The sequence below is a fragment of the Mytilus trossulus genome, chromosome 2 (assembly GCF_036588685.1).
Source record: "Mytilus trossulus isolate FHL-02 chromosome 2, PNRI_Mtr1.1.1.hap1, whole genome shotgun sequence".
Lineage (NCBI taxonomy): Eukaryota > Metazoa > Mollusca > Bivalvia > Mytilida > Mytilidae > Mytilus > Mytilus trossulus.
Window position 1 is genome coordinate 47,424,089 of NC_086374.1, and position 131,350 is coordinate 47,555,438.

General features: G+C 32.6%; 4 protein-coding genes across 8 annotated transcripts in view; 2 read left to right on the top strand and 2 right to left on the bottom strand.

Moving 5' to 3' along the window:
* Positions 1-43,602: 43,602 nt before the first annotated feature.
* On the bottom strand, positions 43,603-77,861 carry LOC134707426 (carbohydrate sulfotransferase 3-like). Of its 4 annotated transcripts, XM_063567152.1 has the most exons (5): positions 77,707-77,861; positions 59,933-59,965; positions 55,907-56,035; positions 47,556-48,195; positions 43,603-46,275 (listed from the first exon to the last, which is right to left on the bottom strand). In XM_063567152.1, exons 3-5 carry the CDS (start codon positions 56,019-56,021, stop codon positions 45,483-45,485), a joined length of 1,548 nt encoding a protein of 515 aa, XP_063423222.1. In that variant the 5' UTR covers positions 56,022-56,035; positions 59,933-59,965; positions 77,707-77,861; the 3' UTR covers positions 43,603-45,482. The 4 variants fall into 4 exon arrangements, with proteins under 4 accessions (XP_063423222.1, XP_063423223.1, XP_063423220.1 ...); XM_063567153.1 differs by lacking the exon at positions 59,933-59,965; XM_063567150.1 differs by lacking the exon at positions 77,707-77,861 and having other exon boundaries at positions 59,933-60,182.
* A 2,297-nt stretch (positions 77,862-80,158) lies between these two features.
* On the bottom strand, positions 80,159-97,887 carry LOC134707429 (uncharacterized). Of its 2 annotated transcripts, none has more exons than XM_063567155.1 (2): positions 97,645-97,887; positions 80,159-80,885 (listed from the first exon to the last, which is right to left on the bottom strand). In XM_063567155.1, the coding sequence occupies exon 2, from the start codon at positions 80,836-80,838 to the stop codon at positions 80,230-80,232; it is 609 nt and encodes a 202-aa protein (XP_063423225.1). In that variant the 5' UTR covers positions 80,839-80,885; positions 97,645-97,887; the 3' UTR covers positions 80,159-80,229. The 2 variants fall into 2 exon arrangements, with proteins under 2 accessions (XP_063423225.1, XP_063423226.1); XM_063567156.1 differs by lacking the exon at positions 97,645-97,887 and adding an exon at positions 97,540-97,595.
* LOC134707428 (zinc finger protein 347-like) lies at positions 97,531-107,057 on the top strand. The gene is made up of 3 exons (XM_063567154.1): positions 97,531-97,599; positions 100,619-100,657; positions 103,042-107,057. The coding sequence occupies exon 3, from the start codon at positions 103,050-103,052 to the stop codon at positions 106,986-106,988; it is 3,939 nt and encodes a 1,312-aa protein (XP_063423224.1). The 5' UTR covers positions 97,531-97,599; positions 100,619-100,657; positions 103,042-103,049; the 3' UTR covers positions 106,989-107,057.
* Positions 107,058-121,591: 14,534 nt separating this feature from the next.
* Positions 121,592-131,350, top strand: part of LOC134707430 (uncharacterized) — a 22,108-nt gene continuing 12,349 nt past the window's right edge. The window contains exons 1-7 of the mRNA XM_063567158.1: positions 121,592-121,675; positions 123,066-123,272; positions 124,906-125,113; positions 125,443-125,490; positions 125,965-126,179; positions 127,916-128,005; positions 129,496-129,595. Of these exons, the coding sequence (XP_063423228.1) occupies positions 121,667-121,675; positions 123,066-123,272; positions 124,906-125,113; positions 125,443-125,490; positions 125,965-126,179; positions 127,916-128,005; positions 129,496-129,595 (877 nt within the window). The 5' untranslated portion in view covers positions 121,592-121,666. The remainder of the gene's footprint in view (positions 121,676-123,065; positions 123,273-124,905; positions 125,114-125,442; positions 125,491-125,964; positions 126,180-127,915; positions 128,006-129,495; positions 129,596-131,350) is intronic.

Here is a 131,350-nt window from a genome sequence, read left to right on the forward strand (position 1 = left end):
TAACCATTTCGTAATTGTAATAAACCTTTCAAATAAGGGTCATTTAGACAAACTTGTTATTTGAAATGACTCCATGCAAATATTAAAATATGTGAAAAGAAAGAACACAACTATACCAAGCCGCCTATAATTAAACTGCAACCATTCATTCCCGATTTATTTATACTGCAAGCGTGCTCAATTGTAGCATCAACAAATGCGTCTTTTTTAGATTCGTGTTTCTCATTCTTTAGTTTTCTGTTGGTCGTTTTACATGGGTTTTTTTTTCGAATTGTGGTTTTGTATTACCCCATCGGTAATCTTAATTTTGATTTCGTACGATGAGACTTGTGCTGAATATTAATACACTCTTTTAACAAACAAAAATGACATTTTAATAGTTTAAGTTTTCACGATCCCCTTTTTGCACATGAAATTTTCACAAAACCAATAACTACAGAACAGAAGAGTTAAAGTCATATGAAACGAGTGACCGGTGAAAAATAATGTTTTCCAATTCTTGAACCAATGCATACAAACATCATAAACTTAGTCTTCTGAGCAGGATTTTATAATTTTTTTCGCATAATTTTCGTATAATCGTCATTTTTTTTCAATCGGTCAGTGTCGTTGTGAAAATATGGCAGGTGAATTAAAGTTCGTGTTTTTAAGTCGAAGTTTAATTTATCACCTGTTTGTCAACAACCAACAAAAAAGCATGGATATTGAGCACGTGTTAAACATGTACAATCAGATAATAGTTTATTTTAAGGACATTTATGCGTATTGCGATCACCGGATGTTTACGAGATGGGGCACACTGAGGTCACTTTCCATACGGAAAATATGTCGGGGAATTGCTTTCTGAAAGGAAGCGAAGGAAGCAATTAAAATATAGTAAACTTCTTCTAAATATGAACAAATTAAAGAATTTTCTTCAGAAAAAAGTATATGTACATAAGTATTATAATGAAAATTATCCATTGAGTTATAAAAAACATATGCATTATTTTTTTTTATTTGAGGTTTCTTATGACTTTAAAAGTAAGGTAAATTACTTGTATTTGTTAACTTTTATGTAGATGAAAATTTGAATTATGGCAAAATTAGAAATACAATAGTTGCAATTACATAGGAGCAGGACAATATGCACAAAACTACCTGGAATTGTTTTGTGCATGCCTAGCTGGAGCGTTTGGGTAAGCACTTTTTTGGGTAAATTAGTTAATCAATGGTCTCTTCGTGTGTTCATATATGTGTAAATAAGAATGAATAGCGTCAAAGGAAATCAGTAAAGGGGTTTACTATATGAATTATTTTCATTTTCAATGTATATATACAATCTGCCATTATCAATGAATTATTATGTTTAATTTCATCATATATTTTATGTTATATTTTCAAGATTGTTAAGATTGTTAACATAATCACCTTTCTCAGTCCCGTAAAAAACTTTCACATTCCCTTTGCAGAACTGTCAGTATAATTTTTCGGGTGTTTCACCTCTTTGCTCTTGGAGTAAATTATTCCTGAACTATGAGGGGATTTTCTGTAAAATAACCTGGTCAATTCGGTCATTAACATAGCCAGGTACGAAAAGGAAGTAAACATGACAGACTGACAGCTATACTTTATTTGATGTATATTCGGATAATGAAATTATTTCACACTGCGTCTAACCAGTTTGTCAAAACATTATTTTTTTCTATAAAAAGGAAAAACAAAACTATCTGCTTCAGTATGCAAACAGACTCATCTAAACAAAAATCACATTTAAAGAGAAGATGAATAAAAAACAGATATTATTCGGGATGTTGATTGTGGCTTTACTGTTGGAAGTCGTAGTTGCTGCACGAGGAGGTAAGATATTTCTTCGAAGTATAACTTTATTCTTTGTAATGTTTGTTTTTAATTTTACAAATTGTTTTCTTAATACTTGTAAAATTTGGTTGATTTTCATTAAATGACTGCTTTAACTATAATTACTCAGTTTCGGCCTAAGTTATATCCCTTGGACAAATTAATGTAGGATTCGAATTCCCTGATAATTTTTTCGTCAAATTATAGTAGTAAAACATATTTTTTAGCAAAACATAAACAAAAGAACGCATTTATCAGTGTTTATTGATTTGTCCTATTCGTTTAAATATTTTTAAGCCGTTTGATTCTAAACAAACGAAATCAAAGAAGGCACCCGGTTAGATGTTTTAAATAGTTTATACTCATATTTTTTAACTACTTTAATATTTACCGGCTTTGTAATAACATAAGCAACACGACAGGTGCCATATGTGGAGCAGGATCTGATTTCTCTTCCGGAGCGCATGAGATCACCCCAAGTTTGTGGTAGGGTTCGTGTTGCTTATTCTTTAGTTTTCTATGTTGTGGCTTCTGTAATAATATTTGTCTGTTTGTCTTTTTATTTTAAGCCATGGCGTTGTCAGTTTATTTTCTATCTATGAGTTTGACTCTCCCTCTGGTATCTTTCGTTACTCTTTTTTAAGATATGTAATATCTTTGTGTTTTGTATATAATCCTATAATTCTACTAAAACATTTTTTGTAGGAGATGATGGAGAAGGACGTAGAGGAGGAGGAGGAAATCGACCTCGTTATAACAACCGTCGGGGACCACCTAAACAAAGAAGGAGATTTAGGAAATGTAAGTTACTTTGTTATACGATGATCATTTTCACCATACCACTTTCTTCTTACTTCTTTATATTAGAAATCTAAATTAAGAGTCCATTGGAAGAACTGTTGCCACGATTTGTACCCTACCAAAAACAAATGCACCGAAGTAAATAATAAAAGAAATTTTCGAAATGCAACATATGTGTTGCGCATTATGAGTGCCTTTCTAGTCGATGTTTCCTTGCAGTCATTTAATGTAGATAAGATAAGAACCATATGGAATACATATCACGTAAAACATCTAGCTAGTTCATTTCTCCTGGCATTCATCATATGACAGTATAATAATTTCTTTGACAGCATTGTCGTTAGTAACGTACATGATGAGGGAAGATTGCAATTGATTCCGAGAAATTGTTCAATTAATAACAAACAGTGAACCTTTTTTATCCTGGAATTGGGTGTTCTATTATACAGATACAGCCCTACAGATATCGTTATGCTGTATCTGTATACTAAATAGATATCGCTTTAAAGCTCGGCCAACTATCGGACTGAGTATTGTGTGAACCTGCATGACCTCAGAATGTGTATTGAAGTCGCATTTCAATGACGTATTAATTGCGAATTAACTATTTCTTTTATACGTTCTGTTTGTTTTCAAACATTTCTCTAGAGCAATAAGAATCACACCAATTTTCTGATAAGATACACATGAACAGCAATCTTTTCTACGATGACAACTGTCGATTTCAAAACTTGAATGTGTATGATTGTGTAACAAACATAACCAAGTCAATTTCAGCATGCATGTTTAGTGGTAAACACATATAATATACAGAATTAATTGCAGGATAAAGACAATGACTGTTTAGTGTCTTTAAATATCAGCTTTATTTGTACTCGGCTCGAAACAGGTGTAGTAGCTCGCTAAATGCTCGCTTAAACCTTGTTTCCTAGCCTCGTACAAATACAGCTGATATATAAAGAAACAGTTATTGTCTATGTAATCTTGTTTTCACTTGGACATATCATTTTGGGAATTGTTGACAACCGAATATAACAAAGTGTACACTAAAAATTTGCATTCGGATTTCTGAACCCCTTATTTGGTGCATGTGGAAACGAACTCGCTTAAATATTGTATGACCGGTCTGTCCTAATTAAAATGACGTGCAATTATCTATCAGGTTGAAGGTCTTCCAGCTAATACTTTTATTTTCATGGTTGTCTTTTCATTTGTCAGTTCACAAGGTTCCCCATTTCTAATAATCAAATTGACCACAACGGGAGTCCTCCTTGCTATAACAGAATAGTTCACCGGTTTACTTTCTATTACATTTGCCAAATTCATGTCAAGCCAAAAAAATGTTCAAGCGGTCAATTGCAATGTTTTTATTTTATTTTCAGTTGGCAAATGGTTTGGATGTGAAGACACAACAGGTAAAGGTCGTGGGATGGGAAGCAGTAGTGCTGACACCAGCGACGATCTAAGTGATAGCTGGAGTAATGAATGTATGGATTAATAGATTTGTATAGGTTTTTAAAGTAAATTATTTATGTTTGTTATGTTATTGTTATGTTATTTTTATAAACTCAATGCCGATCTGATATGTTCATTGGATCAGTCAAGCCTTTTTTCGACTAATTCGTATAGTTGCCAAAGGTTTACAAATGATTACAAATTCACTAACAATGTTTGACCGCACTGCATTCTATATGTATCTGTTCTAACTTTGGAAGCATGTTATTCATTAGTTGATCGTTGGTTGCAGTTTGTTTATTATATTTCGCTTGTTGATTTATTACAGTGGCCTGTATCTGGAAATAATTTGTTATCCTCGGAGTCATCATCATCCTTTAGTTTTTTTTAGATAGTTATCTCATGCTGTCAACCTTGTCTAACCTTCTTTTTAGAATAGATGTTATACAGAGCTTTTACCTTTTACCATGCATATGATCAGTGCTGATTGTCAAATATGGCCACTCTCTAAACTTATCCAATCAAAAGTTCGTTAGAAATTGGTCCTGAATATCTGGAGTTTTTTCGTTTTTCTTATCTTTCGTGGTGTTAAATTTGATATAGAAAAGGCAACAGTAGTATCAGTAGTATATCACTTTTGAAACGTAGTGAATCGATTAAACGGAAAGTAATCCGGGTAACAAACCGAAACCGAGGGAAATACATAAAATACAAAAGAAAACAATGGATCAACAAAAACAAACGCCAACATACATATAAATGAAATATATGATAACAACTGCCATATGCCTAACTTGGTACGGGACAATTATGGAAAAACGGTGAGTTGGAGCCCGTTCTTTGGCTTTCCAAACCTCCCGCTAAAATGGCAATGTTAAAAATACCTCAAAAATGACAACATTACATTAATTTATAGCTAGAATTTAACACAAGGGTTACTCATGGACAAGGTCGGAGTGTCAAAGTTTTTTTTTAAATGTTGCCAGTAAATATACTCATGTATATCGAGCAAATCGTAATCTGCGGAAGATCTCAAGTCAATATAGAGGTTGTACATAATTTTAGTATTAGTTTAAACTCTTAGAAGTACATGGCAGATAAAAGTTGAAAAATATACGGCACAGCCCTATATGTTGACCTTTAAAAAACAGTAGTGCATATGTTCCAGACCATATGAGTATTTGGACCGTACGCGTACGGTCCGGACCGTACGCGTACGGTCCGGACCGTATACGTATACTCGTACGGTCCGACCATACGCGTACGGTCGGACCGTACGAGTATACTCGTATGGTCCAGTACGAGCTGACCATACATGTTTTTGGATCATATGGGTTAATTTTTCACAATCTTTATTTTTTAGTTTTACAAATTGTTATTATTATAATTGCTAGTAAATGAATAAAATGAACAAACGATCAATTGAAATTAAATATGTGTTTAATTGTATATCTTAATCCTATTGTGGTGCTCTCGCCCAAGGTGACATTTGCTACCACAAGTAACGTAATATATTTTACGTTTACATGTTTGCAGTTCATGCATGTTCCTTTGCATTTGCATTTTTTTGTAAAGTTGCTTCATATTCTAAAACAATATAGGCCTCCCACATTATTTTAACTTACGATATGTTCAGAGATCATAATTCAATTAATGTATTATTACTGATCGACATGCTAAATACAAGTGATTGACAGATTTAATTAGCGTATATTTTTGAAATAATTAAAATATAAAGTTTTTTATTTCAATTAGCATTGAACTTTTTTTATATTAGTTAGAGTTAAGTAATGTTGATCTGTTATATGCATTTGTATCTAATAAACTTGACCAACTTCCTAATATTAGTCAGACCGTACGCGCGTACGGTCTAAATACTCATACGGTCTGGAACACATATAAACTTTCCATTCTGGGATTTGTTTTTTTTTTCTTCAAAATTTATTGTAAAAGTGGAACAGTTTGAGCCGTTAAAGGAGTTGCATTGTCAATATTAACAGAAGTGCAACTTATATTGGAGAAAAAGAGAACAAGCAGATTTTTTCCAAATCTGGTTTATTTTCAGAGTTTTAATGCAATTAACCAAAATATAAAGTTATGTAATATTTGATGAAGATTGAGAAGTCCTTTGTCTTTAATATGATGACTCAGCATAAATTTATAGTTTACATTATGCTTACTTTACCTAAGGCCATGTATGCAAAGTAATTATGCTCAATTGTAATTAAAATTGTTAAATAGTGCTTATATTAACTTTTCGCAGTTTTGAAACACAAAGATCCTTCATGCATGTTATTGTTAAGGGCGTTTTCGTTCTGTCAAGTCAGAGAAACAAACAATACCTCAATAATACTTACATTAAAGTGTTACATCCCAAAAATGCATTTAAGATTCCAAATTAAAATAAGGTGGTACAGTTTTAGACGTAAAAAGAGTTGTTGATATTTACAGATATACAACTTATAAGATATGAGATGTAAATGGTTTTAAATAAAATCACAAAACGTATTCATGACATAAAAAAGCTATGAGATCGTTACTATAAAACTGCAGTCTTACTCTCAGAACATTGTCAGTTTTTCCGTGTCAAATAAAATGCCCTGATAGACAAAATGTCAGAAACAATAAATCAGAGGCCGTTTATTAAATAATATTTCATTTGATCACGAATTTTTTAACACCATTTATACCGTCATACAAGTGAGAGGTATAGCTAGCTACAAAACCATGTTAAGTCAACCATTTTCTATAAGTGAACATGCGTATAACAAGTCAGTAATATCACAGTTATCTATTCCTTTGATGTGTTTGAGTTGGATTTTTTTTGGCCAATTTCTCAGGACTTTCCGTTTAAAATTTTCTTTGGAGTTCGGTATTTTTGTTATTTTACATTTAAACTGATATGAAGGGCAATACTTTTGATTTCCTCTAGACTTTTATGATATAGCTTTTTGTTTCAGCTGCAGAAAAAAAAACTAGCTAATATGTCCAATGACATTTCCCTATTTAACAGTGATGTGACATTCATGTCCATATACTGATCCAGGGAGACCCTGGGGAGCCCAGGCCCCCTTGCGTAGAAGATATGTGGTTGATTATATAGGGAACGACTGGATTCCCCCCTTGAGGTCAGGTCAGTCTGCCCCCCCCCCCCCCGAATGAAAAGTTCTAGTTCCCCCCACTGATGTCGTGATAATTCAAAGCTGTACATGAGATGTGGTGTATATTTGGCATACAATTCATTTCATGAAACGGTTTAATCTATAAAAGATACGTTCTTGTTTAATATTCATGTAAATATAGATCAGCAGTGTATAAATGATTCCAGATTGCGATTAAAAGTGGCCTTATCTTATATATGTTCGTGTGTTTATTCAATCTTGTTTGAAAATACTTGAAATAAAGTAGAATGGTTAATTCAAAACTTCATTTGACTTATGTTTAATTCTAGGGAAATTTGGATATCAATGTTTGAATTTATTCATACAGCAACTTATATAAATAATGATTACCTATCAGAATTAGGTAAATGCTACGGTCACTTTCTACGAAATTCACACAACAGTACAAAGCTTACAGCAAAGAAAAATTCGGACGTAATTTATTTGCAAATGAGACAAGTATCCATTAAAGAAGAAAGAACGAAATTGTAAACAGAAAAATCTATGCAATATGAAATACCCCTGAATGGCAAAAACTTGACAATTAAAAATGGGACAAATAACAAACTTATGAATAACATTAAACAAAACAAAAATATTGCAGACGACAACCGCCAACAACCACAGACTACATAGGCTTCTTACTTTGAACGGGTATACACATAATGTGGTAAGTTTAACCAGATTTGTAAGTGCTTAACATGACCCCTGACCAAAGGCAGACGTAAAACAGCACATCATTAGAACACACCCTAAAAACCAATAGAAAATTACTTGACGTTTTTATGTATACTATACAGATTGCAAAACAATTTATACAACGAAACAATAACAAACAGAACTGTATCGCTCAAAGGCTACTAGTAGTTACTTAAGGCAAGTTTAAAGCCATATTTCAACTAATAATTTTCCGATGTTGCCACAGTACCAGTCTTTATATGATATAAAACGGGAAAAAGCTGACAAAAAATCTTTGGACTCTTTTTTTAATTCAGTAATGAAGATAGTTGATATACGTATTCAACATTTTAAAGAATATTTAACTATTAACAATAACCACAATCAACCTATTTCTCGTATCAAACATAAACTAAAAGAACTAGCCAAGGAATTTGTTTTTGTCCCGGCCGATAAAGCTGCTAATAATATTATTATTGTTTGACGTAAATTTTACATTGAGGTTCTGAAAAAAAAATCACCAATTCACCAACATTCCAACTGGCTCCATTTTCAGAAAACGACATCTGTAACAAACAAACTTTTAGCTACCGCTTTACAAGCAGAGCCAAATACAATGAAAGTCCCAACTATGTATTGGCTTCCGAAGCTACACAAAACACCTTACAAATATAGATTTATTTCGTCTTCAAGCCATTGTTCCACTACTAAATTGTCTATTCTTCTTACCAGCACACTTGGTACAATTAAAAACCTGATAATAAATTATTCAAATAAGGCCTTCGAAAATAGTGGAATTAATTACTTTTGGAGTGTCAAGAACTCGTTGGAAGTACTTGATAAATTGCATGCTTATATTGGTGATTTTGAATCTGTTCAAAGTTTGAGTTTTCTCCCCTGTATACCACATTGCCTCGCATTCTCATTAAGAAAAAATTCACACACCTAATTAAATGGGCATTTCAAAAGTCAGAATGTGAATACATATGTTCAAACTCTTTTAGGTCATTTTTAAGTAGCAATAAACAAAAAAACTATGTCAATTGGACATGCTTTGATACTATATATGCCCTTGAATTTTTACTAGATAACATTTTTGTTCGCTTTGGGGATGAGTTACAATTTATGACAAAAATAAGCAAAGACCCATCGAAACAACATCTGATACACAGATTTAATAATACTTTTAGATTTTGGATGATATTTTGGCTCTCAATAATGACGACTTCAGTATGGATATTAAAGAAATGTATCCTGTCGAACTTACATTAAATAAAGCTAATACTAACAATGACCACTGCCCTTTCCTCGATCTTGATATCTATATCACTAACGGAAAGCTGAATACTAAAATTTATGATAAAAGAGATGATTTTTCATTTCCTATCGTTAATTATCCATTTTTAGATGGTGACGTTCCCTTGTCACCATCTTACGGTGTTTATATATCACAACGTATACGATTCGCTCGTGTATGTAACAATGTTTTAGATTTTAACGAGAGAAATTTATTCATTACTGAAAAATTATTACACCAGGGTTTTCGATATCACAAACTAGTCAAAACATTTACTAAATTTTATCATCGGTATAAGGACATCATTCGTAAATATAGCTCAACATGCACTTCTTATACGTTCATGTATTTCACATCAGATTTTTTATGGAAATATTCTTTATAAAGCACAAAGGTGTCAGTATTCACCTAAGAAACTAACAAAAAACCTTTGAATAGACTTATTAAGAAGGGATATAGTTACGATACTGTTGTCAGGTCATTAAAGATTGCATATTTTAGCGTTAATATTGACTCACTTATATGGTCTTAGCGTCGGCACTAAACACATTTATTCAAAACCCAGTTGTTGGCATGACACGGGTTATGTTCTTCTCATATATGTTATGATGGTATGATACTAAACCCCTAACGGGAAGGATTGTGCCTGATGTTCATATGATGAAATCATAATCTTTCAGTCAGTTTTTGAAGTCTGGAGCTGGCATGTCAGTTAACTGCTAGTAGTCTGTTGTTATTTATGTATTATTGTCATTTTGTTTATTTTCTTTGGTTACATCTTCTGACATCAGACTCGGACTTCTCTTGAACTGAATTTTAATGTGCGTATTGTTATGCGTTTACTTTTCTACATTGGATAGAGGTATAGGGGGAGGGTTGAGATCTCACAAACATGTTTAACCCCGCCGCATTTTTGCACCTGTCCCAAGTCAGGAGCCTCTGGCCTTTGTTAGTCTTGTATTATTTTAATTTTAGTTTCTTGTGTACAATTTGGAAATTAGTATGGCGTTCATTATCACTGAACTAGTATATATTTGTTTAGGGGCCAGCTAAAGGACGCCTCCGGGTGCGGGAATTTCTCGCTACATTGAAGACCTGTTGGTGACCTTCTGCTGTTGTTTTTTTCTACGGTCGGGTTGTTGTCTCTTTGACACATTCCCCATTTTCATTCTCAATTTTAATTATATGCCTTAAGTGTGAAAACACCATGGGCAGTTTTGAAAAAGTCTGGTACCATGCTAAAATTTATGTAACCTGTAATTGACAATAACACATTGTAAGTTCCTATAATGTTCAGAGATCTTAGTTCAATGTTAAATTGATAGCCATTGATACAGACCTAGAGTGATCATGAAGTTTCGGATAAAAAAATATATATAGTTTTTATCATAAACTTGTATTTGAAGATCCAACGACGAACGGGAAAATATTTTCAATGTATAAAATAACTTAGCCGGATAACAGCTAAACAACTAAAAATAAATGATATTTTACCTATTTATTCATTTGAGATGGCATATATTCATAGTTGTCTCTTATTTTGAATATGATAGAATTACCCTAATTTGTGTTGAACTATATAATACTATTACTAGTATACGGAAGCGTATGCACCACTCAGACTCTATTCATATTTTTCTTATATTTGACTTCTCACGCAATCATTTTTATTTTCATTAACTTTTGTATATTTCATAATAAGAAAATGTATTGCATTTACATTTTCAAGGTTATTATAAAAACATGATCAGGGATTATCATATTCATTAAACTTGGTTATTTTTTAGTTTAGAGAAGGACTTAGCTTTGCACATTAGGCAAAGTCATTATGATAATAATAGATACTTGTGTCGCAATTAAACTCATAGGAAGATTATCAGAAAATCATATAAATTAACATGAAAATAGATATGGTGTGAATCATTAGTAAGAATTAACTTTGTGTTTAATTCATTCCCATCGGCAAAGTTATAGAACTATCGATATTATCTCCCTTAGATTATAGAGGTCGGGCGAATTTCCACTTCACTTTCACTATGATTGATGAAAATCCATCCTCAGGAACCTCCAAAAACAATCTTAGAAGACAGATACAGATCATAATTTACTGAAATTTTTACTTTCCCTTCTTATCCACGTAGCAAACATATAACCTCATCTGCTCAGTACAATTTCCCCCATGTTTTCTCATAAAGAACAACAATAAAAGATTTGATCATTTTATTTTCAGAGTTCATTGAACGAAAACAACGTACATGTAGTTTAGAAAAGTTCATTAATGAATCAGTTATAAGTGCTTGCTATGCAGTACTTTCATCTTTCATATATGTTATATATATATTTTCTGTGACTGTATCTCGCATTAATTTGTAGGATCCTTTACTATAGATAATTGAGCTGATCTGTAACAATAACATCTCTATGCCTTATATATCATGTACTGTAGTACGCCGCTAGATTAAAACTGACGGGGAAAGGTAACACACGGCCACCGAAAGCTTTATTTTTGTGAAGCCCAGGTGGTCGTGTGGTCTAGCGGGACGGCTGCAGTGCAGGCGATTTGGTGTCACGATATCTCAGTAGCATGGGTTCGAATCCCGGCGAGGGAAGAACAAAAAATTTGCGAAAGCAAATTTACAGATCTAACATTGTTAGGTTGATGTTTAGACGAGTTGTATATACATAATGTACACAGCCATGTATCACCATCATTGCTGGTGATCCGATGGATAAATCTGTTGTAGAGTTGTCACTGACTCAGACGTACTTATAAATATAATTATTTTCTGTGACTGTATCTCGCATTAATTTGTAGGATCCTTTACTATAGATAATTGAGCTGATCTGTAACAATAACATCTCCATGCCTTATATATCATGTACTGTAGTACGCCGCTAGATTAAAACTGACGAGGAAAGGTAACACACGGCCACCAAAAGCTTTATTTTTGTGAGGCCCATGTGGTCGTGTGGTTTAGCGGGACGGCTGCAGTGCAGGCGATTTGGTGTCACGATATCTCAGTAGCATGGGTTCGAATCCCGGCGAGGGAAGAACAAAAAATTTGCGAAAGCAAATTTACAGATCTAACATTGTTGGGTTGATGTTTAGACGAGTTGTATATACATATATATATATAATGACTGAATAAATAGTCAACGATCAATCTTACAAGGCGATGGATCATGTAATATGATTCTGTACACTACAAAATATAATATATAACAAGTCAAAAAGGGTACAATATCACCATAAAATGACTATAAAATATACAAATATTAGATATTTCGGATAACAGATATCCTTCTTCAATAATAGCACGATGTCAAATGAATCATGTCAATTCAAATTGAGACTCTATCAAAATCTTGATTTATACAATTTAAGCGAACGCTGGAACAATTTTAAAATTTACAAACACACCGCAAAGACTACAGAAATATGCCAAAAATAAAAATAGTTATTTACGATGTGAAATGGCACAACTTTAGATTTCCAAAGGATGTGACAGTTGAGATGTAATAACTGCATTGAGGGCAGTCCTCAAACAAAATAATCAAAAGTGTCCTTACCGATCCAGGATGGTATAAATTAGACAACGGCAGGGCAATTACAACGGAAACTACATATTAAAGCCTTCCAAACGAATAGCAGTCTAATAGTGATTGAAAAAATAAGTTTTGTATATTGAGCTTAAATAATTGAACGTGGCAACGTACTTATACATCATCCCGAATCAATGAAAACCTGTAATTTTAAAAATAATTTCGAACTGTAAAGCCAGTACTAAATCTGGCGTTGTTTAAAACAGGTGGTCACAGAAAAATGAGGGACTCGTTCTATGTTTTTTTCATTTATGCCCTCTGGGGAGACTGTCCGTAACTTTCTTATCCAAAATCTTTCCCGAGCGACTCTGTCGACCTTCGACCAACACTCGTTGTGGTCTATGATCGTGATGGTAAGGTTTTTGAGATCAGCTTGTGTGTGTCCAGGTGATCTCAAATGACGACTTACGGGTAGGTCGGGCTTGCAAGTGTAGTCACTTCGATGACCATTCATGCGTTTGTTAAATGGCTGCTCTGTCTCGCCAACATACTGCATGCCACATCGACACTGAAGGAGGTATACAACATTCTGGGTTTTGCAAGTTACATTGCAATATATAGTGTACACAGACCCAGTCGAGTGGCAAGTGAATGTTTGAGTATTCAGTATTTGTTGACAAGTCAGGCAACGTCTGTTACCACATGACTTGCACCATCCTGCAGTTGAACAGCTTTTATTTGAGGAAACGTCAGCTCTAACAAATAAGTCTTTCAGACTTGCTGGTCTCCGAAAAGCTAAGACAGGAGGATTGGGAAATATCTTGGATAATTTAGGGTGTTTGGCAATAGTTTGCCAATTGGCACGGATCAAACGTGAAAGGTTATTAAAGGCTGGATTGTATGTAAGAACAAACGGGACTATTTTGCTGCGCCTCTTCCGTTTGTACTGTAAGAGGTCATTGCGGCTGTTATTGTTAGCGCGCGCAAACCCCTTATCTATGTCCAATTTCTTATAACCTCGTTTTGTCAAAAATCCGCGAAGTTCCTGTAACCGTTTCGTGACAGCCTCCTCAGAGGAGCAAATCCGCTTGACTCTGAGAGCTTGACTGTACGGGATACTTTTTGTACAGTGTTTTGGGTGACAGCTTTGGGGAGAAATGTATTGATGTTTATCTGTGGGTTTACAGTAGAGGTCTGTTGATATGACACCGTCCTTTATAGATGTGGTTGTGTCTAAGAAAGATATCTTAGAGTCGGAAATTTCATACGTAAATTTAATTGAATGGTGGGCGTTGTTTGCATGTCTGATGAAATCATCCAGTTTTTGTTGAGATTCAATCCATTTCATGTCAACATCATCAATGAAACGGAACCAAGACAAAGGTTTGGATAAAGATGTTGCAATAATTTGTTTTTCTAATTTGCCCATGAAAATATTGGCGTAAGACGGTGCCATTTTCGTCCCCATCGCTGTCCCGTTAATTTGAAGGTAATGCTCACCATTAAAGGTGAAATTGTTGCATTTCAGGACCAGAGTAAGCAGCTGGACTAAACATTCAGTAGGTGGTTCTAAAATGAGTCCCATATTTCCCTACAAGATTGTATGCCGTCATCATGAGGTATGTTGGTATACAATGAGGTGACATCTAAAGTGACAAGGAGGGTTTCCGGAGGAAGAGGGTTCATGGATTCCATTTTACGAAGATAATCTGTAGTGTCTTGAATGTGGGAAGGAAGATTTTCTACATGAGATCTTAAATGAAAATCGACGAATTCCGAGATTTTCTCAGTCGGATGGCCGTTTGCGGATACAATGGGTCTACCAGGGTTGTTAACCTTGTGTATTTTGGGAAGAAGAAACAATCGACCAGACTTGGCATTCTCTGGCTTTAAATAACCAATTGTATCCTCATCTATGTGACCGTCATTGTACATGGTTTGTAACGCAGTGATAATTTTGGAGCTAAACTCGGAAGTAGGGTCATAGTCTAGCTTCTTATAAAATCTCTCATCAGAGAGCTGACGCACTGCTTCCGCGATGTAGTTAGCTTTGTCCATTATCACAACGGCACTGCCCTTGTCTGCTGGTTTTATCACAATATCATCTCGGTTTCTCAGCGATTGTATGGCTTTTTTCTCGTCAGGAGAAGTGTTGTAAAATGACGAGTACTTGTTGCTAGCTAGATGAACAACATCCGATTTGATTTTGTCGATAACATCTTCCAGTGTAGCAGATTAACTAGGTTTTGGAATCCATGAACTCTTCTTTTTAAAATGCGGAATTATGATTTCTTCCTCTGAGTCAGACGTGGCTGTGTCCTCCTCATTATCCACCTCTTTATCCTTGTTACCAAAATATTCTTTGATTCTGAGGGTTCTAGCGAAGTTATCAAGGTCATCTCCCAATTTCATATATATATATATATAACTCGTCTAAACATCAACCCAACAATGTTTGGTGGCCGTGTGTTACCTTTCCTCGTCAGTTTAATCTAGCGGCGTACTACAGTACATAATATATATAAGGCATGGAGATGTTATTGTTACAGATCAGCCCAATTATCTATAGTAAAGGATCCTACAAATTAATGCAAGATACAGTCACAGAAAATAATTATATTTATAAGTACGTCTGAGTCAGTGACAACTCTATAAATGCTTGAACCTAAGCACACTAATAAGTTTTATAAAAAAAAAAAATTGTAACAGTTATGTTTTATATATTCACGCAATATTTCGCTAAACAAATTAGCCTCATCAGGCGCATGAAGCCATCTAGGTTAATATTTTCAAACAGATCCACGTCTAGATAGATTGAATTTTGGTTGTTTTTTTTCAGGCACAGTATTAACAGTAAAGAGTGAAATAACAAAAATACTGAACTCCAAGAAAAATTCAAAACGGAATGTCCTTGATATAATTGGCTCAAGAACACACATGCGTCTAACGAATGGAAAACAACTGCCATACTCCTGCCTTGGTACATGCATTTCCATATATCGAAAATGTTGTGTTTAACCTGGTTTCATAGCTAGGTAAACCTCTCATTAACATTACAGTCGCATAAAACGCCATTATATTCACGACAATGTTTTAGCAAAACAAACAAACATAATGAGCCACGATCTGACATTGACAAAAAAAGTTTAATTTCACCGTTTATTGTATAACTTTGAAAATATTTTAATTATAAATTATTTATGCAGTAATATTATATTTTATATAGATTATGTACATCACAACCTTTCTCAGTAATAAAGGATTCTCTGATCATTAATCTGTCAATAATTGTATTATTTTTAAAACATACTTAGTGCAAAACAAAACAAAAATAAGTGCATTATAGATTTGTCTTATTCGTTTGAAAATTTTAAAACCGTTCGATTCTAAACAAACGAAATCAAAGGAGTCACCCGATTAGATGCTTATATTTGATACTCACATTGATTTACTATTTATGATATGTAGTATCTTTGTGTTTTATATATCATCTCAAAAATTCAAATAAAACATTTTTTTGTAGGACAGGAAAGAAAAGGACGTAGAGGAGGATATCGGCCTCGTTATGGACCACGTCGGGGACCACCAAAACAAAGAAGGAGATTTGAAAAAAGGTTGTAACCTAGTCTTAAGATGATAATTTACAACATTCAGTTTACTTATTACTATTGTATATTATAAATGTATATTAGGGATCCATTGAAAGAACTGATTTGAAGATGTGTACCCTACCAATGACAAATGCACTGACGTTAGAATTATGACAAACTGAACGTAGTAATATGCAACATATTGAAAGTCCAGTTCTAGTCATATTCTCCTTGCACTAAGTAGAATGTAGATAAATTATATTTCTGCTGAAGATATTTTCGTTAGATATATTTCTGGGGGGTAACATATCTAGCGAGTTCTTGCCACCTGGTATTCATCGTATAGCAATAGGATACCCAAGTGTACACTCATATCTTGCATGTGAATTGCTTGATCTCTTATTGAGTGTATGTGGATACGGACTCTCTTAAATGTTATGGTATGTTCTATCATAAATGACTGGCAATTATCTATCAGGTTGAAAAATTTCCAGTTAACACTTTTACTTTCATATTTGTCTTTTCATTCGCCAGTGTACAATGGTTCTTTATTTATGTATTTCTTTGTCTTGACTGTTCTTGCAATTATTTGAATTGTATTCCTGTCATGCATTTTTTTTTTCATTTTAAAGATATTTTTAGCATTGCCATAAAGACCGAGGTTTCGCTAGCCACAACACCAGGTTCAACCCACCATGTTTTATTAAAATGCCCTGTTCCAAGTCAGAAATGTGGCAGTTGTTATCAAATAGTTCGTTTCTATGTATGTTCCATTGTCGTTTGTTTTTTGTTGCACTTCAGTGCACTTTAGTTTGTAACAGGGATTTGATCCATCTCAATCCAGAAGAGCGGTATACTACTGTTGTCTTTATTCTTCGTTTCTTAATATTCCAATTGACTTGAACGGGGGGCATTGCTGTTCGAAACGATTAAATGAACTGGTTTTCCTATCCTTAAGAAGTAAGGTTTAGAGCTTATTTTGACAAAAATGAATCCACTTGTATTTTTTGTCTATCTGATGAGTTAAGCCTTTTTCAACTGATTTTTATAGTTCGTTCTTATGTTGTACTGTTATATCACTGTCCCAGGTTAGGGGAGGGTTGGGATCCCGCTAACATGTTTAACCTCGCCCCATTATTTATGTATGTGCCTGTCCCAAGTCAGGAGCCTGTAATTCAGTGGTTGTCGTTTGTTTATGTGTTACATATTGTTTTTCGTTCATTTTTTTACATAAATAAGGCCGTTAGTTTTCTCGTTTGAATTGTTTTACATTGTCTTAGCGGGGCCTTTTATAGCTGACTATGCGGTATGGGCTTTGCTCATTGTTGAAGACCGTACGGTGACCTATAGTTGTTAATGTTTGTGTCATTTTGGTCTTTTTTGGATAGCTGTCTCATTGGCAATCATACCACATCTTCTTTTTTATATTATATATATAAGTTACTATTAGAAATCTTAGATGTCATTTCGGATTCACATATCATATTCAATCGTATAATACTGATTATAAAGGCGTTTCACATAACAATTCTTTCTAGAATACTAGTAGTTTGATTGATATGCCCTCTAAAAAAACTCAGAAAGCAAAAGATTAAAACGCCTTGTTTATTTATGAATACCAAACTTCCATGTACAAAGCATCTTATTCATTTACAAAAGTCATGTCATGCCAAAAATTTTAACAGCAGTAAATTGTAATGGTTGTTTTTAATTTTAAGATGGAAAATGGTGGGGATGTGAAGACACAAGAGGTGGAGGTCGTGGGTTGGGAGGCAGTAGTGCTGACACCAGCGATGTAATGTTTTTGTGATGGTTTTTATAAACTCGGTGCCGGTCCATTAGATGATTCATTTTTTATTTACTACTGTGAATTCATTTATTTTCGTGGATACTAATTTTAGTGGATAAGTAAACTTACATGTTCGTAGATATTTAATTTCGTGGTTTTGTCAAATTCTGCATTAAAGCTTTAACGAAATTTGTCAGTCGTTGAATATTCAATTTCGTGGTTCAACTCTACCAACAAAATACACTAAAAGTGATATCAAACGAATAATAATGAATTTACAGTAATACGTTGTTATTGTTTGTTTGATGTTGTGCTGTTTCACCATTGCACCATATTTGACGGAAGGTTGACAATTAACGACGATTTTTTAATCCGTTTGTAATTCATAAGATGTCGTTAGAAGTTTTTTCCCTATTAGTTTTCGCTTGTCGTTTTATTAAAGTGAACAATATCTGGAAACAGCCTCAACATTTAGTTTCTGTAAGATAGTTATCTTATTGTCAACTATGCTCTATCTTCTTGTTTGAATAGAAGTTATACAAGCCTTTTATCTTTTACAATGGTCATTGCCGATTGTCAAATATGGCTGCTCTCTAAACCTAACTAATCAAAAGTAAAGGTTTAACAGAAATTGGCACTGAAAACCTTTTTTTTTTATTTTAAATCTTTTGTGGTATTTAAGTTTGATAAGAAGTTTTAAAGACACTCACGAAAAAGTTCGGAGTTTTTCCGACTGGCAACAGCGAGCCTATGTGGAATCATTGCATACAATATGTTATTGTGTGCTTTTTTGAAAGAAAAAATTGCTTAATCCAATGTCTATAACATCATTTTAAATGAGGGACCGCTGTTACACGTTTGTTTTGTATACGTTTTTGAAATTTCAGTTCGGATAAATTAGTAAATTAAGGTAAATAAAGTTTGCAACGCCTTTGTACACCATTGACGACAAATGACGTTATAGGTTTTTTTACTTTAAGTAAATGATGATTGCTTGGAGCAGGGAGACAGGGAAGAGCCAATTTGGTCTTCCCTGTGGCTCATCTCATATAAAAACTTCATGTCTCGCCAATCTTTTTTTAGTTTACTCTGGTCCAAATTATGAACTAATCTAAATTAATCTTTCACTCTTAAGTCATAGCATTGCTATCAAAAGAATCAGGACTGTTGCTTTATGAAAAAAGAAGATGTGGTATGATTGCCAATGAAACACAAAATGACACAGAAATTAACACTTGTAGGTCACCGTACGGCCTTCAACAATGGGAAAAGCATAGTCAGCTCATATATACATTTCTGAATTTTATTTATAAAAAAAAGTCTAATAACTAAATTACGCAATAATAAAACGCAAAGTACCAACATGAAGCTTAGTATTACTAATTTTATCAAAAAATAAAAATACATTTACATATTTGTCCTGGTTTTAAGAAAAAGTTGAAGAGGAATTGGTCCAGCAAAGAGACTAATTTATTTGAACCCCATCCCCCCGCACCCCCCCCCCCCCCCCACCCCCCCCCCCCCCCCAGAAATATACATATTCGGAAAAGCATATCAAATCAAAATGGAAATATAATCAAATCCGCACAAGGAATCAGAGCCTTCCATGAGGAAATTGTGAATATTCTTGTGTGCATACAATTTTGTTTGGAATCACTTGAAATAAGATGAAATGGTTTAGTAAACACTTTATTTTATTTATTTTATTTTAAGAGGAACGAAAGATACCAAAGGGACAGTCAAACTCATAAATCGAAAAATAAACTGACTAATGAAAAAGACAAACAGACAACAATAGTTCACACAACATAGAAAACTAAAGAATAAGCAACACGAACCCCATAAAAAAAACTAGGAGTGGTCTCAGGTGCTCCGGAAGGGTAAGCAGATCCTGCTCCACATGTGGCACCCGTCGTGTTGCTTATGTTATAACAAATCCGGTTAATAGTGTAATTCGGTAGGTCACATTCATGAAAGGGAAGGGGATTGGAGTTACGACGTAACGAACATATCCGATATCACTTGGGAAACGGTTATTTCATAACAGTCAACCAACTCGTGATGGCGTCCGTAAATTTTACGAAGGGACGATTTCAACTTCACCAATTGAAACTCTTGGTGTAATAGCTTCCTTGTGAGCAGCAACACTCTATCAAGAGCATGATAGGAAATGCAGCACGGGAATATCGTATCAATTGGGAGATATATACCCCGTATGCAGGTGCTGCTGGAATGGTGCTACTTAGAAATGGAAAGTTCACAATTGTAAAGCTGAAATCATCTCTTTAGTCATAAAGTTTTGTTTGTAATCGACTCTCATTGTCAATTTCTAGATTTATGTCAAGACATGAGGCCGACTCATGTTCAGAGATCTTAGTTCAATGTTAAATTGATAGCCATTGATACAGACCTAGAGTGATCATGAAGTTTCGGATAAAAAAATATATATAGTTTTTATCATAAACTTGTATTTGAAGATCCAACGACGAACGGGAAAATATTTTCAATGTATAAAATAACAGCTAAACAACTAAAAATAAATGATATTTTACCTATTTATTCATTTGAGATGGCATATATTCATAGTTGTCTCTTATTTTGAATATGATAGAATTACCCTAATTTGTGTTGAACTATATAATACTATTACTAGTATACGGAAGCGTATGCACCACTCAGACTCTATTCATATTTTTCTTATATTTGACTTCTCACGCAATCATTTTTATTTTCATTAACTTTTGTATATTTCATAATAAGAAAATGTATTGCATTTACATTTTCAAGGTTATTATAAAAACATGATCAGGGATTATCATATTCATTAAACTTGGTTATTTTTTAGTTTAGAGAAGGACTTAGCTTTGCACATTAGGCAAAGTCATTATGATAATAATAGATACTTGTGTCGCAATTAAACTCATAGGAAGATTATCAGAAAATCATATAAATTAACATGAAAATAGATATGGTGTGAATCATTAGTAAGAATTAACTTTGTGTTTAATTCATTCCCATCGGCAAAGTTATAGAACTATCGATATTATCTCCCTTAGATTATAGAGGTCGGGCGAATTTCCACTTTCACTTTCACTATGATTGATGAAAATCCATCCTCAGGAACCTCCAAAAACAATCTTAGAAGACAGATACAGATCATAATTTACTGAAATTTTTACTTTCCCTTCTTATCCACGTAGCAAACATATAACCTCATCTGCTCAGTACAATTTCCCCCATGTTTTCTCATAAAGAACAACAATAAAAGATTTGATCATTTTATTTTCAGAGTTCATTGAACGAAAACAACGTACATGTAGTTTAGAAAAGTTCATCAATGAATCAGTTATAAGTGCTTGCTATGCAGTACTTTCATCTTTCATATATGTTATATATATATTTTCTGTGACTGTATCTCGCATTAATTTGTAGGATCCTTTACTATAGATAATTGAGCTGATCTGTAACAATAACATCTCTATGCCTTATATATCATGTACTGTAGTACGCCGCTAGATTAAAACTGACGGGGAAAGGTAACACACGGCCACCGAAAACTTTATTTTTGTGAAGCCCAGGTGGTCGTGTGGTCTAGCGGGACGGCTGCAGTGCAGGCGATTTGGTGTCACGATATCTCAGTAGCATGGGTTCGAATCCCGGCGAGGGAAGAACAAAAAATTTGCGAAAGCAAATTTACAGATCTAACATTGTTAGGTTGATGTTTAGACGAGTTGTATATACATAATGTACACAGCCATGTATCACCATCATTGCTGGTGATCCGATGGATAAATCTGTTGTAGAGTTGTCACTGACTCAGACGTACTTATAAATATAATTATTTTCTGTGACTGTATCTCGCATTAATTTGTAGGATCCTTTACTATAGATAATTGAGCTGATCTGTAACAATAACATCTCCATGCCTTATATATCATGTACTGTAGTACGCCGCTAGATTAAAACTGACGAGGAAAGGTAACACACGGCCACCAAAAGCTTTATTTTTGTGAGGCCCATGTGGTCGTGTGGTTTAGCGGGACGGCTGCAGTGCAGGCGATTTGGTGTCACGATATCTCAGTAGCATGGGTTCGAATCCCGGCGAGGGAAGAACAAAAAATTTGCGAAAGCAAATTTACAGATCTAACATTGTTGGGTTGATGTTTAGACGAGTTGTATATACATATATATATATATATGTCTCGTCTAAACATCAACCCAACAATGTTTGGTGGCCGTGTGTTACCTTTCCTCGTCAGTTTAATCTAGCGGCGTACTACAGTACATAATATATATAAGTCATGGAGATGTTATTGTTACAGATCAGCCCAATTATCTATAGTAAAGGATCCTACAAATTAATGCAAGATACAGTCACAGAAAATAATTATATTTATAAGTACGTCTGAGTCAGTGACAACTCTATAAATGCTTGAACCTAAGCACACTAATAAGTTTTATAAAAAAAAAAATTGTAACAGTTATGTTTTATATATTCACGCAATATTTCCACAGGCGCTTGGGTCTATGATACAGATTTTTTTTTTTTTTTTTTTTTTTTTTTATTAAAATATTCAATTTTCTATATTTATAATACATATCTATCACTTCTATGCATGTCTTACTAAGTTTCCAGTGATTTAAACGACCCAGAGAAAATACCCAATTTTACTATCCATACTAAGAAACAAAAAGGCAACTAACTCGACGCCATTTTTCTGCTATCTATAAATAAATAGATTGACCTACCTGGATTCCCCAACGATTTCTCTGGGAAAACGTGCCTTCCTTGCCGTCAGATCGCACACATCGTTGATATTTATCAAATTGGTATTGTTCGTAACATTTTTAGTCCATCTCCAGCATATAATAAAAAGATTTTAACTAATTTGACTAATTTCAAATTTACGTGCCCGGAAGTTGACTGTTTTTCCCGAACTTTTGTTAAAGGGAAGTAATATTTTCCCGGACTTTTTCGGAACATCTCTCCAAGTACGTAAGAAAATAACAAAGTGATACGATGACTTTCGAACTAATAATATATGTTAACAAACAGATATGATGAACAACGACCAATATCAAGCCCCTCATTTGATTGTTAGCGGTCGTAATCTTTTAATTTTCAAAAATCACACAGTTTTGATTTTATGTTAGAAAGGGGAACTGCAAAATTTGTAAATATTGCCCCCCCCCCCCTTTTTTTTTTACTTCAGTTAACATGACCCATGTTTTGTAATAATTAAAACAAAGTCAATAACATTTTCGTGGAAAGAAAATATTAGTCAATTTCCTTGCACCCCCCCCCCCCCCCCTTTCCACCAAATAAATAAAAATATCAGATCAAATGGACAATGGCTTAATTTTTTTTTAATTCCTCTCATAAGTCAATTTTGTGTTAGTATTTGTATATCCATAAATTATCATGAATCAATATTTTTATGAGTAACTTGCTTTGGTTGAGTGTCATCATTTCAGACTGAATATGATGACAGATTCTTTTCCGGCAATTGGAAAGTTGCGCCTTTTTTGTAAAAGTTCGGAAATCATCGTATCACTTTATTATTTTCATACGTACTTGGAGAGATGTTCCGAAAAAGTCCGGGAAAATATTACTTCCCTTTAACAAAAGTTCGGGAAAAACAGTCAACTTCCGGGCACGTAAATTTGAAATTAGTCAAATTAGTTAAAATCTTTTTATTATATGCTGGAGATGGACTAAAAATGTTACGAACAATACCAATTTGATAAATATCAACGATGTGTGCGATCTGACGGCAAGGAAGGCACGTTTTCCCAGAGAAATCGTTGGGGAATCCAGGTAGGTCAATCTATTTATTTATAGATAGCAGAAAAATGGCGTCGAGTTAGTTGCCTTTTGTTTCTTAGTATGGATAGTAAAATTGGGTATTTTCTCTGGGTCGTTTAAATCACTGGAAACTTAGTAAGACATGCATAGAAGTGATAGATATGTATTATAAATATAGAAAATTGAATATTTTAATAAAAAAAAAAAAAAAAAAAATCTGTATCATAGACCCAAGCGCCTGTGAATATTTCGCTAAACAAATTAGCCTCATCAGGCGCATGAAGCCATCTAGGTTAATATTTTCAAACAGATCCACGTCTAGATAGATTGAATTTTGGTTGTTGTTTTTTCAGGCACAGTATTAACAGTAAAGAGTGAAATAACAAAAATACTGAACTCCAAGAAAAATTCAAAACGGAATGTCCTTGATATAATTGGCTCAAGAACACACATGCGTCTAACGAATGGAAAACAACTGCCATACTCCTGCCTTGGTACATGCATTTCCATATATCGAAAATGTTGTGTTTAACCTGGTTTCATAGCTAGGTAAACCTCTCATTAACATTACAGTCGCATAAAACGCCATTATATTCACGACAATTATGTTTTAGCAAAACAAACAAACATAATGAGCCACGATCTGACATTGACAAAAAAAGTTTAATTTCACCGTTTATTGTATAACTTTGAAAATATTTTAATTATAAATTATTTATGCAGTAATATTATATTTTATATAGATTATGTACATCACAACCTTTCTCAGTAATAAAGGATTCTCTGATCATTAATCTGTCAATAATTGTATTATTTTTAAAACATACTTAATGCAAAACAAAACAAAAATAAGTGCATTATAGATTTGTCTTATTCGTTTGAAAATTTTAAAACCGTTCGATTCTAAACAAACGAAATCAAAGGAGTCACCCGATTAGATGCTTATATTTGATACTCACATTGATTTACTATTTATGATATGTAGTATCTTTGTGTTTTATATATCATCTCAAAAATTCAAATAAAACATTTTTTTGTAGGACAGGAAAGAAAAGGACGTAGAGGAGGATATCGGCCTCGTTATGGACCACGTCGGGGACCACCAAAACAAAGAAGGAGATTTGAAAAAAGGTTGTAACCTAGTCTTAAGATGATAATTTACAACATTCAGTTTACTTATTACTATTGTATATTATAAATGTATATTAGGGATCCATTGAAAGAACTGATTTGAAGATGTGTACCCTACCAATGACAAATGCACTGACGTTAGAATTATGACAAACTGAACGTAGTAATATGCAACATATTGAAAGTCCAGTTCTAGTCATATTCTCCTTGCACTAAGTAGAATGTAGATAAATTATATTTCTGCTGAAGATATTTTCGTTAGATATATTTCTGGGGGATTACATATCTAGCGAGTTCATGCCACTTGGTATTCATCGTGTAGCAATAGGATACCCAAGTGTACACTCATATCTTGCATGTGAATTGCTTGATCTCTTATTGAGTGTATGTGGATACGGACTCTCTTAAATGTTATGGTATGTTCTATCATAAATGACTGGCAATTATCTATCAGGTTGAAAAATTTCCAGTTAACACTTTTACTTTCATATTTGTCTTTTCATTCGCCAGTGTACAATGGTTCTTTATTTATGTATTTCTTTGTCTTGACTGTTCTTGCAATTATTTGAATTGTATTCCTGTCATGCATTTTTTTTTTCATTTTAAAGATATTTTTAGCATTGCCATAAAGACCGAGGTTTCGCTAGCCACAACACCAGGTTCAACCCACCATGTTTTATTAAAATGCCCTGTTCCAAGTCAGAAATGTGGCAGTTGTTATCAAATAGTTCGTTTCTATGTATGTTCCATTGTCGTTTGTTTTTTGTTGCACTTCAGTGCACTTTAGTTTGTAACAGGGATTTGATCCATCTCAATCCAGAAGAGCGGTATACTACTGTTGTCTTTATTCTTCGTTTCTTAATATTCCAATTGACTTGAACGGGGGGCATTGCTGTTCGAAACGATTCAATGAACTGGTTTTCCTATCCTTAAGAAGTAAGGTTTAGAGCTTATTTTGACAAAAATGAATCCACTTGTATTTTTTGTCTATCTGATGAGTTAAGCCTTTTTCAACTGATTTTTATAGTTCGTTCTTATGTTGTACTGTTATATCACTGTCCCAGGTTAGGGGAGGGTTGGGATCCCGCTAACATGTTTAACCTCGCCCCATTATTTATGTATGTGCCTGTCCCAAGTCAGGAGCCTGTAATTCAGTGGTTGTCGTTTGTTTATGTGTTACATATTGTTTTTCGTTCATTTTTTTTACATAAATAAGGCCGTTAGTTTTCTCGTTTGAATTGTTTTACATTGTCTTAGCGGGGCCTTTTATAGCTGACTATGCGGTATGGGCTTTGCTCATTGTTGAAGACCGTACGGTGACCTATAGTTGTTAATGTTTGTGTCATTTTGGTCTTTTTTGGATAGCTGTCTCATTGGCAATCATACCACATCTTCTTTTTTATATTATATATATAAGTTACTATTAGAAATCTTAGATGTCATTTCGGATTCACATATCATATTCAATCGTATAATACTGATTATAAAGGCGTTTCACATAACAATTCTTTCTAGAATACTAGTAGTTTGATTGATATGCCCTCTAAAAAAACTCAGAAAGCAAAAGATTAAAACGCCTTGTTTATTTATGAATACCAAACTTCCATGTACAAAGCATCTTATTCATTTACAAAAGTCATGTCATGCCAAAAATGTTAACAGCAGTAAATTGTAATGGTTGTTTTTAATTTTAAGATGGAAAATGGTGGGGATGTGAAGACACAAGAGGTGGAGGTCGTGGGTTGGGAGGCAGTAGTGCTGACACCAGCGATGTAATGTTTTTGTGATGGTTTTTATAAACTCGGTGCCGGTCCATTAGATGATTCATTTTTTATTTACTACTGTGAATTCATTTATTTTCGTGGATACTAATTTTAGTGGATAAGTAAACTTACATGTTCGTAGATATTTAATTTCGTGGTTTTGTCAAATTCTGCATTAAAGCTTTAACGAAATTTGTCAGTCGTTGAATATTCAATTTCGTGGTTCAACTCTACCGACAAAATACACTAAAAGTGATATCAAACGAATAATAATGAATTTACAGTAATACGTTGTTATTGTTTGTTTGATGTTGTGCTGTTTCACCATTGCACCATATTTGACGGAAGGTTGACAATTAACGACGATTTTTTAAACCGTTTGTAATTCATAAGATGTCGTTAGAAGTTTTTTCCCTATTAGTTTTCGCCTGTCGTTTTATTAAAGTGAACAATGTCTGGAAACAGCCTCATCATTTAGTTTCTGTAAGATAGTTATCTTATTGTCAACTATGCTCTATCTTCTTGTTTGAATAGAAGTTATACAAGCCTTTTATCTTTTACAATGATCATTGCCGATTGTCAAATATGGCTGCTCTCTAAACCTAACTAATCAAAAGTAAAGGTTTAACAGAAATTAGCACTGAAAACCTTTATTTTTATTTTAAATCTTTTGTGGTATTTAAGTTTGATAAGAAGTTTTAAAGACACTCACGAAAAAGTTCGGAGTTTTTTCGACTGGCAACAGCGAGCCTATGTGGAATCATTGCATTTAAGAAAATAATCCAATTTATCAATACAATATGTTATTGTGTGCTTTTTTGAAAGAAAAAATTGCTTAATCCAATGTCTATAACATCATTTTTAATGAGTGACCGCTGTTACACGTTTGTTTTGTATACGTTTTTGAAATTCCAGTTCGGATAAATTAGTAAAAGTAAATAAAGTTTGCAACGCCTTTGTACACCATTGACGACAAATGACGTTATAGGTTTTTTTACTTTAAGTAAATGATGATTGCTTGGAGCAAGGAGACAGGGAAGAGCCAATTTGGTCTTCCCTGTGGCTCATCTCATATTAAAACTTCATGTCTCGCCAATCTTTTTTAGTTTACTCTGGTCCAAATTATGAACTACTCTAAATTAATCTTTTCACTCTTAAGTCATAGCATTGCTATCAAAAGAATCAGGACTGTTGCTTTATAAAAAAAGAAGATGTGGTATGATTGCCAATGAGACACAAAATGACACAGAAATTAACACTTGTAGGTCACCGTACGGCCTTCAACAATGGGAAAAGCATAGTCAGCTATAAAAGATCATATATACATTTCTGAATTTTATTTATAAAAAAAGTTTAATTACTAGATTACGCAATAATAAAACGCAAAGTACCAACATGAAGCTTAGTATTACTAATTTTATCAAAAAATAAAAATATATTTACATATTTGTCCTGGTTTTAAGAAAAAGTTGAAGAGGAATTGGTCCAGCAAAAAGACTAATTTATTTGAAACCCCCCCCCCCCCCCCCCCCCCAGAAATATACATATTCGGAAAAGTATATCAAATCAAAATGGAAATATAATCAAATCCGCACAAGGAATCAGAGCCTTCCATGAGGAAATTGTGAATATTCTTGTGTGCATACAATTTTGTTTGGAATCACTTGAAATAAGATGAAATGGTTTAGTAAACACTTTATTTTATTGATTTTATTTTAAGAGGAACGAAAGATACCAAAGGGACAGTCAAACTCATAAATCGAACAATAAACTGACCAATGAAAAAGACAAACAGACAACAATAGCTCACACAACATAGAAAACTAAAGAATAAGCAACACGAACCCCATAAAAAAACTAGGAGTGATCTCAGGTGCTCCGGAAGGGTAAGCAGATCCTGCTCCACATGTGGCACCCGTCGTGTTGCTTATGTTATAACAAATACGGTTAATAGTGTAATTCGGTAGGTCACATTCATGAATGGGAAGGCGATTGGAGTGACGACGTAACGAACATATCCGATATCACTTGGGAATCGGATATTTCATAACAGTCAACCAACTCGTGATGGCGTCCGTAAATTTTACGAAGGGACGATTTCAACTTCACCAATTGAAACTCTTGGTTTAATAGCTTCCTTGTGAGCAGCAACCCTCTATCAAGAGCATGATAGGAAATGCAGCACGGGAATATCGTATCAATTGGGAGATATATACCCCGTATGCAGGTGCTGCTGGAATGGTGCTACTTAGAAATGGAAAGTTCACAATTGTAAAGCTGAAATCATCTCTTTAGTCATAAAGTTTTGTTTTTAATCGACTCTCATTGTCAATTTCTAGATTTATGTCAAGACATGAGGCCGACTTAACTGTATATGTTGTGTCTTTTATCTCTAGTTCGATGGGATAGATGCGTTCAACATAGTCACCAAATTTTGAATTATTTAGTGAAAGAACGTCATCTATATAGCGGAACGTAGAGTTAAAAGATATTGCTTACTTTTTATCTTTCTTCCTAAGAAGTTCCTGTATGAAGTTGGCCTCATAATAATAAAGAAACAAGTCGGCAAGAAGAGGGGCGCAATTGGTACCCATTGGAATGCCGACAGTCTGTTGAAAAACACGTCCTCCGAACGTAACAAATGTGTTGTCAATCAAGAAATCAAGCATCTTGATAATGTATGTTTCAGAGAATTTTTTGTTTGAATCAGAGTGATCCTTTACAAAGTAGGATGTATCCCTCCCTAAGACAAGAAAGCTTGTATTTACGTTGGCCATTCTTTATTTTGAAACAAAGCAATACCATCTCTTTCAACTTGTCTTTTAGTTTGGAATGTGGAATACTTGTGTAAAGTTTAGAAAAGTCAAATGTTTTAATACTATTGTAAGATGAAAGAGAGTTAGATTGTATGTTCTCTAAAAGATCTTTGGAATTTTTAAGTATCCACATCTGATTCACGCCACCTCTACAATAGGCAGTTTCACAATAACTTTGAAGCCCGTCTTTGATTGCTGATAAAATAGATGTTAATAATTTAGAAAGAGATTTCATGGAGCACTTGGAAAACCCTGCAATATACCGTTGTTTGTAAGGACACTCATGTAGTTTAGGTATCCAATACAGTGATGGAAGATCCAGTTCATCATCTTTGGTTGAAATAAAACAGACCTATGATTATCTAGGATTTCCTCTTTGGTAAGTGTCGTGAGGGTATATGTTGAGTTTGATGGAAATTTGGATATCAATTTTGGTATTTATTTAAAAACTCATGAGGAAAGGTAACATCCAGCCACCGAAAGCTTTATTTTTGTAGAGCCTAGGTAATTGAGTGGTCTAGCGCGTCGGACATAGTGCAAGGTGATTTGGTACCACGATATCTCAGTAGCATGAGTTCAAATCCCGACCAAGGAAAGTCAACAGAATGCTTCCTCAAATTTACAGATCTACCATTGTTGGGCTGATATTTAGACGAATTTTATAATATACAGAATGTGATTTCAGCCTTGTATCACCATCACTGGTAAACCGATGGATAAAATGTGTCGAACAGTTGTCACTGGTTCAGACGTAATATAACTATTGCTGAGACTGCATCCTACATTAATTTATATAATCCTCTACGATAGATAATGCATCTGTAAAAAAAAATCCATCTTCATGCCTAATATATCATTATATATAATTAAATAATCTAAAACGTTGTTACATACACAAGCGAATCGTCCAAGTTGAGATATATAAACACCGTAAGATGGTGACAAGGGAACGTCAACATCTAAAAATGGATAATTAACGATAGGAAATAAAAAATCATCTCTTTTATCATAAATTTTAGTATTAAGCTTTCCGTTAATGATGTAGATATCAAGATCTATGCCTTTTTGTGTTCTTTTGATACATATCACGTGGCTCTGAACTTTCAAATCCCATTATTGGGTTATTGTGCTGTGGTATATTATTGTACTCTTTTTTTTCTTTTTTGCTCATGTGCTTTGTCAACGTGCTTTTTTGTGCTTCTTGGTAACATATTTGATGTTTAATAGTGATTAAGATCATACCCCAATGTTGACTGCTGTACCCCTAATTTTGACATTTTTACCTATTATAATGTCTGCTTGCTTTTTTCACACATCATTATGAATATAATAGAATTCGATGCAACTGTTATAAAGGTGAGATGTTTAGCTAGCTATAAAACCATGTTTAATTCACCATTTTTCCACATAGGAAAATATCTGTACCAAGTAAAGAATATGACAGTTGTTATTTACTCGTTTGATGTGTTTGAGCTTTTGATTTTGCCATTTGATTAGAGACTTTCCGTTTTGAATTTTCCGTATTTCAGTATTTTTGGGCTTTGCTTTTTATATCATCATAATTGAAATTAAAATATCAATATCATACAGTTTTTAAATTAATATCTTATTTTATGATTTAAAGACAAATTTAAGAATGTTTCTAGGTGGATTGTATGTGCTTTCAATACCAATGTTCACAAATTTTGAAAGTATTTTAAAGCTGTTTAATAGTTCAGAAAATGAAAAAGATGAATTAATAATGTTTTTGATTTTCAGTTAAAATCTAGCAAGTTGTACGCAAAATTTTACCAAATCTATCCAAAAAAAAAGAATATCTACTGTTCCTTGACCTTATCTTGAATATATTAGTGTTAATGGTATCTTCAAATGAAAGCAAGTTTATCAATGTCGAACCTATGCAACCAACAAAAATAATAGTTGTTATAACAATTCAACTTGTTGTAGCTTCTTCCATTGATACACCAACGAATGCTACTAATTACCGACTTGCACTGAGAAGGACGACATGTACATATAAAAACGCAGGAACTGTTTACCCTTCCAGGACACATAAGTTCATCCTTCGTGATTTGCTGAGTTCTTGTTGTTCGTTCTTTAATTTTCTGTTAAGTATTTTGATGTCTTGTTTGGCGTTTTACCGTTTTTCTTTTATGTCATATTAGAAATAAGATGTGGTAAAATTGCCAATGTGACGACTGTCGGTTTTATTTATGGTTGTTATGTATTGTCCCATTAGTATCTTAAATTTGATTTGGTACGATAAGATGTACATTGGACATTATTACACCCATTGTACAAGGAAACAGTTTGTCAGTAGGACAGTAAAATTAACCCTTATTTCCCTCTCTTCACAACATGCAAACACAACTGTAATAAACAATGGAAAGAAACCAGAATGAAAAAGGCAAAAGGCAAAAGAAAATAAGTCAAAAGTAAAATTTAGAAATAAGAATGGAAATTGGGAGTAAGAGACCAAAGAGCAGATAAGAGCCGACGGCCACCAATATGTCTTCAACACAGCGCGGAAACCAAGCACATGGAGGCGTGCGTCAGCTGCCCCTTAACAAACGTGTCTACTTGCATGTTTAATGAAAAATGGACGTCATAGTAAACTCCAAAACCTATCAATGAACTAAAATCAAAACACATACAAGAATAAAAAAGACCAGAAGCTACTGACTTGGGACAGGCGCAAAATAGTGCTTTCTATAAGCAGTATTTTGAGCTTGAATATGCGTATTAAAGTAACAATCTAACATTCTCCATAAATGGTTAATTTCATTATATAATTCATTAATTTCGAATGACATTGGTATATATTCCATTTAAAAAGAGGGAAAAAAGCTATCCCGTACTTTCAGATTGTTTACAGTCCCATCTTTCTCAGTCCCATAAAAAAAATTTACAGCCCCATCGCAGGACTGTCAGTGTCATGTTTCCCCTCCTTTCTGTCGGAATAAATTATTCTTTAATTGTGAGGGGATTTTCTGTTAAAAAAAAATAGTTAATTCGGTCAATCGCACAACCAGGTACGCAAATGAGATAAACGTGATAGACTGACAGCTATACTTTATATTAAAATTATATTACGAGTTAGATATAGAAATATTTGACACTGCTTTTAACCAGTTTTGAAGACAAAAGTTTTTTTTCTATAAATAGGGAAAACGAACCTATTTGCTCCAATATGCAAACAGACTCATCTGAACAAAAACCACATTAAAAGAGAGGATGAATAAAAAACAGATATTAATCGGGATTTTGATGGTGGCTCTATTGTTGGAAGTCGTAGCAGCACAAGGTTAGATAAATTGTACTATTACAGATTTATGCTATGAAATTTCTGTTCAGATCAGTTAAAATTGATAAAAGAAAGATTCTTAGCTTGTAGCTTCAATTAGATTTGATAGATATTTGTCTAAATTATATATCATTTTTCTTCAATATTCAAAATCAGTGCTTAATGTTTATGCAATAATCAACTTATGAATGCAATCTAATTGAAATTAAATCTCTCACTCGCTATTTTTTTTAACGCAGCGACCAAGAATAAAAAAAATAGCGAGTGAGAGATTTAATTTCAATTAGATTGCTTATGAATGATGATCATTATAAATGAACCTATTTTTCTAGAACATTTTTTTTTTTCTTTTTTTTTTCTATTTTTTTCCCCTTAATTCATCAAAAATGTAAAATTTGGTTGATCTGCAGTGATATGTGTTTTAATTAGTGCTCCATTTCCTCTTAAGTTATATACTTTAGACAAATTACTTGATGATTCTCTGATTCACGAATCTGTAATAAATGTAATATGTTTTCAGAATTAACTTTAAGCATAAGATAAAAGAACAAACTTGTGCATGCAGATTGGTTTATTTTGTTAGAATATTTTATGATTTTTGAACATCAGTATACTACTGGTGCCTTTATTTAAAACCATTTGATACAAATTTACTAAACAAACAAAATCCAAGAAGTTGCCAAATTAAATGTTTATAGTTTTGGTTAACATTGTCTTCATATTTAATATATGAGGTAAATTTTAGTTTTATATATCATTCAAAAATTTTCAATCAAACATTTTTGTAGGAGACGGATATCGTCGTTATCGTAATGGATCACGTCGGGGACCACCTAAACAAAGAAGGAGATTTAAAAAAAGTAAGTTGCACTATCCTGTCATAAGATGATCATTTTTAGCATGTGTTTTACTTCTTTCTTCTGTAAACTACTCTTCGAATTTTAAATTACACAAGAATCCATTGGAAGAAATGTAGTAAATAAAATTGAGAATGGAAAATGGAGAATGTGTCAAAGAGACAACAGCTTGACGAAATAGCAGACAACAATAGGTCTCCAACACAGCAATAAGATATCGCAACCTGAGGTGTGCTTCAGCTTTCCCGTATACAAAATGTGTGTACTAGTTCAAAGATAATGGCCGTCATTCTACACTCAGAAACATATATATGAACTAAAATTAAAAATTCTACCAGACATGCAAAGGCCAGAGGCTACTGACTTGGGACAGGCGCAAAAATTCGGCATGATAAAGCATGTTTTTATGATATCTAAACCCTTACCCACTACCTCTAGGCCATGCACACAAAAAAAACATATAGCAAAACGCAGAAGACTTCTGGCCTACAAATAACAGATGCAACAAAGAAAGAAATATAAAAAAAACTGAACTTTTGTATCGTATAATGAGTCCCTTGCCACCAGACTTTTTTTTACCTTTGTAGTCATTTTTGTAGAATTTATAAAAATCGCATAGAATACCTTTCACAATACATCCGTAGCGCTTTTAATTGGGTGACATTACTAGGATAATGTCCTTAAAGAGTTGTCGTGAGTAACGTTCAAGATTGATTGATTTAGACGAATAGTTCCATTAATATGAAAAACGGCTCCTTTTGTATTCTTGTTTTTACGTGGACCGTTTATCTTGTAAGTGGAAAAAAGAACATATCAAAAAGCATTTTACTTCTTTTTATATGGAAATTTCGCTATTCAAAGTTTCTTAACATTTTTAAAAGGCATGTTTTCGCTACATTGAAGACCTGTTGGTGACCTTCTGCTGTTGTCTTTTCTATGGTCGGGTTGTTGTCTCTTTGACACATTCCCCATTTCCATTCTTAATTTTATGTCGTGGCAAAATTGTAACAGCAGTGAATTGTAATGGTTTTATTGTATTTTTAGATGGCAAATGGTGGGGATGTGAAGACACAAGAGGAAGAGGTGGTGGTATGGGAAGCAGTAGTGCTGACACCAGTGACGACCTAAGTGATAGCTTGAGTAATGAATGTTTTGATTAATAAATTTGTATTGATTTTAAGCAAATAGATGATTATTGTTATGTTGTTGTTATTGTTTTCTGTTTTAGCTTAGTTCCGATCTGACGAATCAAGCTTTTTACAACTATTTGGTTTGTGCTTTAATTTTTGTGTTGTTCCACCATTATCCCAGGTTCTCAGAGGGTTGCATTCACAATAAACCCGCAGTATTATATGTGTCTGCTCTAGGTTAGAAGCTTGTTATAATTTATTAGTTGGCGTTGGTTGCTTTCTATATATTAGTTTTTGTTTGTTATTTCATTGCAGTATCCTATTTCTGGAAACATCCTGCCCTTAAGTGTCTGTTTCGTACTTTTTTTGGCCTTTTTAACTTTTTTGGATTCGGGCGTCACTGATGAGTCTTTTTGTAGACGAAACGCGCGTCTGGCGTAAATACAAAATTTATTCTTGGTATCTATGAGAAGTGTATTCACATACCATAAGTTGTTTAATTGTCAACTTAATCGTATCTTCTTATTTGAAAAGAAGTTATACAGAAATTGTATCCTTTACCATGACCAGTGCCGATTGTCAAATATGGCTGCTCTCTAAACTTATCCAATCTGCCAGAGATATGCGCAAAGGTATAATATTTCGAATGAGTTGGTTTCAGGACTGTTTTCTATTTTTAGTGGACCGTGAAAATGGGGTACATTTAAAAACTCTAATTTTGGCATTAAAATTAGAATGATCATGTCATAGGAAACATGTGTATTAAGTTTCAAGTTGAATGGACTTCAATTTCATCAAAAACTACCTCGACCAAAATGGTTAACCTAAAGCAAGACAGACGGACGGACGAACGAACGGACGCACAGACCAGAAAACATAAGTCCCATAAATGGGGCATAATAAGAACAAAAGGAACAAAACCCAATTTATCTGGAGGGTTCGTCAAAATTCAAATTGCTGATATGCCATGGCGATTACCCTTTTCTTCACTTACGTTCTAGTTGCTTGACATAAAAAAAAAAGACGGGAAAAACAACAGACGCTTTGCAGAGTTAAATTTTATAAATGAAAGAGAATTGATATAAAGTCTGTTACGTATCACTTTGTATGACCGATGTCACTTTTCGCTGGTGTCAAAATGCTTTATATAAGGTCCATGCGGCTATCTCGCAATACATTATGTAGCAAAATACCATTTTCAAAGTGTTTTATTTTTATTTTTACGAAACCAGGGATGAGGCAATCACAATAAGAATGCAGTTATTGGTTGGTCAGCGTTAGAAGAGAGTCGGTAGTATTTCAGTGAGAACTCCTATTTTCTGATCTAGGCGATTTACCAAATTACATGTTATGATTGATAATTCATTTTGATATCATCTCGCCATGAATCTAATTTATGGTTTAATATTCATTATGAAGAATTATGTGAAATTGAACAACACCAATATATTTGTTTGTATATTTATTAAAAAGAACACCCATATAAACAAAATCTAAACTAGACAATACTAGAACATAATAATAAGGATTCAGATATGAATCAAACTTCATTCATCTATGAATATGACAGTCGATTCCAATAATTTCATCAGCCGACAAGTCGAATTGATAGACATGGTACCGAAGGAATTACCGGCCATCAATTTAACCGGTTTCGTTTTGTAAACAGGTTATGGAAGTGAAGGCTGGCTTCTATACTAATTAAGTAGATAAGTATGTCCGGTATATATCAATACCACTATGAAAACTGAATTATAATAAAATTGCATTTAAATAGAACCTAACAAAAAACGATAGACCCGTCTTCAAATCGCAATCAAAATTCTCAAGGAGTAATGTGTATCTCCGAGTTTTCATATTTTGTAAGTTAGGTAAACAAAAGTTTTAAACCATTTTTAGAGAATTCATGGTCACTCAGAACATCTGAACATTGCAGTTGTGATTCTTAAACAAAATTTAAAATTCTTATTGAGCGTTTCTTTCAGTTAGTAGTTTGACTTTTCAAAGAAACTATATCGCCTTGAAGTCTATATTTACAGACATTTGTCTGAACATGTAATGGCAATGATTTAAAAGTTTAAAATTTACAAAATACCAATTCCTCTGATCGAGATGTTTTCGTAAGTTTTTCTCACGAGAATTTGTTAAAATAAAGTATAAATTTAGGTCAACGACAAAGAAGTACTGTCTTTATATCATCGGTTTTACTCAACCTTTTCAAAATCGTGAGTATGGGTCTTAATGAGTATATCAATAGTAGGTCGCTCTATCGCGACATTTTCCCGCACCCTTTCTGTAATCTTGAGTATGGACTCCATCGGAGAGTCTTCTAATGATTTGTTATTTTTATTTTAATTGTCAAAATCAGAAATGATATCGTACAAAATTGCAATGAGTCATTTAAATTTAACAAAACGACAGTATTATAGGAGTCTACTGTATAATAATTGTAAACTGAAAGAAGGGAATTATTGAAGGTTTCAATAAATGAGTCTTAGTTTTACACGTTTCTTGATCTTTGATGTTTAAAATTAGCTCATTATTTGTTTAACCTTATGTTCGTGATGATTCAGTTGGATGAAAACCGGTAAGGGTGTATTTCAATTTGAAATCAGTGTTTGTGCTGTAAAAATACAATTTGCCAAAAATCGGAAAAGATCCAGCGATTCGTGGCTCAAAGTCGGTAAAAACATTTATTTAATCAAGACAACAATCAGATATTGTACAGCGTCAGCGTCCCATTAATCCTGTTTGAATCCGATTCTGTTCCGATTTGTAATTATTACATGATTAAAAAAAGGAAGAATCTATCTCTACTCTCGAATGCGATCAAACAATATCAAACAGTCAACCGATGCATGACATTGTTCAGAACTTGATGGTCACGATTGTAAGCCAACTAGAGGAAAATCGGTTGGGTTTCAAGAACAAAACGAATGCACTTTACTATCGGGAGTACTTGGCTGACCTGTGCGGACCATTCCTGATCTTTAGGACTTTGAAACGAACGTATATGACTGTGTTCAGACAATGATACGATATTTCAGATTATTGAGGATAGTTATATATGACTTTTTCACTTTTCGTGTCTAATCTTGTTACACGGGGCTTTGTTTAACTCCGCATTACATTGTATGAACAGTGTTGTTTTCAATGGACGAGAATGTAACCCACTAAAACAATGCAATACAAAAGGACATTTGTGGGTTTGTAATATGTATCCTATCAGTATGAAAGAAACATATCATTAATAATTCTGTTCAGTTGACCCGGTCAAACAGATCAAAAATTATTTCAAGTATGTATTGTGAAAGTGAATGCTTTTTGTTCATTCTAACTAATTACCGAAAACTGGATATCTTCTGACAGTGTCATAATATCCATTACTGTAGCCTGCCTTTGTATGACTTCCTAGCCATGATTCAAAATGTGCTGGTTCAGTTAATCCTAAAAATCGAAAAAGACTCCTTGCTGCTTTTAATGGTTGTTCTGCCACTGTTTCGTACAATATTGTTTTTATTTTATATCATCATTATTGAAATTAAAATATCAATATCATACAGTTTTTAAATTAATATCTTATTTTATGATTTAAAGACAAATTTAAGAATGTTTCTAGGTGGATTGTATGTGCTTTCAATACCAATATTCACAAATTTTGAAAGTATTTTAAAGCTGTTTAATAGTTCAGAAAATGAAAAAGATGAATTAATAATGTTTTTGATTTTCAGTTAAAATCTAGCAAGTTGTACGCAAAATTTTACTAAATCTATCCCAAAAAAAAGAATATCTACTGTTCCTTGACCTTATCTTGAATATATTAGTTTTAATGGCATCTTCAATAAAAGCAAGTTTATCGTTGTCTAACCTATGCAACCAACAAAAATAATAGTTGTTATAACAATTCAACTTGTTGTAGCTTCTTCCATTGATACACCAACGAATGCTACTAATTACTGACTTGCATTGAGAAGGACGACATGTACATTTAATAACGCAGGAACTGTTTACCCTTCCAGGACACATAAGTTCATCCTTCGTGATTTGCTGAGTTCTTGTTGTTCGTTCTTTAATTCTCTGTTAAGTATTTTAATGTCTTGTTTGGCGTTTTACCGTTTTTCTTTTATGTCATATTAGAAATAAGATGTGGTAAAATTGCCAATGTGACGACTGTCGGTTTTATCTATGGTTGTAATGTATTGTCCCATTAGTATCTTAAATTTGATTTGGTACGATAAGATGTACATTGGACATTATTACACCCATTGTACAAGGAAACAGTTTGTCAGAAGGACAGTAACATTAACCCTTATTCCCCTCTCTTCACAACATGCAAACACAACTGTAATAAACAATGGAAAGAAACCAGAATGAAAAAGGCAAAATGCAAAATGCAAAAGAAAATAAGTCAAAAGTAAAACTTAGAAATAAGAATGGAAATTGGGAGTAAGAGACCAAAAGGCAGATACGAGCTGACGGCCACCAATATGTCTTCAACACAGCGCGGAAACCAACCACATGGAGGCGTGCGTCAGCTGCCCCTTTACAAACGTGTCTACTTGCATGTTTAATGAAAAATGGACGTCATAGTAAACTCCAAAACATATAAATGAACTAAAATCAAAACACATACAAGACTAAAAAAGACCAGAAGCTACTGACTTGGGACAGGCGCAAAATAGTGCTTTCTATAAGCAGTATTTTGAGCTTGAATATACGTATTAAAGTAACAATCTAACATTCTCCATAAATGGTTAATTTCATTATATAATTCATTACTTTCGAATGACATTGGTATATATTCCATTTAAAAAGAGGGAAAAAAGCTTTCCCGTACTTTCAGATTGTTTACAGTCTATCTTTCTCAGTCCCGTAAAAAAAATTACAGCCCCATCGCAGGACTGTCAGTGTCATTTTTCACCTCCTTTCTGTCGGAATAAATTATTCTTTAATTGTGAGGGGATTTTCTGTTAAAAAATTTTAGTTAATTCGGTCAATCGCACAACCAGGTACGCAAATGAGGTAAACGTGATAGACTGACAGCTATACTTTATATTAGAATTATATTACGAGTTAGATATAGAAATATTTGACACTGCTTTTAACCAGTTTTGAAGATAAAGGTTTTTTTCTATAAATAGGGAAAACGAACCTATTTGCTCCAATATGCAAACAGACTCATCTGAACAAAAACCACATTAAAAGAGAGGATGAATAAAAAACAGATATTAATCGGGATTTTGATGGTGGCTCTATTGTTGGAAGTCGTAGCAGCACAAGGTTAGATAGATTGTACTATTACAGATTTATGCTATGAAATTTCTGTTCAGATCAGTTAAAATTGATAAAAGAAAGATTCTTAGCGTGTAGCTTCAATTATATTTGATAGATATTTGTCTAAATTATATATCATTTTTCTTCAATATTCATAAAACAGTGCTTAATGTTCATGCAATAATCAACTTATGAATGATGATCATTATAAATGAACCTATTTTTCTAGAACATTTGTTTTTTGTTTTTTTTCTCTATTTTTTCCCCCTTAATTAATCAAAAATGTAAAATTTGGTTGATCTGCAGTGATATGTGTTTTAATTAGTGCTCCATTTCCTCTTAAGTTATATACTTTAGACAAATTACTTGATGATTCTCTGATTCACGAATCTGTAATAAATGTAATATGTTTTCAGAATTAACTTTAAGCATAAGATAAAAGAACAAACTTGTGCATGCAGATTGGTTTATTTTGTTAGAATATTTTATGATTTCGAACATCAGTATACTACTGGTGCCTTTATTTAAAACCATTTGATACAAATTTACTAAACAAACAAAATCCAAGAAGTTGCCAAATTAAATGTTTATAGTTTTGGTTAACATTGTCTTCATACTTTAATATATGAGGTAAATTTTAGTTTAATATATCATTAAAAAATTTTCAATCAAACATTTTTGTAGGAGACGGATATCGTCGTTATCGTAATGGATCACGTCGGGGACCACCTAAACAAAGAAGGAGATTTAAAAAAAGTAAGTTGCACTATCCTGTCATAAGATGATCATTTTTAGCATGCATTTTACTTCTTTCTTCTGTAAACTACTGTTCGAATTTTAAATTACACAAGAATCCATTGGAAGAAATGTAGTTAATAAAATTGAGAATGGAAAATGGAGAATGTGTCAAAGAGACAACAGCTTGACGAAATAGCAGAAACCTGCCGAAGGTCAACAATAGGTCTCCAACACAGCAATAAGATATCGCAACCTGAGGTGTGCTTCAGCTTTCCCGTATACAAAATGTGTGTACTAGTTCAAAGATAATGGCCGTCATACTACACTCAGAAACATATATATGAACTAAAATTAAAAATTCTACCAGACATGCAAAGGCCAGAGGCTACTGACTTGGGACAGGCGCAAAAATTCGGCATGATAAAGCATGTTTTTATGATATCTAAACCCTTACCCACTACCTCTAGGCCATACACACAAAAAAAAACATATAGCAATACGCAGAAGACTTCTGGCCTACAAATAACAGATGCAACAAAGAAAGAATTATAAAAAAAACCTGAACTTTTGTATCGTATAATGAGTCCCTTGCCACCAGACTTTTTTTTACCTTAGTAGTCATTTTTGTAGAATTTATAAAAATCGCATAGAATACCTTTCACAATACATCCGTAGCGCTTTTAATTGGGTGACATTACTAGGATAATGTCCTTTAAGAGTTGTCGTGAGTAACGTTCAAGATTGATTGATTTAGACGAATAGTTCCATTAATATGAAAAACGGCTCCTTTTGTATTCTTGTTTTTACGTGGACCGTTTATCTTGTAAGAGGAAAAAAAAACATATCAAAAAGCATTTTACTTCTTTTTATATGGAAATTTCGCTATTCAAAGTTTCTAAACATTTTTAAAAGGCATGTTTTCGCTACATTGAAGACCTGTTGGTGACCTTCTGCTGTTGTCTTTTCTATGGTCGGGTTGTTGTCTCTTTGACACATTCCCCATTTCCATTCTTAATTTTATGTCGTGGCAAAATTGTAACAGCAGTGAATTGTAATGGTTTTATTGTATTTTTAGATGGCAAATGGTGGGGATGTGAAGACACAAGAGGAAGAGGTGGTGGTATGGGAAGCAGTAGTGCTGACACCAGTGACGACCTAAGTGATAGCTTGAGTAATGAATGTTTTGATTAATATATTTGTATTGATTTTAAGCAAATAGATGATTATTGTTATGTTGTTGTTATTGTTTTCTGTTTTAGCTTAGTTCCGATCTGACGAATCAAGCATTTTACAACTATTTGGTTTGTGTTTTCATTTTTGTGTTATTCCACCATTATCCCAGGTTCTCAGAGGATTGCATTTACAATAAACCCGCAGCATTATATGTGTCTACTCTAGGTTAGAAGCTTGTTATAATTTATTAGTTGGCGTTGGTTGCTTTCTGTATATTAGTTTTTGTTTGTTATTTTATTGCAGTATCCTATATCTGCAAAACATCCTGCCCTTAGGTGTCTGTTTCGTACTTTTTTTGGCCTTTTTAACTTTTTTGGATTCGGGCGTCACTGATGAGTCTTTTTGTAGACGAAACGCGCGTCTGGCGTAAATACAAAATTTATTCTTGGTATCTATAAGAAATGTATTCACATACTTATTAGTTGTTTAATTGTCAACTTAATCATATCTTCTTATTTGAAAAGAAGTTATACAGAATTGTATCCTTTACCATGACCAGTGCCGATTGTCAAATATGGCTGCTCTCTAAACTTATCCAATCTTCCAGAGATATGCGCAAAGGCATAATATTTCGAATGAGTTGGTTTCAGGACTGTTTTCTATTTTTAGTGAACCGTGTAAATGGGGTACATTTAAAAACTCTAATTTTGGCATTAAAATTAGAATGATCATATCATAGGAAACATGTGTATTAAGTTTCAAGTTGATTGGACTTCAATTTCATCAAAAACTACCTCGACTTAAAACGATAACCTAAAGCGAGACAGACGGACGGACGAACGAACGGACGCACAGACCAGAAAACATAAGTCCCATAAATTGGGCATAATAAGAACAAAAGGAACAAAACCCAATTTATCTGGAGGGTTCGTCAAAATTCAAATTGCTGATATGCCATGGCGATTACCCTTCTCAGAATTAAACACCACGCTGTGCACTTACGTTCTAGTTGCTTGACATAAAAAAAAAAAAAAGACGGGAAAAACAACAGACGCTTTGGAGAGTTAAATTTTATAAATGAAAGAGAATTGATAAAGTCTGTTACCTATCACTTTGTATGACCGATGTCACTTTTCGCTGGTGTCAAAATGCTTTATATAAGGTTCATGCGGCTATCTCGCAATACATTATGTAGCAAAATACCATTTTCAAAGTGTTTTATTTTTATTTTTACGAAACCAGGGATGAGGCAATCACAATAAGAATGCAGTTATGGGTTGGTCAGCGTTAGAAGAGAGTCGGTAGTATTTCAGTGAGAACTCCTATTTTCTGATTTAGGCGATTTACCAAATTACATGTTATGATTGATAATTCATTTTGATATCATCTCGCCATGAATCTAATTTATGGTTTAGTATTCATTATGAAGAATTATGTGAAATTGAACAACACCAATATATTTGTTTGTATATTTATTAAAAAGAACACCCATATAAACAAAATCTAAACTAGACAATACTAGAACATAATAATAAGGATTCAGATATGAATCAAACTTCATTCATCTATGAATATAACAGTCAATTCCAATAATTTCATCAGCCGACAAGTCGAATTGATAGACATGGAACCGAAGGAATTACCGGCCATCAATTTACCGGTTTCATTTTGTAAACAGGTTATGGAAGTGAAGGCTGGCTACTATACTAATTAAGTAGATAAGTATGTCCGGTATATATCAATACCACTATGAAAACTGAATTATAATAAAATTGCAGTTAAATAGAACCTAACAAAAAACGATAGACCCGTCTTCAAATTGCAATCAAAATTCTCAAGGATTAATGTGTATCTCCGAGTTTTCATATTGTAAGTTAGGTAAACAAAAGTTTTAAACCATTTTTAGAGAATTCATGGTCACTCAGAACATCTGAACATTGCAGTTGTGATTCTTAAACAAAATTTAAAATTCTTATTGAGCGTTTCTTTCAGTTAGTAGTTTGACTTTTCAAAGAAACTATATCGCCTTGAAGTCTATATTTACAGACATTTGTCTGAACATGTAATGGCAATGATTTAAAAGTTTAAAATTTACAAAATACCAATTCCTCTGATCGAGATGTTTTCGTAAGTTTTTCTCACGAGAATTTGTTAAAATAAAGTATAAATTTAGGTCAACGACAAAGAAGTACTGTCTTTATATCATCGGTTTTACTCAACCTTTTCAAAATCTTGAGTATGGGTCTTAATGAGTATATCAATAGGAGGTCGCTCTATCGCGACATTTTCCCGCACCCTTTCTGTAATCTTGAGTATGGACTCCATCGGAGAGTCTTCTAATGATTTGTTATTTTTATTTTAATTGTCAAAATCAGAAATGATATCGTACAAAATTGCAATGAGTCATTTAAATTTAACAAAACGACAGTATTATAGGAGTCTACTGTATAATAATTGTAAACTGAAAGAAGGGTATTATTGAAGGTTTCAATAAATGAGTCTTAGTTTTACACGTTTCTTGATCTTTGATGTTTGAAATTAGCTCATTAATTGTTTAACCTTATGTTCGTGATGATTCAGTTGGATGAAAACCGGTAAGGGTGTATTTCAATTTGAAATCAGTGTTTGTGCTGTAAAAATACAATTTGCCAAAAATCGGAAAAGATCCAGCGATTCGTGGCTCAAAGTCGGTAAAAACATTTATTTAATCAAGACAACAATCAGATATTGTACAGCGTCAGCGTCCCATTAATCCTGTTTGAATCCGATTCTGTTCCGATTTGTAATTATTACATGATTAAAAAAAGGAAGAATCTATCTCTACTCTCGAATGCGATCAAACAATATCAAACAGTCAACCGATGCATGACATTGTTCAGAACTTGATGGTCATGATTGTAAGCCAACTAGAGGAAAATCGGTTGGGTTTCAAGAACAAAACGAATGCACTTTACTATCGGGAGTACTTGGCTGACCTGTGCGGACCATTCCTGATCTTTAGGACTTCGAAACGAACGTATATATGTCTGTGTTCAGACAATGATACGACATTTCAGATTATTGAGGATAGTTATATATGACTTTTTCACTTTTCGTGTCTAATCTTGTTACACGGGGCTTTGTTTAACTCCGCATTACATTGTATGAACAGTGTTGTTTTCAATGGACGAGAATGTAACCCACTAAAACAATGCAATACAAAAGGACATTTGTGGGTTTGTAATATGTATCCTATCAGTAAGAAAGAAACATATCATTAATAATTCTGTTCAGTTGACCCGGTCAAACAGATGAGAAATTATTTCAAGTATGTATTGTGAAAGTGAATGCTTTTTGTTCATTCTAAATAATCACCGAAAACTGGACTTGTGTATCTGGATGATATGAATGTATTGTGTAATGTTGCATAATTAGGCAATTCTTTTAAACCTAATATGTTATAAACCTTTTTGCAATTTTTGTCAAATGATTTAACGACTTTAACATTGATATATTTTCTCCATAAATTGGCTGTTAATGTTGAATTTCTTCTAACAGTGTCATAATATCCATTACTGTAGCCTGCCTTTGTATGGCTCCCTAGCCATGATTCAAAATGTGCTGGTTCAGTTAATCCTAAAAAGCGGAAAAGACTCCTTGCTGCTTTTAAAGGTTGTTCTGCCACTGTTTCGTACAATATTGTTTTTATTCTGTCGGGATAAAGTGCTTTTAACCTGAATCCAACTTTGAGGTCTGACTTTAAGTTATCACAATTACTTCGTGTAATCGCATCTAGGTCATTTTGATTCTTTAGGAAATATCCATTTTTCCTTGATTGATAAGAACCTCTAGGATCACGAATTAAATGTATAATCTTCAACTGTGGAAATTCTTCTATTAGCTTTTCTGCTACTTTCATATTCATTCTTATAGTTTTAATCATCCTTACGGATTTTCTACATTTATCCTGGAATTCTAAAAGACAATTGTATTGTGTATTATAATGTCTGCAATGGTCAAATCGATGCATTGTGCTACTCTTGTTTGAGGAGCGAAAGTACGAAATTGGTACATGAAGCAAATCACATTTATAAAATTTGGCTAAGTCATCTAAAATGTCATCGATATTCTCTCGCCTTCCCTTTTGTTTCCTGAAACATATAAAAAGCGGAATGTTTTAATAATTAAAACATGACACACTTATCAAGTTTACTTTTACTTGATATTTTGCTTTACAAATCATATATACATTCAGAAAGTCAAGCAACTGTTTACTGTAAAAATGCACGTGTTGTCAGGATAAGCATAGCAACACACACACTAAACGACTTTAACATTGGTATATCGTCTCCATAAATTGGCTGTTAATGTTGAATTCAGGGTTCTTGTTGCCTATTCTTTAGTTTTCCATGTTGTGTCATGTGTACTATTGTTTTGTTTGTGTACGTGTCTTTTTCATTTTTAGCCATGGCGTTGTCGGTTTATTTTCGATAAATATGAGTTTGAGTCCGGTATTTTTCGACTTGTATGATACACATGTACTAGTATTGATTAGGTAATATGGTTATTAAACATTATTACTGTTTACGATTTGTAATTCAGGCCTATTTAGACGTACTACATGATGAAATGTCAATTTTAATGGAGTCAAAGTATGTTGCATGTTGAATAGTTCCTACGTCATTTGACTTATATAATTATAGAATAAAACCATTATAATATTAAATACTTCTGTTCATTCAAAACGCTCTATTTGCAATACAATTTAACAGAAGAAGTTGAAAAAATTCAAACACAACTTTAGCTTTATATTTTAGACTCTGAGTCAGATCGATGTCCGTTTTTTTAATATATAGACACGTCCAATGTTATTTCATGTTCTCAAATATTACTTGTCGAAGCAAATTCATGGTAGGGATTATCATTCACAGAATGAAATTATATATATAGCTATTCTGTTTATGAATTGCCCAAAAAACGAGAAACGAATTCTTTGAGTTCTAACAGATGTCTGAAGAGGATACTGATTTTTCACATCAGTTACCTGTGGATTCATTAATTTTCGTGGGTACCAATTTTCGTGGATTAGGAAAAACTTGCATTTTCGTGGATATTTGATTTCGTGGTTTTGCCAAAGTCTGCATACAGGCCTATATAAGATTTGTCATTCGTTGAACACTTTAATACGTGGTTCATCTGTACCCACGAAAACCACGAAAATGTGTAGCCAACGAATAATTATGAATCCACAGTATTCGAATGGAAGATGACACATTTTTAGCGACATTACAGTTGTGTTCCCTTTTACAAAATTTAAATCACAAATATTTTACGTAACGTTCGTCCAATCTCTTGACCAGAAGCTTTATTGTGAATAATTAGTATGTATATTAAAAAATACCAGTTAAATATTTAATAATACAATAAATACCTGCAAGTTCCGTTGATCGTGTGACAAACTGAGTCCATTGTAAAATAATGCTGACCTTTCACGTAAGGTTTTAATGGTTCATATATATAGAACATATCTGCTGCTTGCTGAATAAGGTCCGCAGTGAATGTTGATCCACTGCGCAAGTATGTTACTAATAAAACTAAAGTTTGATTAGAACTATTCATTTTCTTTAGAATTGATGAAATGTTAGAAGAATGTTTTTGGAATTCATTTGTGTCTTTTAAAGTTCTTTCTTTCTCTGTATAATTATTAGTCAAATGTTGTCCAGGTCTGTAATTTGATGTGTTATCCAGTAAAGGGATTTTTTCTTTCTTTTTCTTTGACAACATTATGTCAATATTTGAATTCACAATATCTTGAAAGTTAATAAAATTTCCATTTGAGTTTCTTTTTTCAGGAGAAAAGATTGACAGTTTTGATCTCTTTGATATGAATGAAGTTGTAGATTTCTCTAAAGTAGGCCCTGGATTTGTAGATTGACTAAACTTTTGTAAATTGTTTTCATTAAACGTTTCAACATCAACTGCTGAGTGAAGGCTTCTAGATTCAATGTCTTTTAAGTCATATTTGATGTAACTTTCAATATGACGATTCTGTAGATAACGCATTTGTTGAACTGGAAAAAAAGAAGAGATAGATATATTTTTGCAGGATGCAGTGTACTACTTATAGTCTTGTATACTTTTACAAACATTCCTTTTGATTTAAATTCATTTCAAAAAGATAAAAGAGGACGAAAGATACCAGAGGGACAGTCAAACACAGAGATTGAAAATAAACTGACAATGAACGTTACGGCAAAAAAATAAAAAGACAAGCAGACAAATAATAGAACATAAGACACAACATAGAAAACGAAAGACTAAATGAATGCCTCGTTCACACGTACATTTTATTCGAATTGAATTCGAATCGAATGCGAATCGAATTCGCTAATAGCGTTCACGCACTCTCCATTTTTAATTCGAATTGATTCGAATTGGCTAATTCGAATTATCTAATTCGTATTAGAAATACGCGTTTCCTAATACGAATTAAAGTAAACGTCGTTTGGACAGTAAAGCGAATTTGACGCTCATTGTAATTCGAATTAGAATTGACGTTAGGACGTAAAACGTTTCTAATGCGAATTAAACTAATTCGAATTAGTTATAATGCGAATCGAATTCAAATTACGTGTGAACTCAGCATAAGCAACACAAAAACCACCAAAGAGAAAACAACAGTCCGAAGCCATCAATGCATGACATCAATCGGTGATCAACCTAGCGAGAAACTACCTCACAAAAAGGCGGGCTTGAGAGGTTATTCATTAACAATACTGTATACCCTCTCGGCTAAATGAACGCTAAAATAAACTAAAACATATAGATAAACCAAAATTTTAAAATGCCACAAGACTAACACGCTTGATGTTTTTTGACAAAGTTTTCGTTCGTTATAAGTGTTTTTACATTTGTATACTTCGCTTGAGTACGACACATTTCAACGTAAATAGACGTACATGTATACATACAAATGGAAAATGACACTGCATATTCCGCTATTTACGTTTCTGATTTATGGGCTTTTATTTGTTAAAAAAAAAGGTAGTTCTCCAGTTTTCGGACAAAACTTTTTTATCAGTTTACACGAAACTAAGGCGACTGGTTTTTATCTTTAAAAATAACCTTTCTTTAATTTTTAATAATTCCGGATATGACATTGAGGAGTTACGGAACTTTATTCTTTGAAAAAGCGACGGGCGTGTCATGGGCTCCCGGTGCAGCTCTTTTTTTTTTAAATTATGCCTTTCTGATCATTTACGGGGTTAAAGTTTCTTCATATATTATACTTTTCTCAGATTATTAGTAAATTAGTCCTAGACACAAAAACGGGAAACTTTGGATATGGGTAGGATAATGAATTCTGTAATTGATGGCTACATTATATGTTTATCGTGATCGGCTACATAATATTATCAGATTATTACATGACATTTTTCATATCGCATGTATTCTTTATCAGCCCAAGAGCCGCATGGCTCGAGGGCTGATATTGACCGAGGGCTGATAATACATGCGATATGAAAAATTACATATTATGATCTTTTTATCATATGCTTCAACAATGGAGAAAAATAACAGATTCATATATTGATTCTTTTACGTGGTTCTAAAAAAGAACTTCAAAGAGTGAAAAGTTTACGGATGTCGGACCCCAAATTTAGTACATTCGATATGAATCTTTCTATCGTATACATTGTACCCAAACAGAAGAGAAAAATATCTAAATATGTACAAACCGACAAAAAAAGTTATTCAACAATATTCATAATGAACACTGTTTCGAAAAGTCAATTTTTTAAAGTAATTTTCTAAAATGTGTTTGAAACTTTTAAAAAAGCATTTATTTATTAATTTGTTTGTTAGTTTTTTTTTAAATTATTTTACACAATATACTTTCCAGTATCTAAATAATTGTTTTGTACATAACTTTGTAATGTTTTCCACTGAAAACGTAGCATTGAGGTGTATTTTCCGGAATTTGCCGAGTATAACCGGAATGCCATGCAATAACGTTACGGAAAGGCATGTGATAACAATCGAAGCATGTGATAAACTTTTCATATCAGCCCGCTAAGCACCAATTCGAAAAATATGGAATTTACGTTTAATTTAATGCTTTTATCATACAGTAAGAATCATATGTTATTTAGTCTAAGCATATGATAAATATGTTTATCGCGTTTGGCTACATTATATGTTTATCGTGATCGGCTACATTATATGTTTATCGTGATTGGCTACATTATATGTTTATCGTGGTCGGCTACATTATATGTTTATCGTGGTCTACATTATATGTTTATCGTGATTGGCTACATTATATGTTTATCGTGATTGGCTACATTATATGTTTATCGTGATCGGCTACATTATATGTTTATCGTGATCGGCTACATTATATGTTTATCGTGGTCGGCTACATTATATGTTTATCGTGATCGGCTACATTATATGTTTATCGTGATCGGCTACATTATATGTGTATTGTATCGGTGGGTGGGGTCATCGGGCACATTTTTCAAACTAAATACCCTACTGATGATTGTGGCCAAGTTTGGTTTAATTTGTTTCAGTAACTGCAGATGAGAAGTATTTTGTAAAAGATTTTTTTTTAAAATGGAAAAAATTGATTATAATGAGCAATTATTCCTTAAAGGGTCAATTGACAATTTTTGGTAGTGTTAACTTATTTGTAGATCTTACTTTGCTAAACAGTATTGCTATGTACTGTTTATGTTTATCTATAATAATATTCAAGATAAATAATTAACAAAATTTTCTCAAAATTACCAAATTCAGGGGCAACAACCCAACAACGGATTATATGTTTCGTCTGAAAATTTCAGGACAGATAAATTTTAACCTGATGTACATATTTACCCCCTATATATAATTTGCTCTAAATCATAAATGCTTTAGTTTTAAATATATAAAGCCAAAAATTACATTCTGCCTCTATGTTCTTTTTTAACAATGAAAGCTATGTTGGTTGGATGGCAGGGATGTCGGACACATTTTAAACCCGAATGATTGTTGCGGCCATTTTTTTTTATTAAATTTGACCCAGTTGTTTCACAGGAGAATATTTTTGTAAAAGCTAACGGACGATGACGACGGACGACGGACACCGGACGCCAAGTGATGAGAAAATTTCGCTTGTCCATTTGGGTCATTTGGGCCAAATGAGTTTAAAAGATTGAAAGAGTCCATGTACCAGGAGGGAAGAGTCAACTAAACTACTAATCTCACCATGTCAGTTTTTTATACACATTTCCAGCATTTTAAATTGAGGAAGTTCGTTAAATCAACTATTTTATGGAAGATTAATCCTAAAAGTATAATTTCTGTATTAGCTACACCGACAGAGATGATTTAAGTTGTGTAAAGAATTTACAAACTTATTTTACGATACATATAAATCAAAGTTTAGTATATGTTTTTGCAACGTAAATCTGAAATAAATTGACCATTAATCTGTATTTTACTTGGCTATTTTACTTGGCATGCATCAATACATAGCATTAAACAAGCCAAAGTTTGGCCCACCGAAACCAAAGCATGAAGTACTGCAATTAGTGAAATCATTAATTGCCTTCTTAAACAACTCTCAATTTACATTTTGTAATTGTTTGATGAGCCAACTGTTTATGATTTGAGCAACAGTAGCTAGATGTTATACAACTATTTGACTGCATTGTAGCGCTAACGAGTTTTTAGTTTTTCGGCGCCAACAATCTATTTTTTTTATCAAAATTAAACACGATCAAAATTATTTTTATGTCATCTGCTTGATCATAATATTATCCCCCCATAATGGGGATCAGAATAATACTTTAGTAAAAAAAAAGTACCCCCTCCATTTTGAAGCTAAATGATCGTTCCCTAAAAATGTTGGTTTTCGAAGTATTATATCTGTTGACAAAGACTCTAAGACTACCATGGTAACCCCTAGGATAAATCTTAGACTGTTAATCAAAGCCGCCATACAAAAAAGCATGGGCTATCTATTTGTTCTAAGACATATCTTTTGGACAGAAATAAAAATAAAATTCGGATTGTCTCACGACTAGTCTAAGAATGCGAATTGAAGTTTTTAAACAAAATCAATTAGTTTATATTCTATCAAGACCAGTGAAAATCGTATTCGGGCATTCAACCATTCAACGCTATAGATAAAATATATTTATTATTCATATACGGAAAGTTAAGACACGGACCAAAAAAGGTGGTGTGTAAAAAAGGGGGGTGTAAATTCGAAAAAGAGAATGCGAATGTGATTGATGTATATGTTCAAGTCTAAAGGCTTTTCTAATTCAGGAATAGATTGCCTTAGCTGATATTGGCAAACTTTTAGGGATTTTGGTCCTTTTAGGGGAATCGAGCGTCACTGATGAGTCTTTGTATACGAAACGCGTATCTGGCGTAAATACAAAATTAAATCCTAATATCTATGATGTTCTTATTTATCGCCTTCATTATTCATGCTATTTCAACTGCAAAGAAATGTTCAACGATTTGATTACATAAACAAACGACATTATATTTTCAAAGATAAATTGCATGAAAACGGATGTAATGAACAAAAATAACATCAATAACAATGTATCTTCTTATTTTCGTTGTGAGTGTTAAAATGTATCATCGAGATAAAATCTGAAAATTTCGGAAGTGTAATACATGCATGCATTGTTTTATTGCATATTCTATTACATGCACAAATAACTGTAGTCATCTAGTCGTGTTATATAACCCCCTGCGAACATAGTTATTCATTTTCAAGCGAGCATCTTTAAGATAAACAAATTCTCCATATCTAAAAATAGTGTTTTATCCATCAATACCCTTGATACTTTAGCATTCTTTTGCTGAACTTCCAATTTATAGTGGCATTTTAATACATGTCAAGTATGAAAAACAGCCGAAAAGGTATTTAACTCTCATCTGTAAGGTTATTACATACAACCTATTACTTATATGTGGCAGGTTTTATGTGTAAAATACCTACTGCTGGAAATTCCTTACACAGTTTAAATCATCTACGCTAAACTATTTGGTAAACTATTTCATTCATGTTGGATATAAATATTTCACCCATCATAAACACAGATAATTGATGTTTAAGATGCTGAAACGTTTGAGGGAATCGGGAGACTCGCCTCAACTGCTTTTGTCTTCTTTGGTTATTGCCTTTGTTTTTCTATGCTACTATTTGAAAATTGTTATCATCTCATTATGTTAAGTTTCTTACCCAAGAACAAAAAGTAAAAGAAATGTTAAAGCCTTGAACTTCTATCATGGAACATGCATGTTAAGCATATTGGCTCCGTTATACAACAGTCGTTGTAACTAACGGCAGACGTTTTATATTTTTTTCCATGTGATCATTTCTTATAGAATTGTTATTTCTATGCTATATTATGTTTGTTTTTGTTTTTGTTTTTTGTCACATAATAATTATGTTTATATGACAGTAAAGCTATATATGTAATTTATAGATACTCTTATTTTTGTAACTTCATAAATCAAAACAAGGCTCAATGGACGTTAGCCGCTCAACAGAAAATTGATTGCAAGAAAGATTTTTTTTAACGACAAATGTATTATTGAGAGTGATTATTATTATACTTCGTACATGATTTTCTTCAGAAGAACTGTGCTCATGGCGAAGAAACCATACGTCATATTTGCCCTGTTTGCTGACTTTTTATAACTGATTTTCAGTCTCAATGTTATCTTAGGTAAGTAGTTTTTCTCTTGGCCAGAAGATGATTGCAAGCCGACAACACGTATTCCATGTCTCTACAATGTGTAGATGATGGTACTACATGTATTGCAAAATCAGTAAAAAACAAACACATAAAGAATACCTGATGTACAGAAGAATCTGTTCAGATTTTTTAACTTTTTTTTTAAAGTATGATTTTGAAAAGGCGCCGATTAAGACAGGTAACAGACTACACTTAAACCGGTATTAAACTTTTCACAAAACATTCTTCATTTTTTCCACATGTCGTATGTCATGAAACCTTTACAACATGTGTGCAGATATTATATATGTGCATTGATTATACATGTATTTTCAACTGTTTCCTCAACAAATACCATTAAAACAGTAAAATTTAACATGTATACGAATATTCAAAAAGCGAGACAAAGGGTTATTATACCGTTTAACAATATTAATAGTTTCCTTGTCAACGAAAACAATAAAACATGCCACTGGTGACATTCATTAAAGGAAATACTAACAATAAAGTCACAGAAAAGGATGTGAATAACCATGGAAGTATTAATATATAATGTTTCCATGGTGCAACACATCATATTCTTTTTCTTAGGGGTGGGGTGGGTGGGGGTGAGTGGGAGTAGGGAGTCTAATCATGTGATGCAGTTACCAAACATGGATAAAAATTAAGGATTGCTCGGATTAACAAACATATACATTTATCATTGTGTACATGGAAGTTTTAAAATCATTTGCTTTTACTTTCCACTTAGTTAACTGAGTGCTTAATCAATGGTTGAAGTTCATATTCAGCCATGCTAGTAGCCAATGTTTTGGTCTTTGATTGATTTAAATGGTTGTATGTACCTTTTTGATTTTAAAGTTTCATTTCACAGATTTTTGTTTATGTTAAAGCTTATTCTGCACTAGTAAATTTACCTGGTGAACACGGAGATGTAGTATAAACTTCAGAGAGAATCGAAGGTAACCGAACGAACAAATTGTAAGACAGACATACAAAGAGCAACATTCAGGCAGTTGCATTGGTAACTATGTGCCACTAAATGCCGCCATGTTTACCATCCACTCAACTTCAAATGAGTTATAGTCCAAAAGTAAATACTGTCAAGGATTATTATACTTGTTTTCTAACTTGAAGACTAAAGTTAAATAACTAATCTAATTATGATATCTCAAAACATAGTAATGAAAACGGGAAATTATTTTTAATTGGCTAAGAGAGTACACCATGTCGCTCAATGTCCAAACTGAGTATTACATTGCATAATTATTAAAGAATGTGGATATGAAATTTAAATAGAAACGAAAATATGAAATACAATTAATCATAAAACACAGAATTAAAGTATAACATATCAAAATTGTGAATTCTATATTAAATTCTTCAATATTAAATGAAGCTGTATTTTTCTCTCAAATCTAATACTGTAGAGGACCATATATACATCGTTCCTTCTATATTCGGTAAAATTGGCCGAGTGTTTAAAAAGAAGATTTAAAAGTAGATAAACATGACTGTGATTTCCCATATGGTTTAGATATGTTCTATCTGCTTCAGATGCGCGCAATGTTTTTCGTCCTATAAACATTGTATGGGAATAGTTTTATAAAGGTCTCTCCATAATCTGTTCAATAAATATTTCGTCTTGCAGTTGCAAAGGAGAATTATAATTTAAGAATGCCCCTGTTGGCCATATTCGGGTTTCCCCCGATCAAACCCAAATTTAGGGATAAGGTATGATTGTCGATAAGACAACTATCCAGTGGAGTTGAAGGGGGTTGACAGCAAAAAATCATAGACCAACTTCAACAACCAAACCAACCGGCCACACCGTAAGGTCGGCTATAAAAGGCCCCTGAAATGTGAAACAATTTAAAACGAAAACTTACAGCCTAATTTCTAACAAAAAAAATTACGAAAGACAAATATGTCCGACACGAATCGACGATACGCTCAATGTGTCTTCAAACAACAACAAACAAAATTAAACGTATTTAAAACAAATAAAGTATTAATCAAAAATATAACTTACCATGATGTGTAGATAAAACGAAAATCCCAGCAATGCAAAAAGAAACAAGAATGGCCACTTTTTGATGTCTTTTTCCCAGTAACACTATATTCTTTACACGTGTATGAATGCTCATACTGTACTGTCATTCTAAACACATGAAAATGACATTTTATGTTATTAATGCTATAATAATATCATAAATAATGCGTATTGTATATATATATGTGAACAATCCTTTAATATTTAATGCATCAGTGCGTGGAAAAAACATTCATAGTATTTTCATCAATTATTGTTTTTTTTACAATGAAACTATACTGACTCTATGTTACAGAGCGCGATCCTCGAGGTGCGATCTAAATTAAATTGAAATAATACTTGTAAGTCCTTCCTCCGCTTTGTCATAAAAACAATGCAAGAGAATTTCCAGTAAAACCATGATTATTGACATACAATCTGTTTATATACTGTACTATATATACATGCCAAATATGTTTTATTATATCTTAATTCAGCGACGTACATTTTATAGTTTTTAAAAGATCAAAGTGCATATAAACAGGTCACACGGTCTATTGTTAAAATTAATGTTTTGGAACTCAAACAGCACGTAATGTCAAATTCCAGAGTATTTTATAGTCTCTTACACTATTGAGTACTGCTATCTATTTGGATGCTGGGAAATATTAAAGTTTATTCACCATTATTGATTCCAGATCAAAAATATTTAATCCGGACTCAGCTAAATATACGCGTAGTTTATTTTATATAGGTTATCTTGAAGAAAAAAAATCATTTTCACATTACCTAAAGATCGTACAAAATGAAATTAAATAGACTTTGGAAAATTTGCATGATTTGCAAAAAAGATAAAATGTGACAATAGGAAGTTTGTCCATTTTAATTAACCTATAGCTATAAGCCAATAAGTGAAACTCCAAAGCGACTTGAGTTTATACAAAGATAATGTATGTCGACGAGGAATACTATGAAACACACACAAATAGACACACACTCATACATAAATAAAGGGGATAAATTGAATAGGAGCGCGCATCATTTACGGCACGTTAAAAACAAATTTATGCAATAGTTGCGTCACAAGGTTACATTTCATTTGCCCTTAAAAATAAATACTGATTTATAAATACAGGTCAAATTTTATATAAGATGTGTCATAAATGCAAGAAATTGTGTAGGGTATCCCCTGAGATAAGTTAACTACATGAGAGTTCATATTCATTTTTCATACAAAATGAAGTGTCACTGATGGGTAAAGAATTGTATAGTCATATGTACAAGGTGACAAGATGGAAATGACTTAGTTAGAGGCAAATAGAAGAGGATTTACTGTGTAATTTTTATGACCACACATAAAAGATATCTAATGTATTGAACAAGAGAGATACATGTACAAGTCGTAAAGATGTATAAAAAAAAAGATGCAAAGCCAGAAACACAATGGACGTGGACCTGTTGATGTGGCGGGGGGAGGGGGGGGGTCGGACCTTTATCGGGACTCCGGGGTCAGGTGAGTTAGGGATTTCGGGATTGATCCTTTAGGGATCCGTGAATTCTTTCTTTTTTTCGAATTTCGGGATGTCGGAATTCAAATTTCTTTAAATTCGGGATTTTGGAATCAGGACCCCTCCTACCCTCTCGCTGTTTAGACCAGTAGAAAATACAACCTCAACTTTTAAAGAGTAAATCAGTTATTCAGTGTTTAATGTGATTCGAGAATTATGTTTTATTATGCTATCAAAACTATATATAAGTTGCAGCATTATTATTAAATTTCTCCTTTCAATATATATCTATAATTATTCATACTGTATACCTCATATGGTCATATATATTCATTTATTTATTATACTATTTTCCTGTAAAACTGGGGCAAATGAAATGTATTATTTTGGGGCAAATGAAATGTATTATTTTGGGGCAAATGAAATATCATGGCTTATTGCGTTAATGAAAGATTGGTTTGGCGAAAATGATATGCCAATTGGCTCACAAGCAAAATACTAATGAAGTTCTACAAAAATGTAGGATATGTTAAATAAGTGTACATACGTGTGTCAATAAAATGTCTAGTTGTGATATATATGAAGAGTGATAACCTACTGCAGCGCCTGTCAATACTGAGGCTGTTAGTTCAAACCTCGCCAGTGGCAGGTGCACTCGACTCCAATCTTAATTAACTAGGATTGTTAGTTTTCTTACCGAAGGTCAGTGGTTCGAGCCAGTTTCCTTCACCACTGTAACTGACCGCCACGAAATTGAATTAAAAGTGAAGTAAAACACCAATCAATCAATCAATGTAATGACTGAGATATTAACGTTGAAAACGGAAATATAATAGCATAAGGCAGCTACCAAATGACAACAATAATCAAGAGACATCTAGATGTGAAAAGTCTTTGATAATAGTCATGTGTTGATTAAAATTGGCAAAACATGCGATCGCACGAAAAGCAACACCATTTTAGTTGTATATTATATAATTATTTGCGATTAAAAATGAAATGACAAGTAGTTCTACGTTTTAACCTGTTATTACATATTAGTAGTTTATTTCTGTCACACCAATGTCGTTCTCACTACGCTCAGAAAAATGTAACCGAACGGTCTTAATCTTAATAGTGTTCCAGAATTTGTAGCCTGCACAATGTTTGAGGGCGACATTCACACCGTGAACGAAATAACCGAAATTAGAACGTTCGATGAACGGAGTTGTCAAACTTGGAACTCACTACGGAAGAATTTATCGTATTTTTTTATCGTTCTATAAATAGAATTGCCTTTTTCAAACTTAGAACTTACTTGTGTTGTGGTTGGGTATCAATTTAGAAACAATTCCTTTATGTCCTGCTCTACGCTCATTTTAACATAGGTAGGCATTATATTTGAAATTGTCGATATTTTACACTGACCGTTAACTAGTTGATGTAACTGAACATTAAATAATAGTGGTAGTCATCAGCTGTATACAAAGTATCATACTACTCTATGAATGATTTCATTCTGACTGCATCATAATACAACAAGAATGTGTCCATACTAAACGGATGTCCATCCGCACTATCATTTTCTATGTTCAGTGGACCGTGAAAATGGGGTAAAATCTCTAATTTGGCATAAAAAAAACAGAAAGATCACATCATAGGGAACATGGGTACTAAATGACTAAGTTTCAAGTTGATAGGACTTTAAATTCATCAAAAACTACTTTGACCAAAAACTTGAACCTGAATCGCGACAGAAGGATGGACGAACGAACGGTACCAAAACACATAATGCCCATAAATGGGGCATAGTAAATGGGGCATAAAAATTAATATCCATATGATTTCATTCTGATTGTATCATGTTAAGTTATTTTTCGGATATATCCAATATATAATTAATGTAAATCAGGGATTTTGTTTCCAATAGATTCAAGAGTTGAACAGCTTGGTGAATATAAGGAAGATATACTTTATAATGTAAAGATCAAAAGAAAAAAAGAAATAAATAAGCCTATGTGTTTTAGTACAAAACAATCGACATGTTAGACGTTGGGAATAGGTTATATGAAGGAAACACTCACAGTTTCAATAGAAATTAATTAATAAAATACGTAGATAATTAAAAACAGTAATAATAATTATACATTTTATATAATTTCATTATTTGTATATTTTTTGGAAAATACTTTGTTACAATTGGCTTAAAGTATCTTCCCGTCATTCTAAAATCAACATTCATTTCAAAATGGAAATAAAAGAAAAACTTGATCATAGAAATCGTGTTATCATGATCCTAGCAAAATATGTGGTTATAAGTATTGAATGCTACGTTAAGTAATTTTATCATCATAGTTTTGTCAATGCGTTGACTTTGTACATTTTTTAGAACGAAGTGATTCCGCGCTTCAAACATAATGTACTTTGGTCAACGTTTTTACATCCCAATAAATTTACAAAAAGAAGCATTCAATTCTTATATAATATAATTTCTTAATAATTTATGTTCGTTCTAATTACGATATGAAAAAAGACTTACCTATTTTTAGTAATCAGTAAATAATGGCCAAATCTGTAAGATAATAGTAATATCCATTAGTGAACAGCCAAACTACAATTGTCAATGACATTAATGTGGTAGCTGGTCATCACATTATTATCGTTTATTAAGGTGTCATTTAATGTTAGATAGTCCGGTACAGATGGTCATCACATAATAATATCTCATTAATTTGTCATTAAGCACGTATCCTTGAACTGACTCTCTGACTTCTGATCACTTCTTGTTATATGTATCCATAAGTATTAAATAAAATGAGTCGTATATGATTTATCGCTATTTGTATTACACCTGATTTCTTCGAATAAATCAACCTTAAAAAACCTTAATAAGAATGGATTATGATAAGACTGGGACTTTTTACATCAACAGTCCCACGATAAGAACGAGTTACAGGATGTTTATTTGCCATGGGTAACACCAGGGGAGCAGAGAATACTTACCAATCTAGAACGCCCAAATTGAATTTGGATCTTTTTGAAGAGAAATGCGTTTGTGGAGTTTGGATGGCTATTTGTTTGGTTCTACATTGTATTTAGTGTGTGTTAGTACTTCTAATTTTTTTTTTATAAATTTTGAAATGGTTGTCTTTGATAAAATAATAGTGATATCGTTTTATGATGATCTTAAAAAAATATGCTTGCTAGAATATAATTTAATTTTGATAAATGTGAGTACAAACTATGTAAAAAAAAACTATGGACATAGATTTGGAAGTTAATTTCTCACATTTCCTAAATATACACGTGATACCAAGCAAAATAAATACAAATTTCAGTTACCTATATAAACTGAAATTGTTATACTTAACATTGCCATAAAAGAGGGAGGGTTGTCAAGCCACAAAACCAGGTTAAATCCACCATCATTTTTTTCTTCTTAAAATGTCCTCTACCAAGTCAGGAAAATGGCCATTGTTATATTATAGTTCGTTTCTGTATGTGTTACATTTTTTTTAATGTTGTATTTCTGTTGTGTCTTAGTTTTCCCCTTACATTTGATGCGTTTCCCTCAGTTATAGTTTCTAACCCGGATTTGTTTTTTTCTATAGACAATAGACAATAGACAATACTTTATTAATAAACCTCAGACACATAGGTGTACAAGAGGACATCATATATACACGTATACACATGTTTGTACTCAACACATAGACACTAAACATAATAATGCTACATACATGAGAAAATATAGCAAATGTCAATTTACAAACTACCATAACTTTCAACTAAAAACCAACATAAATCACAAGTATCGTGTAAGAATTTTTAAAAATATTGCTAAGTTTTTGTAAAGTTCTACATGACAAAATGTTAAAAGCTGTTTCAATTTGTACTCCGTTGGATTTGCAGTATAATATTGTGGAATATATTTATTTCTAAGCAGTTTTATTTCCTGTTTTTGACATTTAAAAAGATAATGAAATTCATCCCCTATTCCATTTCCACAAAGATGACAAATTCGTGCATTTTTTGGAATTCCGGACCATCTTCCCGTTTCTACAGGAATTTTTAAATTTGAACATCTGAGTTTTGCCATATAAATCCTGTCACACAGCTTCAACTTTATCAGGTTTCCAAACGAAATTCCTCTTTATTAAATGAATAAAATGCACCTCTTGAAGAGTTATTCATTTGTGAAAACCAATGTTGGATGAATTGATCATTCAGTTTTTGTGAAATAATGTTCTTTAATCCCAGTTTATCCAATGGAAGTTGATTTTGCCAAATAAAACTAATTCCATTTTCGTCAAATATGGATTTAACGTACGTAATCCATTTAAATTTTGTGGGGTTTTGAAAATGTAATTTGAGCATTAATTTATACATAATGGAAGATAACTTCTTATTTTCCGATAACAAGTTATTCCAAAACAACACCATTTTACGTTTAATAATGGTTTCCAAAGGGAATCTTCCGAGTTCCCCATACACCATATAATTTGGTGTACTGCTTCTTAATTTCAAAATGTTTTTGCAAAATTGAAGGTGTATTTTCTCAATGCTTTCTTTATTTTCAAATCCCCATACCTCTGAAGCATATAATAAAACAGGACTAACCAATGAGTCAAAAAGTTTTAGCTGCAAATCGACGGGAATACTCATATTTTTTATTTTTCGGTATAGAGCATACAAAGACTTCTGTGCTTGAACAAGAAGTTTTTTTCGTGCTGTACAAAAGCTACCGTTGTAATTGAAAAGTACACCAAGGTAGCAGTAGGAATCAACTATTTCAATTTTTTCACCATATATCATAAAATTCTGATTTCGTTTTACTTTCCTTTTACTAAAAATCACTGCTTTGGTTTTGCTTGTGTTAATCTTAAGCTTCCATTTTTTACAATATTCTTCAAAACATACAAGGTTTTTTTTGTAATCCTTCTGCACTTTCAGACAATAGCGCAGTATCATCTGCGTACAGTATAATAAACAATTTAACATACATTTCTAATGATTCCAAGCACAGCTTTGAAATATTATTTAGACTTTCTATATTATTTTCCACAAAATAACTTTCTAAATCATTTAGAAACAAAGAAAATAAAAAAGGTGATAGATTTTCACCTTGTTTTACTCCTGTATGAGATATAAAAAATTCGGAAAATTCATTTCCTTTCTTGACACATGTTTTTATATTTTGATACATATTATAGATCACATTAAATAGTTTACCTTAAATGTTTGATTTTTGCATTTTTTGCCACAATCCTGACCTCCATACAGTGTCAAAAGCGCTTTTAAAGTCTATAAAAGTGCAAAATAGCTTCTTACCAAATGAAAAATATATAGTAATTAAAGAATACAATACAAATATATTGTCAACAGTAGAGAATCCTCTACGAAAACCTGCTTGTGACTTTGAAATCAGGTCTACGTGATCTGCATAATTATTTAACCTGTAATTCAACATAGCAGAAAAAGTTTTACTAAAGCATGAATTCAAAGTGATTCCTCTGTACATTTCGGGATCAGATCTGGATCCTTTATTTTTAAATATAGTAATCATGATTCCATTAGACCAACTGTCTGGAACAATTCCAGTATCTAAAATCAAATTGAATAGCTTAACATAAATTGGCATTAAATCGTCAATTGTATTCTTTATATACTCATTTAAAATTTCATCGCTACCTGAAGCTTTGCCATTTTTTAAGTTTGAAACCACTTTTTTAATTTCATCTTCTGTTACTGGACTGTTTAAAAATAACTCAACATCGTCTTATAGAGTATCAAATTCCAAATCTTGTTCGAAATCATTTTCTATCTCAACAGTTTCATTTAGTATTTTAAAATGATCATACAATGCTTTTAGAGATATATCGTCATTGTTATCTTTTTTTTTACTATCATTTAGATTATTAAGGATTTTCCATAGAGCTTTTGTGTCCTTTTTAGAAATGTTACGCAACTCATCAGCAGCTCTCTGTTGATAGTTTGCAAAAGATTTATTTAACTAAATCGAACAGCGTTATACTACTGTTGCCTTTATTTACAATAAATTTAACGTAACAAAAGACTAGCGATGATAAAAGCGTCCACCTAAACTTATAGCCTGTTACAGTATATATCCAGCGAGACTAATGAATCACAAAGTGACATGATTTATAATTTACCTTCATAATTCTCTGTTGATGAATTTAGTAATTATAAAGAAACAACGGAGCAATTTTGACCGATATAGAGATTTGACCATTCTTTTTACGTCTATTTTCGTTATATTGTATTTCCATGTATTCAAATACAGTCAATATGTACACCCTATGCTTTGAAAGTTTAGAACTAAAACAGTACCGATGAAAGCAAATCAATAAAAATAAACCTTTTTAAATTGTTGTTTTTTTCAAATTATTTTTCTTTAAATTAGATTGTACGGTTTGGCTTCAAAGAATTTAACCGCTAATGCCAATGATCGGTCAATTTTGAATGCAAAACGAACCAAAAGGATAATAAAATTGAGTATATTATCAAACTTTGATTTAGGCATTACTCATCTAGAAACCGCAGACTAATTTCTCTTTATAAATATATTATAATACGTCCTACAGACTTGTAACTTTATTTTTATGATCTTGTTTGTTTATAAATTGAATTTGATTGGTCAACACCTACAAAGTATATGTCCAAAGTACATGTTCAATTGATTGCTAATTGGTGACCATTAAGAACAAGTGTTAGGTGACATGGTTTTGATTAATGGGTACACATGTACATATTTGCTTGTATGTTTACCGATAAAATGTTCTGGTAAGGAGGTCAACGAACTGACTCTCATGCATATTCTTTACTCAATAACTTACTATATAACGCATATTTTCTAAAGTATATTAATCTTATACTTAAAAAAGATTACTTTAGGCATGATTGCCAATGAAGCAACTCTCCATAATAGACCAAATTATACAGAAATTAACATCTATAGGTCACCGTAAGGCCTTCAACAATGAGCAATTGCCAAAGTCATATATAAAAGTCCTGACAGTACCGTACATGTATCATTTAGTGTAAACAACTTTTTTTATATTATGAAAAATACAAGTATAAATTATAAACACATTCACAGTAAGGATCCAGAAACAAGCAACAATTGCTTATATTAATGTGTCTCCCGGCATGCGCGTAGCTACGTTTACGTCAAAACGCCCGGGCGTACACTTGAATTTTGAAAATAAAACAAATACTCGACATAGAATTAAAAAAACTGGTCAAAATCACATCAGTCTTGTGTTTCTTCTTTCAGTGGATTGTAATTTCTAATAAAAAGGGACTAATTTAATCAAATAGATAATTTAATAGATTTGTTTGAATCTTTTGTAAAAGTCTGAATCTACTATGAATTCTATGTACTTATCTTATATTTAAATCAATTTACTATCTGCCCAGATTCAATATACTGTTTGTATTTTTGTCGAGTCTGTGATTTATGTCCTAAAAGCGAGACAAAATGGCGTCAATATTGAGGTTCCAAATGTGAATAAAGTCTTTTGAATGACTCTCCGTGAAATATTTCAAAAGTTGGACAGAAACTGTTTATGATCAAAAGAGTATTCACAGCAATATAAAAATGCAATTATATTTTTAATTTTCCCGCAATTTAAGGACAAAAAATATTTCTTTCTGCAATTAATACGTGGTCGCAATTTGGGCTTACATTTTGTTATTTCTCAATTACATTAACTACTCGTCGAACATTCGTCGAATTTTATGAAAATGCCGACTGAGAAGCTTTTTCTATGACTAATGTCTCAAGCTAAAATTTTGAAAGCATTTGTTTTCGTTCTTTTTTCTGTTGTTTTCTGATAGACAGATAGCCTTGACTCTTCTTTACGCAATTAACTGTTTTACATGCTCAATTCGTAAATCTTCATAGCTATTTATAGATATTCGTGAGATATTCCAGATAAAAAAAAACAATATCAAAAGAAAATTTAATATTTTTTTCAAGTCCCTTTAAAGGAATGATAAATTGATTCACTTTTTGTGGGAAGAAATCCAAGGTGTTCCAGATTTTTTTTTATATTTTTGTTCATTAGAAGGTGCTTTTGTCGATTGTATGCTCACTCACGGCACCCTTTAAATTTATTTAAAAGTAATATTGGTTTGGACATTTTCTCTAAAACCAATTACCATTTGGCTAGCTTCCAGTTTAACACGATGAATAAGTTAACATATTACAAAATTTAACCAAAACAAATAAACCATTTAGATTCAAAAGTATGTTGCTATCAATGATTTTTTTACTGACAGGAATCATTATGGTATCTCATTCTCTATATCTTTTGGAGGCTTTTTCCCTTAACCCACTACCCGTAGGTGCTTTAACATTGAGCGGTTGGTACCCCTCTTATCGTCATCACCCAGCTACGCCACTGCTCCGTACATCCTTTGCCAACTGTACAATATAAATAAATCACTCCTGCTATACACTTATGAAACAAAACGTTAATTTAGATAAACACACCAAAGACCTGTATTCGTATAGTATCGAAAAATATAGACATTTTAATAAAATAGTATAATGTTGTTGTTTAGAAAAAAGCTATCAGTGAGAGTCTGTGAATTAAAAATGAAGGCATATGTACACAAAAGACCAAGAAAATGTTATCAGAAAGAGATCAGCCATTTACTACAAACAAATAAGTTAAAATCAACTTCTTAACATTAATTGTCCTTATAAAATAATGGATCTTCCTTTCTGCGTTGCTTGTTTTATTTTAAAAAACTATACAAGTGTGGACACAGATTAGTGTGGATAGTGTATTTGGATTTTTGACAGTGTTTTCTTACAAATAAGAGTTATCTGCTAATTCGTATTATTCAGTTCGCATTATCATGCGTTTTCGTTAATAAGAACTAGTTTATTCGCTTTATTTTGCAATTCGTATTAGAATTTACGTTCGAACGTAAAAACACCTTCACTAAAATTAATTTGGCTCGTTTAATTTTCATAAAAAATTACTTTGACCCTTTAACAAAAGTATATAAAAATTAAAAAAATAAACCAACCGGTTTTATCAGAAAAATTACACTGGTTATATAGCAGTTTGGCAAACACCAATGTTGGTCATTGGGAAGCTTAATTTTCCTTTTACAAGTGTCTAATTCTAAGCTTACATTTATTGTTTTTATGATAATTTTCAGCCTTACCTTCAACTGGTCATCGCTTTGAATTCCAATGATATTTACTTACAAACTTCCCAAAAGAACTTTTAAGTTTATTTTTTGTGATAAAACTTTAACAAGGTAACATCTGCATTAAAGCTGTTGCATACAGTGGAGATCAGTTCTAACCTCTCATTAAATCTGTCAGAATCTGTCAGGAGAACTGTTCTAGAACAGTACGTAGAACTGTCAGGCTGACACCTTTTAGTCAGTTCTAGGTTAGAACTGTTCTAGCTAGAACTGACTTGGTCAGTTCTAGCTAGAACTGATTTGGACAGTTCTACCTAGAACTGATCCTGACAGTTCTACCCTAGAACTGACCAAATCTTTGGTCAGTTCTACTTCTAGAACAGTTCTGCGGTTAGAATTGATTACAAATTCTACGGCTAGAATTGATTTATAAATTCTACGGCTAGAATTGATTTATAAATTCTACGCGGCTAGAATTGATTTATAAATCCTACTGCTAAAATTGATTTATAAATTCTACGGCTAGAATTGATTTATATTTTTTAAGAAATCTTTGACTTAATATAAAGGCTTCGACAAAATAGCGATTAATATTATAAAGAGTTTTGCTATTTTGCCAGTTTTATTTCAAATTTTTCGTCGGCAAGAGAACATGTTTAACCCCGCCATATTCTGCATGTATGTGACTGTTCCAAGTCAGGAGCCTGTTATTCAGTGATTTTCTTTTGTTGATGTATTACATAAATTATTTGTTTTTCTTTCATTTTTTTAACATAAATTAGGCCGTTAATATGGGGGAGGGGGCATTATTATTTCAACTGTTTTACATTTGTCATTCCGGGAGTTAACAAAATTATCTGACCATCTATAATGTAATACGTTGTTCCGGCGAATCCAGCAGTTTTAAAAGGGGGTGGGGGTTGGGGGTCCCAACCGAGGAAAAAAAGGGGGGGTTCAACTATATGTCCTCATTCAAATGCATTGATCGTCCAAAAAAGGGGGTCACCCCCTCTGGATCTGCCATCGATCCACTATAAACTTAAACTGACCATATTTGATTTCTTCATATAAATCTATATACTTTTAGCTGCACACTGCAGGAATCCAGTTTATTTTTAGGCAAGGATACCAATTATATTGGCAAACATTAATGATTTCAAAATTTTATTTGCAATCAATTTATAATACTAGCATGTCCTCTTAATTTAAAATGTGATATCTGTTTACGAGTAGTTTTCATACCTCGGATGGCCCTGTTATACAAAAATCTTTTGACCGCATCAATCTAAACTGACCTTATTTGCTCTTTCTATCTGCATATCTATATAGCTGCACAGTAATTCAGTTATAATTTTAGGTCAAGAGGGACTGTAATATACAAGTTACAGCAATATTGGAATAAAAATGACTTCAAATTTTTGTTCGCATGAATTTAAAGTGCCAGCATGTCCTCTTTTTATTCAAAGTATTGAATCTTAAACAAATATCAGTAGTTTTCATACTTCAGACTGAGTCGTGTAATAAAATCTTTTGACCGCATCAATCTAAACTGACTTTATTTGCTCTTTCTTTCTGCAAAGCTATATAGCTGCACAGTAATTATATATAATTCAGTTATAATTTTAGGTCAAGAGGGACTGTAATATACATGTACAAGTTACAGCAATATTGGAAAACAATGACCTCAAAATTTTGTTCGCATGAATTTAAAGTGCCAGCATGTCCTTTTTTTATTCAAAGTATTGAATCATTAACAAATATCAGTAGTTTTCATACTTCAGACTGAGTCAGGTTATAAAATCTTTTAACTGCATCAATCTAAGCCGACTATGCGGTATGGGCTCTGCTCATTGTTGAAGGCTGTACCGTGACCTATAGTTGTTAATGTTTGTGTCATTTTGGTCTTTTGTGGATAGTTGTCTCATTGGCAATCATACCACATCTTCTTTTTTATATATAAACTGACCTTATTTGCTCTTTCTTTCTGCAAAGCTATATAGCTGCACAGTAATTCAGTTATAATTTTAGGTCAAGGGGGACTGTAATATACAAGTTACAGCAATATTGGAAAACAATGACCTCAAAATTTTCGCATGAATTTAAAGTGCCAGCATGTCCTCTTTTTATTCAAAGTATTGAATCTTAAACAAATATCAGTAGTTTTCATACTTCAGACTGAGTCGTGTAATAAAATCTTTTGACCGCATCAATCTAAACTGACCTTATTTGCTCTTTCTTTCTGCAAAGCTATATAGCTGCACAGTAATTATATATAATTCAGTTATAATTTTAGGTCAAGAGGGACTGTAATATACATGTACAAGTTACAGCAATATTGGAAAACAATGACCTCAAAATTTTGTTCGCATGAATATGAATTTAAAGTGCCAGCATGTCCTTTTTTTATTCAAAGTATTGAATCATTAACAAATATCAGTAGTTTTCATACTTCAGACTGAGTCAGGTTATAAAATCTTTTAACTGCATCAATCTAAGCCGACTATGCGGTATGGGCTCTGCTCATTGTTGAAGGCTGTACCGTGACCTATAGTTGTTAATGTTTGTGTCATTTTGGTCTTTTGTGGATAGTTGTCTCATTGGCAATCATACCACATCTTCTTTTTTATATATAAACTGACCTTATTTGCTCTTTCTTTCTGCAAAGCTATATAGCTGCACAGTAATTCAGTTATAATTTTAGGTCAAGAGGGACTGTAATATACAAGTTACAGCAATATTGGAAAACAATGACCTCAAAATTTTGTTCGCATGAATTTAAAGTGCCAGCATGTCCTCTTTTTATTCAAAGTATTGAATCGTAAACAAATATCAGTAGTGTTCATACTTCAGACTGAGTCATGTAATAAAATCTTTTGACCACATCAATCTAAACTGACCTTATTTGCTCTTTTTTTCTGCAAATCTATATAGCTGCACAGTAATTCAGATATAATTTTAGGTCAAGAGGGACTGGAATATACAAGTTACAGCAATATTGGAAAACAATGACATCAAAACTTTGTTCGCATGAATTTATAGTGCCAGCATATCCTCTTTTTATTCAAAGTATTTAATCGTAAAAGAATATCAGTAGTTTTCATACTTTAGACTGAGTTGTGTAATAAAATCTACTGACCGCATCAACCAAAACTGACCATATTTTCTTTTTTTATGCAAGTCTTTATAGCTGCACAGTACTTCAGTTATAATTTTAGGTCAAGAGGGACTGTAGTATATAAATAACTGCATTACTGGAAATTAAAGACCATCAAAAAAAAATTCATCGAATGAGAGTGCCAGCATTTCCTACTTTTATTCAAAATATCGCATCAGAAACAAACATCGTTAGATTTCATATCTGAAATTATATGTCTGCATCAATCAAACCTGACCATATTTGACAGCATCAACCAAAACTGACCATACATGTATATGACTACATCAGCCAAAACTGACCATATTTCCTCTTTTTTATGTATCGATCGTTAACTCTTTTAGTTGCATAGTAAATCTGTTACATGTATATTGTTATGTAAGAATTGATTGTATAATACAAATGATAGAAATATTGGAACACCTAATTTCTTTTGCATAAATTAACAGTGTCAGCGTGTCCTCTTTTTAATCAAAATATTGCATCATAAACAAATTTCAGTAGTTTTCATACCGAAGACAGACTGGTATAACAAAATTGTGTGTCTGCAGCAACCAAAACTGACCATATTTACACTTTATTATGTAAATCTTAATATATAGATAATTATATAGCTGCATAGTCATGATAGTAAATCACTTATAAAATTGAGAAAGGAAATGACGAAAGGTGTCAAAGCAACAACAACCCGACCAAAGAGCAGACAACAACCAATCACGATGGATAGTATAATTCAAATGACAGCATGTCCTCTTTATATTCAAAATATTGAATTGCTAACAAATTTCAGTAGTTTCGATATATCAGACTGAGTTGTTTTAATAACAACATTATTTGACCGCATCAACCAAAACTGAACATATATACTTTATCATGTAAATATATACATGTATGGCCTCATTGTAAACCAATAATATTTCTATGTCAGGATAGATACTGCATGATAAAGATAATACCAAATTTCAAAATCGATTTAGCGCGCCCTTATTTCCTCTCTGTATCGATAATATTATTATTTAAGAAATGACTGTAATATTTTTTCTATGAAGAAATAACATCAAAATTTGGTGCACACTGAATAACGCGAGTAGCAGGTTTTTTAGCAGTGTGCATGCACCACATTTTTTTATGTTATTTCAAATAGACAGAAAAAAATATTAGTCATTTCTTAAAATTTAATTTTAACTTCCAATTTAAACCTTGGCAAACCATGAAAAACGTTGATGACGATACGGTCACATGACTAACTTTTATCTATGGGCTGATAACAAAATAACGTCAGCCAATCAGAGACCCGTTACATCCAAAATTAAATTATTAAATAAAGAATCCTCACAAAAGTGACTTTTTAAGTCAGTGTAGTTCATGATGGGTTTTTTTTAAACAAAACTATTTAACGGCATCATCCAACACTCACATGACTGATTCATATACTTTATTTTAAAATGAAAAGTACATGTATGAGAAGTTCTCTTCTTGGAATAATTTGAAGGAGGAAAATGATTGGTTTTGTTTGAAGCCTAAAGTCCAGTGGCAAATGTTTCATTCATATTCACATAGAGTATATTTTTCTGACGTTCCAACTTCCACACTCCCAGATTATTTACGAGATAATGCAAATGTAGCCTACATAGTTTTTTTTTACGTTTCACAACACTTTTTTCGTTAAAATATCCCATAATTCATCCACTGTACAATTTTCGTTTGAACATTTGTCAAAACAGAATCTTAAAATCATGAATGTAAATCCAAGGTACACAAGGTAAATTAAGATTAAACTTCCATTAAATGTAGAGTTTTATGAAGAGACTGTTAAAGACGGGGAAAGAAGAAACGTAAACAATGATGTTTTCTATGCAATCTTATAAAAATGTTTCTCCGATGAGTTGGATAACCTTCAATTCACTTCGATATTTGTACATGTAACGTTTGATTAGTAAAAAAATATAGAAAATCTGCTACATGTATTAAATAGCAAAGTAATTGGAAGTGATTTATTTCTTCTAAATTCTAAAGTGCCCTTACTGTAGTGACGTCATTTCAAGAACTGTTCTATAGTCCTGACTGATTTAGTCAGTTCTGCTGACAGTTCTACGGTTAGAACTGATTTGGACAGTTCTACCTAGAACAGTTTTAGACAGTTCTACCCTAGAACTGATCCTGACAGTTCTACCTAGAACTGATTTAGTCAGTTCTACCTAGAACTGATCCTGACAGTTCGGATACATGTCAACTCGTACTTTCGGCAACTCGTACTCAGCCAACTCGTACTTTCGGCAACTCGTACTTCTACCAACTCGTACTTCTACTAAGTCGTACCCTATATTTTTTTAGCATTATAATACAAGTTTTCTACGTTTATATCCGTAGATATGGATATTTTAACTCCCTGAAGTATCCCAATGCACCCTGAGGTAGATCCATATAGAATATGAAAAGGATATTTTTTAGTGAACATTGCGTTGAATATGTCTTAGTTTTTTCGTGTAAGTAGTAAATATTTATCTCTTCTTCCTGTTGTACTAGCTGATTATACAACTCTTTATAAATGCCTGTAAGAATTAAAATGTATTGGTTTAATTTTTTATAATTATGATTTCATAATTCAATTTACTTACAATTCTATGCAAAGGCACTTGACATCACGTATATTTAAACATTATTGATAATTTTTTAACCTATAAGAAATCACAAGTAATATGTGACACTTTAATAAACAAATTATGTATTGCAGTTCGCGTGCCGGTGATTCATTGATCATTGTTTCACGTGACACCTGAAGCATGTCGATTACCAGTAAATCGGCCCTTATTCACACACGAAGTGTGCCATTAATTAACCGTTATCAAAACAACTTCATGTCTGATCTAATCTTTCTGCATGTACGTTTGCACAATATTTTAAAATGTATATTTCATCACAATACTGCTATCATTTATATACGTATTGACATAAATTATACAGTAGCACATTTGGCTTGTAAAAGTATAAAAGTTAAAACAAAAATTAAGCCAATATTTAGAAGAATTATGAGAGACGTATTAAAAAAACCCTACTAGTATCACTAATATTTACACACACATTGTAAGAGTTTTATCATAAAACATTTTTACAAGGCTTTGTTGCTATTAATAATAGTAATATGGGTTTCTCAAAACTTGTTTTTTTCAACGTTTAAGTCATGCATTTTCTTTTCGGTGAGGATGGTGATTGTTTAAGTATAACTCAACGGTCTTTGATGTTCATAGTGCCGCACTTATACCGATTTTTTGTTTTCATTTACTTCTCTCTATTTATTCGACTTTTAACAAATCCATTCTATTTTTGTAGGTATGTTATCCACTAATGACCACTGATTAGCATATTGTGTAGTCATAATTATTTTAATGTGCATATCAAATAAATTGCCGTCCAAACAATTTCAAACAATCGATTCTAAGGAATACTAATGATTATAACGATTAGCATTACATTAGCTTATTTAAAACAATTATAATTGCATTTTATTAACATTGAAAGTTGTTTTTTTCATTTGTATTTTGCTATATAATGATATACGAAAGAAAGTTATAATAACTATGCATATAAGAGGGGTCCTGATCCCGAAATCCCGGGCTTATAAACACGAAATCCCAAGGTCAAATTCGAAAACAAGAATTCCCGGATCCCGAAAGGGTCAATCCCGAAATCCCGAGCTTAAAAATACCCGATCCCGGAGTCCCGATAAAGGTCCTATCCCCCCTCATATAAACTAGATAAATAATATCAAATAAAACATGGTTACGAGTTGGTAAAAATAGGGTACGAGTTGGTTGAGTACGACTTGCCGAAAGTACGAGTTGGTAAAAATAGGGTACGAGTTGGTTGAGTACGACTTGCCGAAAGTACGAGTTGTCGTGTACCCGACAGTTCTACCTAGAACAGTTCTAGGGTAGAACAGTTCTAGCTAGAACTGTTCTAGGACAGGTTAGAACAGTTCTATGACAGATTATTCTGACAGTTCTAATGAGAGGTTAGAAGTGATCTCCACTGCATTTATGATAAACAATCTATCAGTTAATTTTTTGAAAAATAAAGATTTTATATTTTTTTACATGTATATACCAATGATATTTACTTACAAACTTCCCAAAAGAACTTTAAAGTTTATTTTTTGTGATAAAACTTTAACAAGGTAACATCTGCATTAAAGCTGTTGCATATTTATGATAAACAATCTATCAGTTAATTTTTTGAAAAATAATGATTTTATATTTTTTTATATACCAAGTGCAATATCATGATGTTTTATATTTTTTGCAATTGTAAAGTAATGTCAGCGTGATCCTTTCTAAGTACGTTTAGTTTTAAATTCAGGACAGAATCTATTATTGTTACGTCTTTAACTTCTAAATCTATGTAAACGGACATTTTTTAAACCTTTTTTTCCTTAGTTTTGAACATTAGATACAATGCATTAATGAATCAATGCTCTTCAACTTCGTACTTTATTTGGCCTTTTTAACTTTTTTGGATTCGAGCGTCACTGATGAGTCTTTTGTAGACGAAACGCGCGTCTGGCATATAATACTTAATTTAGTCCTGGTATCTATGATGAGTTTATTTCTTCAATGCAACATCGTTTGTAAAAGTTCATTTTGATTGGATAACCTCACCACTTTTCATAGTATCAATTTACAATTCACAATTGATGCTATAAATTCATCAGAATGAAGATAACAATATTGATTTTAAGCTCCATGATGTTTTTAATGTAAAAGACCTAATCCAATATGTACGTATATGAGTTTGACGTTCTGATTCTATGGCTTATCCAAGCTTGAGACCAAATAACAAGTCTTCTGTTTAATAATTTCATCTATGTAAATAACAAACTCAACTACAGTCAATATTTGAAAAGCCTGATTGAACTTTTCAGTTACTTTGCGTACAATAACAATGTTTTAAATGTTCATTGTCTATTTTTGCCTTTTTTGTTTCCCATGATTTAGTGTTGTTTTGTTGTCCTTCATAGAACTCATCTGGTATACCTATGCTTAGTCGCGAGGAGCATATATAGCGGGCGACAGAAGTGATAAGCAGGAGCTGCTTACCCTTCCGAACTACACGAAGCCGTCCCAGTTTTTCGGGGTTCGTCTTTTATCCCCTCGCATCCGTCTGTAACAATTTTTGTAAAAACCATAGAAACAACATCCTTTCTTGGATTTCAAATAAATGAATGTCCGAAGCAAGATTTTAAAAGCTATTGATTTGCAAGGTTATGGGTTAAGGTAATTTTGGGGCTCAGAATTTTCAGCGAATATCATCCTTGTGAACACTGTAAAATGAACAATGCTAAATGGACATTAACCAACTGAGTACAAGGATTATCCATAACATGACATTGAACCCTATTGATTTTCAAGGTCATGCGTCACTTAAAGGCTTAGGTCGTTATGGGACTTAAATTTTCAGCAGAAATCCTATCAACACTCTAAAATCTACATCTTTCGGTGGATCTCAACCAAACTTAGTACAATGAATTTCCATAACAAGACCTTGAACCCTATTGATTTTCAAGGTCATAGGTCAAGGTCATTTTGGGGCTTTGTTTTGCATTTTGGGTATAATTAGAAAACTTATTCTTCAAGAATCTCATCGTTATAAAGAAAACCCTCATCATCATAAAGAAGGGAATACCAGATGACAGTTCCGGCGTACCATAGCAACACACCCAAAACCGTATTACTTGATTTTGCAATAACGGTTTCCTATTTGATAGGTCTGGATATAAAAATAGACAAGAAAACGTGTCTGCTGCAGACCACGTGTCATACTAATGGGGAGAAAGAAGCATGATTACTGGAAAAATACCCACAATAGATAAAAAGTCTTGGAAAAGACATGTTTGCATGTGTTCTGTGTTATTTTTACAATCTTTTCTATCATATGATATCTAAACTATCAATGTTTGCGGACGAGTCGTTTAATATGTTAGAATGTTCAATCCTTACTGATAGGTGATTCTCAAAGAATCATACTGATTGATTTTTGATTTTTTTCGGTGTTTTAATGACACTTTGAAGAGCCACATTTACGCTATTTCGTGGCGGCAAGTTTTATTGGTGGAGGATGCCGGAGTGCCCGGAGAAAACCATTGACCTTCGATTGGAAAACTGACGATCCTAGTCAATTAAGATTAAAGTCGAGTTCAACTGTGCAAGCGGGGTTCAAACTCACAACTTCAGTGTTGACTGGCAATTGATTGCACTAGTAACTACTAAGACCACTCTGTCATCGAGACCCCAAGAATCATTAAGGTTCTTGTGGACCTTTTGTCTAAAATGGCTGCATTTTCACCTCAAAATTTACTGAGAGTACAGACAACGTGTGCTGGAAAAGTTTTAAGGTATACCATGCCATAAATGAAATTCATATGTGTTCCATGTTTTAGAAAAACAAAGTTTTAACAGGATTTTGCAGTGCATTTTTTTTCATCCTTCCAGAAGGTGCCAAATTAAACAGAGTTGGGAAAGAGGTTTGAGAACTTCCCCACAGGTTATAATTGAAGTGAGCTTTATTAATTGACATGGATAATTATAGATGGACAATAGATACATGTACCTGGTATTACATCCCAGCTCCTTTGCTCCAGTACCTCCGGCCATCGGGGTGATATTACACTGACACACCGCGTCCTTGTGGGATAACTATTAAATAATTAACGATTTAAACTGTTTACATGAGTTGACCATATCAAGCGAAACTCAACTGTTTGTTTATTTTTATCATCTTTTGCAGGAACGAAAAAAAGTGCATTGCAAAATCCTGTTAAGTTCTCAATTTTCTAAATCATACAAGGCATATAGGTTTGTCTGTACTCCAAGTAAATTTTGAGGTGAAAATGCAGCCATTTTAGTCATAGGGTCCACATGAACCTAAAAGGTTAAGATCAAGGCGAGAACGATAGTTCTTCATACAAATTGTTATCCAACTAAGTGATTAGAGTACTAAAGTTATGCACCAAACCGCATTTTGACATTTGGGCTGCTTCATTTGTTCTAGGTCGGGCTATGCGGTTGGTCCTTCCACGTGACCGGGTTAAAAATGGCTAAAAAGTGAAACGAGTGGAACCGGCTGATTTCAAGATGGCGACAGAAGTTCAAATTTACAAAATAAAATCTTTCTAACCTAGGGAATTAATATAAAAAATGAACTGTTGACAATAAATATATTGTTTTGTTCACACAGTGTTGCCCGTTGTCAATATATAAATGAATTGTGTACGAATGTATATCGAGGTTTTAGCTAGCTTTAAAACAAGGTTTAATCCACAATTTTCAACTATCATATGGACAAAATGTCACAGTTTCTTTATTTTGGTATATGACACACACTAAGTCCTTGGTTGTTAGATGAAATAGTTCTTCAGCTATTTTCGACCTACTGTTAATGAATCTTGATTTTTATGAACTTTTTCAGAGTCCCTTTTCATTTTAACGTTTGCGATTTAAGAAAGAAACTAACTAAATGTTCACGCATTGTTGTCATCATAATGGAATTTGATGCGAATGTTATACAAGTGCGAGGTTTAGCTTGCTATGAAACCAGGTCTTATTCCCCATATTCTACATAAGAAAATGATTGTACCAAGTTTTTTTGGAAAGTGTTCCTGATAATGGGAAATCCAGAAAAATGCATTGAAATGTATCAAGTTCTATTTTCATAAACGTATCCTACGCAATTTAAACTGTTAGTCTTTTAATTATATAAAAAAAGGAGATGTGGTATGATTGCCAATGAGACAACTATCCACAAAAGCCCAAAATTACACAAACATTAACAACTATAGGTCACCGTACGGCCTTCAACATCTACATGGTTTGTTGCATTTCACCATCACTGTCAAGCTTTCTAACATTGATCACATAAAAACTATCACGTACAAAAAATATAAAAGATATATAAATATATAAATATCTAATACTTACAAAACTGCCAGTATCTGTAAAGTCCATATTACACTGTACTGCCCTGTATTTTGATTTCGCCTCTGTCACAACATCTGTCAAACTAAATCCGCTTTTCTTAATTTTTGTTCATGGTTTAATAATGCCCTAATGTCGTCTTATAGATACAATGGTCGAATAATAATGTCGACAAATTGACAGGATTTAAATAATGTATTCAGATTTTTATAGTATAAATAAGCTTGAATAAATTTCTGACCTTTTGGTCGAAATAAACTGTCATTAAATTTTACGAGTTTTACCACCTACATCAATCTATTTTAAATAAAAAGATATTAATTCTGTGTGTCAAACTACTATATATATAACTGGGAATTCACCTTTATTTGTAATAATTTCAGTGTTTCAATGGTATGACCTAGTGAGTCGGCAATACATCCTGGGTTATTTGAAATTAAGTGTTGAACTGAGAATATAAAACCCTGAAATCATCATTCATTGGAGATAAATAAGTCCGTGTATTCAATTTGACTTAGGCCTTAAAATTTGGCAGCAATAAATTAATTATTCAGAATAGGACTCTTGTGTGTTCATTTATCTTTTTAGTCTCCCACGTCAAAGTTAGATGTATTTAACGTTTATCGTCCATTGTCAAATTAGCAATGACGGTCGGTTACGAGCTGAACTTAACAACAATAGATAATTTAATGATCCCAATATGAACCTTGATTATTTTCAAAAACACAAGCACCCTCTTATCTCGAGGTTGATACGATATAAAGAGTTCTAGCACAAGGTTAATACTACTGCTGGTGAATTGTTAGCCCCCACGAGCATTATCAGATCAGAAGTCGATTATTTTCAAAAACACAAGCACCCTCTTATCTCGAGGTTGATACGATATAAAGAGTTCTAGCACTAGGTTGATACTACTGCTGGTGAATTGTTAGCCCCCACGAGCATTATCAGATCAGAAGTCGATTATTTTCAAAAACTCAAGCACAATCTCATCTCGAGGTTGATACGATATAAAGAGTTCTAGCACTAGGTTGATAGTTACTGCTGGTGAATTGTTAGCCCCCACGAGCATTATCAGATCAGTAGTCGATGCTTTGGTATTGACATGAGTTTTTAACATACATGTAGTTTTTTCTAATTTTCCATTGGAAAATAAATACTTGGTCAAGAAAATAAGGTTTAAAAATCATGCAAAGTTGATTGAGACTAAAGTTTCCTCGCTTTCAAATGTCCTTATCCAGCACACGCCCAATTGACTCCACTCGTAATTGGCTAGGATTGTTATTTTTTCTTACCGAAGATCGCTTGTATTCTCCATGTACTCCCAACTCCCTCTACCAACAAGAACTGACCGCCACTGAGAAATCGCAAAATAGTGTTGATAGTGGAGCTTAAAACCAATCCATCTACCAATCAATCCAAATGTCCTTTCGAAATATTGAACGTTTGTCATTTTTTTCACAGTTTTACCTTTGTATCATACTTTTTTATCATAACTTATCATCAATCATTACAAGTACAATTATATATGAAAAGGAAAGAAAATTATGCTTGGTACATACATTTACAAGAACAAAATACATCCAGACTCCTACTTTCCTGTTTCAATGTTACAAGTATCCATATTTTTTTAGTTATCTCTGTAAACATGGATTCAGTTGGCAAAAGTTAAAAATCAAATAATAAACAATAATAAAATGCATGTGGTTTTTAAATTTGATAGATGCCTATTTTTGCTTTATGGTTAAATATTTGTTTATTTTGAGATTGTGACACAGTGATGACTGCTGTACCACTGTTTTGACCATTTTACCTTTTTGTGTGTGTCTATTTTGTTCATGTGTCGTTGTAAATATAATGGAATGTGATGCGTCTGTCATACAAGTGAGAGGTTTAGCGCTATAAAACCAGGTTTAATCGTCATTTTCTACATTTTAAAATACCTGTACCAAGTCAGGAATATGACAGTTCTTGTCCATTCGTTTTTGATGTGTTATGTCATTTGATTATGCCATTTGATTAGTGACTTTCCGTTATGAATTTTCCTCGGAGTTTTAACTTTTTACTCCCCTGAATGACATGTAATCTTACAAAAAAATATTCTGAAGCATATTTTTAATCAATGAAAAATTAAATGAATGATTTACAATTCACACAATAAGATTATAAAAAACAAATTTGCATCTACCTTATAGTTTTATAAATGTGAATTAAATGATGGCGATGACGTTTATGAATCGGGATAAAAAACATGTAATTTGTAAAATAACTGAGCTAAACGTAAAATAAATATATTAAAGGGTAATTTCTAATATAAATATATATCAAAGGTCAATACATTGAAATATTTATATTAAAAAGTCATGTTAAGGGTCAGGCACTTGTTTCAGAATTTTTTCCCTATATACACTAATATAACACTATTGTATTTACTTAGGATTTGTTTTTCTAAGACAAGTGCCTGTGTAAAAAGGGAATACAAATCATCCTTCTTATGATATGGCAATTTTTCTAAGAATCGTGCATCTAAATAACATGATAACAAACACTGTTCTTTACCAAATGTGAAAAGTTATCTATATTGACCACTTCGTCGTCAAAGAATATAACTTTCGTGTCCGTCCTTGTTGAAGCAGGACCATCTGTTTCAATGTCATTGGTGTCATTTTCTGTTTTAATGTTTCCACGCGGTCCTGAATCTAACATATCACCTTCGTCTACATTTGCAAAATTCTTGCTGCCATAAAATATATCCAAAAATGTTTCTGCTTTGTCATATCCACAAATGATAACGTTTCCTTTCCTTGCATATTTGTTGGGCACAATTTGAATATCGTCTGACTTTTCAATAAATACATCAGATAGTCCAAGCCGTTCAATTTCAATTAGTATTGTTTCCATATTCATCTTTGATGGTCTGATCGCACTAATAATAAATAATTGGCATTTTAAGTCATTCTTCCACTTTAGGAGTATACTCCTATCGACTCCAGTCTTTAAGGTGCGTTTTTCTGGATTGTACTGCTTTAGAGTATTGTCCCAATCAAACACCACTGTCGAAGAGGAGGAGACTGTACTCTCCTTAACATCCCCTATAGATATTTTATATATACTTGAAGCAGGAGCGGTTGCCATTTGATGCGTTTAAAACAATTTGCGGCTCCTTCGTGGACTTCCAGTACCTATAATTTAAGGTATATCTAAATTGAATAAATATAAAACTGTATCCTAATGGACGTTAATATATGCATGCATTACATTCCATTCTCAATTTTTTTTTTATTACAAGTCCGGCATTTCAGGGTACTCTTCGCGATCCTCGTTTAACGTTTGTTGATTTCTTTGTAAAGACACGACGTAACGGGACCGGTTATTGCTAACCAATTAATTTTGTTAAATACGTTACTCAAGTTTTAACTAAGTATTCCTAAACTATGAAACCCATTCATAATAAATTTTATCAATATCAAATATATCTAAGATGCTGAAAAACGAAAGAAATCATGATCTCTATATATCACGTGATTATTGATATTCCCGCCTAAACTTCACTGTCATAAGACCACGTATATATACGTATCTTTACCTATCAAACGATTCATTGGAGTTGTCTTTCATAGTTTTGACAATGACTTTGATTTTCAGATAAAATTGCAAAATTTAATGAAACTATTATTTGATATTTTAATTGTATTGATTTTGTTTGTCTTTATCAGATAGATTCTTCTTTTTGATTTTTTATGTTTTATAATATTTAATTTCCGTGGGTATTAATTTATATAGATTTTGTCGTAATTTCAGGGAAAAAAATGAGCTCAAAATGTTAATCAGAACGTGTCTCAGTTAAAGTTGAAAACTGGGATTGCATCATACTTTATTAAGTATCATTTCAAACGTTCTCTCCATCTGCACTTAATCTCCTCAATTTACAATCTTCTAAAAACAAATTCATCAGGGAAAACGTACGTCAACGGGAAGACAAGTGAATATTTAAAAAACAAACAATTCCAGGTCAAACTATGAAAACTTTCCAAACTTCTTTAAATTTTAGTAGTTGACATATTATTTTCTTTCAAATGAAAGTCGACGAACATTATAAAAGGAAAAATGTAGTTGATAATAATGAGTGTAAATAAATTAATGTGTACACCAATTCGTTAGATTGTAATTTAGAAGGTGTACTTGATTATCAATTGATGACTAATAACCTGCATTGACCACTGTGGATAGTAAGTAAACTATCAACTTATTATAGTAATTTGCTAAAAATATCCTGTCCCCAGTATTTCTGATTAAAAGTAGATGAGAATGTCAATTTACATAGCTGTTTAATTTTTAAGACAACTTTAATGTCACTTCAGTCTTTACGGGAATTTTCTTTTACTCGTATTTATTCAATTAGAAGTAGATTCTAAAGCTATCGCAGATATTGATTGAGTTAGGGAAAAGTTTAAGTTTCAACTTTTGTCTCGCTTTGGAGGTATATATATATAAAAAAAAGTGACAACTATGCAACAGATCCAATGACAGGATCACCAGTGAAGGTGTTACACGACTGGGAAAAAAAACCATTTTATATTCATAATTATATACTTGTATATGGGATTGACTGGTCGCAAGCTAGCCCCGAATACAAATTCAATTATTCTGTTGGACCCCCTGATCGAATGACTTTAAGACTGCATTTTTCGGCTTCTCCACCAAGCATAATGCATTTACGAGCAAGAGCAGGTATTGGTTTACTCGTAGAAAGACAAGTGTTTCTTTATAGTGGTTACGCTCATTTGTTAGCTAGCATATGAAAATGCTACTCTTAATTGTCGGGCATGTTTAAAAAGGTATATGTATTTATCATTATAATTACTTTTCATCATCCTCAATATATATGTAGTATTTGTCGCTTGATATAAGACATACATCAGTATCATCATCATCATAAGTGCTATAGCTTGAGGCATAATCTTCGTCGTAAGTACATGTATTATATATAATAGCTTGAGGCTTCTTCGTCATAAGTATACCGTGAGGTTTAATTCTTGTTTTATGTTTCAGCCGGTTTATGTCGAGAACTTATTTTACGCATGCATATCTATGATACATAGTTTTTATTATATAAATATCCAAGTAATAGCCAATCATAGAATAAAATTGAGAATGGAAATGGGGAATGTGTCAAAGAGACAACAACTCGACCAAATAAAAAAACAACAGCAGAAGGTCACCAACAGGTCTTCAATGTAGCGATAAATTCCCGCACCCGGAGGCGTCCTTCAGCTGGCCCCTAAGAAGTATGTTTATCAAATCATCATGATCACAATTAAAACAGATAGATAGGGATTGACTCGTGAGACTGAAACGAAGCATAAAAACAGCTAGCCATTTCTAGTATTTCCAAATACAGTAAGCTCTACCGAAATGATAGTATCCACAGCTGCTGAACACTATCTTTAAAAAATACCAAATTATGGGGCGAGGTTTTTGTTTAAGTTTACCTAAACTTGCATCTGATGATACAGGGGTAGAGGGCGTACTCCCTCTTTTTGATCGCTAAATAAATTTTAAAATCTAATGTTTTCCACAATATCATTTTTAGCGTCTAATTGTCCAAATTGTTTTTTGCATCGCTCTGCTCGGCCGTATAAACTCAATTATCAAAAACTACAACCTCTTTCAAAAATCTTGGATCCGGCCATAATCACAAACTGTATTGCACGAAACAAAAATTGAAATGATTGTCGTATGACTTTAATAAATACTTTTTAAAAACAACAATGTCTGAACATTAGATCAGGCATCTTGCATGCGATTTAAAAGTTTAAGACTACATACTGAATTGGATTTTTCCCGTGATTTAGTAGCTCATTGAACACAGAAATGTGATACTGACGTGTAATCTAATGGACACAAGGGCACTCCATAAAATCTGCTATACAGTTATGACCACTAAAGATCCTACAGATACTCTGTACTTTTGACATGACAAAAGGTCTCGCTTTTCTAGACTGCAGTCTATGAATTTTTTATTCTTAATTTGTACAAACAAAAACAAGGTGTAATGTGATTGTCAATGAGACATCTCTTCACAAGAGACCAAATGACACAGAAATTTTAACAACTATAGTCCAAAGAAGGGCTGTCAACAATGAGCAAAGCCCATACAGCATAGTCAGCTATACGAGGGTCCAAAATGACAAATGTAAAACAACTAAAATTTACAGCCAAATTAATGTTAAAAAATCAACGAAAACACAACAACAAACGATAAGCACTGAATTAAAAGCTTCTGTCTTGGGACAGTCACATCCGTATACTAGGACAATGGTGTAACAGTACGACATAGTTGATCAATATTATAAACGGGATGATTATTAATTGTAGTTGTTTTTAAGATGTGTTAAGCAGCTGAGGATACTATCATTTTGGTACATGGAGCTTATTTGAAAATACTAGATATGGCTAACTGTTTTTATGCTTCGTTTCAGTCTCACGAGTCAATCCCATTCTATCTGTTTTAATTGTGAAATGATCATTTGATAAACATACTTCTATGATCTACATTGGCTTTAACTTGGATATTTATAAAACTATGTATCATAGCATGCGTAAAATAAATTATCGACATAAACTGGCTAAAATATCAGATAAGAATTAAGCCTCACGTTATACTTACGACGAAGAAGCCTCAAGCTATATATAATACATGTATTTACGACGAAGATTAAGCCTCAAGCTATAGTACGTATGATGATGATGATACTGATGTATGTCTTATATCCAGCGACAAATATTACATATATATTGAGGATGATGAAAATTAAGTATAATGATAAATACATATACTTTTTTAAGCATGCCCGACAATTAAGAGTCGCATTTTCATATGCTAGGTAACAAGAGAGTGTAACCACTATACAGAAACACTTGTCTTTCTACGAGTTAACCAATACTTGTTCTTGCTCGTGAATGCATCATGCTTGGTGGAGAAGCCGAAAAATACAGTCTTAAAGTCATTCGATCAGAGGGTCCAACAAAATAATTGAATTTGTATTCGAGGCTAGCCTGCTACCAGTCAATTCCATATACAAGTGTATGATTATGAATATAATTATTTTTTTCAGTTGTGTAACACCTTCATTAGTGATCCTGTCATTTGATCTGTCGCATAGTTGTCACTTTTATATATATATATATACCTCCAAAGCGAGACAAAAATTGATAAAATTAATTATGAATGGGTTTCATAGTTAAAGAATGCTAAGTTAAAACTTGAGTAACGCATTTAACAAAATTAATGATCATTAATTGGTTAGCAATAACCGGTCCCGTTACTTGCGTACGTCGAGTTAGGTACGTATGTCATTTTATTGGAAACCTCTAATATGTGCTTTAAACAACATAAGCTTCAGGTACGGGGCGCCGAATGGGACTCTTGTGGTTTTGTACAAAATTCAATTCTGTCAAAACAAAATCATTTTTGTCTAACAAAACTATGAGATACAGACTTGTTATATGGTACTTCAATTTTGAGATGACAAAATTAATTTTTGTAGACAAAATTCATTTTTGTCGTGAAAAAAATCAATTTTTTCAAAAAGGTATGCACATATAAACTTATTTGCATACACAATTGACTTTTGTTACCTGATATGGAAATTAAAACACAAAAGTCAATTTTGTGAGACAAGATTCAATTTTGTGAGACAAAATTGACTTTTGTGAGACAAAATTGACTTTTGTGAGACAAAATTGACTTTTGTGAGACAAAATAAACTTTTGTAAGATAAAATTCAATTTGGTGAGACAAAATTGAATTTTGTCAATTTTGTCTCACAACAGTCAATTTTGTCTCACAAAAGTCACTTTTGTCTCACAAAAGTCAATTTAGTCTCACAAAAGTCAATTTTGTGTAACAAAAGTCGATTTTTTATGCAAATTAGTTCACAGAATCCAAACTAAACGAATTTGCATACAAAATTGACTTTTGTCGCCAAATTTTCAAATTAGGTAACAAAAGCTTAAGTCAAGTCTGTGTAACAAAAATGAATTTTGTCATGACAAAAGTGACTTTTTGTCCACTGAAAGATAATTTTGTATGACAAAATTTAAAATTTGTAGTATGCTTCAAATTTTGTTAGGCTGAACTAATTTTTGTTGAACAAAAGTCACTTTTGTCCGTAAAAAAATGAAGTGCGAGTACAAAACCACAAGAGTCCCCATTCGGCGCCCCGTATCAGGTGTCAAATGTAAATTTATTTACCGCATATACAAACAATATATTTATTATTTGGGCTCGCCACGAAACAAAAGAAAGCTCGGCGGGCCTCACTTTTCGTCCTGTTTCTAAAACTCGTACCGATATATTTTATATTTCCCGACGATGAACATATATTGTATATATACAGAATGTTCGTGTCCTGTGACTATATAAAGTGAATTAAAACTAATGAAACATTCTAAATCCCGGCATTTTAGGTGTCAGACCACCAATTCACTCCCATGCAGTAGTCATATTCTGACACAAAATAGTACTTCAGATGTCATTGTTTAAAAGTTAATCTTCTAGTAGTGGTAACCAACAAATTTGCAAAAATGAAACAGTTTGGGCGAAAGAGAAATATATTCAGAACATGGTGAGCCAAAATTTACATGTCTAAGAGTTTGCATTAAAATTGAAGATTGTAGCGCTCCAAGTTATATGCTAGTATACTTTTTTAAAGATTTCAGGAAATCCAGTGGTTATTTTTAGTCTAGTACACGTGTCTTCCCAAAGAGAGTTCTTTCTTATATGGGTTGAAAATTGGCAGCATGCAGTAAGGTGATGAATGTACAATTCAGAATGGGCCGTTCAGAATATACTTGGTTTCAATGAACTTTAAAAAAAATTCGCAAAATTTTGCTTAATATCAAATAGATTTAATTGATGGTCTGACAGCTTTTCTCTTCCGCATATTGCTTTTTCGCGAAAGGAGTAGGTCCGGTAAGGACCGATTTTGGCCTCAAATTTCAGGTTCATCTGACGAAAGATTCCGACCACTTTTTAAACACTTAAGTGTCTATTTTATTTGGATCTATAAGTTTATGTTCAAGATTTTAACTGATTTTGTCATTAAAAACGATCTCATTCAAGCTCATTCACTTTTCAGATGATTTTTGTCAGAAATGAAAGTGGCCGCATCCGTGTTCATCCTCAACCTTTATATGTTATGTATTATCATCAAATACAACTTACATTTTAATATTCAGGATGAACACAAATGCGGCCACTTTCGTTTTACACGAAAACCGTCTAAAATTTAACTAAAATGCTAGAATTGTGAAGATTTCGGTGCTTTATCATGACTTAATGGTGCTAGTACACAATATATGTGCACTGTATTGTCAAAAACAGCCCATATTTATGTAGAAGAAGCATTCTGCTGTCCAATTAATAAATTAAAGTTTACTGTTTAACAATTTTGTAAAACTGCTTTATTTTGGGGCCAAATAGAGGTCTTGCCGGACCTACTCCTTTATAATACATTTCCGCAATTTCAATACCATTTTATAAAAATGTTTTATTTGTGCAAATTGTTTACGTTTGCATGTTTAAAACCATGTAAATGTTGTACTGTATAAATATTAAATATATTTTTTAAATAACTTTGTTTAATTATCAATCTCTTTTTTTTTAATATCAACTAAGTTGTTATAGTATTTGAATGGTTTTACAGTTAGTCTTTTTTAGGGCCTTTGTCGCTTGCTATTCGTTGTGAGCTGTTCCTATAATGGTTCACTTTAATTTACAATATACGGTGACTTGGATGGAGAGTTGTCTCATTAGCACTCATACCACATCTTCTTATATCTAATCAGTTATTTATTCTAATGTATATAATGTTCTGTCTACGTTGGTTGGATAAAAATGTATAGCTATAAGCAAAATGGGAATGCTGGATAAGGGTAGAATTGATCCTTGCAACAATCAGTGGGGTGAAGGTCTGCGAACAATTCCATAATGACAGGTGTACAACGTTAATATGTGTCGGTCTATTATATATGAAGTGCTTCAAGGTCCGGAATGTAAATAAAGATGTTTTATTTCCTAATCGTAGGGCTCAAAACAAGCATATGATCACATAAAGTAAAAATAAAAAGTCTTTCTCTCCCATACACGCATACACGCATACACTCACACATACAACTATCGTTATGCTTAATCAATATTAAGGATGATTGATTTAACAGTACAACATTAAAATGAATGATAAATAAAATATTTTTATTTTTTTTATGAGGAGAGTCAGTTGCCTATATTGTATATAAGGAATACATATGTAAATGGAGCTGGTTGCAAACAATAAGTTCCAACTTCCCAAGGCCAACCAGCGCGCCGCGTGACCGCCCGCCCGGCACCACTAATGTATGTAATGTATGAGCCTGCTAAGCCGCTCGTTATAAACTTCGTCCTCCCGGCGAATAAAAAGTTTTAATTTTAGATTCCCTCATTTGACAAAGCTCTTTATATCAAAGTAAATGTAAATTTTATTGACCTTTTTCATATATTTCTGATAGTTTTCTACCTATTCACACATTTTCAAGTGAAATATCATATCCCCCTTTTCAAACCCTGAATGTTGACATATAAATATGACAAGTACTGATTACTGAATAATTACTGTCCATTTACTCGTATCAGATGGCTTTATCTATCTAAATAATATATGTAATATGTCTTTGCTCGTAAGCGTACAGAGTAACTCTCCGAGGCAGCAGAGACATAGTATACTTATTTTAATGTCTCTGGAGGCAGTATTCAGGCAGCAGCTACTGAATGTCACTTAAGGTGGCTCACCCCAATAGTGACCCCCGGTAGATTTTTTTTATTTTCACTTATTCTGTAGATTTTTTTATGCTGAATCCAAAAATGCAAAGAAAAAAGGGGGTCACCAGGCTCGTTATCCCCTCAAATTGAAGCGAAATGTGCGATTTTGACCCTTTTTCCAAACATGTCCACCCTTACAACAATAACGGTTACATCAAATTTAAAGAGTTTTAAAACCAAGTCAGTATAATTTTTATATGAAAAAACATTAGAATTTGAAATGTAAACCTTTCCCGTTGTTGTTTTTGACTTAAAAATCCTTTTATTTTCAGATTTATGTCTAAATTTTGCATTTTCTAATTTCAGTTTAAGGCAAAAAATATTGATTGAATCGATTTTTCGTAAAATTTTCCCGGTAGATTTTTTTTAAAAACAGATATGTCAAAACTATGAACTTTTCGAGCATTTTAAGGTAAAATAAAATGGGGGTCACCAGGCTTTTTAAAAAGTTACGAGCTTTTGTTTAACCCCTCTACCCCATAAGGTCTGATTTCACTGCAGTCCATTATTTACTTAATTGTGAATTCTTTATTGGTGGCTTAAATAAAATAATGTTTGAAATTATATTAATAAACGATGGCTGAATATAAATGTGGTTATCGTATGACTGTTTGTTATCAAGAAGCGAAACTTTGATTATTTAGGTGAAATACGGTAATTTTGTCTGGCGCGAGTTGCTTCCCTCTAATTTGGCGCCATTATCGGACCAGAGGAATTTCAAGGTCGCCATTGTCGATCAGCATACTACATTGATAAATACTACCATTTACATACATAACAGACATCGTGGTGAATATACAACGATGTAAGTAGAGTTATTACATAAGAAAACATATATTTCGATATTTTAGGCAGCCAAATGTTACCAGTATCACGAAAAATACAAACTTGGGGGCTGTCTCAAAATACTCGCTACTGTTGAAAAGCACTGCGACTGAGACCTTGTACGAGCACAATTTCTGTTCCATGTTTAATCGTTATAGCTGTTATCTTATTTATGTGTTTATCTTAGTATTTTCACCCTTTACTGGCAAGTTGTTAACATGTCTGGCCCGTTTTGAGAGATATCCGTGTGCAAACGGACGAAGAGGAGGGGATGACATCTAGCTACTATGAACCACCACAACTGTCATTTTTTACGCTACTGTTAGTGTCAATGAATTAGTCTTTTTAATCATCATTTGGTAAATCTAATTTCGTAGCCAAGTTACATAGAGTTAGGGTCATATGTATGTGGGGTACCCCATAACTTCCCTAGGGCATGCACAGTTTCTACTCCCTTGTCCCAACTATATTTCCCTTCCCTTTTACCCTAAAACGTTCTCCTCTTACTTCAATACTTCCATCTCCTTGTTCCAAGACAAAATAAAAATGACAACATGTATTTCCAAGATAACCCTTTTCTCTGATCCCTCATTCCCCTGTCTCCTTACCCCTGTCCACCCCCTCAAATAATAATCAATTAAGGTTATCAGAGGGTTTGATTGACTTGTTTGTTTTTTTTTGAGAATATTACATAATTGGCCTAATTTGTAAATGATAACCCTTACAGTAGGAGGCAATACATCTGTACATCTTTTAAACATATATATATTGTATTTAAAATAACATTAAAAAAAAATATTTTGGGGTCATTTTGGATTGATTTTAAGCAACCTGGTACCAATAGAAGCAATATTGTCACAGGTTTGTATATTGTGGTTTTATTCTTTTTTAGTCTCATTTTCATTATTTTCTGTTAAGAAATTGGCATTTGCTATATATAAATATAATAATTATTGAAAAATATTTTATGCATTCTCAAGAAAAAAACAAAAACACTTAAAATGAACCTATTATCAAATAAACACATATTAATATAGACCATTCTACTTCTTTTAAGCTCTCGTAGATATAAATTAAATCCAACCATACATTTTTAAATGTCCTCAAAATATTTTTTTGAAGTAATGTGTTTTTATATAAAATATTTACATGATATACATGTAGCAAAAAAATGCAGGTGACAACTACTTTTGGCCAGGTACTGTATTTTGAGTTGAAAATAATTGTTGCTTTGTGAATAGTAATTTTTAATAAATACAAAATTTGTGTATCCTATATATTCCAAACAGGGTACAAAAAGCCTCAGCATAATTTATTCATGAGGACTGCATGAGCTGCATTTTCAAAATGAAGGCAGCTGAACAGCAAGAAGCCTTTATTCAACCTATAGAAACAAAATCACTATTTACACTTGTTGTGCATGTAATTATATTTTGTTTGCTAGTTATTGATCACAACAAATTCTTCATTATTTTTACACCATAGTGGCAGGGGCATTATGTTAGATTTTCCTTGCATTGTCAGTCTTATCAAACTTGCATGTACGTCCGAAATTTGTTTTCTGTTCTCTAACTTCAGTTTGCCTCTACAAATGTTATTAAACTAAATAAAATTCACAATTAATGCATATATATTATTCTTGTTACCAACAAACACACATGAAGTTTGAATTTTTGATGGGGTTGCTTTTACTTTTCTAGAGTTATGCCCCTTTATAAATTTTAAAGGAGCTAAATTTTTGTTCCTTTCTTTAACACAAGTTTGCTTTATCCAAATATTGTGATACTTATATGCAATGCTTACTACAACACAACTCAGATTAAGTAAAAATTTGGGTGGTGTCACTCTTTTCATTCTTTACATGCAAGCGGCTGCTCATCTGTGTCCTATGGACACATTCCCCATTATGAACAAGTCTACATCTATATGCTTTTGAATTTCAATAATTGTTGATTTTCTGACAGAATTACTCTGATATTTAATTTCAGGCTGCAAGTACATTTGTACATGTACATGCAAATGGAAGGAGTGATCTTGGAATGTTCAACTTTACTTGGAAACTATTGGCACAGTACTGACAGAATTTTATGAGAAACCAGTATCATCTAGTCTTGCAACCGGAAACTATGTGTAAAGTGCTGAAACTTAAGAACAACATTCTACATGTATATGCAAATATGTGTTGCCACAATCCAATTGAGGAGCAGAGGTCAACTATAAATTGGAACTACATGTATATGCCTTAGTGCTGTCAAAATCCTTAAAAAATGCAATCAAAAGTACCTGCTTCACCTACCTGTCCCAATGATGAATAAAGATCATATATATATATATATATTGAGTCTTATAAAAAAAACAGTGAAGGAGAATAAAAATTATGAAGATATAGAGCTGATCAGCTAATGATTGTACATGTACATGACATATAAACGGCAACAATGCTTACATGTATACTAGAACATTTAAATTAACAATATTACATTTGTAATACATGTTTTATTTTGATCTCAGAGACATTTGAGGAATAAAATCAATAACGTTTCAAAAATTTGATTTAGTTGAGCCTTTTTTTATGCCTGTTTTCAGGAGGTAATATGGTATACCAATGACTGTCAGTCGTCAACATGGTCGGCATATACTCATTTAATAAATACTAAAAGGTACATGTAGTAGATAAACTATGTGTGTGCAATACATGAAGTTTACAATTCTGTCAATTACAATGTATCATGGACCACATAATCATTTGTATGGTTCATTGATCATCAGTAAGTCCTCTGTTTTCATATGCTAAATTGTGTAATCAATAGGTCATCTTCATGTATATTTGGTGGATGTTAAGCAACCAACAATCAATCAATCATGAATATTTGGTGTATTAAATGTATTATAACAAATTAAAATATCAAATAAGAGGATGTGATATGATTGTAAATGAGACACAAAAGACCAAACAACACAGAATTAACTGGTGTCATCCCGATTGTCCCACTTTTTGAAATTACAGGTAAAAAGGTAGTGAATTTTTGTGGGACAATCGGGAAGATGTTTGTGGGACAATTGGGAAGTTTAATTGTGGGACAATCGGGAATTGTTTTGATTGTGATTAATCTGTTTTATAGTGTGAAGTAGGTAATTACAGGTAACTAATAATTTTTCAGTAATTTAACTTGTAAAATATGAAAAAAAAGAAGATAAAATGATTATTAAATATTTTATTTTGCACATATTAATATGAAAAAGCAGTAAACATAGAATATAATGTAAATTAATAAAATATAATACATCAAGCACTACTCATTTCTTCATTAATGTATGATAATGGGTTTCAATTAAGCATTTTAGAACACAATTGATAATATAAAGCACACATATTGTAGAAGGTTCAACAATAAAGAATACACAATACATAAATATACCATTAAAGTTCATCATATATAGCACAAAATATCATTAAACAAATCTAGTCCAAATGTAACAAATAGGAGGCAGTGTCTGCAAACTGAAATACAGTAATATCACCATTCTGTAGTTGATCTTTCAGTTGTTGAAGGCGCTGGTTGAGTTGGGTATATTTCCTTCTTTTTGAAGGTCTTACTCCCCCGGCATGGTACTGGATAAGAGTTATCTCATTAAATGCCTGTTCTTCTTTGAGGTAGTTGAGTAGTGTATAGATATTTGGGTGTGGTACTTGGATCATTTTCTTCAAGCCGCTATGCCAACCTTCTAGGTGGTTTGTTGTTCTTGGTCCTTCTGTTTGGTAGTGATTCCACAGCTGTCTATTTGCTTCAACCCAGTAAGTAGTGACGTAATCTGTAAAAGGGGTAGTATTTGCAGTTGAGTCTGAGTTTTCTAACTCTTCTAGTGCATGAAACCAGACTTCTTCTACTTCTGCTGTTGGTACGAGTGGGAGAACTGCTGCCCTGCGTATCAGTCGGTGGATGTCTGGTTCCCCTTTGTAGTTTGTGACGAGCCCTGTTGATTGCACTTTACGCCAAGTACATTGCGTAAAGTGGAAAAAACAGACTTTGATAGTAATTCCCGGAAAAGATGATCTGGCAGAATTCTGTACAGCAGATTCGTAATCTAGACTATGAAGAAAGTAGTTGGGTTCAGAGCATCCTCTGTTCATATAAAAAAATTAATTACAAACTTTAATTAAATAAATTTAAATTGATTTATACTCTTTTTTTTGATTGTGTGCATTATTTTAATACTTATTTAGAATTTAACCAAAAAAATATTAAATTTATTTATACTCTTTCTTTTTTATTTAAATGTATGCATTATATAATATTTATGCAGAATATTAACAAAACAAAAATTGTAAATTATTGTTATTTGTATAGGTTTTATAATTAAAAGTAACATTTTAGATATGTTTTTAGATACGACATGTTATATTATTTAATGAAAAGTGCATTAATTTCATAATTTAAAAAAAAAAAATTCTTATACTTAATAACATGGATATAATACTATATAAAAGTTAATAATTAATTCTTGTTATTTTAACAAAATAAACACAAAATCATCTGTTTATTTAAGAACATTTCACATAAAAAAATAATGTGGGACAATCAGAACTTTTCACGTGGGACAATCAGAACTCTCAAATTTAAAAAAAGTGGGACAATCGGGAATAAACCAATTAACTATACATGTAGATCACCGTACAGACTTCAACAATGAGTAAAACCTATTCTGCATAGTTGGGTTTAAAGGCCTCGAAATGACAAATGAACAATTTAAAATGATTCAAATGAGAAAACTAATGGGTGATTTGTGTACAAAATAATGATTAAAAAACAAAAATGTCTGTCTTGCAGGGTTTATCTGAACTTAACCTAATTTCATGGATTTGTCTATTTCTTAATTCTAAATATGTTTCAAAATATTTGGTTGATGGGATGATTTTTAGAGAGTCACACATAGGGTGCGGGCTCATTGGTTGATAACATTGCGAATAACTGTAGCTGGTCCCGCTTTGGCAGTCAGTTCCCACATTGTCACTGGAGGAATAAAATAAGAAAACAAATGGTATATTAAAGAAAAAAAATGAATCATAATTTCCTGTCGATATGCACATCTACATAGTATGCCCTTATTATCTAAAAAGGTTTTAAAAATTTCTAATGTGCGTTTTGAGAGATGATGAGAAACTGTTACAGTGCTATATTGCAGTAAATAAGTTCAAAGGGGCATAACTCCTAGAAAAAATAAATGAATCGTAATTTCCTGTTAACATGCACATCTACATAGTACGTCCTTATCTAAAAATGTTTCATGAAATTCTGTTTGAGAGGAGTTGTGATGACAAGAAACAAGACTGACTGACGGACGGACAGATGGGTCAAAAACATTATACCCTTTGCAACTCCGTTTTGTTGTGTATAAAAATAGGAAGATGGGTATCATTGTTTATGAGGCAACTCTAAACCGGAGACCAATTTACATAGAAGATAACAATTATGTCCTCGTACAATTACCAATAAAACCATATACCACACAGTCAAACAATTAAAAGTCCAAGAAATTACTTTTTTGTATTTATTGCACATAATGAATATTTAATTTGTTCATACTGAATCGTCACTGGCAAATATTTCAAACATAAGACGGATGAGAACATATAGAAAAGTATCAATTATGTAAGTTATGCAAAGTAAAATGAGCTAGATATATGGACTGCCATATTGTTGTTGTGCTGGTAAGAATGAGTGAACAATTATGCTTGGTCCATGTATAGGCAAAATTCACCCTTTTGACCTTACGAGGCTTCGTATGTATACATCCAGCTGTTTGAGCACCCTGTATAATCAAGGGATCATCTATCAGATTAGTCATATTTCTATGTTAAACATAAGATTTGAAAATAAGCAGATGTAGTATGATTGGCAATGAAACAACTATCCACCAAAGTTCAAATTTGAAATTCAATAAAGTAAATAAAAAAACATCATCTCCTTTAATCATCGCGCATAGATTAGTTATACATTTCTTTGCCACGGTAAGATCAAAGACCATTAAATCAGTGTTCACAAATAAAATTGTCATTCACATTTTTTTGCCGCAATGCCATTACCCCACTATAATTATTTTCATCATCAAGAATTTCCCTTATTATCTTACCTTTTAAAAAAGCATGTCAGTAATAGATAGAAGTTAAAATTTGCCCGGCTAATATAGCGTTCCTGTGTATTGGGCGGATTTTAAAAATTACCATCCAAACTTTTCCTGAACTTAGTAGTAGTATAGATTTATATATATATAAAGTCTTAAGTAGTGTTTGTGACTGCCCGACGATGTGTGGATGTTCCTAGAAAAATCCCGACATAGTAACCAAAAATTTTGCGGTCCTCCGCAAAGCATGCAGTATTGAGGAATTATATCATAGGTCGGAATACTAGGCCAGTCCCGGTTACTTTTGACAGCGGTGGGTCCAGGGGAGGGTTCCGGGGGGTGGGCCCCCCATTTTTGGACGATCAATGCTTTTGAATGGGAAAATATAGTTGGAACACCCCCCTTTTTGTCCTGGATTGGAAACCCCCTTTTAAAATGGCTGAATCCGCCCCGATTAATCAATTTTCATATTCATGAAAAGGCGGAAAACAGCCAATTATTGAAGTGTCCTTTTATTTCTGCAGGAAAATTAATAATCATTTTTGTGAAATAAGTTGCTGGATCCATTAGTCTTTTATAATAATAACACTTGCTCTGATTCACTTAATGATGTTTCTTTTTATTTAATTTAAAAATATTTAACTATAATTAACAAAATTTTGCAGTGTAAAAATATATCGCATTATCGGGAATAATTAAACCCATAAAATAACTGGAAATAAAGATATAAAAGAGATTTATGACAGAAACAAACTGTTATAAAACGCTAAACGGATATCCAATGAACCCGCCCCAATGCCTTTAAAGCATACTATACGGGGTTTACCTGCTTTTGAAAGCTGTACGATGACATGCAATTGTTTACATCGCTATTATTTGTTCAAAGTTTATCATTGCGTCATGGGTAAAACATTTTAAAAAATAAATCTCCAAGACATCATTTAATATTCAACCGATATTTAATTCAAAATATGGTACGAAATGGACCGTGTAAGGTGAGAATGCGTTTTTGGAGCGAGCGGCACCGTCGACGCAGTCATACATGTGACTTTGTCAGTATTTATATATTCTTTTTTTTAATGTTAATATGCTTAAATCACGTATATTTCTCTCCTTTTAGTCTTTTATGCGAAAATGAAGAAAGCACTCTGAATTTCTGACCGTTCGTATTTCCTGTTTTGAAGAACGTTTTGCATCACTTGTTTACATCGTCAAGGGTGCTTTCATACACGCCCGCGTTCCAAGGTCGTCAACGCTATTTTTGAGAAGACCCCTGAAAGCGACCGTTTCCAAGGCACTCGTCGTAAGAAACATGCGTTAAAATAGGCGCATTGTTAAAGGGCCGAGCCACCTTAAAGTCTTTGAACACGTACGTACGTACGGCCGTGGCCAAGTTATCATGCTTATCCGCTGCTGAAAATAATTTCGAATGTCAAGTAGACGGTTCTCAGTGCTTGGATATCGTTGGACTTAGTCGTCTCTCAAATTACCCCAAATATTTTTTTTTAAATGTTCGTAATAGTTCCGTTTCATGACACATATCGTCATAGTGGTAAAGCTTATGTTTTTGTTTACTTTTCTGTTAAAAACTGTTAATCTAATCTAACGTATCTTTACGTGAACCCCGTTTTGTAGAGGAACCATATTTCCATATGTAGAACAGGTACATGCTCTCTTTATGTACAGTCAGGGAATTAGTATAGAAAGTCCCTGATACCGTGCTTATAATATAAAGCTTTTGAACTTCGAACGAAGTTTGTATTGCTCCGTCAACCGTGTCATCATATAAGCCTTTAACATTTTACTACCGTACTAGCTACATGTGACCTTAGTTTTCAGTGTAACATTTTGTGGACGGGGTCTCTTTATATGTGTTGTCTTTCTCTTTTGTAAATATATACAATATAAATCATTCAGCAGTTCCGAAACTATATAGGGTCCTATAGGCTAGCTAGCCAAAATATATTTTATATCCAGTCCGGATGTTGTTCAGAGTGAAACCGATAAGTGTTTACTGTCAATCTTACATTTTGTACATGTAGATTCATTACACACTGTTAGCTCTACACGATTCTTTCTTCACTGTAGTAAGTATCCTATCAAGACACAAATTACATCATACATATACTTACGTCGATACTTCGCTGATTTCTTAATAATGACACGAATCAGTTGTTAGAAAGCTAAGGGAGATAATTTTGAAATGCAAGGTTGACTTGGTTGGTCGTAGGATTGTGTTCGTAACTAAACTGATTGCGTTTTTGCATCTTTACTTTGTAATTATATTATGGATATATAACTTTAAGGAGTTGTCAACCTCATATTCACCGTTTTGACTGAAATTCTGATATTCGACTTGTACATTTGTAACATACTAAATCATACAAAATAATAAGTCTAAATAGAACATGCTAAAAAGGGGACGACCATAATTTTACATGTACTTCAAGGAAAAAGAGGGGTATGGTTTTAAAAAATATTCTGGTCAAGCAAATGACAAAACAAAAACAAAATCCAGATTTTACCTATACCCCTGTGACTACTAATTGGTCTATTAGTCACAGTGTTAATGTTAATTAAAAAATAAATAATGATGCTTTGATTTTTTAATGAAACTGAAAGTACAAAATGTAGCTTCCAAACACATAGTCCAAATAATAATGACGTCTTGAAAGGCTATTATAATTTTTTTCTTTGACGCCTTCCTGAGAAGAAAAAATTATAATAGCCTTTCAAGACGTCATAATTATTTGAACTACAAAAGACATATAGATATTTAAGAGGGGGCAATACCTTTTTATGTTAACCTGTTTTGGCCTTTTTCAAGGTGTTGTTAACTGTTATCTGAGATTGATTTAAACTGTTATCTGAGATTGATTTAAACTGTTAACTGTTTTCAAACCACTGTGTTCAGGTGTTAACTGTCATGACTGTTAAATCAGAATTTTTATACGACAGCAAAAATTGAACAAAAATTTTGGTTGTATATTGGTACATGTATCACGTTGGTGTTGTCATCCTCCTCATAGTCATCGTTGTCATCTTTGTTTGTGTTGTCCAAAGACATTTGGTTTTCGCACTATAACTTTTAGCATGTTTAGTTTAAATAAATAGAAATCTATGAAATTTTAACACAAGGTTAATGACCACAAAAGGAAGGTTGGGATTGATTTTGGGAGTTTTGGAATAAGGGAAAGGGGGATGTGAAAAAAAATTGGGGGTGGGAGGGGTTCAATTGTTCTGAATTCAGATTTCATAAATAAAATAAAATTTCTTCAAACATTTTATTGAGAGGATTAATATTAAACAGCATAGTGAATTGCTCAAAGTCAAAAAAAAGTTTTAAGTTCATTAGACCACATTCATTCTGTGTCAGAAACCTATGCTGTGTCAACTATTTAATCACAATCCAAATTTAGACCTGAATCCAGCTTGAATGTTGTGTCCATCCTTGCCCCAACCATTCAGGGTTCAACCTCTGCGGTCGTATAAAGCTGTGCACTGGGGAGCATCTGGTTGCCTTTGTTGTTTACAATATAAAACTAGTGTCTACTTAAGGAATGACTGTACATTTTTCTCTGTCTTTGAAGAAATACATTTTGTAACATCAAAGATGTGGTGCATACTTAATAACCTGTGTAGCACGTTATTTTATTGGGCACAACATATTTTATGTTAATTTGAATAGACATAATAAATATTACAGTACAAAATGTACATCATTCCTTATAGTATAATTCTAAATTCCATTCTAAGTCTGAGTAAATCTGACATGAAAAAAAAGTTGATGACGTCTTGGTCACAATGACATTTCAAAATTATGTCTATGAGCTGGTAAACAATCAGAAGACACGTTACATCCAAAATTAAATTATAGTTATTTGACTGGAATTTGCCTAATATCATTTAAACTCTGCTGAGCAGCTGGTCAGATTGGGAATGCTCTAGTAAGTCTTAATAACTAAAGTCTTTCTAGGTTCATATGGTTGTTTTATGTTTTTTACATGTATGTCTCATTTATGGGAATTTTGTTTTCTGGTCTGTGCATCCGTTCATCTGTCTGTTGTCCTCCCGCCTGTTTGTCTGTTCGTCTGTAACGCTTCAGGTTAAAGTTTTTAAGTGAGGTAGTGATGAAGTTGAAGTCCAATCAACTTGAAACTTTGTACACATGTTACCTATATAGATGACATGTACAAAATGTATGATACGATCATTTTAATGTTAATGCCAAACAAGATATTTAACTCCATTTTCACGGCCCACTGAACATAGAAAATGATAGTGCGGATGGGGCATCAGTTCGGATTGGGCATCCATGTACTTTAGACACATTCTTGTATCAAAGTTTTTGGTATGCAAATCTATGATTTATCTACATTAAAAAAATATCTGATAAAAAAAGTCAAAAGCAAATGTCTATGAACCTACAATTAAAGGTTTATGATTCAAGTCTAGAGAAGCTCAAGTCTATACAAATATATTTGACAACATACATACATATACATGATTACTTTCACAATATGAAAATAAGGAGATTTGAAGTGCCTGAAGGAGACAAATATCCCAAGGGGGTTACTTCCTATATTTTAGTGGTATGAGTGTGCTGCAAAACAGGGTCGCTTTTTCATGCCTTTGGTTAGAACAGGGTCCCCTTTTTATGTCCTGCTTGTTAGAACAGGGTCCCCTTTTCATGCCCTGCTGGTGAGAATAGGGTATTTTTTTAAACAAAGTATTTGTCTAGAACAGGTTCGCTTCATTAACTGTTTAAGTCTACAACAGGTTCGCTTCATTAACTGTTTAAGTCTAGAACCCGGGTCTAAAACAGCATCTATTTTATGCAATCTAGACCAGGGTATACATTTATAAATTTACAAATATCCACCAGGGACAAAATATAAACAAGGATGTAAAAATCTTTAGGTCACCATACATGTATTGTAGTTTATAATCTTCAACAATGAGCAATATCAATACCTTATATAGTCATGATAGTTATAAGCAAAAAAAGGTATAGGCATTTCATAACATGAACAATTCTTATTGCTTTACTATATAAACAACAGCTCCTTTATAGAATTGATTTAATCCAATAGTTTATTATTTCAGATCTTGAAAAAAACATTAAAATACCTTTGGCTTTGAGAGGTAAGTTTTATTTATTTACAATGTATAAGGAGTAATTGACTGTCACTGACTGTTTTTGTGCATATATATACACCATATATCTTTGATTTTATTTTTGCCATGAACAATATGTCATGTTTGTTGAAAACTACATACATAGAAAGAACCATAGTCATAGTAGACATATATATGGAAGAGAGAAACTGTAAAAAAAAATATATTATAACAGCAATTCAAGATCAGCAGAAGAGGGTTTTTGTCATGAAATGTATTTAGTTTACAATGTTGGAGTGTTCATTTTTGGAGCAAATTAAAATTGATTCAGATATAGACTATGATAGATATGCACCTATGCGCACTCTTTGCTTACAGGATCTGACAATACATTGTTCTAATTACCATGCTTACTGATCTGTTTAAATTTTAATTAACCAATGAATTTTCTGCATTAAATTTTCAAGGTGTTAATCTATACAAAATAAAACCTGAGGACCCTAGAAGGTTGTTAAAACTAAAGGTTGAACAGAGCATGGTCAGATCTTTGTTAGTGAAGTGAGGACACACAAAAAAAGGGGGGGTAGGTTTTTTTTCATATAAAAAAATATTATGATCTCCAAATTGATGAGAAAAGATATTGTGGTCAAGCAGATGAAAAAAACAAATTTATTCTGAATCTAGATTCCTTATTGTGTTAGATTTAAAAAAAAAATATTTTGATTGATACATATGTACCAACATACAGTCAGGGGTACTACTTGTACAAGTTTTTTTTAATTACTTTAAGAAGTAGTATTCATATACATATATAAGTAAATTTGTAAGATACTTACACTGTAAGTGAATTTTATTTACTTGTATAGTTAAAAAAAAATATTGCCTGAGTTATATCCCTTAGACATTCAGATTTTTTTTACTTGTAGAAGTAAAAAAGTCAACCTATCTTCTTTTATTCAAACTTGGTATATATTTATGCAAACATCACAATCATACCTTACATACAGGAAGTTTAAAGAGTTTTTATATATGCAAGTTAGTAATTTTGTTTCTTTCTAATGATTTTGTCCAGAGTTATGGTCAATGGACTTATTAAATTCACTCAAATATTCAGTTTTCTGTACTTTTTTTCTTGGTGCTTGAAGATATGGATTTGATAATTGGTATATGGTGTTATCACGACAAGTAACAGATGAAGTTTAATTTTGTTCCAATCTGATAATTTTGCCCTGAGTTATGATCCATGGACTTATTAATAAAATTGTGAAAGGAAATGGGGATGTGTCAGAGCGACAACAACCCGACCATAGATCAGACAACAGCCCAACGCCACCAATGGGTCTTCAATGAAGCAAGAATTCCCCCACCCGTAGGTGTCCTTCAGCCGGCCCCTAAAAAATATGTATACTAGTACAGTGATAATGGACGTCATACTAAACTCCGAATTATACACAAGAAACTAAAATTAAAAAATCATACAAGACTTACAAAGGCCAGAGGCACCTGACTTGGGACAGGTGCAAAATTGCAGCGGGGTTAAACATATTTATCAGATCTCAACCCTCCCCCTATACCTCTAGCCAATGTAGAAAAGTAAATTCATAACAATACACACATTAAAATTCAGTTCAAGAGAAGTCTGAGTCCAATGTCAAAAGATGTAACAAAAGAAAATAAATAAAATGACAATAATACATAAATAATAAAAGACTACTAGCAGTTAACTGACATGCCAGCTCCAGACCTCAATTAAACTGATTGAAAGATTATATCTTCATCATATGAATATCAGGCACAATCCCTCCCGTTAGGGGTTTAGTATCATACTATCATAAAATATATGAGAAGAACATAACCCGTGTCATGCCAACAAATAATCAATTTTCCACACTATTTTTGGTCATACTTGAAGTCAAGATATTGATTTGATAATTGTTCTTATGCAGTTTTATAATGAAAAGGTACAGATTAAGCACAAATTTTGTCTTGGACATATGATTTTGTGCAGAGTTATGGTCCTTGGACCAAAAAATGTGGACTTAATTCACTTAAATAATCAGTTCCAATACCTTTTGTCTTCATGCTTGATGGTATTGATTTGATATCTGTTGTATAGTTAACAGGTCATAAAATCTACACTATGACATGTTAAAAATCTTGTATAGCACTTTGTTCCAGTATAATGAAATTTTAACTGGTATTGGACTATATACATGTCATTTGCATTGTATAGCCATATAATACTCTCAGAATGCTTCTGTTTTAATTTGTAATATATATTTTTTTTATTTTCTTATTAAAAAAAAATGAATAACAAATTATGATTCTTTACATGAAGATGTAATATGTTGTCATGACTGTGGTTTAAGATGATAATTACTTTCAACTGGTTTTATATATCTTTTTAACAGCTGAAAAAATGAGTGAAGAAAACTATTCAAAACCAACATACACAGAACAAAGGGAGATTGAATGTCAAACAGAATTAGTAGATGCACATTATGATGAAGAAGAAGATGATGATGACAATGATGATGATGGGTTGTATGGTCTGCTTAAACTGCCACAAGACAATGATGGCAGTGATCAATACCCGTCAGTACAAGTTATCTCTAACCTTAACACCGAACAGTTAACAAAAATGGAAAGCTTGAAGAAAAATGATTTCACTATAAATTCAAAGAACTTATTACGATGGACTAAGGTCATTACCCCGAGTAAATTTGCAGAGCAACCAGCAGAAGAAGCCAGCTGGGAAGTTTTATCTAAAAATTACTCCAAAAAGGTAATTCATGCTACTGGAAAACATAAGAAAGTGATTACAAAGAAAGCTAAAACAGCTAGCAAACACTTACAAAATATTTCACTATTCAATAATTTACATGCCAATGATATAAAGATACAAGAAGAAGGAATGTTTATTGCTGAACCAATGGTTGCATTAAATTATCAAAATACTCAAATACCTACTCAATATTTGAACAATCAAAATACTCAGACATTTAATGTTCAAAATATTATTTCATCAGCAACCACTTGGGATCAAAATAATTCATTTCAAACCACACCTATCCAAAACAAACAGTTTATTGAAGAAAACATTAATCAAGTTGTAATACCGTTTGAAGAAAACACTGTTAAATTAGAAGAACAATGCATTGATGAGGAAAATAAACTTTACCAAACAGTTCCCTTTCAACAAGAAACCATCACAGGAGTTGGAATATCACAGCAGCATTTGAAACAAGAAAACAACTCTAATGTTATGAAAAACATTCATACTAATGTTCAAAATAATCAGAATACAGAAACATACACAAAGCAACAACAACCTACATTAAATCTTGAAAAACTTATAGAGACCCTCAGGAATCATGGAAAAGGTATAAATGCACTAGATCACTTACAGTCAAAGGAAGAAATGGAAATAAAAGTCAATGGTGCACCGCTAAAATTCATTCTTGTAGAACAATCATCAGAAGATGCAAGTTTACCTAACACAATAGAGATTTCTGCTCAATCAACTGATGAACATGATACTACTGGAAATATAAAGTATTTTGTTCATTCAAGCATAAAAGCAGACAATATTTCAGACATTCCTTCCAAAACAAATTCTAACAATATGCAAGTGGAAAGTGATGCTAATATAGGTTACTTAGAAGAGGTATCAGATAGGAATCATTTATTGAAGAAAAATTTAATATATAGTAGTGTAGACAAAGATAAACTGAAAGCAGATGAGTATCATGAAATGCTTAAAGCTGCAAACAAGATATTACGAACTAAAGTAAGCGATGATAAAAACATGACAGACAAAGAGAGAAAATACAAATGTGATGTATGCACAGCTTCGTTTAAGAAGAGTTGTAACTTATCAGCTCATAAACGCATCCATAGCAACGATAGAAGATTTTCTTGTCACATATGTAATCAGAAGTTTTATGTTGGAACTAAATTAAGATCCCATATGAGAATTCACACAAATACTAAGCCTTTTGTATGTAATATCTGTAAGAAAGCATTTCGTGAAAAATCCGTATTGAAAAATCATATCTTGACTCACACTGGAAAGAAAGAGTTTGAATGTTCTATTTGTAAAAAGAAGTTTTTCCGTAAAAGTAAACTGGATATACATATGCGAATTCATAGTGATAATAAGCCCTATAAATGTGAACACTGTAACCGATCATTTGCTGTCATTTACTATTACAGAAAACACGTAAAAAAACATGCCATAAAGAAAGAATTTGAGTGTCATATTTGTAAGAAGGGGTTCCATTTGAAAGAAAATTATAACTGTCATCTTTTATCACACGATAAATCAAAAAGAAAACGGTGTGAGAAATGCTTGAAAACGTTCATTAAAGACTCACTATTAAAGAACCACAACTGTTTAGGCATGCCTGTAAAGTCTGAGATGAGTCAGTTCCTCTGTGGTCAATGTAGTAGCAGCTTTAGTAGCAAATCACAACTCTTCATTCATCTCAAAGAACATCGAGGTGAAGACGTCTTTTATTGTAAGATTTGCAATAAACCATTCCTCCATGAGTACCTACTGAAACGTCACAAGGTTGTTCACAGTGATAAAAAACCTTATAAATGTAAAGTTTGTAAAGTTGAATTTAGTTGGATATCCAGTTTGTGTACACATATCATGACAAAACATAAGGACAAGATCATGGAACAAGAAAAAGAAAAGAAAAACATTGATGGAAAAGATCTGGAAGAAGAAAGAATAGAAAGTGAAACTGAGTTAATGGAACTGAAACCAGATACCCAGTTGGATGGTCAGATATCTTCTCAAACAAAAAATGTATGTACTGTATGCAATCAATGCACTGTAACAGAAGAATCCTTAAGAGAACACTATAGAACACATAACTTAGATTGGATACCATCCACTAAATATAATCCGGAAAAATTACGACAATTACATCAAAAAGATAAGTTTGAGATGAAAAAAGTGGCTACATTTCAGTGTGACAGATGTAAGAAAGTTTTATCTGAAACTGAAAAAGAAATCCATTCCTTGGTTCATGCTAGATATCCCTTTACTTGTGATTTTTGTTTCATGAATTTTGAACATGAACACTATTTACTGAAACATTTGGAAATACATAAGGGAGATAAACCACACAGATGTAATTTATGCGGTGAGAAATTTGCAACATTGCAGCAATTATCAACCCATAGGAAAAATCATGAGGAGGAAGAAAATAAACCCATCAAGTGTGATGAATGTGGAAAGAGATTCCGTAATAATTATAGTTTGAATTTACACAGGCATATCCATACCAAAGAGAAACCATATAAATGTGATGAATGTACAGAGACCTTCTCCAGACCTGATTATCTCAGAAGACATAAGGCAAGATTACATTCTGGGCAAGTCTTCCAATGCAACTGTTGCCCAAAAACATTTTACGAAAAATATGAGTTGACCAGACACATTCAGTCTTCTCACATTAAAGACAAACCACATGTTTGCACAGAATGTGATAAGAAATTTGCTTTTCAATATGAGCTGAAGAAACATTTGGAAACTCACAACAAAAATCTCCCTTTTAAATGTAATGAATGTCCTAATGCTTATGAAAAAAAGAAACAGTTGAACAGGCACTTCAAAAATAAACACCCTCATAATGAAAAACAAGCGGTTATGATCAACAAACTTATTATATGTACTGAGACTGGAAATGAGAACTTTCATGAGCATACAGAAGAAGAAACAAAGGAATCTACACCAGAACAATCATATAGGCATGAAATGATAGCAGAAAAGGACATTAAAACAGAAATATCAAGCAATCAGATTAAAGATTTAGGTAGAATTATTCAAGAAAGCAAACAGAGTGAAGATGTGAAACAAAATAATTCTGAATTGAATGAAAGTCACTCTGCCATTCAAACACAAAGTAATCCTCCATGCGTGACTATCTTCAGGACTGTTGATGAAGAAGTCGATTTAAATGAGGAAGAATCGGTAGAAATAGTTGCAAGTTCAACTAATCAGTCTGCACAGGAAAACTCAAATACTGAAAATGAGACGTATTTATATGTAGACCAAAGCACAGAAGAATCGAAAATAGAAATTCCATTAGAAGTGTATAGTGACATGCAAAATAGTGAAACTGCTTTTCAATACCTTGACCCTAAATCTGGGACTCTTTACAAATTATCATCTGAAGAATCAAACACTTATGAAGTAGAAGTTAGAACTGAAGATAGTGAAGTTGTTAATAAGAGTATCACATCTGACTCAACACTAATTGGCAAAACTGATGTAAAAGAACATAGTTATGTTAAAGTGTCTAATGTATTCATACCATCTACCAAAAAGGAAAACTACTTTTAAACTAATGTGAGATATTTTAATGCATGAAGTTAATATATATTTTCATTTATTAAATCTATTGTTATTGGATGAGTCTTTTAAATGTTGATGGGTATAAAAAAAAAAAGAGGTGTGGTATTGTCAAGTGACACCATATAGGAGGTATTGCCCTTGACATGTTTTACATATTTGTTGTAATAAAATTGAGAATGGAAATGGGGAATGTGTCAAAGAGACAACAACCCGACCAAAATAAAAAAAACAAACAAAAAAAACCACAACAGCAGAAGGTCACCAACAGGTCTTCAATGTAGCGAGAAATTCCCGCACCCGGAGGCGTCCTTCAGCTGGCCCCTAAACAAATATATACTAGTTCAGTGATAATGAACTTATTATAAGAGTAAATTCACAAAAAAAAAATGATCTCTGTGGAAAATTCAAAACGGAAAGTCCATAATCAAATGGCAAAATTAAATGATAAAACACATCAAACGAATGGACAACAACTGTCATATTCCTCACTTGGTACAGGCATTTTCAAATGTAGAAAATGGTGGATTGGACCTGTTTTTTAGGGCTAAACCTCTCACCTGGCCAAATGATACAAATCTTTACCTGGATATTCCTTATGACATTTCTGTTATAATATTTAAAAGGATAAAGAGAATTTTGTGTGTCAATTGACTCCTAAAATCAATAGGTCTACTATATTTGATGAACTGTCCTATTCCTGACAGTTTCATGGTTCTATGGTTACATTTGTTTTTTGGTTCGTTTTTCAATAGGTCAACTATATTGATCTATATTGTGTGTATGGAATGATTGGAGGGTGTAAATGACTGTCTTAAAATTATTATCTGATCATGATCTCATTTCCATTGTTCATTGGTCAATCTAAAGTTTTCCTAGTTTAGTTTGTTTCTTAGATACTATAAGAAGATGTGGTATTAGTGCCAATGAGACAACCATCTATCCAATTTGTAAAAAGTAAAATCATAAAATTACTGAACTATGAGGAAAATCAATTCGGAAAGTCCATATATAACCACATGGCAAAATCAAATAACAAAACACATCAAAAACAAATGGACGAGGACTGTCATACTCCTGAATTGGTACAGGCATTTTCAAATGTAGAAAACAGTGGATTAAACCTGGTTTTATACCGCTAACCCTCTCATTTTGATGACAAGTCTCATCAAATTCCGTTATATTTACAATGATGCGTGAACTAAACCGACATAATAAATAATATAGTCAAAATATGGGTACAGCAGTCATCATCGTGTAAATATGTTAAAAGGAACAATTTAACAGAACACACAAACATCTATCTACAAACACATTCATTGATTCGCGTGAAAAGAAAAACCACTATAGGTTAAAGTACGGCTTTCAACAAGGAGCCTTGTGCAGCAAGTCATAAAGGACCCCAAAGGACTAGTTTAAAACCTTTTAACAAGAGAATCAACAATCTGATCTATATAAAATGATAAACCACTGTGTATCATCGCCACCGGAAATTGGGTACTAACGAAGCGGAGAGAAATAGAAAAAAAAAGTAAACAAGTTAAGAATTCATTCAATTTAAAGCATTTCCTCTCATTTGATGAGGGTGTCGCTTAAGAAATGATTTTCTGATATATAATTCTTCAAATTATTAGGCAGATAAGTACAAAATTAATACAAGATTTTGTGTAATACTCCAAAACTTGCCACTTAGTACCGGAAAATTTCGAGGTCGATCGACCTCTGTGGACTCATTCTCAAGATATTGAACTGTTTTTCATTATTTTTCCAGACACGTTTTTAGATTATTATAGTCTGGCATCATATTTGCTGAAATTTGTTGTCAAAAACATGTTTTTTAAAGAATATGGACAAAAACATTGTTTGTTTGTTGTACGGCGAATTGCAGGACGTTGTACGGCGAATTGCAAAATAACGATTTTTGTCAGTACGGCGTCTTGCAATATATTATAATTTTAAGAGGAAATTAATCACTGTTTAGATAATATCAAGTGACGATATATTGTTGATATCAAAGCTTTACAGGCTTACACATATACAAAATGTCACATTTATACAAATATAAGTCGTTTATTTAGTTCAGAAGTCCTCGTTGCGTACCGCTTATCGATTTTGTACAAGAAGTTTTTTTTCAACCATATTATCCTATATACATTTATATATCGTTATACTACTAACGACTGTTGTCTTATTTGTTGTTAGGTTGAAATTGTGTAAGTTCAATAAAATAAATCGTCCATTCATTTTTTCTTGGTGCTAGCTTTTTTTTTTTTTTAGATAAAAACAGTGGAGATGTGGTATGATAGCAAATAAGATAACTATCCATCAGGATAAAATAAAGTGTATGCAAGCAATTATATGCTATCGTACGGCCTTCAACAACGAAAACTCGTACCTTATAGTCGGCTATAAAAAGCACCGACAGAAAAATGTGGAATGACTCAACAAGAAAACTATCGGCCTAAATCATATACAGTGTAACAAAACAATTTATGAAATCAACCAATAAGATAGAGATGAAGAAACAACAACCACCGAACCACAGGATCGAGAATTCGGACAGACAAAATTAATAAATACTTTGTTTTCATCGAAATTAAGGAGAAACAAATCGTGAATTGCCTTTCGAATTAATTTTCTTGTCAGTTTCTTTATGAAAATATATAATTTGCATACATCTTAAATGCTGTCAAGCAAATGGTATTTCTATCTAATGCATTTTATCTAATGCATAATTAGATGGGGGGGGGGGGGGAGGGAGGGGGTCAGTTAACATGTTAACAACACCTCGACTTTGGCAAAAACAGTTAACAACAAATTTAAAATGGTGATAAGAGTTAACAGCAACTTTAATTTACCCTTTTTTCCAAACGAACCCAAAAGCAATGAAAAGGGGAAGTGCATATCTTCAATATATTCAAAAACTTGAGAACCACTGTACAAAGTCGCAGAAATGCCAAGCTCCATAAGGAATCTTTTATATTTAGCTGACTTATTTTCAGAAGACACACGCAAGTACCATATTTTTTTTATTGACACATGGACAGACAATTGAACGGATGGAAAAGCAGACGGAGTAATTGACTCCAAGAAAAAGGACTATGTCATGAATAATCGAAAATGCTTCTAACAGCAAAAAGGAGGCTTCTTCTGGTTATGTATATTGTTGAGTAAACGTTTTATGTCAGTCAGTCGTAGCAAACTTGAGTTATCGTCATGACGTAGGAAAGTGTAACAAACAGATAGAATGAGTGAATACTATAGGGCGCGAACATTTTTTTTTTATGGCGGGGGCTCTTATAAATTATGGTTACATCTCAGTCAGGGTATTCATACGACTCATTGCTTTCATGATTTTATTAGGAATTACGAAGGTTTACTGACTTTTATTTTAAATCATCAAAACCAGTGTATAAATCAGAAAGTAGCATGTAAGGTGTCACAAATTGAAGTGCTCTTTTATCTCCAAGTCCCAATTAAGAACTCTGAGCTGATATAAAAAAGCCTTGGTCCATCTTTACATTTCCGAAGTCTTAGACTAGCAAATTTGACATCAATTTACGAACCAAGTCCTCATTTTCGGCCTTTTCTACCAGGCCACACTGTTCAGTTATTTTACGAATTGCAAATTGAAAAGGTACTTTATTTTTCACAATTCCGTCCAGGTACTCTGGGTCAATATAACTTATCAAACATTCCATATACATCTGAATTATTTTCATCATAGGACTGACTAAGGTTTTAGCTGGATAAGAAGTGGCCTTTCCTTTTAACGTTTTGGATACATTACAAATAGGAGGCATATATAACTACATTGGTTAGACTTATAAAGAGGGGCATGAGATATCCCTAAACATGTTTAACACTGCTGCATTTGTTGCACCTGCATGACCCAACTTGAGTCCGTAACCTTTGCTACATTTGTATATAGTCTTGTATTTATTTCATTTTTTTTAATTTTGGTTCATTTATATGTTTCAAGAAACAAACATTGAACTTTTACCCCCTTTTTGTAGTTAAATGAGTGCTCACGTAGGAGACAGCTTCAGGTATATCAATACACAGTTACAAGTTTAGTTTCGCATTATAGCCATGGTGAATTTTTTAAATATGAAAGTTTTTGTACAATTGAATTGATATTTAGGTAGTTGAATAATAATATAGCCTTCCTAGTGGGTTTATATGAACATTTAGATTTAGAAATTTTGTATTGTTTTTCAACAAAGATTTGACGCTCGATCTTTTCAATTCAATTTATGGAAAAAAACAGCAGAAATGCATATGATTTTTTTTTTAACCTTTTGATAGATATTTGTCTATGGTTTCAGGAAAGGTATCACTCTTATTGATTGAAAATTGAAATTTTCCTTTGGACCAAACTTTTTAGATCTTTGTGACATGTTCAACCCCCTATTTTGCAATATTTGGTATCAAATAAATGCTGATTGTTGCCATGGTAACACAAAAAAAAAGATTATATTTCATCATTATTACTATTGGAAATCGAATCTATGGACGATTCTCTTTCCATAAATATACACATGCATAACTCAAATAGTAAGCCTTATTTATTAGGAAGGAAGGGAAAGAGGGTGTTTAAAAATTATGAGTGTCAGTTCTAAGTTTTTTTCCTATCTGTGAATTCACATCCACCCTAGTGCATAATTTTCTCGTTGCGTTGGGATGTTTCTTCTATTTGGTTGGGCTTCTGTTTCTTTGACATTTTCCTCATTTCCATTCTCAATTTTATCAAGGATTTACTATACTCCATTTTTTTTAAAAGACATGAACAGTTACATATATGCTGAATATGTCACTCCTTTGCGGAAGCAACGTAAAGAAGGAGATGGACAGCAAATTTTAAAATGATTCTTGTAAAAAACAGTTAAGAGCAGTTAACGGAGAAAATAATGTCAAAAACAGTGAACATTTTAAGTATTTTAAAAGTAACAGATAACAGGAATCTCAATTTCAAATAAACAGTTAACAACATTGCAAAGTTTAACAAAACAGAAAATCTGATTACAGACAGTGGGTCGAAAACAGTTAACAGTTTTTAAAATTTATCAGTCAAATAAAAGTTTTAAACAAAGTTAAACCTTGAAAATGACAAAAGCAGTTTAAATTAAAAGGGTACCTTTTAAATACTTTATTTTCTTTGAAAGGACGGTAAATAATTATTCTAAAATTAGCAAGTTGCCTTACAGTTGAAAACAAGTTGCCATACAGTAAATTTGTCAACACGAGCAAGTTGCCGTACCCTAGACTTTATTTTTCATGGTCTATATTCTTTAAAATACATCTTTTTGACAACAAATTTCAGTAAATATGATGCCACACTATAATAATCTAAAAACGTGTCTGGAAAAATAATGAAAAACAGTTCAATATCTTGAGAATGGGGCCACAGAGGACGATCGACCTCGAAATTTTCCGGTACTAAGTGGCAAGTTTTGGAGTATTACACAAAATCTTGTATTAATTTTGTACTTATCTGCCTAATATTTTAAAGAATTATATATCAGAAAATCATTTTTTAAGCGGCACCCTCATCAAATGAGTGGAAATGCTTTAAATTGAATGAATTCTTAACTTGTTTACTTTTTTTTCTATTTCTCTCCGCTTCGTTAGTACCCAATTTCCGGTGGCGATGATACACAGTGTAAACGAGAAACATTTATGAACCACATCATCAAAAGAAGATAACTAAACACCATGTTTCTGACTTAAGACAGATGCAAACAAATTCAGAGGGTTTAATTGTTTTTGTAATAAGTGCCAGCCTTCACCGTAACCTGAAACAGTAGTGTTATATATATCTCGACATAGAAACACTATAAAATATCAATTGAAAAGTTTCAACTCAAAAGATATATTAACCAAAACAATTGGCATACACTGAACAAATAAATTTGATCTATGACACATTGTAACTACAAAACCAATAAAAAAATTTAGGGATGGGATGTTAAACAATATCAGAGAAGACAACCATAACCTTGGACAAAAAGCCGCCAAAAAAGTTGGCACTGGCTACGGTTACATGGAAATGTAACAATGATAAAAAATATTATTGTTACATTGGAGACTAATTGCCGGAATGCATTGTTGGGGAAGGAACCGATTAATTACGAATGTAACAATAATTATTGAGGCTACGGTTACATGGCGTTGTCGTTACATGAAAAACAGCAATGTACGATGGGGCTAGTAATATTTACTAATGATAATAAAAGTGTAATATGTACAAATGATAATAAAAGTTAAAGACATTTATTTTATATACAATAAATACAATATTAACATACAATTTCTTGACTTTTTTTTGAATTTACAATGACAGTTTCTACATATCTAGTCATTGAAGTGGTTTTTATACGACCGCAAAATTTGAAAAAAAATTCGTCGTATATATTGCTATCACGTTGGCGTCGTCGTTGTCGTCGTCGGCGTCGTCGTTGTCGTCGTCGGCGTCGTCCGAATACTTTTAGTTTTCGCACTCTAACTTTAGTAAAAGTGCATAGAAATCTATGAAATTTTAACACAAGGTTTATGACCACAAAAGGAAGGTTGGGATTGATTTTGGGAGTTTTGATCCCAAAATATTAGGAATTAGGGGCCAAAAAGGGCCCAAATAAACATTTTCTTGTTTTTAGCACAGTAACTTTAGTTTAAGTAAATAGAAATCTGTGAAATTTAAACACAAGGTTTATGACCATAAAAGGAAGGTTGGTATTGATTTTGGGAGTTTTGGTCCCAACAGTTTAGGAAAAAGGGGCCCAAATGGTCCAAAATTAAACTTTGTTTGATTTCATCAAAAATTTAATAATTGGGGTTCTTGACATGCCGAATCTAACTGTGTATGTAGATTTTTAATTTTTGGTCCCGTTTTCAAATTGGTCTACATTAAGGTCCAAAGGGTCCAGAATTAAACTTGTTTGATTTTGACAAAAAAATAAATCCTTGGGGCTCTTTGATATGCTGAATCTAAAAATGTACTTAGATTTTTATTATTGGCCCAGTTTTCAAGTTGGTCCAAATTGGGGTCCAAAATCAAACTTTGTTGGTCCTGTTTTCAAATTGGTCTACGCTAAAGTCCAAAGGGTCCAAAATTAAACTTCGTTTGATTTTAACAAAAATTGAATTCTTGGGGTTCTTTGATATGCTGAATCCAAACATGTACTTAGATTTTTGATTATGGGCCCAGTTTTCAAGTTGGTCCAAATCAGGATCTAAAATTATTATATTAAGTATTGTGCAACAGCAAGAAATTTTCTATTGCACAGTACTCAGCAATAACAAGAAATCTTCAATTGCACAGTATTGTGCAATAGCAAGAATTTTTCAATTGCACAGTATTGCGTAATAGCAAGAAATCTTCAATTGCACATTATTGTGCAATAGCAAGTATTTTCAATTACACAGTATTGCGCAATAGCAAGAAATATCTAATTGAACAATATGGTGCAATAGCAATAATTTCAATTGAAGTTATCTTTCTTTGTCCAGAAAAGGTAGTTGAATCAACTTAAATCATTGTTTTATACAATATACAATGTATATTCACTTTTACTACCAACTGATATTTTAAAACAATCTTTACCATTCAGTGATAACAAGCAACTTTTTTACATTTTATATTTCATGATGCATTTAAATGAGTAATTATTGTTGCAAACTCCATTATAAATTTGAATTGAGATCAGTTTTGGAATAAAGGATAGGGGGATGTGAAAAAAAAATTTGGGGGGGGGGGGGGGTTCAATTTTTCTCATTTGAAATTTCATAAATAAAATGAAAATTTCTTCAAACATTTTTTTGGGAGGATTAATATTCAACAGCATAGTGAATTGCTCAAAGGCAAAACAAAAATTTTAAGTTCATTGTACCAAATTCATTCTGTGTCAGAAACCTATGCTGTGTCAACTATTTAATCACAATCCAAATTTAGAGCTGAATCCAGCTTGAATGTTGTGTCCATACTTGCCCCAACCGTTCCGGGTTCAACCTCTGCGGTCGTATAAAGCTGCGCCCTGCGGAGCATCTGGTTGGAGCATGTTCAAGTCCGACAAATTTTGATGAAACAACTCCAAGCAATATTCGTATATAGGTATATTGGTTAAAAAAGGGGTGAAAATACCTTTGGTTTGGGTGAGCTCCATCTGATTTTGAAACGAAATTACGTCCTCCATGGACGAGATTGAGGATGGGTTCATCATCGTAACATGTATACAGAAGTGCATAGTATTTAAGTTCACAGTAGGCAAACTTTACTTTTGATGTATATATGAAGTTGTAGGTTTTTGTCTTGATATTGTTTCAGTTTCGTTTTAAACGCATCCAAAGTTTTAAATGTTTCCACCCAATACAAAATTCCCAATTTGGTACTAGTACTGATAGGAATCTCTTCGTCCATTGTTCAAAGTATAATGACAGTTATAAAAGCTGCTGTGCAGTAAAATACTTAGAAGTGCACACTTTTCTCAGCAACAAACCATCATGAACTATATTTTTCGCCTTTGGCACTACTTATGATCACTTATCTGAAGTAGTATATCTTTAAGAACATCAAAACCACTAATACGTAAAACTATTTAAGGTTCATGTGGACCCTATGGCTAAAATAGACGTATTTTCACCTCAAAATTTTCTCTGAGTACAGTCAAACCTGTGCATCTGGAAAAGTTTTAAGACATAGCATGCCCTAGATAAATAGACTTCAAATGCATTGTTTGATTTAGAAAATTCATAACTTAACTGGATTTTGCCGTACACTTTTTTTCGTCTCTGCAGAAGATTATAAAATTAACAAACAGTTGAGTTTACCTTGATATGGTCCACTCTGGTACACAGTTTAAATAGCCAATTATTGTCAGGTATCTATTGTCCATCTAATGTCCATGTCAATTTAAAATGCTCACTTTAATTTTTACCTGTGGGGAAGTTTTCAAACCTGTTTCGCAACTTAGTTTATTTTGGCACCTTCTGGAGGAATGAAAAAAAGTGCGCAGCAAAATCCAAGTAAGTTTTTATTTTTCTAAAACAAAAAACATACTTAAAATTCATTTATGTAGGGCATGCTATGCTTGAAATTTTTTACAGATGCGCAGGTTTGTCTGTACTCAGAGTGAATTTTGAGGTGAAAATACGGCCATTTTAGCCATAGGGTCCACATGAACCTTAAACACCATTTGTTGATTACCTGATGGAGTAAGTATAAGTAGTGTAACAGCCTTCTAAACAAAACAAAAACAACATACATGTGCTTTTAATGTTTGTTTATTTGTACCATGTGACTTTGCATATTTAAATATTAAGATGACCTCTACTGACCATCAACTAAACTTAGATTGCATGTCATGTGATTGTAATAGTTGTTCTATTTATGATAAGAAACTGCAATTTCCATTTTCTTTTAAAAAAACATTAGATATAGTATAAACTAGTAAATTAGTACTTTATAGGGAAAGGATATGAAAATGAATATTGTTTTTTATGTTTACCTTCATATGTTATGTTAGTGGACATTTAGTAATGACAGAATTTACCAACTATAAAAACATGTTTTTATTTCCCTAAATTGTTTGCTTCCAAGATGTGCATTTTGCACATTAATAAATGACTGAATGTTTATTAACTGAAATCTGGTTTTTTAACTATTCAGAGCCTCTTTTTATTGTTATACAACTCACCATGCTAAAAGCATAAAAAGTTTGTGTATAGTAAGTAAACTTATATAATGATATAAAATCAATAATGAAAACCACAAAGTGATGATCATTTTCATTGGTGTCCCTTAATATTCAAATTGGTATAGTCACATGATACAAATAAACAAACATTAAAAGCACATGATTGTATGTTGTTTTTGATTTGTTTAGAAGACCGTTACACTACTTATACTTACTCCATCAGGTAATCAACACTTCAAAAAATAAAATTAACATAGAGACCTAATAAGAAACTTTTTTACTTATTGACCAAAAATTATGAAATTAATAGTCAGAGTTCGTATATACCATATAATAACATACATCAAGGAAAAAAATATTAATTCATAAAAATGAATTTTTAAGAATTTTTTTCTGCAAATATATAGAAGTCAAATGGACAATACATATGCAAGAATTAAGCAACATAACTATAGAAGATTAAAGTTTAATAAATCTAGCGTACATTGCTGTTTTTCATGTTACAATAACGCAATGTAACTGTAGCCTCAATAATTATTGTTACATTCGTAATTAATCAGTTCCTTACCCAACTTTGCATTCCGGCAATTAGTCTCCAATGTAACAATAATATTTTTATGCCCCACCTACGATAGTAGAGGGGCATTATGTTTTCTGGTCTGTGCCTCCGTTCGTTCGTTCGTCCGTCTGTGCGTCCGTCTGTGTGTCCGTTCGTCCCGCTTCAGGTTAAAGTTTTTGGTCGAGGTAGTTTTTGATAAAGTTGAAGTCCAATCAATTTGAAACTTAGTACACATGTTCCCCATGATATGATCTTTCTAATTTTAATGCCAAATTATAGTTTTGACCCCAATTACCTGGTCCACTGAACATAGAAAATGATAGTGCGAAGTTCAGGTTAAAGCTTTTGGTCAAGGTAGTTTTTGATGAAGTTAAAGTTACATCAACTTGAAACTTAGTACACATGTTCCCGTTCCCTTTGACATGATTTTTCTAATTTTAATTCCAAATTAAAGTTCTGACCCCAATTTTCACGGTACACTGAACACAGAAAATAATAGTGCGAGTGGGGCATCCGTGTACTATGGACACATTCTTGTTATTATTGTTACATTTCCATGTAACCGTAGCCAGTGCCAAAAAAGTTACCTTTAAAAGTTAAATTAAAATAACTTTGTTATACGGTATAATATTATAAAGCATATAAGAATTGGAAGATGTATATATATGTCTGTCTTTCAGGATTCATAGACCTTGGCCTCACTTGCATGGTTCATTGATCAATGTTAAATTTTCCTGGTCAAGTTTGTTTCTTCGATGTGCAACTATATTTAAAGTATTTTTGGTGTATGGAATGGTTGTAAGGTGTACATTTCCAGTTCGGTTTATCTGACCTTGACCTCAGTCTTCTTAGACCATGATGAATTGATGCGACACTTTTAGTAAAGCTTTAAAATTTAGACTAATATATACATAATGGCAGTGGTTAGTAAAGAAGGCGGGACAATTCAGCGCGTGCACTCTTGCTATAGAAAAGGACAGGATTTCCAGAGAAAATAGTTTTAATTTAAAATACTGAATACTCTATTTACGATTCTTACTTGTATTCTGTACATGTGTACTTCTATTTTCCAAACATAAGGTTTGCTATATATCAGACGGTTTCGATGACCACGTGCAGTCGCCCTTAATGACGTTGTTACAAAATGTCATACAATTTCGCGAGTTCATCCCCTCCAAAAATAAAATAATAAAAATACTTAACTCCCGAGGAAAATTCAAAACGGAAAGTCCCTTATCAAATAGCAAAATCAAATGATGAAACACATCAAACAAATGAACGCCAACTATCATATTCCTGACGACTCGGAACAGGCATTTTCGAATGTAGAAAATTTTAGATAAAAACCTGGTTTAATAGTGTTAAACCTCTCCCTTGTATGACAGTCGCATCAAATTCCATTATATTTACAACATGCGTGAACAAAAATGGCATACTAGGTAAAAAGTCAAAAAAATGGGTACAACAGTCATCCTTTTATCACAATCTCAAATCAAAAAAATATTTAACAAAATACACAAAAAGCATCTATCAAATTTAAAAAACCACATGCATTGGTTCGAGTGTTTGACGTCATAAAATTTAAACGTCATATATCAAAGAACCTTAAAAGAAAGGTGATCACTAAGAAGAGTCCTGACAACCCCTATAATTGTGTTGTCTTTAAATTGGAATCCAAAAGGAGTTATATTATATATTTTAGATTTAGGTTGTTGGAAAATCACATATATTGTTCCATATTTGCTTTGATGATCTGAAAAGCATATATATTCTGTACTGAAAAGTGTTTTAGTGGTTGTCGTTGGTTATGTGTTTAATATTTGTATTTCGTAAATTGTTAAATTAGGCCGTTAATTTTCTAATTGAACAGTACACATTTCATGTTTGGACCTATTATGGATTCTTATTCTCCTCGTAGTATATTCAAGCCGTGCTGTTGCCTTTAAATGATTACATATTTATAAACGTACACATGTAGGGCCAAGTTCACGCAAACTTGTTTTCTTACCACAACAGTTTTCAAAAAATCTTGCATACGTAATACTTTCCAATACAGATCTCCATGTGCGTACTACCCACAAAAACGCAAATAGTGACAGATTGTCGAATTTTTAGTATGTTAGACAAAAAATCGTAACCAAATTCAAATTCTGCTGGATTAAAGTTATTTTAAGTTACTTATTGTCTTTCGGATACAAAATATATCATTTTGTTCACATGTACAAGATTCCTTTGATGCATATACATGTATATGATATTAGGTCAATGTCAGGAATATATAAACCCTTTTGTATGAGGCTGAGAAACTGGGGAAGGGCGAGGTTCTATCTATAAAGGTAAAACTTAAAATGAATCAAAATCCACGGAATGTTCAAAACAGCAAGTTCCACATGTAATGGCAAAACAAAAATACAAAACGCAATAAATGGATGGAGGACAACTGTCATAATCTTTAACTGGTACAGGTATTTCTTCGCTATTGTATCTGTTTGTTTTGTTCACGCATCGTTGTCAATAAAATGGAAATCGATGAGATTGTCATACAATTGAGAGGTTGAGTTAGCTATAAAACCACGGTTCGATCCATCATTTTCTACATATGAAAATGTCTACCGAGTCAGGAATATGACATTTGTTGTCCATTTGTTTTGTGTGATTCAGCTTTTGATTTTGCCATTTGATTAGGGACTTTCTGTTTTTAATTTTCATTGGAGTTCAGTATTTTTGTGTTTTTTTGTGAGTTCCCAAGTGTATGTGATAATCACCAAAATGGTAGTATATCATATTATTATACCGAACATGCAGAATATATCTTTACATCATATTTTGTTTCATGCATCCGCAATATTCATAACAAAGTATTAGGATAAATATCCAAAGCTAAACACGAAATATTTTATATTTTAAAAGTTGACAATCATTTCATTAAAAATATGGGTCAGGATGTAATTGGAAAAGAATATGCATGATTTAAATGCACCGTACAAAACAATCCCGTACTATGTCGATGTAGTTATAGTTGATTTTTTTAATTTCAAATGTTTAAGCTTTACTGTTTTCCTAATTATGGACATTATTCATTAGAATATCGAATTATTTTTTAAACGACTTTTTTGTCAGGCAGAACAAAAAACATGTTCCGTTAATGAAAGTTTTTTTCTGGTCTGGTTTTTTTTTTATGTTAAAGACCGATGGAATGTTTTTCTAAAGGATAATTAATGCCAGACCCTTAACTGTTGTGCAAAATTAAAAAGCTAATTCTTAATCGATAGGAAATAATTGTAAACAAGTCATATCATCTTACTATGCTTGTCTACTGTATATTTTGATGTTACATCTTTTGCCGTGTTAGTGTAGTGTTTCATAACATTGATGCAAGTCGTCGCGGCTATTTGTATACAATAAGGACAAGACGTATGAAAGTAAAGCAGCTGTAACAAGGATGATTTTTATATTCAAAAAGTGTTCTGTTCTTTGATTGCGGTTTGAAGGCTCTTTGAAATTTGTCCCATTTCCATTCTGAATGTAATTAAAAAAAGTAAGATAGAATGTGACAAAACCACGGCTAAAAGAAGTAACACGACTAACAGGTTCTGCCTGTACGTGATATACTGACTATTTGTGATATATGTATCGTTATAATTTTGACCTATATTATATACATCCAAAAGTTCAGTGACCTTCTTTTGAAAAGAAAACTTATATTTGATTGAAAATTATCTGTAAAAATTTGTTTTGAAACCACACATACAATATTCACTCACATTATCACACTTCATGTAATGATTTTTTTACCAAATGGTGGATTCGTTGAAAAGAAAACAGGAGAAAATTTGATAGATGCTTTTTTGTGATTCTTTTTTAAATATTTGTTTGATTTTTTTTTTATTAAGATTGTCAGACGGTGATGACTGATGTCCCCCTATTTTAACAATGTTAACTTTTATGTCTTTTTCACGCATCGATGTACATAAAATGGATTTTAAGTGACTGTCATACAAATGAGAGGTTTAGCGCTATAAAACCAGATTCAATCCACCATTTTCTACATTTGAAAATGCCTGTACAAAGTCAGAAATATGACAGGTTTTGTCCATTCGTTTGATGTATTTTATCATTTGATTTTGCCATTTGATTAGGGACTTTCCTTTTTTAACTTTCCTCGGAGTTCATTATTTTTTGTTATTTAGTTTCCAGTATCAAATCAACTTTGATTCACATTTTCCTTTTTATGTTACGTAATCAATTATTAAAATCACCTGAAACTTTCGAATGTGGAATATACCTGAAGATTTTTTTTATCATATTTTCGACCTTTTCAACCATGGTACAAGAATACTTTCTGATAATTTGTCACGTTTCACCTTATCAGATAGTTAGTTCACTTTAGATAGTTTTGTCTTGCAGTTATAGTCACTATGGTCGAGGTAAGATAATAATTTTGGATTGTTGTATCAATTCTCGACAAAATTAATCCTTATTTGACATAGGCTATATTTTTTCTTTAAAATTGTTTGGGGAAATCATAAACCACTCTTTTACTTTATTTCTAAAATTGCCCTATAAAAAGAAAAGAACACATTATGTGTTTAAAAAATAGACCACCATGTTTACGGTCACAAGGACAGTCACTTAAAACAACAACTCAAAACACGAAGAAAACAAAGCAAATTGAAATATCTGATCTTGCTCAGACTGTGCCTAAATTTGAAAAATACAAGGAGAATCATTCAACACATCTTATCATTTGTTTTATGACATTTGATGTTCAATTTGATTTTGAGAAGATTTTATTAATTTTTATATCGTTTTAGGTATAAAACCTATCTGATCTTCGAAAATGTCATTCTATTTCATTTTCACTAACTATATTTCGATAATTAGGATAGCCAATTAAACAGGTGTTTTTGGTTCTTTTTAAACAGAAATAACCAAAATATTTTACACATTTTTAAAGTAACATCTCTAAACGTAGGAATTATTTTGTGTCAAATATGTATCACTTTCCTATGTTCCTAATGACCGGTCCTGGAAAAGTGGTTCTATAATTTTAGTGTCATGTTTTTCTTTGCTCATATTTCTTGCCATTCTCACTCGGTATCTGTATAATATTAGTATTACTGTAGTGTGATATCAAAGCAAAACTTATAGTTTCATAGTTTTGAAGGAGTACTTGAGAAGACTACTGCGCCGTTCCGATACATGTATGATTCAGATCTTATTAAGATCATCTTTTGTGAATAAAAAAGCAAACACAATGTCAGACAGAGGTTATAAAATTCCAAAAGGGTTTCGCAATTTTCGATGTAAAAATTGCTGTTATTTATCAGCAAAAAGTTTTGATCCATGAAGGTTTACAAATTTATCAAATCACATAATATTAATCACAGACTGTCTGTAAATGTAATCAGAAAAATACTGAACAGGTATTGAAAAACAAATGTTTCAAAAGTTTGCTTGTATTGTATATTTTATGAAGGTTTGACAAAATAATTGGCGTGTATCAACTTTCACCCCAGTCTGTATCTACTTGTTAACCTTTAAAAACCTAAGCACTTTTATCAGCCAAATACGGGAATATGAACATAAATGTTTGCAAAAGTTTGCTTCTGTTTCGTTAATTCTATGAAGGATTGACAAAATAATTGGCGTGTAACCAACTTTCACCACTGACTGTATATACTTGTTAAATGTTCATACATTCAATGTTCTCTTCTAAATTGTTAAAGATTATGCCGTCGTTAATGAATCTAGGGTTTCAGTTACAACTTGTATACAAGTTTTGTTTTACTACTTTTCTACAAATTATTTTTCAAGATCAAGAATATCCCGGCATTGCTGTTGGTCGCATACTTTGGTCTGGTATCCGCCCAATTTCCTTCACAATCGACAATTACGGGAAACAGTACGAATAATGGAACAGTTGTTACAGGAGGTGGTGGTAGATTTCCCACGCTTCCTCAGTTTCCGGTTCATCATCCGCAAGTTATCCATTTTATAGGAGCAGGATACGATTTAATACAGGTAATAATAATTAGAAACCAAAATGTTATTAATATTTGGTAGTTATGCATTTTTTTCTTTTTATCTGTATGTTGATGTGTATTATTGTTGATATGTCAATATTGTAAATACGGATCTATATTGCTGGGTTAAAATGTTAACCTTCTCTTGGCTGTCACTGATCAGCTGTCCTCTCTTTTTTTAATGGTGATACTCCAACGTTTTCCTGTATATCATGTACTTCCAGAATGGCTTTGTCTTGTTTGTGTCTAGTCCTTTTATGATAGTATCATTGATGGAAGAATGTTTTCTTTCCTGACTTGCCTTTTTTATTCTTTTTAACTGTCTGTACATTGTCTATTTGTTTAGCTCGTTTAGCATTTTGGTATCGCATTTGTTTATTTTTAAGCAGTTTTCTTATTTTGTGGTTGATCCAGAGTAAGCTATCTGGTCGTTTTTGTATTATCTCACATATCCACGTGAAATACATGCCATCAATGTTTTCTTGAAAACAACGCCGGAAGAAATAAGAAATAAGAAGACAATTTTACTTGTTTTTGTCTCCGCCATGCTGAGATTGTCGTTTTCTGAGTTAAACGATAGTTTTGAAATGAAATACTAATTTTAAAAAGAAAGTTAATAGTGCCATACATTTTGCCTTGCACTGGCATTTATGGACCCCTGAATAAGGTGTATAAGCTTGCATTTCCCCGATATGGGATTCTGATTATATAATAACGTTCGTTTTCCGACTGGTCGTTTGCGAATTTAATTACTACATACTCTGCATGTACAGCTGAACTGGCTTGTTAGGGCCGGACCGTAGAACTGAATATAACCATATATCTTTATTTCAATCACCTTTGCTTTTCAATGAATTCGAAATTAATCTTGTCGAGGAGTAAAAGAAAAACTTATGGGGGGGGGGGGGGGGGGTCGATTCACAGGTATCCATTTCGTTAACCGGTTTTAATAATAAAAAATATGAAAAAAAAAAAATTTAAAAATTTAAAAAGTTTTTTACGCTCCAATAAAAGATTATTTTGCTGAACGTTCAATTGTATTTCAGTAAAATTAAATCACCGTACTTCTTTAAATAATCTATAAGTCAATATTTCATGATATAAAAGAGGGACGAAAGATACCAAAGGGACAGTCAAACTCATAAATCTAAAGCAAACTGACAACGCCATGGCTAAAAATGAAAAAGACAAACAGACAAATAAATTTTTAAATTGTTATTTGGATGGAGAGTTGTCTCATTGGCACTCACACCACATCTTCCTATATCTATAAACAATAGTACACATGACACAACATAGAAAACCAAAGAATAAACAACACGAACCCCACCAAAAACTAGGGGTGATCTCAGGTGCTTCGGTAGGGTAAGCAGATCCTGCTCCACATGTGGCACCCGTCGCATATAATATATAAAAAAGTGAGTTCATTAACACGCCATTTTGTCTCCCTAAAAGAAAAATTATCAACTGCTGAAACACCATAATTTCATACGCCAGACGCGCGTTTCGTCTTCATAAGACTCATCAGTGACGCTCAGATCAAATTAATAATAAAGCAAAAAAAAAAAAAAAATACAAAGACACAAAAGTTTGATATATATTAGTCACAGCATCATTGGATATATTTTTAGGGCAACCCAGACGGCGAGTCATGGACTAGTTTAGGAGATGACCCCGGACTTAAATTAACTCAAAAAATTATGACTGTCAGCCCTGGAAATACTCCAGTACAAGTAGAAATAGAGCACAGAGATGCATGCCAATCGTCTCATTCCTACAACCTTATATATAATGCAAAGCAATATCAAGATAGATTGTTGGGATCAATCACTACTTCTGGTAAGTAGTTCAAAAGCTTTTAAATATCAACCTTTAATTGCGTTTGTTATAAAATATACCAAATTTGATTTTGATCTTTGAAAATTTGAGATATTTTCTTAATTCTTTCGTTATAGTCTCACGCAGTCGTTTAGTCTTTTGCCTAGCTATCGTTTAATCATCATTTATTACAATTACTTTTGTGTTAATGCCCTTTAGATTGTGCTGCTTAATTAACCTTATTGAGAGTGCTAAATGATAGTAAATTAGAACGTTTTTACGTGTTAAGAATAAAAAATTGGTGAGTTTGATTAGAATACTAATGCTTTCTTATATACTGTTTATTTTAGGTCCTACAGATGCTGCACTGAGACCATATGCGTTTACTTTAAGTACAGGTTTGTTACCTATCTTTAAATATACAATCTGGATCCATATCCATCCCAACAAATGACGTATTTCTAAGGAATAGTTGTCTGAATTTCAATGCAAAGTTCTCGATTCGTATGAAGTAAAATAAAATATATATAAACAAGAAAGAATCTACTGTTTTGCTTTTTATCTTAAATATGATTTTTTTTACATCAGTCTGTATGTGATTCTTCCTCTGAAAATTCGGTAATTATTTCAATTGAACATATCTAAATATCAATACCAAGTACTCAATTCCACACAAATGAAAAAAAAGTTACTTACATATATTGATGAGACATTTGTTTCATTACCTCACTCCGACATATATTTTGATTAAGCAATATTGACATGTATCTAATGTGAACTATAAATCTACATGTACTAATATGTATAGTCTATATTCTTTGAAATAAAATTAAAATGAAACGAATGTCTTTAATAAATGTTTTCTTCCTTAGGATATGAAACAGCTGCACACCAACTGACACAACCATTGAACTATATGTACCAGGACTATACAACCATGTGCGATATGGGTCATGCGCGTTTGCGTTCTCACCTGGCCCAATCTGATCATCTGTCGGTCACTCGTGAGTTTGCAGCTTCTGTATGTTCACTGCCTGAAAATTATCAGTTACCAAATTACTTGAGGTTCATTGAAGAATGGGGAACGGTAAGTTTCTGAAATGTATTGAATTTCACTTCAACTTTCACATCATTGTAATAAGACAACTATATAAACAACTTTTCGAAAAGAACTCTGTCGGGAATAATTTGCATTGCATTAGATTTATCAGGGTTGTTTTTAGTTTATCGATGTTCAAATCTAATAAATCAATTACAAAGTTACAAATCCAGTTAAACAAATACTCAAATGAGTAACCGCATGTTTCGACAGATTATGCCTTCTATGCTTTGCATTTATCACCTTCCATATGAGTCCGTACATCGCGATAATTTCACATATCACATAACAGACAACTATAATAATTTACCAAATATTTGTGACCGTGAAAACATGCTCTATGAAGTGACATCGTATCAGTCGAAAAAAACGTGATGATGACCGTACATCGTATGTAGTGTCGATTTTAGTCGTTTTCCTTTATACTCTGCTGAATGATTTTTTTTGTCTAGACCACACTACCGAGAATCGAAAAGTGTCAACATACACAAGCGTAATATAGTTGAGATATAGATACATTGTCAGAGTATGCGTAACCGATGAGAAATGGGAGTTAATAATTGGATATTCAATCAACATATATGTCATACATTCTAGTTTAATGTCGTCCATCCGTGTCGAAAATGAGTAAAAAGTAAAGATAACAAGCAGGGTTACTAGTTTCTGTAATATCCATAATCTCAAGTTCACCTGGGTATATTAGATTCAAGCACACACTTAAATTCTGATAGTAGTACGCAAACATGTCTTATCAGGAAATCTGTCAACAAACATTTTAATGTTCTGAGTGACCCTTACTTGATTCAGATAGAACATTCGCATCTTACATGTCTTATAATAAGTGCCTCACTAACAGAAATCTGATAACAATGACGCATCTAAAACCAATGCCCTTCTTAACAAAATTCTCATAAAGCTAACTAAAATTTGATAATGTTTTTTTTAAATTCCAAAAATTGCAAAGTGCAAACAATTACTCGTCAGTGTTCACAAACAATCTGCTTACATTGTATACAATAAGGTATGACGTAAGACGTAATTATATTGAAACTAACTGTGCACACCTATCCCTTGCTGTTACAATCGTAGATAAAAAGTTAAATCATGAAAATACTGAACTTCGAGGAAAATTTAAAACGGAAAGTCCCTAATCAAATTGCAAAACCAAATGATAAAACACATCAAACGGATGGACGACAACTGCCATATTCCTGAATTGGCACAGGCATTTTCAAATGTAGAAAATGGTGGATTTAACCTGGTTTTATAGCGCCAAACCTCTCACTTGTATAATGACAGTCGCATCAAATTCCATTATATTTACAACGATGTGCGAACAAAACAGACCTAATAGGTAAAAATGTTACAATATGGATACAGCAGTTTTCATTGTGTCACAATCTCAAAACAATAAATATTTAACTAAAATCCACAAAAAGCAAGTATTAAATTTAAAAACCACATGCATAGCTTCGCGTGTATAACTTCATAAAATATAAACGTGAAGGAAGTCGAGATAAGGCGTCACCCGACTGAAAAGACTATACTTTAGAATAACACAGTTAATAAAATCAAATGATAAATGGCACTGGAAGACGGTCGGCTAGATGTTAGCAGCTTTGAGTTTAAATTATGTTGATGGATCGACTAAGACCAAATTCATTTTGAAGCTATTATTAATTGAGAACTCTTAATCATATTTCATTAACAAATTTATATAACAGCACATGATAACAGAAGTAGAAGTTGGAAAGAAGATTACATATAGATACCTGACAACTCGGGACAAATACTTTAGTTACCTTCTGGCTAATGTAAGTTGCGTTACTTTGTTTCCTTACCTATAATAGATAACGTTGAAAAAAATGCTAGTTGCTATTCCGTTATAATATATTTGCATATAAAGCATCATTCAAATTAGAGTTAAAGTCGAAAACAGACTGTTTTACATTATCTTCCTAGATTACAATATGTTTAAAACTTCGAATTCGCACATAAGATAACAACATTCAGTCGTTGATACAGCACAAATTACAATTATATTAGTATCACTAAACACTATTGGGTAACAAACCATAGGGAAATTATTGCATGTGTACTATCTTTTTCGGGTTGACAATAACAATGACACATGTGTCGTCAATAGTGACGTATGTGTAAAAATCTAGACCCGGAAGCATGATTAATTTGAAGACTCTTCAATAGTTTTAAATTTCTTGCAACTATGCTTTGTGTATACGAAAATTAAAATGCATGTTAATGCAAAGAAGACAGCAGTTTTTAAAATGAATCCGCCAGCTGACCGAATATACAGTTTAGTATGTTTCCGGTTCTCACAATGCCGATTCGTTTTTCTACTGTTTATTTGAAATCATTGGTTTGCTACTGAGCAAAATAACATTATAAAGTAAAAATAACAAAAATACCAAACTCCAGGGAAAATACAAAACGGACAATTACTTATCAAATGGCAAGATCAAGATCTCAAACACCTTAAACGAATGAAATACAACTGACATAATCCTGACTTGGTACAGGCATTTCCATAGATACTGAATGGCGGATTAAACTTTCTTTTATAGCGAGCAAAACCTCTCACTTGTATGACAGTCGCATTAAATAACATTATATTGAAAACAATGTGCGAATAAAACAAACAGACAAAATAGGTAAAAATGTAAAAAATATGATACAGCAGTTATAATCTGATTCATTTTGATAAGAAAAAAACTTTGCCAACGAAGAAAAACAAAATGCCATATATACAAAGCGTATAGATAAAATATCTATTCAAAAAGTTCTTGTTTGAGTATAATTAGTTATAAAAAGTACCAGGTTTGTGTACGCCAGACGCTCGTTTCTTTTACATAAGACTCATCAGTGACACTCATATCAAAATAGATATAAAGCCAACCAAGTACAAAGTTGAAGAGCATTGAGGATCTAAAATTCCTAAAAGTTGTGCCAGGATAAAGGTAACACTCAATGCCTGCATCATAAAGTCATAAATCCTTTCATGGATTTGGCTATACTTTTTGGACCTTTTTAATTATAGCTCTTCATCTTTTATAATAGCTTTGGATTTCAAATATTTTGGCCACGATCATCACTGAAGAGACATGTATTGTCGAAATGCGCATCTGGTGCAAGTAAATTGGTACTGTTAATTTTATTATAGCTAGATAAACCTCTCAGCCACTCGACTGTGTATTTTTCAAACTTACCTGTGCCTCGTATTTTTGTCTATTGTGCTCACATATGATACCTTCTTGTTTTTGTAAGATTTACAAACTCTATATTTTAGGCGACACAAGATGTTCTACGAAGTACAAATGGAACCCAGGATGTGTTAACTGTAAACATGAATAACTTCAAGTATAGACCAGAATATAGATATTTAGTTGGTAATTATAATGTTCAATTTAAAATTTTATATCTCTTACTTGTTTATTATTTCTTTACATTTAATCTTGCATTATTATGTGCATGTTTGAGTTCAAACTGAGTAGGACTTATATAAATGCAGTAATCGAAACATTGGCAAATTCTTTCCAAAAGAGGTTATCGTGTATATAGGATTCTAATATTTGTTTAATTGGTAAATAAAAATGCTAAAGACGTTTTATTTAGTTGCATAAAATGGATCTGTAAGTGGACGTCTTAATAAAAAAAAAAAAAATCAAATATAAACATGCTAAGCAAGAATAAAACGCCGAATATTTTCAACATTTTATATACGATAAGTGTATGACTAACCATGCAAACGTATATAAAATGATGAAATCCAACATTAAATCAGTCTTAAATGTGTATGAACTCTCCGTATGCAACGGGAACATTAAACGTTACCCTTGTCCTTATACCTGTCTTTCCGTCCGTCCGTCCGTCCGTCAGGTCCAGTGTTTAGTCCACACTCTAACCGAAGTTTGCCTCACGCAAATCTTTAATTCATATGTATAGTTAAGAACCAAAACTTACACACAGAGTTTTAGTTTGGGCAGTGAGTCACTGACTGTTCAAAAGATATGCTCCTTTATAACTCGAAAAAATGCATTTATTTTACACTTTGACTTCAGTTTTCTTCATTCAAATTTCATGAAACTTATACACAATGGTAAGAACAGCAACACACATACTTTGGGCATTTTTGCTACATAAGACGAAAATCTTTATTCGTGAAAAATATTTTGAATAGTTGAATAGTATTACAGAAGTCGCTTAAAGCGTTGACGTTTTATATATTTTTGTATATTTATATTTCTTTTGTGTCTTGACTTGAATCTTGTTGAAAACGTTTGCCCAATGTATTTTGACATACAGATACTTGATGAATTGATATCGAAAAAGAAAGTCAATTTATAACTCACCTGGCCCGAAGGTATAAGGACAAGGGTAACGTCGTCCGTCGTCTGTCGTCGTCGTCTGTTGTCTGTCGTCGTCGTCTGTCGTCGTCGTGTGTCGTCGTAAACTGTTTCAAGAATCTTCTCCTCTGAAACTACTAAGCCAAATACTTCCAAACTTTAACTGAATGTTCCTTAGGGTATCTAGTTTATAAATTATATCCGAATTTTTGATCTATCAACAAACATGATCGCCATTGCTAAAAATAGAACATAGGGGTCAAATGCAGTTTTTGGCTTATATCTCAAAAACGAAAGCATTTAGAGCATATCTGACAATGGGTAAAAATGTTCACTAGGTCAAGATCTATCAGCCCTGAAATTTTCAGATGAATCAAACAACCCATTGTTGAGTTGCTGCCACTTTATTTGTAATTTTAAGGAAATTTTGCAGTTTTTGGTCATTATCTTGAATATTATTATAGATACAGATAAACTGTAAACAGCAAAAATGATCAGCAATGTAAGATCTACAAATAAGTGAATATGACCAAAATTGTCAATTGACCCTTAAGGGGTTATTGTCCTTAAATGACAATTTTTCACAATTTGTTCATCATATTTGCTAACTTTAAAAAAATCTTCTCCTCTAAAACTATTCAACCAAATTCAACCAAACTTCAACTGAATGATCAGTAGGGTGTATAAAATAAAGTTTGTGTTTTATTTTCTATTTCGTCACAGAACACAGGGTAAAATGCAGTTTTTTGCTTATATCTCAAAAACTCCAGCATTTAGAGCAAATAAGACAAGAAGTTA

What these genes read in the sequence shown, in the direction of transcription:
- LOC134707426 (XM_063567153.1), bottom strand. Translation starts at nt 56,021, where the DNA reads ATGAGCATTCATACACGTGTAAAGAATATAGTGTTACTGGGAAAAAGA. An exon ending in CGTTTTATCTACACATCATG is followed by an intron (nt 48,196 to 55,906) that starts GTAAGTTATATT and finishes CTTTTTTTCCAG; the next exon opens with TTCAACAAATGCGTTATCTA. An exon ending in ACGATCAACGGAACTTGCAG is followed by an intron (nt 46,276 to 47,555) that starts GTATTTATTGTA and finishes TATATGTTTCAG; the next exon opens with GAAACAAAAGGGAAGGCGAG.
- LOC134707429 (XM_063567155.1), bottom strand. Translation starts at nt 80,838, where the DNA reads ATGGCAACCGCTCCTGCTTCAAGTATATATAAAATATCTATAGGGGAT.
- LOC134707428 (XM_063567154.1), top strand. Translation starts at nt 103,050, where the DNA reads ATGAGTGAAGAAAACTATTCAAAACCAACATACACAGAACAAAGGGAG.